The 142,532-nt window shown below is 44.7% G+C and overlaps 4 protein-coding genes across 10 annotated transcripts in view; 2 read left to right on the forward strand and 2 right to left on the reverse strand.

Annotated features, from left to right (window-relative positions):
* Positions 1 to 950: 950 nt before the first annotated feature.
* Positions 951 to 29,070, reverse strand: HTR3B (5-hydroxytryptamine receptor 3B; the record flags this gene model as incomplete). The annotated part of the gene is made up of 9 exons (XM_084781724.1): positions 951 to 1,186; positions 2,001 to 2,183; positions 2,271 to 2,481; positions 9,773 to 9,930; positions 10,680 to 10,849; positions 11,811 to 11,920; positions 12,199 to 12,243; positions 23,656 to 23,807; positions 29,031 to 29,070. 9 exons carry the CDS (start codon positions 29,068 to 29,070, stop codon positions 951 to 953), a joined length of 1,305 nt encoding a protein of 434 aa, XP_084637850.1.
* Positions 29,071 to 48,403: 19,333 nt separating this feature from the next.
* On the forward strand, positions 48,404 to 106,829 carry USP28 (ubiquitin specific peptidase 28). 6 transcript variants are annotated; one of them, XM_084781328.1, is made up of 27 exons: positions 48,404 to 48,567; positions 61,614 to 61,691; positions 62,789 to 62,921; positions 63,911 to 64,016; positions 64,941 to 65,100; positions 70,023 to 70,109; positions 70,704 to 70,841; positions 72,210 to 72,283; positions 73,195 to 73,271; positions 78,551 to 78,699; positions 80,638 to 80,765; positions 82,139 to 82,234; positions 87,282 to 87,461; positions 89,535 to 89,755; positions 90,759 to 90,829; positions 92,041 to 92,269; positions 94,860 to 95,054; positions 95,917 to 96,056; positions 96,228 to 96,413; positions 97,328 to 97,423; positions 99,106 to 99,284; positions 99,395 to 99,473; positions 100,512 to 100,591; positions 101,080 to 101,203; positions 102,523 to 102,718; positions 105,667 to 105,852; positions 106,170 to 106,829. In XM_084781328.1, the coding sequence occupies exons 1-26, from the start codon at positions 48,511 to 48,513 to the stop codon at positions 105,840 to 105,842; spliced, it is 3,435 nt and encodes a 1,144-aa protein (XP_084637454.1). In that variant the 5' UTR covers positions 48,404 to 48,510; the 3' UTR covers positions 105,843 to 105,852; positions 106,170 to 106,829. The 6 variants fall into 6 exon arrangements, with proteins under 6 accessions (XP_084637454.1, XP_084637453.1, XP_084637455.1 ...); XM_084781327.1 differs by having other exon boundaries at positions 105,667 to 106,829; XM_084781329.1 differs by lacking the exon at positions 96,228 to 96,413 and having other exon boundaries at positions 105,667 to 106,829.
* Positions 106,830 to 112,399: 5,570 nt separating this feature from the next.
* On the reverse strand, positions 112,400 to 113,089 carry CLDN25 (claudin 25; the record flags this gene model as incomplete). Its single annotated transcript, XM_084781372.1, has 1 exon — positions 112,400 to 113,089. The coding sequence occupies one exon, from the start codon at positions 113,087 to 113,089 to the stop codon at positions 112,400 to 112,402; it is 690 nt and encodes a 229-aa protein (XP_084637498.1).
* Positions 113,090 to 122,798: 9,709 nt separating this feature from the next.
* ZW10 (zw10 kinetochore protein) overlaps positions 122,799 to 142,532 on the forward strand; it is a 25,249-nt gene continuing 5,515 nt past the window's right edge. Inside the window, exons 1-11 of one of the 2 annotated variants that reach the window (XM_084781351.1) lie at positions 122,800 to 123,014; positions 125,309 to 125,443; positions 127,574 to 127,675; positions 127,845 to 127,922; positions 128,052 to 128,211; positions 129,879 to 130,031; positions 130,522 to 130,713; positions 133,292 to 133,455; positions 136,522 to 136,704; positions 137,959 to 138,197; positions 141,037 to 141,108. In XM_084781351.1, coding sequence (XP_084637477.1) covers positions 122,910 to 123,014; positions 125,309 to 125,443; positions 127,574 to 127,675; positions 127,845 to 127,922; positions 128,052 to 128,211; positions 129,879 to 130,031; positions 130,522 to 130,713; positions 133,292 to 133,455; positions 136,522 to 136,704; positions 137,959 to 138,197; positions 141,037 to 141,108 — 1,583 coding nt within the window. In that variant the 5' untranslated portion in view covers positions 122,800 to 122,909. Of the gene's footprint in view, positions 123,015 to 125,308; positions 125,444 to 127,573; positions 127,676 to 127,844; positions 127,923 to 128,051; positions 128,212 to 129,878; positions 130,032 to 130,521; positions 130,714 to 133,291; positions 133,456 to 136,521; positions 136,705 to 137,958; positions 138,198 to 141,036; positions 141,109 to 142,532 lie in introns of both variants that reach the window. The other variant, XM_084781352.1, reaches the window with a different exon arrangement.

Genomic DNA, 142,532 nt, shown 5'->3' on the forward strand with positions numbered 1-142,532 from the left:
CTGTCTGTCTGTCTGTCTGTCTTTCCCTCTTCTTCCTCATATACACACATGCATTAAAGAAGCTACCAAACTTTTGTTTTATCGAGAGAGGGTTTCTCTGTGTATCCCTGTCTGTCCTGGAACTAGCTTTGTAGACGAGACTGGCCTCAAACTCAGAGATCTGCCTGCCTCTGCCTCCCGAGTGCTGAGATTAAAGGCATGCACCACCACTGCCTGGCCAAGGCTACCAAATACTTAAAGGGAGAAGGCTGTAAAGTAATATGAGACCAAAGAAAGGACTGAGGAGACAGAGCTATGTATTGATGATCCTGGAGGAATTAAACTGTTCTGAGCAGGGCTCAAGCCAAGTTGACATATAGACTATTGAAGCAGAATATATTAAATAGATCTGGGCATGGTGACACAGGACATGCAATTTTAGTACTTGGAGGCAGGAGTCTCAGGGGTTCAAGGTTAGCTTGCACTACAAGAGACCTTCCTTCAAAAATCTAAAAACAAAGCCGGGCATGGTAGCATATGTCTGTAATCCCAGCACTCCAAGAAGCAGAGGCAGTAGAATTTCTGTGAGTTCAAGGCCAGCCTAGTCTACAAAGCAAATCCAGGACAGCCAAGGCTACACAGAGAAACCCTGTTTTGAAAACGACAAACAAACAATCTAGAAACCAGCGTTTTTGCTTAAACCTAAGTGTATGCGGTTGCTGAGGCGGCTCAGGGAAAGCACCTCAGCTTGCTTGTTACTGTGTTCTGTTTATACATCTTTATAATGAGCATATATGTTTACTGGTTAAGTCAATAGCCAATGAGATGCTTGTCTCTGTAGTCACTGAAAAGAGACAATGGCGTCCTGGAGACACTTTTATTAACCCTACTCGCTTCTTTCAGTCCCCCTCCAAACTCTGTTCGGCTTTCCCTAAGCGTTTGTGGCCCCATATCAAGTGAGACCAGCACTCTCACATTCTGCTCCACAAGGCCCAGAGAGAGCACAAGGTGATGGCATAGAGCCCCAGCACGGCAAGGTAGATCCGGAAAAGCAGCTGATCAAAGTGGTACAGGATGGCCAGCCACTCCACCTTCTTCTGGTAAATCCGATCCTGAGTCCGGAGAGAGTCGTTGATGGACTGGAGCTCGAACCAGAATCCCTTCAGAGTATCGGACTGGATCTGGTGCTCCTGATGGGCTGGGGACTCTGCATGGTAGAGGAAAAGACTCTAAATGAACAGGGAGCTACTTGTTCTTAGTCTTCAAGGAAGGGTCTCTGCTGGCATTGAGGACTCTCACCCTACCCGCTTAGCAGAAGCACAGCTGTGCTGAGGGAAAAGCCAGGGAACATAGCAGAGCTGGACTGGGTCAAAAGACAAGTGTGTAGGCTACATCTATCTAGGAGATTTCCTCAGCCAAGTGATCTTTTTTTTTTTTTTTAAGATTTCTTTATTTATTACACATACAGTATTCTGCCTGCATGTACTCCTGCACACCAGAAGAGGTCACCATATCTCCTGATAGATGGTTATGAGCCACCATGCGGTTGCTGGGAATTGAACTCAGGTCCTCTGGAAGAGCAGACAGTGCTCTTAACTGCTGAGCCATCTCTCCAGCCCTCACCACTTCTGTATATAAAGCAATCAGAACCCAACTATTCATATTCCTCCCCACCTTTGTGTGGTGTGTGTGTGTGTGTGTGTGTGTGTGTGTGTGTGTGTGTGTGTGTGCGCGTGTGTGTGTGTGCAGAGTTCGACAGTTTTTGAGTTTTTGGCTCAGTCACTTTGGTGGAAATGAAGCAGACTAGAGGTGACTGAAGGCCTGACCTTTGAGCTAAAATGACCTCTAGCAGGAGGTAGCCTTCAGTCCAAAGAGGAAACTTCAAGCACAGAACCGGGGCCGAAAAGCAGGTGTTTCCTAGTATTCACTCAGTCCAGACAAGGCCTGATTCTTCCTCAGTGGAAACAGGTCCTCTGTGGGACAAAGCAGGCAGGCTGGGGGTCTCCAGGCTTCTCACAAACCTGTGGCCTCAGCATGTGGAGCCCTGGGGTAGCATCTAGACTCATCAGCATCAGAGTCCCCTCGAAGGCACAGAAGGGGTCCTTCTTGCCCACTGTGTCGCTCCTCGTGGAGGAATTTGATCAACAAGATGGACTTGGATAAGCTGAGAACCAAGAGGGCCATGCAGACAGTAAAGAAGACCCCTGGGGAAAGACCAGAGCAGGGAAAAGGGGGTTAGCTGTAGTCAGGAGTGGTCTCCGAGGGCATCAGGTGACACTGGGGCTGCTTACCAATCAGAGATGTGCACCCTGCACTTCTTGGCACCTCGTCAGACATGTTGACCCTGAAGACTGTGTAGCCCACCAACACACTGGTCTTAAAAATAATTCTTGCGCGGCAGTTGGGAGGCAGGTAGAAGCTCCCCAGGTCCACGAGCATCAGGAAGATGCTAGGAATCAAGAGGCTTACAACATAAGCCAACGGGCGTCTGCGAATCACCACCTGGCAGCGGGGGTAAGGAAGCTGTTTAGTCTAAGCGGAAGGTCTAACACTTGGCTGAGTCCATAGCCCTTAAAAATCCCAGCCCTTGTGTTTAATGAAAAATGGCATGTAGCTTATGGTAGGAGTGTATTTGAGGCAGCTGGGTGTGCTGGCAAATGCCTCTAATCTCAGAATGTGGGAAGCTGAAACAGGAGGATTGCTATGAGTTGGAAACCAGCCTGGACTCCATAACAAGACCCTGTCTCATACAAAACACACACACACACACACACACACACACACACACACACACACACACACACATGTTGTGGTTCGAAAAGATGGAATGGTAAGTTTTCATATAGACCTAACAATGCTATTGTGTGTGCATCTGTGCACAGATGCATGTCCACGTAGATGCACGTAGAAACTAAAGAAGAGCACTGGGCGTCCTCCTTTATCATTCTTTGCCTCATTTTCTGAAACAGGCTGTCTCACTAAACCCGAAGCTCAGTACTTGTCTGGCTAGCTTATGAGTTCTCTGGCCCATTCTCTGTTCCCCAATGCTGGGGTTATAAACTGGGGCTGTAGCTCAGTTGATAGAGTGCCTGTCTAACATGTACAAAGCCCTGGGTTCTATCCCCAGTACAGCATAAACTGGATATGCTGGTACATACCTCTTATCCCAGCATTTGGGAGGCAGAGGCAAAAAAGATCCAAGTCCCATCTCTGAGGTTGGGATTCCCCCTCAGGGCTGTTAAAAAGACCCCTCCTGGTGTGGGAATTCAATAAAGCCTGATGGGACAAATGAACATCCTGGTGCCTTTGCTGGTGGACATGGACCAGCATTCTTAAAGCTCCCATGTCTTGGTTTTGCCAGAAAATGGGACACTTGACTGCTTCCTGTGGGTTAGATTGTGTGCTGGGTGCTTTTACATCTATCATATCATTTGTTTTCTTCTTATTATCAACATGTTGTGTAGATAACACCCTCCATATCATAGATTTTGCAGGCATTGAGTCCTTAAGTAAGTTGAGTTAGTGGCCGAGCTGTGATGTGATCCCACATCTTCTGGTTCCTAGTGCTGGTCAGCTACAGCCTAGCTAGCAATCTGCTTTTGCCCAGATGAGGAGACAGGGTTGCTCTGGGACAAAAGTACAAAGAAATGAGCACAAACACAGAGGGTGTATAGAGGCCAGTGATGGGGTGCTAGTTGTCAAAGGGAGTCTACCACACATCTTGTTGATGAGATCTGAGGCTCCCTAGCCATTGGATCTGGGAACATGTCCCGACTCAGTGGAGCTTGGCAGGCCAGAGCTGTTTGGTGGATTGTAGACTGGCTGTTGTGTTCCACATTAAACACAATTTGCTGCAAATATCTACACCAGTGCAATACACTTTGCTTTGCAATAATTTGGTTAAAACACATTTCTACCAAAGTGCAGTCAACAGGAAAAAAAAAAGAAAGAAAGAAACAACACAATGAACCATCATCAACCTGCATCTCTGCTGGACTGTGACGGGGAAAGCTGTGAGAGGTGGTAGTGGGAGAAAGAGCACCGAGTGGCCAGAGCCTGGGATGCTAGAGATCTGGCCCCTAAGAGTGGAGGATGATGTTCAGGTGGAGGGGATAAGTGGGACCATCCTGGGAGACTTCATGGCAGAGATTTCATGAGAGGGGAGAAAAGTCTATGAGTATCACCCTAAAGACAAGCACAAAGCATGCTGGTTAAGTGGGAAGGACCCCGCTCTGTAGTCCAGGAAATAGAGCCTTTGCATGTAAACCTGTGTGATCCCCTATGGGACAGTCAGCCTCTCCCTGCCTCAATGCCTTCTTCCTTTTGTGTTTGTGTGTGTGTGTGTGTGTGTGTGTGTGTGTGTGTGTGTGTGTGTGTGTGTGTGTGTGTTTCCCAAGGAATCACCTACACTTTTGAATACAGTAACTGTCATTGGCTTAAAACTTCCTATGTAGACTAAGCTGATAAGCTAGGGAACCGCAGGAGTCTGCCTGCCTCTATCTCCCCAGTGTAGGGATTACAAGCACATGACCACACAAGTTTTTCATGTCTTGGGGATTGAACTCAGGTCTTCCTGTTTGCAAGTCAAGCACTGTCCCAACTGAACTGTCTCTTCAGCCTCCTCCCCACCCTCCTCCTCCTCTTCCTCCTCCTCCTCCTCCTCCTCCTCCTCCTCCTCCTCTTCTTCTTCTTCTTCTTCTTCTTCTTCTTCTTCTTGGTCTTTCAAGACAGAGTTTCTCTGTGTAGCCTTGGCTGTCCTAGACTTGCTTTGTAGACAAGGCTGGCCTCAAATTAACAGCAATCTGCCTGCCTGCCTCTGCCCCACAAGTGCCTTTCCTCCTTCCTGTTAAAGAAGCAATATGCTTTCGCCTTGCCAGACATCCTGGGTACAGTTGTGCTGTTGTGCTTCTAAATCAAATTCTGATGTAATTAGCACAGGTTGAGATGATTCCTCTCTACCCAGATGCAAACAGGAAACATAAATCTAGGCTGAAACCAAAGGCAGGTGAGTGACTCTGATTTCCAAAGAAGTATAGATTTATCATGCCAAAGGTCCCCAAGGTGTGTAGAGTGGAGGAAGGTCTGGGGAGAGTTATGAGGTCCACGGGATTTTGACCTGTGCTTCTATCTACAACAGTCCTGAACTTGGAAGGACCTTCCCTGGGTCTCAATAGAAGCTGAAAGCAGAAGGGAAAGACACAGGCACCCTGTTAACTAACTAGCTTCTGCTGTGACATAAAACAAAGAAACTTTCCTATTTCCATCTATCTTACAAAACTGGAAAGGTGACTATGCCTGGTAGACGTTCTTCAGCTATTCTCTTATCTTTAGCAAGGATGCTACCATTCCTAAAAGAAACCAAGTAGTGTCACAATTTGAGGTTTCTTCTAGGACAAAGGACCCACTTTTATCTTTGCTTTAGAGTCAATGCCTTCTAAGGATTAAATTAATGCTCCCTACAAGCCTGGTACAGCCTTAAACAAATGAAATAAAAGCAAAACAAACATCTATTATTATTGTGGTTTTTTTCTGAAATTTTTGTTATCTCAGCTTATCTTCAGCTTTCTTTTCCTTTGTTCAGCAAATGCTGAGCAAGAACAGACTGTAAATACTGGAGACTCGGTGTCATAAGTAGGGCTAGTGCCTATCCTTGCCTGGTCTTATGAGTTCAGGAGCCAGAATCTGGTGGTTGGTAACTCTATGGGCAGAAAAGAGCCTTGCTCCAGAATGAAACACAACCAGAGTCCCTCTCTCATTTACGTGATGATAGTTAGGACTTCTTCCTAATCGTAGGTGCTGTTTTATTCAGTAATGGAGACTGAGCAGAGGGCTTCCTGCATGCTAGACCACTACCCTACCAACTAAACTATATCTCTTTCAGAGCCTTTCTTATTCCCCTCTACCTTACATGTCTGCCATTGTCCTAGTGAGCCTTAACTATCAATTTGACACAGCCTAGACTCAGCTGGCAGAAATGACTTGACTGAGGAATTGTCTAGATCAGACTGGTCTTTCAACATTGTCTTTAGGAGATTGTCTTGATTATCACTTGATGCAGGAGGGCCCTGCCCACTGTGGGCAGCACCATTCCCTAGGCAGGTAGGTGGTCCTGGGCTGTATAAGAAAGCTAGCTAAGCATGAGCCTGGGAATGAACAACAAGCACTGTCACTCTTTGGTTTCTACTTTAGATTCCTGCCTTGCATTCCTACCCTGATGTCCTTCGATGATAGATTGTAACCTGAAAACATGAGCCAAATAAACCCTTTCCCTCCCCAAGTAGCTTTTGGTCACAGTACTTTACCCTGGTGACAGAGCTCAAACTGCAATAATCATTGAGCCTGAGATGTTCACTGCACTACATCAGAGTCTGTTAATAATCCTACTTTTAGTTCCAATAGAATAGGGATGTGACGTTGGCCCAAATGGGGGGCATCTCATTAGGGTCAGTCTTCATATGGGCCTCCTCTCATAGATCACGTGAGAACCAATGACTCCTGTTTCTGCCGAGGGGAATGTGCCACCAGCTTAGTGTGACACTCTTCTCTGTAAGCCTGCCCTGCCCAGAGCTCATCATTCCTAATGGACTAAAGGAGCTGGTGCCTTTAAATTCCACAGAAGAGGGGGGAAAAGCACTTTAGTTTCAGTCCGTGTTCTCCATTAGACACCCTTCAGGTGTTAGCAATATTATGCGACAATTTCATTATCCATTAAAGCCAGGTAATAATAAGTACACAAAGGTATTTGGAGCCTATTGATGTTAATGAAAGAGATCAATCTAATTCAGAATATGTGTGTGGAGAGCTCCTTGGAGATGGAATAGGCCCCAAGGTTAGCCTCTAATTGCCTCCTTGATGGTAGACCCCACCAGTACTCAATTTTGCATGACCGTTTTTATGACATACTTGGAATTTTGACGCCCAGGCTCACGCTTCATACAGAAGCCCATTTTCCTCCCCTTCCAAGTCCTTCCTAACACCCCCAGTTGAGAAGGAATGGGAAAGTTGCCGCCATTTAAGTGAGAGCCTTGCGCCTGAGTGAGGGCTTTGGGGATGTAGACTGTGCGTTGGGTTGGGTTAACAGATCATTTGTGATTCCTGCATTCTTAGAGCAACCCCTAGGAAGATCCTAGTGTTTAAGATTCCTCCACTCACCCACCCCCACCCCTCCTCCTCCTTGGAAGGCCATCCTGTCAGGCATGAGCTACATTCACATTGTTGATCAAGGACTTCTAAGGAGTACCAGAATGCCTTAGATCCTAAATATGAAGCATTCAATGGAAGCCTCAACAAAAAATCGCCATTGTCTAGAAAAGACGTGAAAATCATGATGGAAAAAAGAGAATGAGCAAGGTTTCTCTCTTTCCCAAATCCCCCTTTTCATTTCCCCGGTACTGTGTGAATTTCCTTTGCCTGGCAAGTTCCTCACGCAGTGTGGGGTTATCTTGATTGGTCCTTTCCATCCAAAAAATGACTTCTCGACTTTCTCCCTACCTCTGCCCACTCCTGGAAAGCCATACAGAAATCGAATGTCCATCCTGCTGTTTTCTGGGAACCAGCACCTCCAATATGTATTGGAAGTAATCTCCTCTCCCATGGCTGTTGGATTGGGCCCCAGGCTGTACACAAACATCCTTTCCGGAAGAAGAGCTTTGTCTGGGCTCCCATGGGGAATGTAGCTAGATTCTACAGTGGCAGTGGTGCCCTGTTATAAGGAGTACGTGTCCCAGCACCAGTGGTTATGATTGTGCTCGCTGGAGCTAATGGCATTCTGAGCATTTGATGCCAGATAAATAGTAGCTGTGTGTGTGTGAGCATAACATGATGGTATGTTTTGAAGAGAATGTTGTCTCTCTTGCCTGTTCCAATTGTCCCCAGATCTGCCTGGGACACAGCAGGTGATTAGATTAAGAGGAAGATGGTCCTTTGCTATCAAGACACAAGTGAGCCCATTGTTAGCACAGAATGGGACTCCAAATACGACAACATTGGCCAGGGGTTTTTGAATGTCACCAGGATGCCTTGGATGCTAAACTCAGAATCTCTTTATGGCATAAAAGAACAATGAAGCCAGGCATGGGCACTTGGCAACCACAGGGGAGGTGTGGAAGTTGAGAGATGGAAACTAGCAGGTTTCTGGAACGTGCAAGTCGCTCCAAAGCTGCAGGATCACTTCAGAGTCTCGTTAATATGATCTGCGATTTTGCTCATGATTCTTTGGGGAATCAGTTCTAGAGAATCCAATGGACGCCAGCCTTGCCAGGCAACCCACTTTAACCCCCAGGGCAAAGACACCTTGGAGAAAACTTCCAGGTTGTGATTGCATCCCTGCCTCCAGCGTGTCATGGGAGTGTCATAATGGAGAAAAATATGGCAATGAAGAGGGCAAAGGAACTGGACCATGGTTCCTCCGTGGAGGGATACCTCCCACGAAGTGGTGCTTACCTTCTCTCCTCTTCCAAGCAGACCCTGCTGCTCTCAAAAAGAGAAGCTAATATTTAGGGGGAAAGATGACATGTAATTGCAGGGAGAGAGGGAGGGAGGGAAGGATGGAGGGAGGAAAGGAGGGAGAGGGAGAGGGGGAGGGGGAGGGGGAGAGGGAGAGAGAGAGAGAGAGAGAGAGAGAGAGAGAGAGAGAGAGAGAGAGAGAGAGAGAGAGAGAGAGAGAGAACACAAGGCTATACACACTCACACACCCGTCTACCCTCTGCCTCTTGCCTCGGTCTGCCTGCGTGCAGTGCAGGTAATGGTGTGTGCAGCACTCCGTGGAGTGCTTGGTAGGTGACTGGTTCCACCTTGCACATGCCATTCCCTCACATTTCCCTTTAATGCTCTCCATTATTTGGGCTGCATTAATAATGTTTGCAGGCTGATATCTTTAAAATTAATGAAGTGTTTACTCTTAGCCAAGAAACTCATTGGGAAAAGGAGGAAAAAAAAGCTCTCTTCCCCCTCCTCTCATTTTCTTACTGAAAATGAGTGGACAAGAACTGGGGGTGTGGTCAGCAGTGGAGTGCTTGCCTAGTGTGAGAGAGGCCCTTGTTTGGGTCCTAGGATCACAAAACAAAGAAAACAGAGTGGACACACAATGAAGATTTTGTTAAATTCTGAGTCAGGAAGAACTCCAGTCCAGAATCTCCTGTTCCACAAACGTGTGTTGTGATAGGCTGCTAGCCAAGCGGTAGCCATGATGGAAGCTCAAACCCCAATGCTTGAGTTTAACAGGGGGTTTTCTAGATAACACACACCTTTCAACCAGCTGAGGCCACTCACGCCCTCAGGAACAGCTAACCCCACTCTGCTTCTTTGCTTCTGCTCTTAGTCTGGTCTGCAGGCAACTCCTCATCCCCAAGGCCTGTTTCTGGAGAAACCCATGTCACGTGCACTCCTGATCTGTTTGCAGTCTCTATTTTTCAACAGGATTCATTCCTTGACGTGAATACCACCCTCCCACCCTGTCACAAATAGCACCTTCACTCTGCACAGCGAAGCATATGATTCTGCTGAATCATAACGCTGTGAGTCTGCCTGTGGCTTGACTCTGCCCGTGACCATGACAGGGTTGTTGGCCCGAAAAGCCAGAGGAGCAGAAGCTTTGCAGGAAAGGTGGTGGGCAGCATTGTCCTTTCTCCTGGCCCTCAAGTCAGACAACTTTCCCTGGGAACAATTTGGCCAAGAGTCCTCCCACGCTATCCTCAGGTGATAATGAGGACATGTAATTGGGCAGATTCCACAGCTAAGCAGAGAAGGCCAAGGACCCCAGAGACAGTGGTGATGAGTGGGAAGGAGAACCTACATTAAACTGAATCTGTGCGAAGTCTCCAGTGCTGCTCTGCCAGATGTGGTACGTGGAGGATACGGAAAGAAGTTGCCACTCACTGTCGTTCATAAATACCCTTTTATCATTCTCAATGTCTTTTCTATTCCTCAGGAAGCCCAGGTCTATGTCTTCCACTAAAAAAAAAAACAAAACAGAAAAACAGAAACTTTGAACTTCCTAGGAGAGAAATGGAGACCAGCATCAGCCAGTTTTCCAACTCCTGACCCCCACACACAGTATTACCAGTATTTGAGTTAAAGAGTAGAGGAGGGAGACAAAAATATTCCTAATCTTTTTTGGGGGGTGTCATACTGTCTAGCCTTGTCTGTCCTAGACTCACTTTGTAGACCAGGCTGGCTTCGAACTCACAGAGAGCCATCTGCCTCTGCCTCCCAGAGTGCTGGGATTACAGGTGTGCACCACCTCACCCAGCTCCTAATCTTTTATTAAACGATGAATTTCGAGTTTGCACCTGTTCTCCACAGTATATGAAGCATGTCCTGTGTCTTCCAGAACATTCTCAATGGTGATAGAATGCTGATAGTATAATAACAAATTGACAGCAGTAGTGGAGTATAACATGATGCTTTGTCAGAATTCTAGAAAAACCCACTGCGGCAGGAGAGTTTTGTTGTTGTTGTTGTTGTTGTTTGTTTGTTTGTTTGTTTGTTGCTTTTGTTTTTTTATATCCTCTTGCCTCCACCTCTAAAGTTGTGCTGGGATTTCAAGCATGTGCTACCACATCCCATTGAGGTTTATTTTTAAATAATCAATTGTGTGTAAGAATAGAATAAAACAGACCTGAAGTCAATATCATTTCACCTATGCGTGCCCACACAGCATAGGTATTCCCAGCAGACTGCGCCTCTCCTGTTTTACTTACCTGTGTGTAGAATGCTGGTGAAGGTGAGACTGCAGTTCTGGATGTCAAAGGGGAAAGCATACGTCTGCAGACTGCATGCAGAGACCACCTGGATGGGCTTGTGGTTTCTAATGGTTCCAGAAGAGTTCACGTACACATAGGGAAGGTCAGGAGACCTTTCAAGGTCCACACTATGTGAGACACAAGAGAATCTGTCATGAAGAAGACCTTAGTCGTTTTGAACAGACACAGAACTGACTACGATGTGGCAGTGACCAGGAGGCCCAAAGCTAGACTTAGAATGATGCTTCCAGAGGCTGGAGAAATGGCTCAGAGGTTAAGCGTACAGACTGTTCCTCCAGAGGTCCTGAGTTCAATCCCCAGCAAGTATATGGTGGCTCACAACCATCTATAATGTAATCTGATGCCCTCTTCTGGCCTGCAGGGGTACATGCAGGCAGAACACTGTATACATAATAATAAATAAATAAATCTTTTTTAAAAAAATGATGCTTCCCGTGAGATGATTCATCCTGAAGGACGTGTTCAAAAACGACAAGGCTCATCAGTTAACTCACCTGCTTTAGCTATAACACAAATAGTAACTCCAGGCACCAGTAATCAAATTTGTATCTTCTTAAAAATATTTATTTTATTTTAAAGTATATGTATATAGGGATAGCATGTGCATGGGAGTTCAGGTACCCACCAAGACCAGAAGAGGACATCAGAGTCCCAAGAGCTAAGTTCCAGGGGCTTTTGAGCTACCCAGTGTAGGTGCTGGGAACTTAACCCATGTCCTCTGGAAGAGCAGTACAGACTCAATACTACTAAATCATCTCTCCATCCCCCAAATCTGTTTGTTTGCTTGCTTGTTTGTTTGTTAATAGTCTTGGCCTAGAACTCACAGAGATCTGCCTGCTTCTGCCTTCTGAGTGCTGGGATTACAGAAGTGCACCACCATGCCCAGCTCCAAATCTGTATCTTGAGTGATGTCAACTCATCACCATTCCGTCCTGAATATTCCTAATAGTATGACTCCAGTAAGTAGAGAAAACAAAAGCATAGCAACAGTGACTGAAAGTAAATGGCACTTGGCCTAAGCAGGCAGATCAATACAAAGGCCATAGAAATACGCCCCAGCACACTTACAACTCATTAATGATGATGTCAGGGGCCCAGATGGCACTGAGAGGGAGAGAGATCTCTTGAATCTCATCGAACAGGCTAGAGTTCCAGGACAAAAACTCATCATTCCAAACCTGTTAGGAGTAGCCAAACGGGAAACATCAAAATGAAAAAGCTTAGGTGCACTGACATAACTGAGTCCTGACCCAGTTCACCAGCCCCATGACATGCTCCATTAGGGGGGAAGGGAGTCCAGTCTGTGGCTACATCCTTACGTGGCCTCTAGTAAGCCAGGCCTGGTGCTGAGCTGGGATTATACCTAAGGCTGGTATTTTCTCCTTAGAGTAGTCACATTTCCTGGCAGATCCTGACCAGGAACCCAGCATGCAGAGAGGGAAGAAGAGTCATTTACCTCTCGGTACCACAAGCTTGTCTTTAGTTTTTGATTCTGTACATCCTGCAGAGGAAAAAGAACACGCCCCCACGAAATCTCAGTGCATCAGTTATCAAAGGCAAACTCAACCATCTGACAATTGAAGAGGGAGGAAAATCAAGCCCAACCAACCAATGCTGATTTAAAAAAAAAAAATTACCTAGCCTCCTTGACACCTGAGTAGTCTCGGTTTCCGTGTTATCGTGCACACCTGTGGCTTTGATTGTTGCTCTAGACCCAGGATAAAATAGCACTCTAACTGCACTTAACATTTTGAGTGATTTTCTAATCTCTTTTCCACTCTAATTAGTTACTCTGCCATTAATCAAACTATAAAAAAAAATGGTATGTAGGTCTTAGCCAATACTGAGCTGAAAAGATGAGACCAAGCTTCTATTTCTAATGAAGATATTATCCATAATCACTCAATGCGAGCTATCCGTGCTGACACACGCAGCCATTTCTGTTAAGTTACTTTGTGTTTAAATTTATCTGCTTAGGAAACAGACTGATGAGCTCAATATAGGTGGGGTATACTTTCGTGACAACAGATGTCATCTCCCATGTCTGCAATAATTTGGTGATTATTTTGTTTGGTTGGTTTGGTTTTTGAGACAAGGTTTCTCTATGTAGCCTTGGCTGTCGTGGACTCCCTTTATAGACCAGGCTAGCCCAGAACTCACAGTGATCTCCCTGCTTCTGCCTCCTGAGTGCTGGAATTAAAGGCGCATGCCACCACGCCCAGCCTCATTGATCTTTTTTAATTAAAAAAAATTATTTTATGTGCAGGAGACTTTTACCCTCATGCATATCCTCTGTACCATGTTCATGTCTGGTGCCCATAGAAGGCAGAAAAGGTCATTGGACTCCATGAAATTAGAATTAGAGATGATTGTAATATACTGCAAACTACTATTTGGGTGCTGAGATCAAACCCAGATCCTCTGGAAAAGCAGCCAGTGCTCTTAACCATTAAGTCACCTCTCACCCTGCTCGTTTTTCTCTTAAAGATCCATTGAAACAGCAGTAGCAGCAGCAGTAACAACAACAATGGAAGCTTCTTTACCAGCACTTTTCATATTTAACCCAGTAAAAAAATATTCCAAAAATAAGATGTCCTTGGGGATTAAAAGAGAAGGATTACTTCACACATATAGTATCTAACAAATACTACCTATAAAAATGGATCATAAGTGCCAGGCGTAAAAAATAAAATAAAATAAAATAAATAAAAAATAAAAAATAAAAAATAAAAAAAAATAAAAAAAATAAGTGCCAGGCGTGGTGTCACATACCTTTAATCCCAGCACTCGGGAAGCAGAGGCAGGCAGATCGCTGTGAGTTCAAGGCCAGCCTGGTCTACAGATCGAGACAAGGACAGCCAAGGCTACACAGAGAAACCCTGTCTCAAAAAACCAAACAATAAAAAAAAAAAAAAAAAAGGCTCATAAGCCTGAATGTTTGAGCTAAGGCTGGAAAACACTCAGACTCCTGCAGCTTTGAAATAGGTGATGTTTTCTTAGAGATGACAGAAGAAGCAGAAGCAACAAATGAAAAAGGTGGGATTTTTATCAAAATTTAAAAGTTTCAGGTGGGTCTGGAGAGATGGCTCAGCAGCTAAGCGCACGTGCTGCTCTTGCAGAAGACTTGAGTTTGGGTTCCACACCCACATCTGACAGCTTACAACAGCCTGTGACTACAGCTGCAAGAACTCTGATGGCCTCTTCTGGCCTACATAAATATGTGCACACAAAAAGACATGCAAGCAAGCACACACATATAAAAATAAAAATAAATATTTTTGGGCTGGAGAGATGGCTCAACAGTTAAGAGAACGTGTTGCTCTTCTACCAAATTCCAGAACCCAACACCCTCCTCTGGACTCTGAGGGCACTGCATGCATGTGGTGCATGGATAGATATGCAGGCAAACCCCCGTACGCTGCAAATAAAATTAAAGATTTTTTTTAATTATAAAGGTAAGTGGACAAAATTTTAATTGTATTATTGAAGAAAAAAGAAGGAGAAGGCCTAAACAGTAAAATTAGAGAAGAAAAATAAGGCATATAACATCATCATCATTATTGTGTGTGACATGTGTGTTGTATGGACCTGTGTATGCCATGACACATATGTTGAAGTCAGAGGACAACTTTAGAGAGTGAGTTCTTGCCTTCTACTGTGAGTTCTAGGAATGAAACAAGTGCTTTGGCCCATGGAGCCGTCTCACTGGCCTCAGGACATTACAACACATGCCAAAGACGCACAAACACTCATAAGACACTCCATGAACTACTGCATACCAAAATACTTGAAAATCCAGGGCAGATGAGTGACTTGCTAAATAAATGTATCAAAGTGGAGCCACAAGCTCATCAGAACCTAGTTAGAGAGGAGCTTGGAGAGCCACTCCTGTGGTCCCATCACTCCAGTGCCAGATGCAGGAGGACCCAGTATTCAAAGCCATCTTCAGCTGTATAAGTAGCTTAAGGCTAGCCTTAAGTATATGAGACCCTATCTTTAAAACCCAATCAGAGGTTGGAGAGATGGCTTAGCAGTCAAGAACACCGGCTGCTCTTCCAGAGGACCTGGGTTCAATTCCCGGTACCCACATGGCAGCTTACGATTGGCTGTCACTCCAGTTCCAGGGGACCTGACACCTTCCCACAGAATATCTGCAGGCAAAGTACCGATGTACATGAAGTCAATTTTAAACAAACAAACAAAACCTAGTCAGGGAGCTGGAGAGATAGCTTAGCAGTTAAGAGATCTTGCTGAAGATCTGAGATTGATTCCTTCTGTCTCCATTTCCCAAGTACTGGATCAGGTAGTCACCAACGTGCCCAGAGTGAGGAAAAAAAAAAAACCCAGGGCTCCATGTACACTAAGTAAGTACTGCCCAGCTGAGCTACCCCCAAAGCCCAAATTAAATACAATAACCTTTTTAGATTAAAAAAAAAAGGCCCCTTTTTACAGTCAAGAAAGTGAGTTGCTACTGAATATGCATTTTTAGGTACAGTGGGAAAGAAGAAAGAGTGAGCAGACAAGGAGCCCTGTTTTCCAGGCTCACCAAAGGCTGCTTTGAACTCTCTGGTTCTACAGATTTTTATGGACTTTAAATAGATGCTTGAGAGAGGCAGTGTTTAAAGTGGTATGCAAAGTGAAAAGATTGAATTCACAAATATTTCCCCAAGGAACAGCTTGTAGATGGACCAGTGGGGACCCCCAGCCAAGATTGGCTCAGCAGGGGTTCTGGAAGGTTTTTTTTTTTTAAGTCTTCTACTGAGAGCCCAAGATTAGGAGGTGCCACTCACTTCACTTCTATGAGCGTAGTGATTACGGGATATACTATGCCTTACCCAAGTACTGCTAGACTTAGTTGCAATCAAGGAGAAATCTCTACCAAAATATATATATATATTTAATCCAAAATGCATTACATTAATGGGAAGCATAGCCATTAACTGTGCTTTCACAGAAGTACCTTTTTTTTTTTTTTTTAAACTATATTTATATGTGTGTAACTGTGTGTCTGGGGCGGTAAATGAACATGCCATAGTTTGAGTGTGGAGGTCAGAGGGTAAGCTGAAGAGAGGGTTTTCCCTTTCTGTGTAGGCTCTGAGGATGGAGCTCAGCTCCTCAGGCTCAGAAGCAAGCTCCTTTACCACCTGAGCCTCTTGAGGATCTCACGGGACTATTATCTTTGTTTCAATGACTCCATTATCTACCGATTTCTCTGTCACTGTCATAGCACCCTATAAACATCTCTCACTGATCCAGATGACTGGGAAGAGGGTCTCTCTCCTTTTTGTTATCATTTGATCCCCCTGACTCTGGTTGCCAGCTATATTGATACCTTCACTCATTTTTCTCTTCTTGCCAATTGCTTTGCTGTTTTACACCTACAAATGCTGGGGGTTTTTGGTCCTAAAATCTTATGGGGTGACTAGGAAGATTCATCATTCAGTCCTAAAGAATGCAATGTCAAAAAGTAGTTTGAGGCTAAAATAAACAATTTTTTTCCTTTCTTCTTCTTCTTCTTTTATTTTTATTTTTTCATAGAAACAAGTTTCCCGATGCCAGCTGGTGAACATAATTGGTTCTCTGGTGCCATTATTCACAGATCTTCCCTCAGTGTGCCTCTCTTTTTTTCTTTAGATACCTTCCATCTTGCTTGTTAAAAGCAAAGGATATTTCCGAGAATTGGAATTCATTAGTCTTCTTAACAGAGGGAGTCTATTTAGATCTAAATTGGTGGTTAGCAAATATACGGATAATTCCCTCACATTCTTATTTATCTTTCCTAGTTCCGGAGACTATGGAAACAGATGCCTCAACGTCTGGCTGGGAGGCTCCAGTCAATGGACTGGAATACAAAGGTACCCAGCATTCGGAATTGACAAAACTCAATAGAAACAAATTGAAGCTCTTCACTGTTGAGTAGATTATCTCTATAATCAGATTTCCCCAAGGTACTCATAATACTCAGAAATTCGAAGACAAGACTGTAGGCTTTTCCATAAACAAAACAGGAGGCAACAAAACACGAGAAGGGAGGCAGGCGAGGTGCTGCGGTGGGAGCCAGGCTGGGTTCCTCATTCAGACGTAAGTTGCCAGCAGTAGAGCTGCGGCAGAGGAGTCCGTCCGACAAGTTCACTATTCACAGCGGGAGCAGCCAAGGCTGTGAGTGATTTTTATCAGATCCTTCGGAACTGTTGTGTGACTGCAACTGCTTTCATCTAACTCATCCTAAATATAATAGTGACATCTGTAAAGTGTCTCTGGAGTGACCTGGTCATCAATACAGATAATCTTAGAATTAGTGTCTTTTAACTCACTGGCTGTTTTACAGTATTGATCTAGCATCTTGCAAGTAAAATATATTGCGATGCTTATGGTGGAAAATAAGAATACAAGCAACCAAATCTTTCTATCAAGAACCTTGTAACAAATTGGGCAGTGTGACTTTTGGTTGCAGTTGTAGTTTCTTGAAGCAGGGTCTCAGGCAGCCCAGGCTGCCCTCAAACTTGCTATGTAGCCAAGATGGTTTGAAATTCTTCATCCTCCAGTTTCTACCTTTCAAGTGCTGGTATTACAGGTGTGCCTGACCACACCTGACAGAAATAGGAAATTCACCAAATGACTATGCCCAGTGAGAATCACAGAGTCAAGGCAGGTGTGGTGGCACATATCTGTAACCGTAACACTTAGAAGGTAGAGGTAAGAGCAACAGGAGTTCAAGGTCAGCCTCGGCTACATTATAAATTTGGAAGATAGCCTGTGCTGTCTGAGACTCTTTCTCAAAACCATCAAACAAACAAACAACAACAACAAAACCCCCATAGATTTAGGTGAATTGAAAGGAAGAAGACATCAGTGTCACCTTGGAAAGCAGAGGGAATTTTCTTTTAGAAGCTGAGATGTGAAGGACTATAAAGCTGTGCAGATGAGGATAAAGAGGAGGATGTGTGACAAAGGAAATAGAACGAAGGACATACAATAGCAAGGAATGAGGAAGCCAGGTTCCTTGAAATACTGAGAAATACAAAGCAAGGTAATGCTGCACAGAAGGATCAAATTAGAAGTATAAGAACTTTCCAGACGTCTGAAAGAAAAATTGCTATATCCAGTGACATGTAGAGACCCATACTATAACCCCAGCACTCAAAGGGGTGGGTGGTGGCCAGACAGCTCAATCAGTAAAGTGTTTGCCCCATTGTCGTATAGTGTTTGTCAACTTGACACAAACATGAGAAATCCCAACTAAGGAAATGCCTCCATTCGATTGGTCTGTGGGCATGCCCAGGGGGGTGTTTTGGTACCATCCATGGGAAGGTAGGCCTGGGCTGTATAAATAATTGAGCTAGATATGGTGGTGCATGCCTTTGCAATTAGCACTGGGAGGCAGAGCCAGGTCTGCATAGTGAGTTCCAGGACAGCTAGGGCTGTGTAATGACACACTCTGAGAAAGAAAGAAAACAAGGAGAGAGAGAGAGAGAGAGAGAGAGAGAGAGAGAGAGAGAGAAAGGAAGGAAGGAAGGAAAGAAGAAAGAAAGGAAGGAAGGAAAAGAAAAAGATTGGTTAGAGAAAGGGCAGTTAAGAGCATTGGCGGCTCTTATAGAAGAGCTGGGTTCAATTCCCAGAACCCACATGGCAGCTCACAACTGTCTGAAACTCTAGCTCCAGGAGATCCAACGCCCTCACACAGACATCCAGGCAGGAAAAACGGAAATTCACATAAAATAAAAATAAATAAATAATCCTTAAGAAAAGAAAAAGGAAGAAAGAGAGAGAAAGAAAGAAAGAAACAGAACAAGCCAGGGGAAGTAAACTTCAGTTCCTGCCTTGGTTTCCCTTGATGTTGGATGGTGACCTGTAAGCCAAACAAATCCTTTCCTCCCCGAGTTGTCTTTGATCGGTGTTTTATCACAGCCACAAAAAGTACAAACTAGGACACTTATGAACATAAAGACCTGAGTTCAATCCCCAAAGCCTATGTTAGAAAAAAAAAAAGGAAAGAAAGAAAAGAAAAAGAAAAACATTGCTCAAAGTGCTGTCTCATACTTATAATTCAAGAGCTAGGGAGGCGGAGACAGGTGGATTCCTGGGGGTCACAGGTGAGCCAGCCTAGTCTACTTGATGAGTTCCAGATCAGTGAGAGACTATATTTTAAAAAGAAAACAAAATGGGTGGCATCTGAGGACTGAAAGCTGAGGGGACTGTGAGATGGCTCAGCGGGTAAAGATGCTTGCCACAAATCCTGACCACTTGAGCTTATTCCCTGGGACCCACTAATAGGAGAGCCACTTGCACATTACAGCTCACACACACACACACACACACACACACACACACAGGTACCCATGCATGCACATGCGTGTGCACACTTGTAAGTTAGAGAAGGAATCAGCCAAGCATCTCTTTTCCCATCCCCCTCCATCCTAGTAGAAGTCTGCATTTTTGTTGACTAGGAAAGCCACACCAGAGGGGCTAAGATGCACTGATGAAGGCAAATGTGATATTTCAGAGATGGGACAGAATGAATAAACAAAAATATAATTTTTGAAAGACAGGAATGGCAGTGATGTTGAAAGAAAGGCCAACTGTGTTTGTCCTCTGGCTTCCACATGTGCCCCCAGCACCTATACACAGATTTGCATGCATGAACATGCTTGGACACATACACATGCAAAAAAAAATTTATTCTACATAATTATGAGATCCGTGTAACCTAGTCTATTAACAAATAATTATACTTTACAGCACAGGATGGGGAACATGTCTTCAGAAAACTAATAGTGTGGGGAGCAGGGGCTGTCTCTGACACGGACTCTGTTGCCTGCTTTTCCATCACTGGCCCCTGATGGGACTGCCTCGCCAGGCCACAGGGGAAGAGGGCGAACTCAGTCCTGATGTGACTTGATGAGCTGAGGTGGATGGGTAGAGAGGTTTCCCCTTTTCTAGGGAATAGGGGAGCAAGAGGGAGGAGGGTGGGGCTGGGAGGAGAGGAGCCTATGACTGGGATGTAAACTGAATAAATAAATACACTAATAAAAAAGAAAAGGTAGTTTTCCTTACCTACAATAAATGATTTTACTAAATAATGTGATTTTTACCAAGGCAGGAAGAGTTAGATTTTTAAAAGTTCAATTTGATATGTCTGCTCCAAGGTAAAATATTAATATAAAGACCTTACTTCTTTTTTATATTCATCCTCAATTAAGCCTCTGAAAGGAAGCTGAGTGATTCGACTTTATCTTAATCAATATGAAGTCAAAGCAGGAAGCCTGAAGAAACATCTGAGAGTCATCCTTAACCCCCTCTCAGAGCTCACTATCGCCTGCTCTGGGGTTTTGAATGACGTAGCTCTTATTGTGTGCTAGTCGTTCGTTCGTTTGTTTATGGAGACATACTTTCTGCTGTCTCCCAGGCTGGCTTCACGCTCATAGCAATCCCCCTGCCTCAGCCTCCCACATGCTGAGATCACAGGTGCACACCACCATGCTCTCATGTCCTGTGTCCTTTAGTCAGGTCATGCTTACCACTGGACTCTGGGGAGCAGGATGCCCATAATAACTCAGCAATAACTACAGGGTGAGCGGCGCTATCTCTTCCAGCTGGGCAAAGCACCAGCCATGGAAATTAAGTCTCCAAAATTCTAGTTCAATATCCAATTAAAAAGAGACTTAAAGAAAAAAAAAGACCTTAAATGAGTTATCTGCTAGAAGAGCGTGATACTAGGCCTTTTGTGTAGGCATAGCTCCTGGCATGGAGTCAAGCAGTACTATCTAACACCATAAGGCTGGTACTTTGACTGGCTTGTCGGAAAGCCAAGCCAAGAAGAGTGACATTTAAGAGCTAGAGGGATGGCTCAGAGGTTAAGAGCAGGGGCTGCTCTCCCACAGGACTTGGGTTCAATTTCCAGCACCTCCATGGTGGCTCCTAAGTGTCTGTAACTCCAGTTCCGGGGGATCGGATGCCTCTTCCAGCCTCCACAGGCACCGGGCATGCAAGTGGTGCAGACACACACGAAGACAAACCACTCCTACACATAAAATAAAAATAAATAAAGCTTAAAAAAAAAAAAAGAAAAGAAAAGGATCTAGGCATGGTGGCCCATACCTTTAATCCCAGCACTCGGGAGGCAGAGGCAAGTGGATGGATCTCTGTGAGTTCGAGACCAGCCTGGTCTACAAAGTGAGTCCAGGACAGCCAAAGCTACACAGAGAAACCCTGTCTCAAAAAACTAAAAAACAAAAACCAAAGACAGTATTCTAGAAACAAACAGCAGCATAATGTTGGCAAGTGCACAAGATAACTTCAGTTGAAATAGCATTTTAAACAGTAAGAAAAAAACAGGAACAATGACCTAGAATCCTACCCAGCAACAGAAGGAAACGGACTGTGTTATATACACAGCGGGGGAACCTTACAGAAGTGACACGAAGGACGAAGTGAACAAAGTCTGGCCAGATGTGCTCACTTATGCCTGTAATCTCAGTACTTGGGAAGCTGAGGCAGGAGGATTTGCTAAGTCTTCAAGCCCAACCTGGCCTATAAATTGAGACTGTCTCAAAACAAAACAAAAAGTATCAAAGGTCAAAGGTCATGTTTATGATGTTCTTGAAGAAGACTAAAGGTTGACGGTAGGCTTGGGGGACACAGCTCAGCAGGTAACACACTTGTCACAGAAGAGTGAGGATCCGACTTGGGATCCCAGAACCCATGCAAAGCTGGACACAATAGCAAGAACTGGATTCCCGGTTTTCCCATGGTGAGATGGAGCCAAAGAGAGAGGAGAATTCCTGAAAGCCCAAGAACCAGGCATCTGCAGAAATGAACAGCAGAGATGCCCTGCCTCAAACACATTGAAAGGGAAGGACCAGTACCCACAGTTGTCCTCTGACCTCTATACATGTGCTGTGGCATGTATGTACACACACACACACACACACACAGAGTTTGTGGTCAACTCAATGGATGGCCTAGGTGGGATTTGCTGGGAAAAGGGATAGGGATGGCAGAAATAGCACCAGAGAGCCGTAGGATGGTCGTGGCTATGGAAAAGAGCGCTACCCAAGATTTATATCCTGAGTGTCCTGCAAAGGTCAGTGTGTGTACTGGCAAGTTTTAAGCCAACTTGACACACTCTAGAGTCATCTGGGAAGAAAAAAATCTTAACTGAGAATATGCCTCCATGGTATTGACTTGCAGGCAAATCTGTAGGGTGTTTTCTTGATTGATGATTGATGTGGGAGGGCCCAGCCCACTGTGGGTGGGGCCACCCCTAGACAGGTGGTCCAGAGTTCTATAAAAAAGCAGGCTGAGCAGGACTTTAATCTCAGCACTCAAGAGGCAGAAGCAGGCAGATCTCTGAGTTCGAGGCCAGTCTGGTCTACAGAGTGAGTTCCAGGATAGCCAGGGCTACACAGAGAAACCCTGTCTCAAAAACCCAAAAAAAGAAAAAAATTTAAAAAGGAAAGAAAGAAATAAAGCAGGCTGAGGGAGTTATTAGGAGCAAGCTAGCAAGCAGCACTCCCTCATGGCGTCTGCATCAGCTCCTGCCTCCAGGTTCCTGCCCTGCTTGAGTCTTTGCCCCGACTCCCTTCAATGTTGGGATGTGACCCGGCAGTTGTAAGGTGAAATAAACCCTTTCCTCTCTAAATTGCTTTCAGTCATAATATTTTATCGCAGCAATAGAAGCCCCAACTGAGATAACATGTTAAAGGCTAGGTCGGCAGTGCCATGGTATTGCAAGGTCATTAAACCTGGAAAAGCTGGGGCCTGGTAAGAGGCCTCTTCCTCACTGGGATATGCCACCGAAGGGGACCATTCCATTCCTAATCTCCATGTGAGGTAAGTGGCTTGGCATGCCCCTGTGGTATGTGCTGCTGATGGCATGCACCTGTGGTGTGTGCTGCTGATGGCATGCACCTGCGGTGTGTGCCGCTGTTGGCATGCACCTGTGGTGTGTGCCGCTGTTGGCATGCACCTGTGGTGTGTGCCGCTGATGGCATGCCCCTGCGGTGTGTGCCGCTGTTGGCATGCACCTGTGGTGTGTGCCGCTGATGGCATGCCCCTGCGGTGTGTGCTGCTGATGGCATGCACCTGCGGTGTGTGCTGCTGATGGCATGCACCTGTGGTGTGTGCTGCTGATGGCATGCACCTGTGGTATGTGCTGCTGATGGCATGCACCTGCGGTGTGTGCTGCTGATGACATGCACCTGTGGTGTGTGCTGCTGATGGCATGCCCCTGCGGTGTGTGCTGCTGAAGACCCCAAAGCTATGAAGCCCACTAGGCAAGGAATGGAGCCCTCTAAAACATGAGCCAAAATAAAGCTTTATATATTTGTTGTTGTTTGTTTGTTTGTTTGTTTTTGAGGCAGGGTCTCAAACAATTCCTTCTTCCCATCTTTAGCAAACAGTTTAGAAAAGTCCTTTATAAATCCATGACAACCAACGCAGAGGGGTTTTTGTTTGTCTTTCAAATTTCAAACAGTAAGTAGTGGATCTAGTAAGCATGCCCTCTCTTACTGGGCAAATGTTCAACTACAGCTGGGACCCCAGACCAGGATGTCTATTTTAATAGGCCATTGTCGCTAACAATAGAAGAGAGAAGTAAATCAACTTGATCTCCAAAAAATGCAGATTCCACCTAGTACCAGCAGTTCAACTGTCTCAGGGATAGAACACTGTCTAGGCTTCTGCATAAAGCACAGAGGACAGCATGAAGTTGGCCGTGGAGATCTGCACCTGCGATCCCAGTGCCCAGAAATCCAGTGCCATCTTTAGCCACATAGTGAATTTGGGGCCCGCCTGGGCTATGTGAGAGCTGTCTCAATCAATCAATTATTCAATCAATAATTCTGTTCAAGTCAAATCAATTCAATAAGACAATCAATCAGGACAAGAACAAGCAAGGGCAGGTCGTCCTTACCACATCCAATACGGCATGGACACAAAGGTCCAGGTAGACTGTGGTGGCTTCAGCCCAGTTGTGAACTGGTCTGACCTCCTTGTGATACTGTTGTAAGAGCTGCCTGGTGAGACGATGCAGAGAGGAGTTCCTTGAGTGAGGTGTCGCTGTGCCTAGGATACCCAGAAAAAGAAAGGTGTGGCTGTGAAGGTGAAAATAATGAACATCTTCTGGACGCTATTGCCTGTCTTGGACATGGCGGCTCTTTGTGAGACAGTCAGCTGACTCTAGTCTGTGTAAACTTACGACCGTCTGGTGGGCTTTCCAGCAGACACTTAAAGTGAGCTGATAGCCCAAGTGCCCTAGGATGGCTAACCTCTGTTATTAATGTGAACTTCCACTGAGGAATTGCCTCCACCAGACTGGCTTGTGAGCATGTCTGTGAGGGATTGTCTTGACTATTCATTGATGCGGGAGGGTACAGGCCATTATGGGCCGATGAGACTCAGCCATACGGGAAAGGCAACTGACGCAGACCCTGGGATCAAGCCAGTGAGCAGTGTCCCTCTGTGGTATTTGCTTCCACTCATGCTGCTACTTTCTTGAGTTCTTGGCTTGCCTTTTCTTGATAATGGACTATACTTTCTGTAAGATGAGCAAGCTGCTTTTGGTCATGGTGGTTATTGGGCAACAGGAAAGCAAACTAGGACATGCCCTCAAAAGAGATGGAATTGTGGAGAAACATAACTTAATTTTCAGCAATGCAAACTGCACCTACAGTTCCATTTCACAGTGGCCATGCAGAAACAGAATTTGGTCTCTACTCCTGTAACACACTCTGTTGGCACGATGAAAAAAACTCACCTATACTCTTAGCTCAGACTTAACCCCCACGTTGATTTGTGTGTGTACCCACATGGAGGATATTGGCTGTCCCAACTTATCACTCAAGATAAGATCTCTCATGGAACATGGAGCTAGACTAGCAACCACAAAGCCCTTGTGATGCTCAAGCCTTTGTTCCCCACAGTGAGGAGCTATAGGTACATGTACAGCCTGCCCAGCTTTTTTCATGGATGCTGGGGATTTGAACTCAGGTCCTCGTGCTCTTGAAACAAACCACTCTTACCCACTGAGCCATCTCCCCGAGCCTTGTTTTGTTTTTTCATTTTTCTTCTTTTGATTTCCCGTGTATAATTGACAATCCATTGATCCCAAAGATCTGCATGGATTTCCACATAATGGAGTTAATGAGAGTTCAATTCATGCTTTTTGTTTGTTTGTTTGTTTCCATTGAAAAATCTATTTTCTCACATTGTCTGTCCTTTGAATAACGTGCGCTTGTCAGAAAATGAGATCTTTGCTTTGGGAAAATTCTCCCTGGTTTCAGAACACAATCGTTTCCTCTGGTCTAGAATCTTGATTTGTTAGAGGGGTCATGATTGGTGTCGAGGCAGGAGAGAGCAAGCGAAAGAAACAAACCCCAGGGATTGGAAGTGACAGATTTGTGAGGGCTCTCTCTGAATTGCAAAAAGATATTTTGTTCACAGGCTTTGGCAACCCTTGGGGGATTCGAAGCTTCGATAAGTCATTGGACTGAAGCAAATTGCACACCTCCTGACATGGTGCGAGATGAAAGCTATCTGCGGTGTCCTGCGAGTGGATTGCCCTATTTTGATGAGCTCCTGAAGGTCTGAGGGATCCAGCAGGAAACAGAATGAGATCGCTTCTCCCTGTGCGACAATCCTGTTTGGAGCCATTTCTTTATGAATGCGGGCACGTCACCTGGCACCACAAGCAGCAATTTCTATGATTTATCAATGTCTGGGGAGTATGTACGGACCAAAAAAAAAACCCAAAAAAAACAAAAAAACGCTAACAATGATGCTGGATGCTGGAGTTTCCATGCCAGGCTGGTGGCGGGCAGTGGAAGCTCTGCTTTCATTACCATCAGAACTGTGAACTTAATGAGCATGTTAACTCCATGACTGTTCACCCACGGAGAAGCTTAGCATGGAAACAGCTACTCAGGCATGCAGGACGGCTTGCACGGGACACCGTTTTTAAGGTTTTTGTGAATTGTTATTGCCAAAACACGCGGTGTGAGTCTCTACCTAGGAGCATTTCTCACTGTTATACCCCAGGGAGGGCAGGTCGGGGGACATCAAATCTGGCTGGTCCCGTGATCTCCCTACAAAGTTTGCTCTGGGCAGCAGCTTTTTTTAGCCTCTCTTGGGAACTCCCAATTCAAGTCTCAGTTGGAGAAATCCTGAAATGGGCAGGATTCAACACAGGATATCGAGATGGAACTAAAATATAACGCTGAGGGATGAAGGTATGTTCCCGCTACCCTCTGCTCAGAACGACTCAAAGCTTTCTCTCTGCTTCCTTATCTAGGAAATAGCTCATAGGTCTCCTGTGGCCAGAACCATGCTTTCCAGAATCTGTCAAACCACCTTAGGTAAAAAGAGAAAGTTCTGGAAGCCAGGACTAAGAACAAAAGAGAAAAAAAAAAAAAAAAACAAATAGAAGAAAGCTTTCATGGATGCAAAGAGAACAAATTCTGGTGTAAACTGGGAGGAAATAGTAAATTGCATTTCTACTATGAATGCAAATTTGCCAGAGGAGAAAGATCAATTACAGGAGAGAGATTAAGGATTTAAGTGACCATTAATTAGCAGCAAATGATGCCCCCTTGAAAGCTAATGTGACATTCACACAAGCACTAAATGACTCAAAGTTCAGGGCTGTTTCCACAGACACTGATGGAAGCTATGGGTAGGCGCAGGAGAGCTTCCTGGTCAACCCTGCCTCCTTGGATGAGATAACCAGCTTCCATTAAGTCCCTTGTATTGTTTCTGTAGAGTAGAATTGTTAGGGACTGAGCTGCAAAGTGTTTGGAGGTGAAGAGATTTGAAAGAGCAGCAAGAATACAAAGGCACTTATCTGGAATCCCTGGCCTCCAGAGATCTGAGGAGGGTTGTGTCACAAATCCAAGGCCAGCCTGGACTACATACTGAGATACAAGCCTGCCCAGATTAAAGAGTCCCTATCTCAAAAGCAAAATAAAAAACACTATTTCTTTTTCACTTGGGTTTTGTTGTTGTTTGTTTAGATGTGGATGTGTGTGTGTGTGTGTGTGTGTGTGTGTGTGTATGTGTGTGTGTGTGTGTGTGTAAGGATGGTATAATTACTACAGATTCAGTGAGGGTACAGCTGCCCCAGGACCATAGTTTACAAATGAAGAGGCTGGGCTGAAGGACAGCTGGTCTGCATTCAGAAAACTACCTCTTAGGCATGACACTTAGAGTGACCTGGCTGTCTACAAATACTAGGACCAGCACTGAGTAAGCCCTTGGAAGGAAACCAGATAGGGTGCTCACAGTGCCTGTTATTGAGCAGAAACAGCCAGCGGTCTTTTCAGAGCCTTTGCTTCCAGGTTGATAATATCAACATTAGTGCTACAGATTACACGTCCATGATCTGACCTTCAGGAATATTGTGGATCAACTTCACAGCCTTGGGGTGAGGATCAGTGGCTGGAGTCCTTGCCTAGCATGCATGAAGGCTGGGCCCCCGCAGAAACCAGGCTAGGTGGTGCGCACCCATAGTCTGTAATTTGAGAGGTGGGAGCAGGAGTTTATTTTATTTTATTTTTTTTTTGATTTTTCGAGACAGGGTTTCTCTGTGTAGCCTTGACCATCTTGGACTCACTTTGTAGACCAGGCTGGCCTCGAACTCACAGCGATCTGCCTGCCTCTGCCTCCCGAGTGCTGGGATTAAAGGCGTGTGCCACCACGCCCGGCGGGAGCAGGAGTTTAATGTTCAGCTGCACAGTAAGTTCAAGGCTAGCCTGGCCTACCTGAGGCCCTCAAAAACTGCCTAAAGAATGAGTTGACTTACATGGGTCTTGTGGCTAATGAGCAGTGAGGTTGGAAGTGGACTAGGCTCGTCCCTAGCCCCCCCCCCCCCCCCCGGCCAAAAAAAAAACAGTTCTGATATTTACAAGTCAATTCTGTAAAATGCCAGATTTCTTTGTCACAAACGTCCTCAGTGTGATTCACGAGGTCATTAGACCCTGTTAAAACATTCTTCTTGCCTCACTCAAAATTAACTATTACTACAAAACACCAGAGGGAAAAGCTGGTGAGAAAAAAGTTCTCTGACTCTTTTTGACGTTCTTTTCCTATTTTATCTTAGTCTCATGTCAATAGTTATTTTCTGCACAGAAATCCACTTGGCATTAATGAAACGTCCTCTGTTTTGCTCTTAGAATTAAAATAGGCTTTTATCCTTGAAGTTAAGTGTCCAGGATTTTTGTGGCTATTTTTCTTCCCTACCAAATAGAAATATCATTGCCAACATTTTCTTTCTTTGTGAATTTCCAGCTTTCTGGCTACCAAATTCCTTTATTTGTCCCCATAACTTCATCAACTCATCCTTCTCCTGGTTGCATTTTAAATTTTGAGAATTCAGACCTAAGCTCTAGGGGAAAGCTCAAAGAGGTAGGGTGTAAGGACAAGATAAAATAGTGTGTTAGGAATCACCAACAGAAATAGTTTTTCCTCTCTCTTTTTCAACACAATTGGGGTATAGGAAAAAAAAACACATTAACAGATAAGAGAATGGGTTTTAAGAAAAAAGAGAGTGATGCATACACAGGTGTGCGTGTGGGCCGCCCATAGATTCTTGCTTTATACACGTATTTTTTTTTAAATCAATTGCATCCTAACGAAAACAGCTCAATCCCGTATAGTTAATGCAACCATGAAAGTATAACTCCATACATTAAAACACATATAATCTCTAACGCATTTTAAGAGAAATCATCTACTCAAATTTGGCATGTTTTTAGAATAAACTGACCACTTCTATGGTCTTTATAAAGCTGGATTCAAACATGGTTATATCAAAATGATATACAGCCGAGACAAACCCGTGGGCTCTTTCTCTGCTCTGCTAAAGGCTTATTATAAAGCCCAGGCTATCCAGGATCCCGAAACGTGTTTTATCCATACATATCTGAAAGAGATTGCCCCCAAATTAGAATATATCATCAGTGAGCTGGAGTTCTTCTGAAGTGAAGATCTTCCCACCATTCATAATGTTTTGGAGTGAATTTTCACCTCCGTAAAAAGTCCCAGTGTATGATGCTGAACGGCTCTGTGTGATTGTAGTCTGCGGGGGGGCGGGGGGTGAGAGGAGGCGAGGGGGGAAAGGAGGGGGCGGGTTTCGTGGTAGGGGGGATGCCAGAGACGCATCCCTGATCTCTGCGAAGCTTCATAGGACTAGCCTGTAACAAATCGTGAATAAAAAGGAACATATCTGAGGTGTTGACAGCACAGTGTGGATACCATTAAGACACAGGGTCAGGCAGAATCATTCGCAGGACTTACCTAAGGCAGCCACCAGGAGGCAGGACCACAGAGGAATCATCGCATTTGCCAGTTTTTCTGGGGCAGGTACCAGAGAAGAGCAGAGGCTGCTGGGTGGGTGCACTGCTGCTCAATTTTGCATCACTCAGCCGCACCTCTCCACCCTGTCCTTCTGTTTGTTCCCTTGTGGTAACCTCGGTGCTATTTTGTAAACATCGAAACTACACGAGACACACAAGCGCCACACAGAGATTTTGCGATTGATGCCTTCGCGAACCCCAGCAGCTTTTCCATTTGGCTCTGCCCTAGGACGATGGCCAACAGTCCATCTCTCTTACAGGAGACTGCTAAGTGAATAATACAATATAAGAGGAGCCCCTGAGGAGAGGAAATTCCAAGCTAATATGATTTCCTTTATAGCCTTTACCTAAGGCAATGTTCTCGCTGGCATTCGGGACCCTAATTTCATTAATAATTGAGATCCAGATAGCTGTCTTAAATCAGACTTAGGCAGTAACATCTTCAGTATTCGGGAACAGTCACTGGGCTCTTGAGTTACAAGCAGCTAATCGGAACCTGGTATTGTCTAATGAACATCAACTACAAACAATACAGCGGAAAGAAAGCTTTTGTTTCTGCTAGGCCCCTTTAATTAAGAGAAACATTGATTTTTGATTAATAGGAATGCTTTTTAAATTTTCACTGAGCATGGTCCACAAAGTAACTAAGACAAGATGCTTCTAGACGTCTTGACGATGAGGACTATTAATGTGTAATACCATTCAATAGAAGATTTTTTAATTACCTTTATTTTATGTGCATTGATGTTTTGCATACATGTACGTCTATGTGAGAGTGTCAGATCTTGGAGTTACAGACAGTTGTGAGCTGCCATGTGGGTGCTGGGATTTGAACCAGGATTATCTAGAAGAGCAGTCAGTGCCCTTAACCGCTGAACCATCTCTCCAGCCCCGAAGATTTTTTTTTAAATGTCCCTTATGTATTTATTTTGAATGTGGGGGTGGGGTGGACAAGTGCTGTCGGGTACATGCAGAGGTCAGAAGACAACCCTCCTTCTACCAAGCGGATCCTGGGGAACTGAACTCAGGTTGTCAGACTTGGTGGGAAGCACCCCTACCCAATGAGCCATCTTGTTGGCTCTGTGGTAAAAGATCTGTTACTGTTGTTGTTTGGTGGATTGAATATGTTCGCGTTTCAGTACATCGTCTCCTCTTCTCTAGCTGTGGGTTTCGTGAGAGTCCTTATCTCAAGGGCAGAAAGCATGGAATGGAGTGACAGAGCCGGAGTCCTCTGCAGTCTATGTGCCTATGCACACCATTGTGCAGACAGTGTTTCCACATAAACAAATGTCCCTGTTGGGCCCAGTGTAGTGGCTCACAATTATCACCCCAGCACTTGAAACGAGGAGACAGCACCAGGAGTGCAAGTCCAGCCTTGGCTACATGCCAAGTTGCTGGCCAGCCTCTGCTCTATGGGAACTTGTTTCAAAAAATTTTTTTAAATGAAACAAGCATTCAAACACCCCCAACTGCATTAACAGGCGATAGTCTTTGATGAAATAACTACACCCTAGCTAGTCAAGGTTGCAGTTAACAGGCTGTGAAAGAGTTGTGTGGGTGGGGAAAAAAAAAGAATGTAAAAATATTTCAGAAGAAAAGGAAATTAAATTTTGATCAGCTAGGGGGTTGGAGAGATGGTTCAGAGGTTAAGAGCTCTGTCTGTTCTTTCAGAGGTCCTGCGTTCAATTCCTAGCAACTCATAATCATCTATAATGAGGTCTGGTACCCTCTTCTGGCCTGCAGGTAAACATGCAGGCTGAATAATGTATACATAATAAATAAATAAATTTAAAAAAAAAACAAACAGTTGAGGGCTGGAGAGATGGCTCAGAGGTTAAGAGCACTGACTGTTCATCCAGAGGTCCTGAGTTCAATTCCCAGCAACCACATGGTGGCTCCCAACCATCTATAATGTGATATGATGCCCTCTCCTGGCCTACAGGTGTACATGCAGACAGAGCACTGTATATATAATAATAAATAAATATTTTTTTAAAAAACAGTTGATCTGCTGGAGGTTAAATCTGTGTTATGAGGGGCGTTTTCTTGGCTCTGATTTTGAGAAGTGCCCATTGCAGGCAGTGGCACACTGGGCTTCAAGAGCTTAGCTCACAGCCGGGCGTGGTGGAGCACGCCTTTAATCCCAGCACTCGGGAGGCAGAGGCAGGCGGATCGCTGTGAGTTCGAGGCCAGCCTGGTCTACAAAGTGAGTCCAGGATGGCCAAGGCTACAAAGAGAAACCCTGTCTCAAAAAACCAAAAAAAAAAAAAAAAAAAAGAGCTTAGCTCACCAAGGATTGATAGGTCCCTCCTGGTGGCTTCCGCCAGTGCTGAGTTGGCTTCAGCCCATGGGAAGAATCTGAACAAGAGGGAGCACAGCTGTGTTGGTTGCTCCTCCCTCTGTGCAGAGGTTTGAATTGAGATGGTGACCCACACGGTGTCTTGCCACACATTCTAGTGAGCCATGACTCTACGTCGGATCCTTCTGGAACATTCCTCTTCCCTCCCTCCCTTTTCTTTGCACTTTCTCATGTGCCCATCTGTTACTGCAAGGCCCGGTGCTAATGATGTGTAATGCAGGTACATTATGACCTTCATTAGCTGACCCAACAGCAATGGTGCTGTTAAACGGTACAGCTCTTGGCTGCTGCATCCTGCCAGAAGTTTGTGTTTTCAGGAGAGTTTTCACTCTATATGGGCTCAGCATTCTTCTTTGTGTAATTCTCCTACCAGGGTGCAGTCTATTTACTCAGTGGTTTTAGATTCTCACCCCAACTGTTCCTTTTTTCTTTTCTTTTCTTTTTTTAATTTTTAATATTTTTGAGACCAGTCCTTTACTACTTCTGGCTGCCTTGGAACTTACTGTATAGACCAAGCTGGCCTTCAGCTTGACTGTTTTGCCTCTGCCTCTGCCTCTGCCTTCTGAATGCTGAAATAAAAGGCACCCACAACCATACCCAGCTCAACCTTTAATTTTTATTTTATTTTATTTTTTTAATGAAAATGGTCTCCTCTCACTCTCCTTAAACCCCTCCCTTCACAGACAGGTAACTTTTTACTACCCCGGGCTTCACTGGGGCCTCTTAGAACACTGTGTTGGACATTGTGAGTATGGGCTTGGGATGCACTGCAGCCTTCCCAGAAGATCTGTATATTTAGTTTTTTCGATTACCTTATTTTCCATGTTTGAGTGTCTTGCCTGTGTGTATGCGTGCATGTGCACCACAGACATGCCTAGTGCCCACAGAGGCTGGAAAGGGTCTTGCATTCCCTGGAACTAAATGGTTATGAACTACCTTGTGGGAACTGAGAACTGAACCTGGGTCCTCTGCAAGAGCGACAAGTGCCCTTAACAATTGAGCCATCTCTCCATCCACCCGACCCCCCTGGCCCCATCAGTATATTTACGATGCAAAGCTGAAATCATAGGAGTTAAACATTCATGTTCCCTCTGTGTGTGTGTGTGTGTGTGTGTGTGTGTGTGTGTGTGTGTGTGTGTGTGTCTTCTACCTCAGCCTCTGCTAATGCTACAGACCTGTGGCACCATGTTCTTCTCAGAACCCTCAAGGAATAACACTTGGGCAAAGGAAACCAAAATGTCGTCGAGTGAGGGTTGAGCCTGCCATTATCTCACAGGAACTCAGGCCAGGCCCACTACCATTAAGAGAGCTGCTGGAAGAATATTCTTTCAGAAGCCCCTGTGAAAGCTCCGGGAGCCCCTGTACCATTCTCCTCCATCTCCAAGTAGGATTTGGTACCTCTTGGATGGACCAATGTCTTCTGGAAATAGCAGGGGGAGAGGGCTTATTATGCAAACATAATAAGGAAGTGTTTATTATGCAAACGGCAACTGAGTTATGTGTCCTTTAAGACTACTAAATAGTTTTTAATTACTGCTATATCAGTAAATCCCATAAATATGCAAATGCAATTAGTTCACAAAATAGGCCTTAAATATCTTTATTCCTCTCCAACAAAGTTCTTTGAAGTTAATCGCTAACTCTCTTTGTTCAGTCCCTTGGCAGTTGTGCTAAAATTGACAGGAATTCTGACAGATGTACATATTCAAGGAGAACCAAGGTTTCCGAGCACATCTGGTCAGGCTGATGGCAGTGGGGAGGAGATCAAGGCTCTAGCCAAGTCAGTGTCCACCAGGCACACCTGCCCCTGCAATCTCTTTTTTGTGTTGTTGCTTTCTCCGGGCTTTTTGAGACAAGGTCTCACCCTGGAGGCATTGGCCTTATAGTAATCCTCCTGCCTCAGCATCCCTCAGACTATGGGCATGAGCTACCTTCCCACTTGTGATTCACTGAACTTCCCACTTTTATTTTTGACAGGAACATGTGTAGCTCAAGCTGGCCTGTGGGTGCCATAGAACTTCGGATCCTCTTGCCTCTATTTCCTGAACGCTGAGACTACAAGTATGCGCCACCACACCTGGTTTGTGACAGTGCTGGTGACTGAACTCCGTGTGCTAGACAAACCCTCTACCAACTGAATTACATGCCAACCCCCGGCCCACATGTAATTTTAATTGCTCCATGAAATAAATATCATGCCTAACCACTGAGGCAGCACTTGAAATCCAAGCTCACACTCTGTGTTTGCTTTCCCTCTAGATAGGAACTTGCGTTTAATAATACATATTTTCTGGTTATTATTTAATCAGTTCACTAGCGTGGGCGGTCACACTGGTTTGTGCCTGTAGTTAGAAGCCTTGGTTTACTAATGCAAGAGATTGTAGTGGTTCAAGGACAGCCTAGGCTACAACGCCCCCAAGACATACCCACAGGCCAAACCAGTGTAGACAATCCCTCATTGAATCTCTCTTTCCGAATGATTCTAGGTTGGGCTTAGTTGACAATTAACCCTAGCCACCACACCATGGATATTTCGAAGGTGGTCTTCTTTGTCTCTGTAGTTCCAGCACAGAGCTAATGAATGCTAAGTAAATATTCAGAGGGAATGGAGGAAGGAAAAGTGAGCAAATGAACAGAAGAGAATTTTGGTTTATGTAAGAAAGAGAGTACTTAGAGGGACCCAGCTTTCACAGAGCCACACCCAAGACGCTATCTTTTTGCCACCGTTCCATAAGTCACAATGAGTAGGATGGCGTGGATTTGAGCTAGGCTGCTGCTATTTATTGGGCTCAGTAAGCAAGCAGCGCAAAGTTGTGGAGAGACACGGGTGCAGATGGATCCTGCCTCTCTTGCGTTCTCTGAGATTGCCCACAGCCCAAGATCTTACACATTCTTAGGGGATAAAATGAACTCCAAGACCCAGGAGAAAGTGAGCCAAGTGTGGTACCTCACATCATGAACCCCCAGCTGCTTGGGAAGATGAGGCAGAAGGATTGCTATGGATTTGAAGCCAGACTGGGCTATGGAGTTCACAGCAATCCAAAGCTGCACACAAAGACCCTGTCTTAAAAGGGGGTGGCATGGCTGGGCGTGGCGGCACATGCCTTTAATCCCAGCACTCAGGGAGGCAGAGGCAGGTGGATCGCTGTGAGTTCGAGGCCAGCCTGGTCTACAAAGTGAGTCCAGGACGGCCAAGGCTAACACAGAGAGACCCTGTCTCGAAAAACCAAACAAACAAACAAAAAAGAGTGGCTCCCTTAGGCTCATGTATTTGAATGCTTAGTTACCAGGGAGTGGCACTATTTGAAAAGGATGGGGAGGTGTGGCCTTGTTAGGAAAAGTGTGTACTAGGGATGGGCTTTGAGAAGCCCATGCCAGGCCCAGTACCCCTCCGCCCTCTCTCTCCCCACCATGCTGCCGTGCTCCTCACCATAATAATGGACTAAAGCTCCAAAATCATAAGCAAGGCCCCAGTTGAATGCTCTGTCTTATAACAGCTGCTGTGATCATACTGTTCCTTTACAGCAATAGAACAGTGACTAAGACACGAGGCAAGCAAGATGACTTAAGTTCAATCATCAGAACCCATGTAAAAAGCCAAGCTGGGGGCTGGAGAGATGGCTCAAGGGTTAAGAGCCCTGGCTGTTCTTCTGTAGGTCCTTGTTCAATTCCCAGCAACCACATGGTGGCTCATAATCATCTATAATCAGATCTGGTGCCCTCTTCTGGCCTGCAGGCACACATGCAGGCAGAATACTGTATTTAAAAAAAAAAAAAAAGCCAAGCTGGTGGTGCACTCCTGCTGTAATCCCAGCACTGAAGAGGCAGAAGATCCCTCTGAGCCTTGCTGACCAGCCAGACTGGCCATATCAGTGAATTCAGGTGTCTCAAAACATAGGAGGAGAGTGACAGAGGATGGTTTCCCATGTTGACTTCTGGCTCCTGAGCGCCCCTCTCCACTTCTCTCTCACATCATACACCACACACACACATACACAACACACACACACACACACACTCACAAGTTCACTGTATCTACCTGTGCTCTGTTACATCAGCTCTAGGAGGCTACCTAGACTGCTGTGCCCTGCACACTCATAGTGGGCTGTGCTACCCAGGCTGGAGGCTGTGAAGGCCTGGTAAGCACCGGGGACCTTTTCCTAAACTGTGGTTTACTATGGGGCCCTGAACTTTCCATCTAGGACCATTTAGAAATTTTCTGTGGAGAGATGTGGTTAATCCCAGCCACCTGCAATAAGATATTCTCATTGAATTTTGATTTCTGGCTATTTTCATCTCTGCCTTAGACTCCAGATGGGGCAAGGCCTTTACAGAGCCTTTTGTTGTTGCTGTTGTTCCTATTGGTATCTTTTATTTCTTTTTAAGTGTGTGTCTTGTTGTTGCTGTTGTTGTCGTCTTGTTTTTGAGATAGGGTCTCACTATGTAGCCTCTGGCTAGTCTGGAACTTGAGTAGATCAGGCTGGCCTTGAACTCAGGGAGATCTGCCTCCTTCTTCCTCTTGAGTGCTGTGATTAAGGTGTGTGTGTGTGTGTGTGTGTGTGTTGTGTGTGTGTTGTGTGTGTGTTGTGTGTGTGTGTGTGGTGTGTGTGGTGTGTATGTGTGTATGTGTGGTGTGTGTGTGTGTGGTGTGTGTGTGTGTGTGTGTGTGTGTGTTGTGTGTGTGTTGTGTGTGTGTTGTGTGTGTGTGTGTGTTGTGTGTGGTGTGTGTGTGTGTGGTGTGTGTGGTGTGTATGTGTGTATGTGTGGTGTGTGTGTGTGGTGTGTGTGTGTGTGTGTGTGTGTGTGTGTGTGTGTGTGTGTTGTGTGTGTTGTGCATGTATGGAGGCTGGAGGAGGATGTTGTGTCCTGCATCATCACTCTTGCCTTGTTCCTATGGGATCTGAGACAGGATCTCTCACTGAACCTAGAGCTGAGTTATTTGGTGGGAGGGGGAGGGGGGGAGGGGGAGATGGAGGGGGAGGGGTGGGGGAGGGGTAGGCTGGCCCACCAGTAAGCTCCAGAAATTATCCTCCCCTTGATCCACATCCCTAGAACAGGGACTATAGGTTGGCATGGCCACACTGGACTTTCAGGAGCTGGGGATTTGAATTCAGGTCTTGGTGTTTGTGAGCCATTGCCCCAGCCCTATTTTTGAAAAGTTTCTTATCTGAATCTATTAATTATATATAACAACATATTTATTATAACATTTCATATGTGTATTTAATGTATTTTGATCATTCTCATCCTCCACCTTGCCCCCTTCCCACTCTCGCCGGTTCCACTTTGAGTTCTGTAAATTGTTTTTGTTGCCCAGCTCCCAGGCTGATCTGGAACCCACTACGTATTCTGGTTAGTTTTATGTCAACTTGACACAGTCATCCGAGAGGAGAAAGGCTCAATTGGGAAAATGCTTCCGTAAAAATTGTGCTGTAGGCAAGCCTGCAGGGCATTCTCCTAATTAGTGCCTGGTGGGGAAGGCCCAACCCATTGTGGATGCTTCTAGAAGAAAGCAGGCTGAGCAAGCCATGAGGATCAGGAACAGAAGAAGCACTCCTCCATGGCCCCTGTATCACCTCATGGTTCCTGCCCTTCTTGACTTCCTATCCTGACTTCATTTCCCCAAGTTGCTTTTGGTCATGGTGTCTTATCACAGCAATAGTAGTCCAGGCTATCTTCAAACTCATGGCAATCCTCCTGCATCAGTTGCACGAGTACTAGGATTACAGGCAGGAGCCTTGACACTCAAATTCGAGGCTGCTTTATTTACTTATCTATGCCTTTGTCACTACGTGAGAAATTGTGCAAGACATCAGAGACGGAAGGATGAGAGAGCACCAGGAACCTGGGTGGAGGCTGATGATAAGAAGCGTTCAGAATGCCTGAGGGGGTGGGAGGAGCCCAGAGCATGGAAATAGGTAAACGGGAGGAAGCCAGACAAGGCAGAGTAACCTTTGTGGCCACGTGTGGTGACATACACCTGTAATCTCAGCCTTTGGGTGACAAATGCAACAGGATGAGCAAAAGTTTGAGGCCAGTTTGGTCTAGAAAGCAAGTTCAAGACCAGCCTGGACTACACAGAGAAAATAAGGCAAGATTCTATCTTCGGTGAGTCGTTAGGCAGGAGGTTTGGAGATAGCTCAATTGTTAGAGCAATTGCCTAGCACATGTAAACCCTGGGCTCCATCCCCTGACACTACAGAAGCTAAGAACTGAGCCCAGCACACGCCTGTAATCCCAGCATTGAGGTGGTCAAGGAAGGACTGAGAACTGAAAACCACCCACAGCTGCATAGAGAGTTGGGGACTAGTAACTGCGGTATGAGACCATGGGCTTGCTGTTTGTTTCTTTTGGTCTTATTTATGTGCTTTTTGTTTGTTTCTTTGTTTTTATTCTGAGCCCAGGTAGGACAGAGGAAGCAAGGCAGTAAGAAAACAGCACGGTGCCTTCCAGGGGGCCACAAGCGCGTTGTAAAACTGTGGGCAGATAATTCCAGACTCCCATGAGTTGAATAGATTCACAAGTTCATGACACAGAATGCTAACAGGGCTTAAAATAGGAAACCGAAATATTGTATAAGTCTGTATAAGCGCTGTGATTATAATGTTGTCTCCAAATGGCCCGTGGCAATTATTCTAAAAGGCACAACAGCTGTATTTGTCCCCTCATTGCCACTGCTGAAATTGACACTGTCATTGCTCCGGGAGGAAGGCTTGGCACTAATGATAGGGGCGCTGACTATGGCTGGAGTGTGACAGACCTCTAGTTAGGGCCCTTAAAGACTGAGGAAAGGAGTAAAAATAAAATAAAATAAAGCTCACAGGAAGCCAGCCTGTGGTGATGGATGTGGTCAGAGCGCCACCTTGTGGTAGGCCTTCTGCTTGCGTTAACAAGTTCTGTGCAGCAAAAAACTATAACCAACCTATTTCAAACTATTTGTTCATTTATTTATTTATTTGCTTATTTTCCTTTCTTGGCTTTCTGAGGAAAAGTCTCCCTGAGAAGCCCTAGAACTTGAGGTGACTCTCCTGCCTCTGCCTTCCAAGTACAACAACACACCATTCTTTAAATTATGCTTGTTTATTGAAATGAAGTCTCTTGTAGCCCAAGCTGGTCTCAATAACGGAGAATGACCCTGAGCTCCAGATCTCCTATGTGTACCGTCTCAGACTGGGATTACAAGCAATCCCCATACTCAGCATTAAGGTATCGAATTTATTACATTTACGTATTTATTTTGGGGTGTGTGTGTGTGTGTGTGTGTGTGTGTGTGTGTGTGTGTGTGTGTGTGATAACATTATGTGAAGGTCAGAGGACAATCTGAAGGTGTAGGCTCTAACTCTTCTTCACCCTGTGGGTCCAGAGGATCAAATTCAGGTTGCCAGGCTCTTCAGCAAGTGCCTATAGCTGATGAGGCATCTCATGGAGCCTAAATGTTATTATTATGTACTCTGCTTTTAGAGTGTTTGTGCCATCATCCTTTCTTTGCTCTTAATCTCCTTTGTAGAGTTTCCCAACACTAAGCCGCCCCCAACTGTGCCTTTGTCAACTCTCCACTGCTAACTGGAATGCCCACCGCACACTATCCGCTCCACTCTTGCTCTTGTCCCTTCAAATTTCCATTCAAAGGAACCCTCCAGTTTCCTTAAGTAAGTGGCCTGCCTCTTACTTACCTGGTTTTTCGAGACAGGGTTTCTCTGTGTAGCCTTGGCTATCCTGGACTCACTTTGTAGTCCAGGCTGGCCTCGAACTCACAGCGATCCGCCTGCCTCTGCCTCCCGAGTGCTGGGATTAAAGGCGTGCGCCACCACACCCGGCTTACGGAGGGGACTCTTAAAGACTTTCCCACTCTTTTCCTGGGTAGACAAAGCTTTATTCCAAGAGAAGTTTCTGGCAAAAATCTGAGCTGTAGGCCTTGGCAGTAGTAGCACACAGAAGCCCAGTGGAAAAACAGAAGCAGTACCAGGGATGTAAAAGATCTACGGAGACCATGAGAGGTGCCCCATTGCAGAGTACAGCAAGCTAAAATGGAGGCACAGAGATTGTGAGTCTCCAAGAGACAAACACACAATGGAGTCGAAGATGAGCTTCCTGCATGCTAGGCAGACACTTTTCCAGCTGAGCCACACTCTGAATCCCAGAAAGCACCTAAATTCTAAGGACCCTAAGGACTAGCTTTTTCAGAGACCAATCATGCAGAGATGCAATTAGCTGTTTCAAATCAACATTACTTCTACTAGAGGATGCTCTTCTCTCTCCCAACAGCTTTGGTGATCTTTCTATAAATTTTACGGTCAGGCACACGGTTCCTGACCTGACCACGTCCTTTTTGTTGTTGTTTTGTTGTTGTTGTTGTTTTGTTTTGTTTTTTGGTTTTTCAAGACAGGGTTTCTCTGTGTAGCCTTGACTGTCCAGGACTGGCTTTGTAAACCAGGCTGGCCTCTAACTCACAGAGATCCACCTGCCTCTGTCTCCCAGAGTGCTCAGATTACAGGCATTCAGAGTCACAGTCCCACTGAGGTTGAAAATGCACAGTGAGAGCTGGGCATGGTGGCACACGCCTGTAATCCCAGCACTCTGAAGGCAGAGGCGGGTGGATCTCTGTGAGTTTGAAGCCAGGCTGGTTTACAAAGCCAGTCCAGGATAGCTAGGACTGTTTGTTACACAGAGAAACCCTGCCTCATAAAAAAAAAAAAAGAAAGAAAGAAAGAAAGAAAAAGGAAAAGGAAAATGCACAGTGAGAACATAAAACAGAAGTAGACATTCCCACAGATTTTCATAAGCATTAAAGCATAAATTAATCATTGAATGATAATTCATTCCATCCATATTCAAATGAGTCTCCTTGCTTTTGTTTGAACTTGCAGTTTGCAGATGTGGCCACAAATGACAGTCACCCTGCAGTTTCAAACACATGCCAGTGCCTGTTCCCATATTCCATAGCTTTAGAAGCAGCAGAGGTAATCCCAGGTCATACTGTGTGTGTGTAAGTGCATGCATGCAGGTACAAATATGTTTGGGTGTATATGTGCAAATGTGTGTGTTCTCATGTGTGTGGAAGCCAGAGGTCAGCATCAGGTCACTCTTGATCTTTTTCTCTTCTTTTTCTGTTCTCAGTCAGGGTGTCTCACTGAACCCAAGGCTCACTGACTAGGCTAGGCTGACTGCCTGAGAGTCCCCCAGTGATCATCTTCCTGCCCGAGGCTCTCAAGTGTGCAGGCATGTGCCACCAGACCAGCTAATTCCCTTCTCTTCTCCTCCACTTCCTCCTCCCTCTCCTCCTCTTCCTCTTGAGTTTCCCGTAGCCCAGGCTGGCCTCGCATTTCATAGCTAGTAGGAGATGACCTTGACCTCTCAGTCTTCAGGCTGGGAATGCAAGCATGCACTGTCACACCCTGATTCGTGTCATTTTGCTCTTAAAGGAAAGTTGACATCATAACATATGCCTGTAATATCTGTATCTGGGAGGCTGAGGCTGGGGGACTCCTTTGAATGTGAGGTCAGCCTGGTTCTGGTGATCAGAGTGGCGCTCACCCTGTCCTGTAGACCCGGGGATATGGGCTTCACCTAGAAAACTTAATGGTATACAACTTCGGCTGTGGCCAGCACTTCAACCTGCAGGCCAGCACGGAAGGGGCCTGCGGACTCCACCCGTGTGCCCCAGTCCTTCCTGGTGCGCTGAAGGCTGGCTCAGTGACAGAGTGTTTGCCTTCCATGTACAAAGCCTTCCTTAGCGTTACATTACAAAACAAAAGATGTGTCTCATCCTTCCTCCCAGCCTCAAAAGCGTCAGTGGGTAAAACATCCTCGCTGAGCAAGCCAGACTGGCTGAGTTTTAAGTCCCAGACCCCATGGTGAAAGGAAAGAGTCAACTTCTGAAAGTTGTTTTCTAATCTTCACATATGTGCGCACACACACACACACACACACACACACACACACACACACACACACACACAAAACCAATAATAATAATATTGATTTGTTTTTTAAAGAATATATGCCTTGGCTAAATGGTAATACTTTTTCTGATCCTGGGGCAGCTTGCTCCCAGTGGGTATAAGGGTCAGCTGTCTCCCTCCCCACATAGGGTTAATCCAAGCCCAGAAAGGTTCAGCTGAGTTCATCCTGACCACCTTGCAATTCAGAGTCTCGGCTTCAGTCTCGCTTCTCTTTTCTCTTGACATCCAAAACACTCAATAGGATTCCTTATACACAGCTCTTTGGAGTTTACTGGACAACTGATGCCAACGGCGATCCACCACGACAGATGCCAAGCTGCGACTATTGTTGTTGGACGACCTGAGGTCTGGCTAGCAAGAAGGCACCATCACTGTAAGTACTGCCCACACCAAGGAGAAGTAGAATTCCTCTAACTTTGCCTGGCATTGCATTAGAATAGCAAAGCCACCGGAAAGGAATGGGTGGCTACTCCCTAGCGCAGTGTCTTTAATGGTTGAGGTTTGTTTGTTGCATTGGTCTTAGTTCCTTTGTTCGTCCCTTTCTGCCATTTTCTTTTATTTGGCTTCAAAATCAATATGTAATTGAGAATGACCTTGAATTTCTGAGTATCTTCCTCCACCTCCTGAGCACTGGGATTACAGAAGAGGTCTTTAAAAGGCATTAAATGTCCTGGCTAAACTTGACTAAATTTCTGGGAACAGATAAGGATAAATAGAAAACAACCAGCAACTAAAAGCTATGTGCGAAGCTAGGCAGTGGTGGCCCACGCCTTTTGTCGCAGCACTCTGGAGTCAGAGGCAGGAGGATCTCCGTGAGTACAAGGCCAGCCTGGTCTACAGAGTGAGTTCCAGGATAGTTTCTATACAGAGAAAGCCTGTATTGAAAAACCAAAACCAAAGAGGGGAAAATAGGCTGTCTGTGAATGTGGAGAGCCTCCAAGGTGGTTAGTTAAAGAACATTATCTCCTGTAGTCAAAGGTAGATAAAACCAACAACCCGGATTTAACCAGCAGAATAAATGTGGTCAAAGAAGTCAATTTCCCTAGCCGGGCGTGGTGGCACATGCCTTTAATTTTAGCACTCAGGAGGCAAAGGCGGCAAATTGATGTGAATTTGAGGCGAGTGTAGGACAGCCAAGGCTACACAGAGAAACCCTATCTCAAAAAAAAAAAAAGGTCAATTTCCCAGCAAAAACTGTTATTATTGTAAGGCTATTTATTTTTATTTTTTTTTAAGATCTTTAAATTTATTATTATTTATACAGTGTTCTGCCTGCATGTACACCTGCAGGCCAAAAGAGGGCACCAGATCTCATTATACATGATTGTGGCCCGCTGGGAATTGAACCAGGGTCCTCTGGAAGAGCAGCCAGCGCTCTTAACCGCTGAGTCCTCTCTCCAGCCCCTGTAAGGCTTTTTTAAGTGCCAATTTTTTTTTGTTGTTGTTGTTTTTGTTTTTCGAGACAGGGTTTCTCTGTGTAGCCTTGACTGGCCTGGACTCGCTTTGTGGACCAGACTGGCCTCAAACTCACAGAGATCCGCCTGCCTCTGCCTCCCGATTAAACGCCAATTTGTTAAGCTCTTCCCTTTAATTAGAATGTTTGATCTCTTCTTTTTTTTTTTTTTGGTTTTTCGAGACAGGGTCTCTCTGTGTAGCCTTGGCTGTCCTAGACTCACTTTGTAGACCAGGCTGGCTTCGAACTCACAGCGATCTGCCTGCCTCTGCCTCCCAAGTGCTGGGATTAAAGGCATGCGCCACCACCGCCCAGCCGTTTGATCTCTTCTTATCTGCTTTCCACCTTACTTTTTTTTTTTTCCAGACAGAGTTTCTCTGTGTAGCTGCTTTGTAGACCAGGCTGACCTTGAACTCACAGAGACCCACCTGCCTCTGCCTCCCAAGTGCTGGGATTAAAAGCGTGTTCCACCATGCCCGGTTTTCCAGCTTCCTTTTTTGCTCTTATTTTTCAGATAGGAGGGCATCAAACTCTATGAGCAGCTGAGGATGACCTTGAACTGCCTGTCTTCCCTCTGCCTCCTCCATGCTGGAGTACACGTGCAGCACACCATCCTGCAGACCGAGCAAGCCCTCTAGCCAACTGAGGCTCGCTGTATCTCTGCACAGTTTACATCATACCAAGCCTAAGGCCTCTTACCTCCTAGGCAGACCATCCACCTTTAGGAGGACATTCCTAAAGTCACCACTGCCCTTGCTTTGTTTACATTTCTATCTTCATTACCTGTTAGCTTTTCAGTTATAGGGTTTGCTTTTTTATTTAGTAGTTGTTGTTGGAATTCATATACACACTCTTTTCTTCTTCTTCTTCTTCTTCTTCTTCTTCTTCTTCTTCTTCTTCTTCTTCTTCTTCAAAACAGGGTCTTAGCTCTAGAACACAGGGTGACCTGATACTTACCATGTAGCCCATCCACACTGGCTTCTAACTTTTGGTAACCCTCATGTCTCTCAGCCTCCCGAGTGGGTGATGACACCATAGTCAGCCATTTTTCTCATATGTTATTCGCGTAGGTAGACCTGGTTGTTGGTTTCCTGTCTCTTTTATTGGCTTACACTCCTCTCTTGCTTTTATGTGTCTGTTTTTCTTTCAAGTACTGCTTTATGGTTCCTAAAGTGAGAGGCCCGGATGCCTTTCTATGACCACTGACCACTCATCACACTGTGTTTGTGGCTTGGTGTTTTGAGTAAAGCTACAAAGAGGGCAGACGCCCTTTGCAGAACTTTGGTCTCTGTTGTTTTGTTTTGTTTTTTTCCACTTCCTTTTCAAACTGTGCTTGATCTTTGAGCCTTGGTTGCCTTTAGGCAGGTACTTGTGGGAGTAAACACCCATGCTTCTGAGGTACGGAATGGGGAGAGGGAAGGCTGGCTGCCCCTGTAAAGCACTTATTTTAGACACTTCAAATTTGTTCATTGTTGTTATTTCAGATAAAGGCCTCTAGAGAAACAAGGAGCCAACTAAAAATAGCTGGTTCATGTGGATTTACTCTTCTTATGAGTCCTAGAATAAACCTTGCTCATTATAATACTAAATTCTCCACTGAGGCCTTCCTGTCTGTCTGCTTCCCTCTCTCTCTCTCTCTCTCTCTCTCTCTCTCTCTCTCTCTGTGTGTGTGTGTGTGTGTGAGAGAGAGAGAGAGAGAGAGAGAGAGAGAGAGAGAGAGAGAGAGAGACAGAAGCAGACTTTTTATTATTATTACATCTACTTGTTTATGTAGATGTGAGGGAGGGTGTACACAGGGGTCCATGCTTTCCTTCCACCATGGGGGCCTACGGAATCTAACCCCTGTCCTCAGCCTGCCTTCTCCCCAACTGAGCCATCACCCCAGACCTCTGAACACATTATACGAGCTCAAACTGAGCGTGCTGAGGAGTGTGCTCAATTCTGAATGTGATGAATTTTTCCAATCTGAGATCCTCGCCCCCATAAAAACCTGTTTCCAGTAGGCCTGATGGCACAGGCCTGTAATCTCAGCACTGGGAGGCAGGGGCAGTAGGATCAAAAGTTGAAGGCTAGCCTGGAAGACATAGTGGCATACCTTATTAAAAACTCTGTTCATCTGGGTGGTGGTGGCGCACGCCTTTAATGCCAGCCCTTGGGAGGCAGAGGCAGGTGGATCACTGTGAGTTCAAGGCCAGTCTGGTCTACAAAGCGAGTCCAGGATGGGCAAGGCTACACAGAGAAACCCTTGTCTCGAAAAACAAAACAAAAACTCTGTTCATAGAGGCCCCTGCTTTGAGCACTGTCCCCAGCACCTATCTTTCTTTTTGCCCTTTGTTCTGTGTTGAGATAGGCTTTTGTTTATGTAGCCTAGGCTAGCCTTGGACTCACTATAGAGTCCCAGTCAATTCTCAAACTCACAGCAATTCTCCTACCTCAGTCTCTCGAGTGCAAGGATTACAGCTATACATAACCACATCCAGCCTTCCTCCTTTCAGTCTCATCTTCCCTCAACTTTCTTTTTTTCTTTCTTTCTTACTTCTTTCTTTCTTTCTTTTTTTTTTCTTTCTTTCTTTTTTTTTTTTTTTTTTTGAGACAGTTTCTCTATGTAGCTTTGGCTGTTCTGAACTCACTTTGTAGACCAGGCTGGCCTCGAACTCAGAGAGATCCATGTGCCTCTGCCTCCCTGGATGCTGGGATTATAAGCTTGCACCACCAACTCCTGGCTCAGGTTTTTGAGACAGCGTGTTGCAGTATATTTGATCACACTGTAAACCCTGAGATTGTGTCACTTACTGGGAAATACTTGTTTCTAGTTGTGATGCTCTTTAATCAAAGAGCTTTCTGTTGGAATATTTTAAACAAGATTAAATAAAGTCGAGATGTGAAGCAAGCAACCAGTTGACAGGAAGTGACATAGGAAAAAAAAAAAACGACACAGAAATTAAGAGGAAGTCGGAAGAATGGATAGAGAAAAAGTCGAAGGGAGGGGCATTCAGTTTGAGAGCTTCTTTTTGGGATGCTGGCTGAGGAGGAGAGTCATACGGGTGCTTTCTCTGCCTCTCTGAGCTGGCAGGCTTTCCCCCCAGCATCTGACTCCTGGGTCTTTATTGGTAAAATTGAACGATTGAGATTTTGTTGAAAACAATAGAGTGTCACTGTGTAGCTCTGGCTGTCCTAGAACTCGATCTGTAGAGCAGGCTGGCCTTGAATTTAAAGAGATCCACCTGTCTCTGTCTCCTTAGTGCTGGAATTAAAAGCATGGGCCACTGTGCCTGGCTTTCCCCAGCTCTCTGAGACATATATATATATATATGTCTCAGTGTATTTTGTATATATATATTGTGTATTTTGACCAAAGTCACCCTTTCTTATCCCACTCCCACTGAATGCCTTCTTTCCAACAAGTCCTCCTTCTAATTTCGTGTCTTTTTTTTTTTTTCTCTCAGTGATGTTGTGTGACACTATTCCTAGGGAGATGGGAACAAACATCTGCTTCTCCCAGAGACCAGTGCCAGACAAACATAAGAATTCCAGAGCCCAACTTGGCAAACCAATGAGTTCTCTTGGGGAGAACTTATAGGAGCAAAAATGACTCGTAGACAGATGCATCACCAAAGCCCATCCCAGTAAAGCTGGGAACCTGAAGCATCCTGCACAACCTGCAGTCTCCTTGACAGGTTTGGAGTGCGTCTCTTCCAGGCAGCTTGGCTGGTGGTCTGAGCCTCTTCTAGGCAGCTAATCACAGAATATGTCTTAGTAGTCCTTACTGTTGATGTACGCTTGGGGAGGGAGGGACCCAGTGAGTCTGGTCAGTGTCAAAGACTACCTGAAGCCTTTGAGTTATTTGCTTTCTTTTTTTTTTTTAATTTTATTTTAATTTATTCATATTACATCTCAACGGTTATCCCCTGAGTTATTTACTTTCTAAGGCGCTGCTCTCCAAGGTAGGCTTTCCTTAGGAGGCAACTGCTGCACCACAGTGACCCACTGAGCTTCATCGGGGTTGCTTGCGTGGACATGAGTAAGGGATTGCTTAACGGTGCACGAGGAACTTAACTGTGGCTACACACCGCTGAAGAAAATGGGAGCCGGAGAGACGGACTAGTGCTTGAAAGAATACACTGCTCTTGCAGAGGCCCTGAGTTTGTGTCTCAGCACCCATCTAATTGGTTTATAACTGTCCAGGTTTAAGAATCCTAGCTTCTTTTACTGACTTCTACAGTTCTGTGGTTTGGCTCTTCAGTGTGTAGACACTGGAAGCACCTGCCTTTGATAATGTTAAGTCAACCTAATCAGTCTTGCTATAATTTGGTCAAGTCTAATGGTTCTGTTCCTCAGATAATCCTGACAAAACTAGCCCTGGTAAACACAGGTCCCAAATCTCAGCCACAGAGGCAGCTAAGGCAGAAGCATAGAAAGTTCAAAGCCAAGCCGGGCGTTTGGTTGCGCATGCCTTTAATTCCAGCACTTGGGAAGTAGAGGCAGGTGGACTGCTATGAGTTCGGGGCCAGGCTGGTCTACAAAGTGAGTCGAGGACAGCCAAGGCTACACAGAGAAACTATGTCTTGAAAGAACAAAAAGAAAGAAAAAGAGTAAGTTCAAAGCCACCCTGGGTAAGTTGAGGGTGACAGTTAAGACTTGTCATACAGGACCAGGTGGAGGCAGAGGATCAAGAATTCAAGGCCAACTTGGCTACTCAATGAATCTGAGGCTAGCTCAAGTCACAGGATACTCCATCTTAAAAAATCCAAACCAAACCCAACAATAAAACCCTCCTCCCAAACATTAAGGATCTTAGGGCGATAGGCTCAACACAGTTTACATATACAGGGCCTGAAAACGGGAATTTGGAACATTTGGATACTCTGTTGAGGATTAAGGACACCATGCTGAGCTCTGTGAAATGTTCTGGCCGCTCAATTGTCTTCACAGAAATCTCACTTGCAGCCTCCAGAATAGGAAAAGGATAGAAGGCCGGTTGGGAAAGTCTGTCAGCACAAGGAAACCTGCAGCCTCGCCAGGCCTACGGGGAGCTGGGGTCCGGCCGGACGCAGATGTGAGGATCAGGCAAAAAAAAAAAACGAGTCTTGTAGACCCAGAGGCCCCGCCGCCCACTTCCTGGGCACCTAATGCGGAAATCGCAACAGCTGGCAAAACGACGCTGACCCGTTAGTCTGTGCCCGGCTACGGTCACGTGGGCCGGAGCACGCGGAGAAGCTCCGCCCCGGGCTCACGCAAGCTGGGGGCGGGCATGTGGGTGAGGCCTCTGGCGCAAGCTGAGGGCGTGAGCATAGTGTGTAAGCGGGACCACGGGGGGAGGGGCTCGCTGCCGGCGTGGGCGGGGCCTCGGGGGGAGGACCTGGGGCGTGTGTGGGCGGGGCCTCTGGCGAGAGCCGCAGGATGGGTGGTAGCCGGTGGGTGGGGGCGGGGCCTCTAGCGAGCGCCGTGGGCGGAGCCTCTGCTGAGGGTGAAGGGGGCGGAGTGTTGGGAGCGGGCTGCCGTGGGCGGGGCTTACAGCGCGCGCCGCGGGCGGGGGCGGGACGTGTGGGCGGTGCCTCCCGGTGCTCCCGGGCTTCGGGGGCGACGGTGGTGGCCGTGGCGAAGACGACGACGGGATTGGGGCTACACGCGGAGGGGTGCCACGGCCATGACTGCGGAGCTGCAGCAGGACGACGCGGCGGGGCCGGCGGACAGCCATGGTTCGGTGAGCGGCGGGTGAGAGTAGCGGGGCCCGGGCTCCGGCCGAGAGGGGCGCGGCGGACCAAGCGGGCGCGGGCTGGCGGAGGCCCGGGCCTGTGGGCTAGGGCTGTAGCACCCTCGGGCCGCAGGAGACTTGCGAGGTTGGGGTCGCACGATGGTGTGAGGTTGCCTGGGTGTATGGGCCGGCTCAGGTTCCCAGCGGGACCGGGTGCGGTACTCTACCGGGGACTCTACCGGGAGGGGTTGCACGTGAGATGGTGGGCATGGGGTCATCCCGAAGTGTGCGCCGGGCCCAACCCAGCAGCTACAAAACTTCCCAAAAACTCGGCCACGGTGCCTTGTTTTGACTCTCAAATCAGTTTTATTGCAGTGACTTCCCAGAGGCTTAAGCAGACTCAAGTTATCTGACTTAAAGCCGGCGTTAATCAACAAAGTGCAAAAAAGACCCGGAGCCCCGCTCCTCCCTCTTCCCGCCCCGCTTTTCGTCCCTTTCTTTCGGAAACAGATCGGCTTCCCGAATTATCTCACTGGTCTCTGTAGATTTTAAAGGAGAGGAGAGGAATAGCGCAGTGACTAAATGGCATACCGACTAGGTTCCTAATATTAAGATTGAAAATATTACAAGGGTCCTGGGCTAAGATGGCGAGGCTTCAAAAGCACTGGTTTGGAGAAAATCAAAAGGCTCATATAATGTTTTAAAGACATTTGGGAGGTGGGCAACTTGAGACTGTCATCTTGTGTTACTTTGGAATGTTACAAACGTAGCAGTAAATCTTCATCCCCTCAAGAACCGCACTTTTTTTTTTTTTTTTTTTTTTTTTTTTTGGTTTTCCGAGACAGGGTTTCTCTGTGTAGGCTTGGCTGTCCTGGACTCGCTTTGTAGACCAGGCTGGCCTTGAACTCACAGCGATTCGCCTGCCTCTGCCTCCCAAGTGCTGGGATTAAAGGCGTGCGCCACCACACCCGGCCAAGAACCACACTTTTTAAAGACAGAATGGAACATCTATACCAAGTAATTCAAATACCAAGTTTGCAAGCGAGAAAATTGATAAAATATTTAGAATACAAAAATGAGATACTCCTAAGGAACTCTTTATGTCTTTTTAATTTTAATTAATTCTGAGCTGCTAGGGAATCAAGCCTGAGGGCCTATCACATGGGGTAGTCAAGTACTACACCCCCAGGCTATGAGTTTAAAACATAGCATGCTATTTAAAATTCATGTAGGAGAAAAAAAAAAAAAGAAAAAGACTAAGTCTTGGGCTGCGAAATGAAAGTAGGTGGATAGTTTTTCAGCAGTCAGATGAAGAGTGCATTGTTAGCTACTCAACACTGTCTTTTGGATATTGGGGCGCGTCTTCCCCCCCTCCCCCGCCTGTTTAAGTCTACTTGTTTGGGGACAGTGACTTAAAAACAGGTGGTAAGATTTGCTTTAGAGACAGTCATATTGATACTATTTTAAGGGAAAGCAAGTCATATTTAAATTTGTTCCGGCCTCCGTCATTTCAGGCCACATGCTTTTTAATCAGTGGCATCTTCGTTTACCTCTGCCACAGTCTGAGTAGTGACCCCTGTTTCAGCGCTCTCTATTTGTGGGTTTGTATGTGAGGTGTTTGATGAGCATTGTGTATAAAGTCATAGCTATTTTGGGAAGGCTTGGCACTCCCAGGCTGTGGCTGGCTGCAGTAGCCTGATGCCTGGCGACCTGCAGAGTGATGACATTTACTGGTATTCCCAGAGATTTTTTTGCCCCAGGCTGACAGATGATAAGCTTTGAATGCTTGATAACTTGCCCTTTTTTTTTTGCTCTGGTTAGGAGAAAATGCTTGAAGGAACTGGTTAGGGTGAAGGAGTAAGTGGAGCATAACTTTCAGATTTCGGGAGAGTATTAATAACTTCTTTCTCTTGATTAGCTCTATGTAGGATGGGTTCTTTCTTTGGACTTCACAAGGCATCCTGTCTTCCCTTGGAAGATGTTTAATGTAGTTGAGAGGAGCCGTCCTCCCCCACACACGCAGGAGCTATTTAAAGCTGGTCATGCTTTCTCTTCCCCAGTTGGTCATTTGTACAAAGGACAGACAAAACTATGTATAGGCTCTGCACGATTTTAGGTGAGTGAAAAATGCAGTTCTCTGGAAACTGAGCCGACTCTCAGTGATCTCCCTGAATCCCCCAGACTGGTGAGTTAAGGACAGCGTCCTGTGTTTTAACTAGTTCTCAACTTAGGTAAAAACCAGCTGGAAAGTTTACTGTTGGGGTAGGATAATCAGCTTGAAGTCAGTTTACTTCTTAGGAACCTGTCACCCTTGGCGGCAGCACCTAGGATTCACGACCCAGCCACACACTTCCCTCCTTTTCTCTCCCACTCGGAAACCACGGCCTATGCACTCAAAGCAAGCACTTCACCACTGAGCTGTCCTATGCCTTGTTGACTATTTTCCTTCACTTCACGGTATCTTTGTTTTTTGTTTTAAACCAAGGCTGTCCTGGAACTTGAGGCGCTAGTCCTGCCTTAGTCGCCCTCATTGCTGGGGTTAGAGATATGAGCCACTGCCCTCGGCTCCTTTTTGTTGTGGTTTTTGGAGTGTTAGAAAGTCATGACCTGGCTCTACAACTGTCCCGCTCTCTTAGCCAGTTATTGTTGACGAGAGAGTGCAGTCTTTTGAGCATGTTAGCAGATAACCTCTTATCGGGTGGCTCTGTGTGCTCTCTTTCATCAAAATGACTTTTTTTGTGTGTTTTTTGAGACAGGTTTTCTTGTAGCCCAGATTGACCTCGAACTTTGTAGGGGAGGACGACCTTGAACTCTTGATGCCCCCAAGTCTGTTTTCTAACTGCTGGAGTTAGAGGCTTGGTACAGTGTCTTATAATCAAAGAAGTTGAAAATAGTGATGCTAGCACGACAAGTAATAGCTGACACATGCATACACAGGGGTGGGGGGCAAGACGATAGAGACAGATACCAGTCTCCCTATAGCCAAGGCTGGCCTGGAACTCAAACTCCATCTTCCTGACTGCTGGGATTACAAACTTGGGCCATCATACCCAGGTTCCAGCCTTTCCAGCCTTGTGTGTGTGTGTGTTTGTGGCGCACGCGCGTGCGAATGTCGGCACAGCCTTGCTTGTTCTGACTGGTGCCTCAGTGGTCCCACCATGCCCCTCCCAACCCTTTTCTTTTTTTGAGAGATGGCACAGAGTCTCACTGTATAGCCCTGGCTATACTTGTTATAGACCAGGCTGGTTTGGTATTCACTGAGATCCCTGCCTTCTCTTGCTGGCATTAAAGGTCACCACACCCAGCTTCTTATTTGTTGTTGTTTTGGTTTGGCTTTGGGTCCATCCCCCTCCAACCCCCAGGGTCTCTTTATGTAGCCTTGGCTGTCCTAGAACTAGTGCTGTAGTCTAGGCTGGCCTCGAACTCACAGAGATCCACCTACCCCTGCCTCCCTGAGTACTGGGGATTACAGGTGTGTGCCACTGTGCCCAGCTCTTTGTTCCCCTTTTTTCCCTCCCATCCACCTTTTGTTTTGTGTTTTGTTTGTTTGTTTGTTTTTGAGTTATCGAGACAGGGTTTCTTTGTGTTATCTTGGTCTCGCTTTTGTAGACCAGGCTGGTCTCAAACTTACCCTGTAGTTGAGGATGCTGAGAGATGACACTAAACTCCTAGTCCTTTTCCTTACCAAGTACTTGGATCATAGGTGTGCACCACCACACTTGGGCCCTATTATTTTCTTAAAGCCTTTTGAAAACTCTGCTAGTGGCTTAAACTTTTAAAAGGTTAACATTATTATTGTTGTTGTTTTTTTTTTAAACCTTATTTTTGTGGGCGAGGGCATGGAGGGGCATGGGCACCCATGAGGAGGTCTGAAGATAACTTGATAGGAGTGTGAGTTCTGGGGGTTGAGCTGGGGTACTCAGACTCTGCAGCAGATGTCATCGTTGGCTTTACCAGTCCCATGCCGCAATATATAATCTTTCCTAATTGTCAGAGATTGCTGATGTCTAAGAGCTGTTTCTTGATTTATATACCCTATTCCCTGTTCCTGGATCTTGTCTCTTCTTTCCACGGAAAAACTACTTTCTTTCATCCCTCTTGTTTCTTAGAGGTAAATCTCCACTATGAGACATTTCACAATGCCCGGAGAGTTTTCTTATTTATTTATTTATTTATTTATTTATTTATTGTTTTTCAAGACAGGGTTTCTCTGTGTAACCTTGGCTGTCCTGGACTCACTTTGTAGACCAAGCTGGCCTCACAGGGATCCACCTGCCTCTGCCTCCCAGAGTGCTGGGATTATAGGCGTGCCCCACCATGCTGGGCTTGAGCTTTTTTTTTCTTTTTTCTTTTTTTTTTAAAGTAGCTTATTTTTTATCTAATGTGTATAAGTGTTTGCCTATATGGGTGTCTGCTCCATGTGCATGGAATGATCACAGAGGCTGGAAGAGGGCATCAGCTCCTCTGGAGTTGGAGTTGTAGATAGTTGCTAGCGGAACTGTGGATGCTCTGCGAGAGCAGCCTGTCCTCTTAACCACTAAGCCATCTCCAGCCCCTGGAGAGGTTTTTGTTTATAGCTGTGGGGAAGGATGCTGCTGGCATGTAGTGGGTTTAGTTCTCACCTGGTACTGTGTAGCTTCCCAATGGGGCCTGTTATGTGAACACTATGGGTATAGGTAAAGAAACCCTCATCTAAGCAATGTCAATTCTTTTAGCCCAACTCCCACAAACCTTTGCTGTCTTCCCATTACTCAGGGGGATCAATAGCTTCTGCTCACGGGAGTTTAAACATGTAGGAAGTTGGGTGTGTGAACTGGCTAATCTGCTTTCCAGCTCCTGCCTACCCATCTCTGCCCAGCTCTGATCAGTGGCCTTTGTTGATAGGTCGGAACACCAGAATGGAGTGTTGATACTGTGGAATCAGGATCAGAACCAGCTCCTGGACCCCCACCTTAGACCTGCTAAATTAAAGTCTGCTGTGCTTAGTTGTTTGTTTTAGAAAGGGGTTAACTCTTAGCCCAGACCTGCCAGCCTTCAGACTCACAGCAGTCATTCTGCTGGGATTTCAAGTTTTGGCTACTATATCTGGTTTATACTGTGCTAGAGATTAAACCCAAGGCTTCATGCAAGGCCAGCATTCTACCTCCTGAGCTGCATCCTTAGCCCAAATTCTGCCTTTTGATTCATCCCAGGGAGGCTCATTTGCACATAAAACTTCTAGAAGCTTAAGGATAGAGTTCCGGTTCTGCTGAGCCTAGGAGCCCTTAATCCCCAGAACAGCAGCAACAACAACCCTCCCAAACCATGTCAACAGCGTTTTCTGCTGCCCCATGCAGCTGTAGTCTTGTTTGCTTAATTTCCAGATCCACCTGTTGTTTTTTCCTTTTCTTTTTTAAGTGAATAGAACCTCATGTTGTGGCCCCCTCCCCCACCACTTTTCTCCCAGTTCACAAGGCTTGCATCTCTTAATAGCTAGCTTAGCTCTCCAGATAGGCCCAGAACTCTAAAGCCTAGGCACAAACTTCTTAAACTTTTGTCTTTTTTTAGTAAATAGGCATAGTCTGTCCACTTCCTATCATCATCCCTTTCCCTGGTCACACACAAATACTGTGCCACTGTGGTACTTGTCACATTCCTTAGAGAAATCCAGAGAGTTTTAGACATGGTGACTATTTTTGCCCGAGTGCCATTGATACTGAAAAAACTTTTCTAAAACAGCTTTGCCAAGGTAGGAGGATTGCTGTGAGTTTGGTATTGGTGACAAAGTGAAACCTTGTTTCAAAAACCAAGACACCCGCCCAACAGTGTGATTAAGAGCTGGTGTGAAACAAAACAAAATAAACCAAGCCAGGCATTAGTGGTGCATGCCTTTAATTCCAGACCTCTTGAGTTCAAGGCCAGCCTGATCTACAGAGTGAGTTCCAGGACATCCCGGGCTACACAGTGAAACCTTGTCAAAAGAAAAAGTTACTGTAGAAAACTTAGAAATACAAGCCTGAGCAGGATCAACTCAAGCTGAGAGGAGACAAGGCCAGCTGCTTCCTAGATCTCTGTGCTGGGATGGAGGAGGTGAGTGCAGCTTCTGCAGATCTCTCAAAGTGAGGTGTGCCTGTGGGCTCTGGCTGCAGCAGGTCCTGAACTGAAGAGCCTAAATGGGCGGGAGTGGTGTAGATGGTTAGTGGTTTTAATCTGTCAGCATCTGCTGGGTGCCTGGTGGTGAGGCTTGCTAAAAAAAGACTTGTTTTACAACAGAAACTTATTGGGGTGTGTGTGTGTGTGTGTTTCATTTTTTTTTCTTGTTGTATCCTTGGTTGTCCTGGACTAACTTTGTAGACCAGGCTGACCTCAAACTCACAAGAGATCCACCTGCCCCGGCCTCCCGAGTGCATGGCTTACAGGTGCGCACTGCCTTGCCCTGCCCAAGTCAGGCTTTTAAGAAGAATTTTGTTGTTAATATTTTTGAGGCAGGGGCAGAGGCGGTCTGTTTTCCAGCTAGCCTTGACCTCACACCAGTCCTCCTGCTACAGATCCCCATTGTGTGGATGACTGGCTTGCTTGGTTTGCAATTGTTGGTTATTTAGTTCTTTAAGATCCCTTATAACCACGTTTTAAAGTTCTCTAGGAGTTTGAGTTTATTTCCTAAAAACTCCCATTATATATTTAAATATTTGTCCTTGTCTCTTCACAGACAGATTTGGTATTTCAAGACAAGGTTTCTCTGGGTAGCCTTGGCTGTCCTGGACTCACTATGTAGACCAGGCTGGCCTCTAACTCACAGTGATCCACCTGCCTCAGAGTGCTGGGATTAAAGGCGTGCGCCACCACACCCGGCTTCACTCGGATTCTTTCAGCTACATACTGCACTGGACTCATTTGGCCTGGCCTGAGTTCTGAGTTGTAGTGCTCTACTGTCAAAGCCTTTCCCCTACTGTAGCATAAGCCTTCATAAACCAAATTGTTGATGCCCATTTGACTGGAAAACACCTGAACTCATTAAGCCTGCTTCATACCCCTGAACTCAAGTCTAGTATGTCTAGAAAATTGAGTTTTCAGAGAGACACAGCTATTAAGTGGTACTGCTGAGACTGTAAGGGGCCATCTTCTCTAGGGTCTCAGTGTTTTCTGTGTGCCGGAGCAGACGTTAGCTAGACAGAGAGGTATTTCTTCATTGACGCCCTGCCAGTGCTGTCAGAGTGGATGCTGTGGACCTCGTTTTCTAGGCGCAAAAACTTGATGCATGGGAAGGTTGTGATAAATGAGACGTGAGTCCACTGCAGTGTGGGCTGGCCTTCTGGTCAAGCTGCCTAAAGGTACCAGCGGCTTGCTGCTTGACTCTTGAAATATTTGGACCATGGTGGTGTACACCCATCACCCCAACACTCAGGCAGGAGTTCTAGGCACCTTGTGGTCCAGAACAGGACTCTTGTCTTTTTTTTTTTTTTTTTTTTTTAAGAGTCTAAATTTTGATTATCCTAAAGAAAATTTTATATCCATTATGCGCTCTTCCTCATTTCCCCTGCCCTCAGTGCATGTGGAAGCCCAAGGTGGACATGTTGAGTAGCTTTCCTTGGTCACATTTCTATCATTATTTTTTCCTGTTAATATTAGTGTGTGTGTGTGGGGGGGGGGGGTCCTGCATGCCACACTGCACCTGTGAAGGTCAGAGGACAACTTTGTGAAGTCAGTGACACCCACTTTTGAATCCATCTGCAAATATTTGATTAAAGCTTTAATCCCTGTGGAGATACCAGGGTGTGCTCTAGCTCCGCGGCCCCCTCCAGCATTCTGCCCCTCTCGTCACCACTGGTTTGCTCAGAAGCCCTGTGACATAGCTGTAATACCTTCTTTCCCTAGTCTCGCCACAGTTTGAACCAGTTGTTAACTGTGCCAGATTCATCTTAAAACCTTTCCCAAGGGCTGGAGAGATGTTTTGGTTAGGAGTACTAGCTGCATTTCCTAAGGACCTAGGTTCAATTCCCAGCACTCATAGGATAGTTTATAGCCATCCTTAACTCCAGTCCCAGGGAATCTTATGCCCTCTTCTGTCCTCTGTGACCACTGTATGCACATGGTGCACAAACATACATACAGCCAAAACACCAACACACATAAAAAGAATATGTAATCAAAATATTTAAAAATGTAAGTACCTTTTCTGAGCCAGTAGGATGGATGGCTTAACAACTTGACCGGAGTTTCATCCCTGGGACCTAGACCTACATAGGAGAAGGAGAGCACCAACTCCCACAGCTGGTCCTCCTACTTTCATGCATGTGTACTAGCATGTACATATAAACACAAACATACTTCTGCACACACGATGTCTTCACCCCATCTGTTCCCTGCTGTAGAGCCTGCTGTCTTTTTCATTACATTAAGTCTGAACTCATCCTGACTTACTTACTTTCTTTGTTTTTGAGACAGGGTTTCTCTGTGTAGCCTTGGCTGTCCTGGACTCGCTTTGTAGACCAGGCCAGATCCCGCCTGTCTCTGCCTATCTCCTAGGCATTCTTTCTTAGTTTGCACACTGGATGTTGTAGGTCAGAGTAGGCTGGCCCAAACTAGTTGGCCCTAATATGATTGCCGGAGTGCCCACCAGACAACCTCAAATGCATTATGTTTTCATCTGCATGCTAAATGACACCTCAGCGTTGTGAGAGTATCCAGACAGCAAAGAAGTACAAAAAGAGGGCCAAGAGTTACTGCCCCAGTTCCCAGAGGGTCTGTCCATTCTCAGAAAAGCCACAACTTCCTGTTAGCCCACCCCTCTTATTCATACCTCATTCTGTGTCCACAGTCTTGTGACTCCGAGCACATGGCTCCAAAATCAATGTGGAGATGCCACCGACTCTTCATGTAGTCCTGCTTACCACTGAGTTGCCCTTACTCCTCTACTGGTACTGGCTTGTTATTGGCTACCATTTCCCAGTTTGGAAGAGGGGAGGTGGACAGGAAGTCCCACCCCTAGCCAGGAAGCTGTTTGCTATTGCTACCTGCCATGGAGAGGAAAACTCTAGTTTTCTCCAATGGAGTGTCACTGGATATATCTATGCCCATTACAGAGTAGTTGACCAACACAAACCAGACTCTGTATTCGTTTGTTTTTGTGTGTGTGCTGTGTTTTTTACAGCTTGGTGTTTTTTTGTTTGGTTTTGTTTTAGGTTTGCTTTCTTTTTTGAGAGGGGGCGGGCGATGAAGTTGGGTAGGTGGTGGGAAGGATCTGAAAGGTCTTGGGAGGGCAAAGAATATGATCAAAATATATCATATGGAAAAAAAAAACAAGAAAGGGAGAAGTACCCGTCCTGTGAAGTCTGGTTGGTTCACAAGCCACTGTGTAGCTGGGGTGTGCAGCCAGCCCTCCTCAAGATGGGCGGGTCTGTCTCTTTACTGCCTCTGAAAACAGTGTGAATTTAGTCAAGGAAATGCAAACTTGTTGGTGCTTGCCATCATTGGAGTTCATCAGGACAGAGCACAAGCTTTGTCTTGTGTGCACTGGAGTGTACTTTCTGTGGAGTGGTGTAGTTTGAGTGGACTGCTACTTAAATCCACTTCTGTGAGGTGCCAGAGCGTGAGTTGGGGACCCTGTGGGTGCACGCAGACTTTGGTTGGTCATCATCAAAATAAACTTTTGTAATTCTTCCTGTTTTGTTTTTTTTTTGTTGTTGTTGTTTTTGTTTTTTGAGACAGGGTCTCTCTGTGTAGCCTTGGCTGTCCTGGACTCGCTTTGTAGACCAGGCTGGCCTTGAACTCACAGTGATCCGCCTGCCTCTGCCTCCCGAGTGCTGGGATTAAAGGCGTGCACCACCACGCCCGGCCTGTTTTGTTTTTTGAGGCAGGCTTTGCTAGCCTTCCAACTTGTGGAAATCCTTCTGCCTCTGACTCCTAAATGCTAGGATGCCAGGTATTAGCCATCACACCTAACCTTGTAAATTAACATTTGAGGGACTGGAGAGATGGCTCAGTGCTTAAGAGCATTGGATGCTCTTCTAGAGGACCCAAGTTCAATTCCCAGCAACCACAAGGCAGCTTACACTGTAACTCCAGTTCCCAACAATCCAGTCCTTCTGCTCTCCTCAGGCATGCAGACTGTAGGCAGAGCACCTCTACACATAAAGTAAGACACATAAAAACAAACAAACAAACAAAAACCCCACTTAATATATAATGCTTGGGGCTGGAAATGAACCTTGGACCTTGGTTGGTAAAATATTTATCTACTTTTGATGAAGCTCTGGGTTTAGACCTACTGTCGTATTGTTATGAATCACAGTTAAGTTTTACCCACTGTTACTCCCCACAGCAGTTACTGGCTGTTGAAAATGTGTTTTAAAAGACTGCACTGTAGTTTAGCATAAAAGCAAAAAAGAAGAACATACAAAACTTGTGTGTGAAGAAATGACTAGAAAGCAGACCAGACTGTATGCATCTGAGATCTTATGCGACAGAATATTTATTACTGGAGGAATGATCTGTAATGTGAAGTTCTCATGAACACTACAACCAAATGCTTTCTGTTCTAAAAAAGAAAAGTGCCAGAGTGTATTCAGCCATGGTTAGTTTTTTTTGAATGCCAGTAAGTGCACTTGGAAGTAGGGGCAGCTGGGTTCCTCAGCCTAAGCGAAAGAAGCTGCTGCACTGACCCGCACTGTCACTAGGCCCTGGTGTAGTCGCAGTGGTGGCAGGTTTTTCTCTCAGAGTGAGTAGCTGATGGCGCCTTTAGTCAGTCCAACACCAGTCTTTCTCCTCCTGCTTCCTAATAATAGCTAGTTTAGAACACATTGTACCGCTGAGCAATCAGCTTCTGATAGTGGAAAGGCTGGCCAGTTGGTTTTGCTTTGTTTTGTTTTTAAGATTTATTTATTATTTATACAGTATGCTGCCCACACGTGTGCCTGCCCACCACAAGAAGACACCAGATCTCATTATAGGTAGTTGTAAGCCACCATGTGGTTGCTGGGAATTGATAAAGTAGAAACTTATTACAATGCAAGGTGCAAGGTCAAAATACAGGGGAAATGTTTGCATTGGTTTACATTAAGAGGGTATTTGCCCGTTTCTTTGTGTCCTTAAGAGACAAACAGGCTGGTGGTCAGGACACCCACCTCAGCAATAGGTAATGCGTGCGGAGCTTTAGGAACAGTACAAGGCCAGATGTAGGTGATGTGTGTTAGCATTTATCTGTTACTGGGACTCTTAATTGTCTCTATGCATTGGCATTCAGAGAAATTCTAGATGAGAACATAGTTGCTGAGTCTGCCCTTCATTTCCACTGTTGTTCCAATTTCGTATTATCAGGCTCCTCATTTCCCCTCCTATTCTTCCAGGACTTTTCGGGTATGTTGATTTTGACTTTCCAGAAATTGTTGTAGGGTCCAAATTCATAGATTCTCATACTTTTGTTTTTGTTTTTGTTTTTTATTTATTTATTTTTTTTTTTTTGAGACAGGATTTCTCTGTGTAGCCGTGGCTGTCCTGGAACAGCTCTGTAGGCTGGCCTCAAACTCAGAGATCCACCTGCCTCTGCCTCTGTGAGTGCTGGGATTACTGGTGTAGCGTGCACCACTGTGCCCGTCTGATTCACATACTTTTTACATGGTGAAATCAAATGGAATTAGAATTCATTTGGAAGGAAATGAATGCCTTATTTTTAAAAAACTGCTCACATTTCCTATTGTTATGAAGGCTGAATCTCAGCCTCTCAGCCTGATAACCCTTCCCAGCTCACCTCTAGTGACTGGGTTTGTCAAGACCCATAATTGTCAAAGGCTGCGGGCTCAGTGGGATGATCCCATTTCTAGCTTCTGACTGGAGAGTTTGTGACAAGAGAAAGACTCTGATCCCTTTCCCAGGCCTGGGGAGGGCTGTTCAGTCAGTTATTTTAGTTGTGATACTTCGGTGTTGCCAGCAGGTCCTCAGCTGTTGAAGGCCATAGGATACTGTTTCGGATACAGCTGGCAGTTAATGGAGGCTGTCTCTCTGAGACATTACTAATTGAACATAATGGTGAAGCCTGGAGTGATAAGTCAGGACTTACTCCTGCACAACCTTAGCTGTGTTATAAATTAGTTGCTGCTCTCTGAAATACGCTTTAATCATTTTGTTTTCACTGTTTATGAAAAGGCCATTGCGTCTTCTGTTGGCAACCCAGTTGTTTCAGTTGGGCTGTACTTGTCCAGAGGAGTTTTGTATTGGCTCTGACTTCCAGCCAGGACAGTAGGGTGAACACTTAAGGCTGAGAAGGCTGTTTGTTTGTTTGTTTTCTTCCTTCAAGTCAGAGTTTCTCTGTGTAGCCTTGGCTGTCCTGGAACTTGCTCTGTAGCCCAGGCTGGCCTCGAACTCACAAAGATCCACCTGCCTCTGCCTTCCAAGTGCTGGGATTAAAGGCCAGCACCACCACCGCGGGGTTGAGAAGGGCTTTTAAGCAGATCTGTGTAGCTGGACGTTAGTTAGGCCTCTCTGTGGTTCAGACTAATGGAAGCATCCAGGGCTCATTCTTCTGGAACTATACGTCTTATACTTAAGCAGCTCTTATTTTTCAGGTTAATGGTACCAGCCATTTGTTAATTACATGGTTAGACGCTTATTGTCAGTGAAGAATCACACACACACACACACACACACACACACACACACACACAAATGGCATGCACAGTAAAGCTTAAAATAGCTCATACTCACATCCATGCAGATTCCCTGGGCTCCTTCTGTGACCTTCTGCTGCTCTGTTCTCAGAGAGAAAAAGCCCAAGGCTGCTTAAGCATACATTAAAGCTGACCGATTAGGAGTGTTGAAGGTATTTGGAGTTTTCTGTTGAACCGTATATCTCTTGTAACTGCTTCCAGTATTTTCTGTGACAGAATGATACATTCAGTATTTTATAATGTGTCTGACCATCAGACCATCAGTAACTTGCTATATAGAGCTTGTCAGCACTTTAAAGTAAAAAAAAAAAAAAAAAAAAAAAAAAATCAAGTCTTGGGCCTGCCTGGCCTGTCCAAGAAGTACCAGCTATGCTTTCTGACTGACATGTATCTGATTTTGTTTCTCAAAAACAGAGCTGCCAAATGCTGTTAAACCAGCTGCGAGAAATCACAGGTATCCAGGATCCATCCTTCCTTCACGAAGCATTAAAGGTTGGTTTCCAGACCCGATTAGCCGACAGGCTCTGAAGCACTTTTCCACATCACAGGCGTGTCATTTCACACTCTAACCCCAGGGGAAAACATAGGAACCGAAACCCTACAGGTCAGGTAGGGGTTCTTCCACATAGAAACTTGAGGAAGCTGGTGGGAAGGTGTAGTGGAGGAAGCCTGCGGGAGCTCTGGGGATCATCCTTGATTGTATAGCTCCTGTATGGATCCTGAGTGCAACCAACAAACCAAAAAATACTCCAGCAGGGAGCTTGTCTGCTCTAAGTTGTCATATTGTTATTCTTAAGCACTGTTGGTTATGTTTTGAAAAGATGCATTGTGAATGTTACCCGAGGAAGTGGCAGCACACGTGCCTCACAGTAGCCAGCAGATGTGGCCAGCGTAGATGAAGCATGGGCTGTGGTGGATAATGCTGAGAGCAAGCAATGAGTAGAAGAGGTTTGGGTCTTCGTTCTGTTGTGCCTTTTAGAATATTTTCCTAGGAAAAAGTTCAAAACAGGTATGTCACCGGGTGGTGGCGGCGGCGCACACCTGGAGGCAGAGAAAGGCGGATCTTTGTGAGTTCAAGACCAGCCTAGTCTATAGAGCTAGTTTGAGGATAGCCGGGGCTACACAGAGAAACCCTGTCTTAGAACACCAAACAAAACAAAACAAAACCCCAAACAAAACAAAACAGGTGTGTCACCCCTATATATATGGTGACTGCTTATGACATTACTGTCCAGGCTGAATGCCATTGTCGCCTATGTCAGCTGCCGGTTCCCTTCTGTGATGCGCTGTGCCATAGCTGAAGTTAGGCTCCTGATGTGACTGAGCTGTACAGCAAGGCTGTGGCTTGCTTTTCATGTTGTAAAAATCCAAGCAGCTTGAGTTTTCCTGCCACCAGAGCTGGAGCCTGTTCCAGGTGCATCGGGCTCCCTGCCTTTGCTAGACTTCCTACTCTGCTTCTGCCCCAGAGCTGTGCTTAGGCTTAGTCCTTGTGTCACCAAGGTAGTAAAAAAACAGCACAGAAAATGTTGCCTATTGTCAGTTCTGCAATGCTTAACTTTTGGAATTTTTTACTTTTTCCTTCCTCTTAGGCCAGTAATGGTGACATCACGCAGGCCGTCAGCCTTCTCACTGACCAAAGAGTGAAGGAGCCCACTCACGACACCGCTGCTACAGAGCCATCTGAAGTGGCAGGGAGTGCTACCAACAGAGAGCTCTTAGCAAGTAGGTCTCGCCTGTCCTGGTCCTTCTCTGAGCCATTGTGGGAGCCAGGCCTAGGTTCAAGCTTTTAAATGGTTTCTTTCATTCCTTCTTGTTAATTTCACTGTGTAGCTAAGGCTGACTGTAACTGTTTTTTCTTCTTGGCTAGTTTTAGTATGTTTGTACTAGGTCACAGGCCAACTTCACAAAGCTTGACCTCCATTTACTATAGATTAGTGTGTGTACAGTTGACTGTCCGTTGCTAGGATGTTTTATACATAGCCGATGTTTTACAGTGATAAAGGCTATTTATTAACCTACAGGTATGGATTGTATTTTTGAGTTTGTGGAATATTAATGTACTTTATTTAGTGTGTGTGTGTGTGTGTGTGTGTGTGCGTGCGCGCGCACATACAGGCCAGAGGATTACTTAAGGTGTTTTATCTATCTATTTACCTTATTTATTTTTCTGTATATGAGTGTTTTGTTTGTGTGTATATCAGTGCATTGCATGATACCCCTTAGAGACCAAAAGAGGGTGTTGCCTCTCTGGAACTGGAGTTTATGAATGGTTGTGAGCCGTCCTGTGCAAGAGCAATGGGTTCTCTTAATTGCTGAGAGCTCTCTCTCCAGCCCCTCTACCTTACTTGTTTTTTGAGACAGGGCTGCTCACTGAACTTGGGACCTACCAGATAGCTAGGCAGCCGCCACCAAGTCTGGACTCTCAACTTTCTCTGCCTCCCCGGGCTGAGCATATAGGCATGTGCTTACCAAGCCTGTCCTTTTATGCAGATGCTGAAATTGGAACTCAGATCTTTATGCTTAAGCAACAAGTACTCTATGCACTGATCCACCTCCTCAGGCCTGATGAGTGGTTTTAGTCGCTTACTTCTGAACTGTCAGGGGTAAGATTGCAGTACAAGATCGTGTACAGATGAGCCACTGTGCTGAGAACTAGGGGTGTGTATGTTCCTTTCTGCACAGGAACTAATGGCTTTTCTGCTTCCTCACAGAAGTGATAGACCTTACTCATGACAACAAAGACGACCTGCAGGCAGCCATCGCCTTGAGTCTTCTGGAGTCTCCTAACATTCAGACCGATGGCAGAGAGCCTAATAGGTTGCTGCTTTAATTCGTGATATTTGTTCTTCATGGTTGCTTTGCTGTATTGTGTCTGGGAAAGCTACTAAGGGGTCATTTTTCTCCTTTATAACATCGAGATAAAAGTTCCCTTTCCGCTTCTCTTCCTTCTTTCTTTGGTTTTGTTTTGAGCCTCAGGGTATCCTGGAATTTGTGCCCCTTTTTCTTCATCCTCCATAGTGCTGGGATTCCAGGTGTTTGCCACCACTTAGGTTTTTTAGTTCACTTTGAAAAGCTGAGGACATGGAGGATCTTAATACAGTCTGTAGTCTTAGAGTAGAGGTCTACAACATTCTATTGTTTCAAGTTACTATGGAAAAACAACAGGCCTGGGTATTTTATAAGTACCGCCTCTGATAGGGTAAGGGCTATCATGTTGACTCAGGTGACCAGGGGATATGCTGTTAGAATTGACACTGATGTGCTACTTGTCTCATGTGAGTCACAGACATGTTTCCAACCATAGCCTTTTGATTTCTGGACTTATTTCCTTACATTGCTGAGTTTCTCTTTCAGAGAAAGGAACAGCATATTTTGTGCTAGGTAGCTTAGAGACTCCTAGCTTTGGCACACTGTCTCTTCCCCTTTTCAGTAGCAAGCTCATCCATGGTTGAATGAAAGCCTTTAACATGGTAGGTGTGAATAGCTTTGACCTGAACTCATTTTCACCGTGGGTCTTATTAGTAATAGTGTCTTATAGAAGGGTTTATATTCATGTTCAGGCCTCACTTTTCACTTACATTACAACCATAGAGCTATTATGTAGCCAGCGGTTGTCCAGTGGATGGTATCCCTGCATTTGAATCATCTGCAAAATTACCAGCATCCTCTGTATAGTAAATCATTCTTCAGCTGTTTTGTTTTTTGTTTTTCTTTTTGATACGTGGTGTTGGCCTGCTACAGAGTGCATGAGGCAAACTCCACAGAAACTAAACGCTCAAAGAGAAAACGCTGTGAAGTTTGGGGAGAAAACCACAATCCCAATAACTGGAGGAGAGTGGATGGTTGGCCAGTTGGGCTGAAAAATGTTGGCAACACGTGTTGGTTCAGCGCTGTTATTCAGGTATTGGGTTCTTAAGAGACAACTATTTGCTCCTGGATATAATTCTATAATATGCTACAATGAAAGATGTGAAGTGTAGCTTCTAAAAGTTAAACAGGACTAGCCAGATAGTTCAGTGGGTAGAGGCACTTGCCAACAAGCCCAGTGAGTGTCATGAGTTTGATCAAGACCCACATGGTGGGAGAAAAGAACTGCACGTTGTTGTCCTTTCTCTACTTGTACACATGTGTAAGGACACACACACTAAATGCAAAAAACAAAATTATGTAAAACTGGGTCGTCTTTGTTGTAGCATTACTATATTTTAGTTAACTTTGTGTTTTGGCTTGGGAATCTCTGATGTCTAAACTGGGCAGTACTGAAAAATAAATATATTAAGTGTTTGGGGTCAGGGTAGCCTGGAGTGAAGGCATGGCAGATGGGCATCTTGGAAAGAGGGCCATAAATTTTTTTTTCATTATGTAGCTCCGGCTGGCCTCAAATTTGTGGTCCTTTGCCTGTACCTCCCAAGTGCTGGGATTTTAGGCATGCACCACCATTATAGGAATGCAACACTATACTAGCTATATACATAAATTTGAAGTAAGTATACGTATACACACATACATTTATCTGTTCCAGGGTGTTGTGTATGCTAGGCAAGCACTCTCTCACTGAGTCACATCCTTAGCCCTGTGAAAACTCTTGTGGGGAGGGTTGTGAAGTCCATAGGACTTGATGATGATGCCTACAAGAGAGGAGTGAGGAAGACTATAAGGCCTGGCTGGAGTAACCGGGTGGCTGAGTGCTGTTTGACACAGGAGGAGTAATTTGTGTGTGCTTGAATTTGCCAGTAAGGCTGCAGGCATGCTGAGTTCAAGATGCCTAAGTTTACATCCTTGAATGAGACACTACACTAGGAGTTAACTGTATGCATTTCAAGTTTAGAAAAGAGTACTATAAGGGTCAAAAGTAAAGCCAAGCAGGTGGATGGATTTCTTCAGAGAGAAGTAGCTATCAGGAAATATTTTCTGGGGCTGGAGAAATGGCTCAGTAGTTAAGAGCACTTGTTGGTCTTGCAGAGGATCCTGGGTTCGATTCCCAGAACCCTCATGGTGGCTTATAATCATCCCTCACTCCAGGCATGGGGTTGCAGGGAATGCAGTACCCTCTTCTGACCTCTTGGGCACCAGGAAAGCATGTGTGCCCATATATTTTATGCAGGCAAGATATCGATGCACACAAAATAAAATACACTTTGTGTTAGAGTTTCTTTTGCTGCAACTAAACACCTTGACCAAAAAGCAAGTTGGGGAGTAAAGGGTGTATTTGGTTTACACTTCCATATCTCACTTCAAGAGGGAAAAACCAGGGCACAGTCACAATCTAAACAAAGCAAACCCAGACTCCCAGCAGTATGAATAACTCAACATCCAACGTCTGGGACCCACTCAGCCTTCTGGTCTCCTCCAAAGGCTTCAGTTACTTCTGCAGCTGTCTGCCCTCTGCTCACACACAGCTTGCCTTCTAAGCTTGGGCAGGCAGCACTTGATGGTGCAGAGCCTCAGCCTCTGCATGAGCCCTTCAGTCCTGGGCCTTCCACTGCTGCTGAGGCTGCACCTTCTTCAGTGGGCTCTTCTGGCCTCACAAGCCAAGTGTTGGCCTCTCTGCTTGAGCCCTTCATGTCTTCAAAACCACTACCACCTGGGTGGCTCTTACACAGTTCCAAGTCTGGCTCCCAGCATGAGGTACAACTTTGGTTGCCTTTGTAGTGTAGCTTCTATATGCTCTCCAGAAACACTTCCCAGAAGATTAAACCTCAGTGTTCTCTTTCCTCCCCTGCCCCCTTGGTTTTTAGAGACAGGGTTTCTCTGTGTAGACTTGGCTATCCTAGACTAACTTTGTAGACGAGGATGGCCTCAAACTCACAGCAATTTGCCAGCCTCTGCCTCCCTGAGTGCTGGGATAAAAGGTGTGAGACACCATGCCCACCCCCAGTGGTCTTTGATTAATCACCACTAAATTCTCAGCTCCAGTCCACCAGCATCAGCTGTTCTGGCAAAGCAAAGGCTTTACCTTAATAGCTCTGGTATCCCATTAATCACAGCTGATTCTTTAGCCCCAGCTAACCAGGACTACAGAATCTTCACACAAAAGGCTAATAGAGTCTTTGCTTTCCGTTGAAAAGTCTCAAGCCAGGCCTCCATTGTCTGCACTGCTCTCAATCTTTTTTTGAGACAGATGGCCTCTGCATCAGCTCCTGCTTCCAGGTTCCTGCCCTGTTTGAGTTCCTGACCTGACTTCCTTTGGTGATCAACAGCAATGTGGAAGTGTAAGCTGAATAAAACCTTCCCCCCAGCTAGGACAGAGGGTAACAGTGCTAGCTAGAGAGAGCTCAGCTAGAGTAAAGGGGCTTCCGCTGCTGTAGGTTGGTTGGGGGTAGCTTGGCTGATAAGGAGGCGTTTTAGCAGAGGTGTGAAGGTGCCTGGGGTTTGGGTTATATAGTTGGGTGCAGAGCATTTGTGAGTAAAAAAGTAGACCATAAATAATCCATGTGAGAATGAGACAGCTGGAACTGGCTGGTTAAAACTGGAGAGCAGGGGTGAGCATTGGAGAGAACTGACTCCTGCAGACTTCCACATACATGACCTGATGTGTGTGTGCTGCCTCCCCAGTGCCTAGTAAGCACATACTTAACTCCGAAGTGTGTCTAGTGGGCAGCAGAGTCAAGTGAGGTGGCTCAAATCTGTAGTCAGCACTTTTGAGGCTGGGGCAGGAGGATTGCTGGAAATCCAGGTCCAGCCTGGGCTTTGTAGTACATTCTGTATGAGCCAAGCTCTGTGAGGCCTTGCCATAAAAAAATACAGAAAGTAGAGTTAGGACTCCCAGTAAGGCATTCCTGCATCTGTCTTGATACGTGTTTTCCTAATGAACTGCTTTCAGCCTTTATTCTCCTCCTCCTCCTCCTCTTCTTCCTTTTGAGAGGTTGATGACTTGGCAGATGGATTTTGGAATAGTTGTCAGTATAGAGAAACCAGTTGACAGTAGGATACCATGTACAAAACCTGAAAACTTATTGTCTTAGATTTTTGATTTTTTGCTTTAAAAAAAAAAAGTTTTCAAGACAGGTTTCTCTGTGTAGCCTTGCCTGTCCTGGACTCGCATTGTAGACCAGGCTGGCCTCGAACTCACAGCGATCCACCTGCCTCTGCCTCCTGAGTGGTAGGATTAAAGACGTAGATTTTTGAATTAGGGACATTCAACTTACAAAGTTTATGTAAACATTCTTAAGTTGAAAAGACCCTACTCTGGTCCTGACCTTCGGATTACTGGGGTACAAAATGAAAGAATAGAGGACTGACTCCAAGTGGGTAACAGCCATGCATGGTGGTGCACACCCTGTAGTTTCAGTGTTCAAGAGGCTACAGCAGAAGGACCAAGAGTCTGAGACCAGCCTAGACTAAATAATGATCCCCTTTAAAATAAACTTACACACGGTTGCATGCATGCATGCACGCATGTACATAGATGAGAGAGGGAGAGAGAGAGAACTGTGCTGTGCTTACACCTAAGATAAGAAGTGACAATTGGAAGGCTAGAGAAATGGTTCAAGTACACTTACTGCACAATCATGAACACATGCCTGCAAGTCTAGGTTCACGAGGGTAGAGGTAGGATCGTGGGTCTGGCTGGCTTCCAGCTCAGCTTAGAAAACGTCACTAGGTTCCAGGAGAGACCTTGACTCTGGGGAATAGGAAGAAAATGATGGAAAACACCTGACACTCTTTCTGGCCTCTGAATGTGCACAGGGACACACACATGCAGGTTTGTTTTAAAATGGATATCATAAAATCCCAGTGCTGTTGAGCCTTGTCTGTTACTACCTCCTGCCCCCACAGACCTAATCATACATGTGTATAGCCTTAGACAAGGTGTTGGTTTATGTTCTTAAACATAACAAATAGAATTATACTTTTCTGTAACCTTTATTTATTTTTAATTGAGACAGAGTCTTGCTATGAAGCCCAGGCTAGCACCTAAAGCTCACTGTGTAGTCCAGGCTGTCTTTGAACCTGAGGCAATCCTTCCAACTTAGTGTCCTCAGATTATAGTCTGAACCTCTGCCCTGTCATACACAGGAAGAGTATTTCTAAGGTTTTTCGTGTTCTTGCACACATTCTAGTCAGTTCATTTTCCTGCTGCATAGTAGCAAGTGAATGCATCTCTACACATTCTTTTAAAAAGATGCATTTTTATTTGTGTACATGTATGTACCCATACCAAGTGCATACAGGAACCCAAGGACCCAGAATGAGGGAGTAGAGTTCTGTAGCTGGAGTTAAAGGTGATTGTGAGACGTACTGTGCGGCCAGGAGCCGAACCCCAGTCTTCTGCAGGAGCAGCAAGTGCTATTACCCACCTCCCCAGCTTCTGGTATCATTTTAATGACATAATTTTCTGTTACTAATATTTATGTCTATGTATTAATTTAGTATTGTTCATTCCTCTTTTTAGGCTTTTTTTTTTTTAACCTAAAAGAATTAATGCTTTGTGCCTAATCATTTTCTTACAATAGTAGAACTGCTAGGTTGACAGTGTACATACTTCTAAAAATGAAAGACAGTATTCATTTAGAGACAGGATGTCACAGTTAATGGTTGGCCTGAAACTCACTGTGTATCCCAGGATATCTTTGAAGTCACTGTACTCCTTTTGCTTCCCCTGGGGTTATGCTGAGGTACTGTGCCTGGCTCTGAAACCTACACTTGAGTTACACATGCCTGTAATCCATAGCAGCCAGAGAAGGCTGAGATAGCAGCATCAGGAGTTGAAGGCCAGCCTTGGTGACATAGGGAGAACAAGGTCAGCCTAAATGACCTAATGAGACCCTGTTAGATCTGCAGTTGTTTTACAAGTAGTTGAGAATTTTTTTTTTTTTTAAGTCTCTCTTTCAGTTGCCTGAATTTCGAAGACTTGTTCTCAGTTATAGCTTGCCGCAGAACATCCTTGAAAGCTGCCGAAGTCACACTGTAAGTTGACACTGAGACAAGGTTCTGTGTTGCTGGACTACATGTGGGAACGGTGATAGTCCTTGGCTGAGTCACTCTTCTTTTGAATAAGAAGTAAGAGTTTACAAAGATAAACAGTTAAGCAGGAGTAAAGTTGGGAAACAGTCCCAAGAAGATGCAGTGAGGCGCAGTGCTGCCCTGTCGGGACACTCAGCCTGGTCTCCAGGTGCTACCCTTTCTTCTGCCATTGGCTGCTTAGGTCAAGGATGCAGAGCAGATTGCTAAGGCAGAGCCCTGGCCTGTCTTAGAAACTTGAATATGTTCTTTGATTGCATCCCTCTTGCCCTTGGACAGCACCTTACTACACTGCATCCTCTTAAGGTGGATGGGCAGCTGCAAAAGCCCCAGAACATTTATTCTGTCTTCCCCTCAGCATGTTCCCTGGCTGCTTCCGACTTCGCCTGTGCTCTAAAGTGACACTTTGCTGTCCTTATCTGGTCCCTCTTTGTCAGTCTCATTGATCTAGAACTTGGTAAATGTGAATTAGAGTTAATAACTTCTCTAATTGTTCAAACTTTCCAAATAAATCTTGTAATATGTCTGTCTTTTCTATAGGAAAAGAGAAATATCATGTTTATGCAAGAGCTTCAGTATTTGTTTGCTCTGTTGTTGGGATCAAATCGAAAGTTTGTAGATCCTTCTGCAGCCCTGGATCTGCTGAAGGGAGCCTTCCGGTCCTCAGAGGAGCAGCAGGTACTGGGTAACTTTGTTCTTTGCCTTTGTTCACACTCGAGTGTTTAAAGTCACCCTTTGTTCATGTGATGCTGCTATTATTTTAAGTGTTGCTTGTGTGACAAGCTCCGAACAAAGCTAGGCAGGATGACTGAGAACCTTCATTTGCCCTTTACCTGCTCTCGAGTGTGTGCTTGTGTGTATGAATGAGAGGTACACGGGGTTCTGGCAGTCCATGCGTATGAGTGAGAATTACACAGAGGGCTGCCACTGCTAAAGGACGAAGAGATAGTGGTAGAAAGAGTAGCAGCGTAACTGGACCCTATGGCTCATGCCCTAATCCCAGTATACAGGGTCAGAGGTAAGAGGGTTACTGCATTGGCAACTAGTAAGCTCCAGGACTTCTAGAGCTACATTGCAAGGGTCTCTAGTAATCAGGGGGTGAAAAGAATAGACTTTGGAAGCAGAAAGGAGATCGAAAAGTAATTCAGTGAGCCAGAGTAAGGGATGATTGAGAAAAAGTCAAGTCCTTTGTCTGATGGCCCAGGTAGAAATTTTGATTTGTTTTGGATTTTGAGACAGGTCTCAGTATTGAACCCAGGTGATATTCGAACTTCTGATCCTCCAACCTCAGCCTCCTGAATCTGGGATTGCAGGCTGCAACATCACTCTGGGATAGAAATCCTCTTTTTCAAACCTCCTAAAGCTGAGTTCAGCAGCTTTTCTCTTTTAGTTATGGAATTCTTTCCTTTTTCCACCTGCTGCTAGCTCAGAGCTGTTACAATAGTAGCAGCTTCTTTCTGCATACAGTGTTTGTTTGTTTGTTTGTTTGTTTTTTGAGACAGGGTTTCTCTGTGTAGCCTTGACTGTCCTGGACTCACTTTGTAGTCCAGGCTGGCCTCGAACTCACAGCGATCCACCTGCCTCTGCCTCCCGAGTGCTGGGATTAAAGGCGTGCGCCATCTGCATACAGTGTTAAACCCACTCTCTTGTTACAAGGCCACATAGCTAGCTGACATACTCAAAACAGTTTCTAAAATTGCCTTTCTCCATCAGTACTCAACAGTATTTTAGTGGACTCTAGTTCCTTATGCCTTTTTAAAAAAATGCCTAATTGGAGATGGTGCTTGTTTTTCTGTCACACACATGTGTGGCCAGCCCTGTAGAGTTCTGCTTTCTTCCTGGCCCAGCTAAATCACATGACACTAAAGCCCTGTGTTTGACTCTAGTCACTGGGCTCCCTGCTCCTGTGTCTTTTGCAAGTTTTCCCCCTAAAAAGGAGATTATGTCATAGGAATGGAGTATTTATTTGTGGGCTTAAAGGCAAACCTTCATTTCTCTGAGTACAGTATTGCATCTAACTTACTGCAATTTGTGCCTCTCTTATAGCAAGATGTGAGTGAATTCACACACAAGCTCCTGGACTGGCTGGAGGATGCGTTCCAGCTAGCTGTTAATGTTAAGTGAGTGTTGAGGGTTTGTCTGCACATCCTTCTGGCTCGCAGTGGCCACTGAGAGCGACTGGTGGGGAAAGTCACTCTTGTCACATAGCAAGTGCTGCTGCTTGCCAAACCTCTTCGCGGCCACGGAGCTGTTTCTCGTTGTGTAGCTTTTCCCCCTAGAGCTCTAGACTGTCCCCTTAATGTTTTTCTTTCTCTCCTGAAAGATCCCCAACTAACTGTTTGGTTGTAATATGTGATTGAAAGCAGGTAAACAAATCCTAGACATGGACATGGTGTGTAGTATGGAACCATTGTATTTAATGTCACTCACCTGTGACATCTGCTTACATTTATGGAGGATGGAGTCAGTCACTCCAGCCATGGACACAGGTGGAAATCAGGGCCACAAGGACATGTATCATCCATTTGTGGCCGCCAAGAACCTGCTTTTCTAAATAGTTTTAAGTCTAAAGTTGGAGAATTAAGTACTATGAAATAGTTGGTAACTGGGAACTTACACAGCAAGCTACAATTTAAGACAGGCTTTAGAAAAAGAAAATTTGCTAATTCTGTTGTGCCACTGGGAAAATTTTTAAAGTATTTATTTGTAAAACTCTGGGAGAGTCCGTTCTTCACTATGTTATTCTCTACCTTGTATATACATGTCATCAGGCATAGCTGTGTATCGCAAATGTATATACACATGTATTTGTCACTAAGTGTGACTCCCGAACAGCCTGGAGACTAATCAGTGTCAGGCGTCTTCTGGTCAGCCTGTGTCTGAGCTGAGCTGTGCCCTTGCTGCCTTAGATGCCGTGTGGCAATCTGTGGTGATGAGAATGGAGTGCTGTGGTTTCTTACTGCGCTGGGGTTTTATGAGCATATATTTAATTCAACTGATACAGCATTGTCTATCTCTTTTAAAATATCAGCAATCCCAGGAGTAAATCTGAAAATCCCATGGTGCAGCTGTTCTATGGTACTTTCCTGACAGAAGGGGTTCGAGAAGGTAAAGTCTTTGTCATGTGTGTTACTTCTGAGCTGTGACTGATTCTCACTGCTATGACCTTTCAGGGAGACAGGATAGACTTGAAAGTTCAAAAACCCTGGTCTGAACACTTTCTCTGGCTTTTCTCTGTGTGACTATGGACACGTGGTCTGAATCCTCAGGCTCTTGGTCTGTGCATTGGGCACAGTCTTTGTCCTAGAACTGTCATGTTAGATTGTATAACATCTGTGTTGATGGCAGTGATGCTACTTAATTTTTTCTATTGCTTTTCCTGATGTAACATCTATTCTAAGATTTAACACAATCAAACTGCCAGAAACGCTTGTCTACTCTGAATAGTTAGATACACTGTTGGCTAGGCACAAAATTTTCTTTTTTCTTTTTTAAAGATTTATTTATTTATAATATATACAGCGTTCTGCCTAAATATAGGCCTGTACACCAGAAGAGGGCACCAGGTCTCATTAAAGATGGATATGAGCCACCATGTAGTTGCTTGGAATTGAACTCAGGAACTCTTGAAGAGTAGACAGTGCTTTTAACCGCTGGGCCGTCTCTCCAACCCCCAAATTTTCATTTTTTAATTGAAGGATTTTTAACTATGTACAAATAGAACAATATCAAAACCCGTGAATTCAGCAGCTTGTCAGGCCGTGGCCTGCCATTCCCTGCACAGCCCCTGTCTGCTCTTCTCATTTATTTATTTATTTATTTTTAAAGGTTTTTCGAGACAGGGTTTCTCTGTGTATCCTTGGCTGTCCTGGAGTCACTTTGTAGACCAGGCTGGCCTCGAACTCACAGCTATCTGCCTGCCTCTGCCTCCTGAGTGCTGGGATTAAAGGCATGCACCACTACGCCTGCCTTATTTTTATGTATTTTTAATGTTCAGTGTTTCAGTGGTGTGTGTCTGTGTGTGTTTAAAGATTTATTTATTACATATACAGTGCTCTGCCTGAATATATGCCTGCACACTAGAAGAGGGCACCAGATCTCATTATAGATGGTTGTGAGCCACCATGTGGTTGCTGGAAATTGAACTAAGAACCTCTGGAAGAGCAGACAGTGCTCTTAACAGCTGAGCCGTCCCTCCAGCCCACATTTTTGTTGTTGTTGGTTTGTTTTTTTGAGAAAGGTCTCATATATGATGTAGGCTAGCCTAAAATTTCCTGTGTAGCATAAGGTAAGACTTCAAACCTACATCAATCCTTCTGCATCATCAGCCTCCCATGTGATTACAGGCATGTACCACCACTGGGGTTATTTTTCAGATTTATTTGTTTAGGTTTTTCGAGACAGATTTCTCTGTGTAGCTTTGGCTATCCTGAACTCGATTTCTAAACCAGAGCGGCCTCCAACTCGCAGTGATCCATCTGCCTCTGCCTCCCAAGTGCTGGGAGCCACCGTGCCTCACATTTATTAGGTCTTGATTTTTGGTACTAGACTTGAACCCAGAACTCATGCTGCATTCTTTTTGTGGGGTGGGTTCGAAACCAGGTTTCTCTGTGTCACCCTGGCTTTCCTGGACTGGCTTTATAGACCAAGCTGGCCTCGAACTCACAGAGATTGCCTGCCTTTGCCTCCCAAGTGCTGGGATTAAAGACATGTGCCACCACTACCTGGCTTATGCTGCATTATTACTGCTACACCCACAGCCCTGATAATATTAGATAATAGTCCAGTACCACGTATATCAGCTACTACTTTCTTGCTATGATAAAATACCATGACCAGGGAAACTTACAGAGAAAGGGTATTTTGGGTTATGGGTCTGGAGGGTTAGGATCCATAATGGTGGGGAGAACTTGGCAATGGGCAGCTGGTGGGAAGCAGAGAAATCACATCTTTTTTTTTTTTTTAAAGATTTATTTATTATGTATACAGTATGCATCAGATCACATTATAGATGGTTGTGAGCCTCCATGTGGTTGCTGGGAATTGAACTCAGGACCTCTAGAAGAGCAGTTAGTGCTCTTAACTGCTGAGCCATCTCTCCAGCCCCGAGAAATCACATCTTTAACTGTAAGCGTAAAGCAGCCAGAGCAAACTGGAAGCAGGGCAAGGCTGTGAACTCTCAAAGACTGCCTCCCAGTGACATATTTCCCCTAACAAGGCTGCCATCCTGAACAGCACTCTCCAACTGGAGACCAAGTGTTCAAATATCTGAACCTGTGGGAGGCATTTTTCACTTAAACTGCATCATCCCACACCCTGGCCCCCATTAGGCCCATGGCCATATCATAATGTAAAATGTAGTTAGTCTAACTTCAAAAGTCTTTTATAGGTTTTCATAGTCCTCAACACTATTTAAAAGTCCAGAGTCTCTTTGAAGCAATCTCTTAATTGTAACCCTTTATAGAATCAAAAAACAAATTACATACTCTCAACATATAACGGCACAGAATATACATTCTCATACCAAAAGGGACGAATGGGGGCATAGTGAGGAAATACTGGACCAAAATAAGAGCATAGCCCAGCAAGACAAAACCCAGATCCTGTAGCTCAATGTCTGGTGTTTAGGGCTTCAGGTATAAAGGGCTTAATGTCTCTAAGCCAGCACTATGTGGACAACAGCCATTGTCAACTTTGGCTGCCTGCTTGGGGCAGATCCTTGCCTCCTTGCATCACATTAGCAGAAGCTTTTATTCTTGTTGCTTTCTAGGCGTTCTCTTTTTACACTTTGGAAGCTTGCTGCATGTGCTCTTGCCCTGAGGAAGCCCTTCTCTTTACTGTAGCACAGAGCAGCCTCATGGACTTCTACCAGTTACAGCCTTTCTTTCAGCATGTATCTTGGTTGTAACATTAAACAGTGTTCTTTTTCTCTCCAAACTACATTTTGTATTTTGTTCTGTCTCACTTGTTCATTTCTTGGTAGACCTGCATTAACAATAATAACCATGCTACAAACCTGACGTTATTCATTCTTGATATTTTCTCTGCCAAGTAAATCGGTCCACTATTTTAAAATTTTGCCTCAGGCAAGTTCTTAGGACAAAGGCAGAAGGCAGCCCTGGTTCTTTGCCAAAATAACACAGGACTGGCCTTTTCATGCTGCCAGTCCTGGTTTCTCTCAGAAACCTCTAGTGCTGGGCCTCCACAGTCCCCATTGCTCTCAGCACTGTTGTCTTTTAGGCTTCTATTAAAACAGTCCTTTAAGCTCTCCTTACAACATTCAACGCTTTTGGGTCCAGATTTTTGTTTTGGTTTGGTTTTGTTGTTGTTGTTGTTTCCCCCCCCCCCCCCCCCAAGACAGGGTTTCTCTGTATAACTCTGGCTGTCCTGGAATTCTCTCTAGTCCAGGCTGGTCTTGAACTCAGGGAGATCCACCTGCCTCTGCTTCCCAAGTGTTGGGATTAAAGGCATGTGCCACCACCACCCCGCCCTGGGTCCAGATTCTTGATAGCAACAGGCCATCAAGATTGTGATTCTCTGGTATCTGCATTAGTTACTTTTCTGTTGTGATAAAGCACCATGACCAAAGCAGATTATGAAGTTTAATTATGGCTACTGCTCCAGAGGGGTACATGTCCATCATGGTAGGAGTCATGGCATCACTTAGCAGGCTTTGTGGCAGGAACAGAAAGCTGAGAGAACAGTCTTAACTGCAAGCATGAAGCAGAGAGCAACTGACGGTAGCATGAAGCAATGGACTCCATAAGGCCACCTCCAGTGATGTACTTCTCCACAAAGGCCATACCCCCTAAACCTACAGACTGTTTATAAGCAGTGCTGCGAACTGGAGATGAAGCGATCAATCATTCCTCATTAAATCACACAGGCAACTTTTCCAATAATGAGCATATAAGTGTCAAATATTGTGTGTGTGTGTGTGTGTGTGTGTGTGTGTGTGTGTGTGTGTGTGTGTGTAGTGTCCTTGTCTTAGTTAAAGGTAGAGTTAATGGATGAAAAAAAATGACTTCCTAGGTATGGTGGAGGAGAAAGTTTATTGTAGGTAGGTGGTAGAGCATAGCAAGAGGCAGGGGCATCTGGGGGAGTCCACAATGGACATGACCCTAAGCCATGTAGGGAGAGTGGAGGTACTAGCTACAGCATCCTTGGAGGCCCCAGAGAGAGTACATCAGGTCACCAAAATGGTTGGATTATATAGGGAAAGTCATTTGAAGGAAGGGCATGCCAGCTAGTAGGATTCTGTAACAGGTAGGGACAGAGGGGTGCTGGGAGAATCTGGTACCCAAGTCCACTTTGATATCTTAAATAAGCACCTTGGCCGTTCTCAGAGGCCACGGAGTAGTGCTGCTTACTGACTTGCTCCTGTGGTTCACTCAGCCTGTTTTCTTATAGAGCCAGGACCACCAGCCTAAGGATGTCATCGTCCACAATGGGCAGGGCCCTCCCCCACCAATCCCTAATTAAGAAAATTCTCCACAGCTGCATCTTATAGATGTATTTTCTCAATTAAGGTTCCTTCCTTTCTGATAACTAGCTTGTGTCAAGTTAATATCAAACTAGCCAGCACAGTCCTATATTATTTTTTTATGAGACTGCCTCTCCCCCCCCCAAAAAAAGACGGAGAAATTATTGAGGAATATACTTCAAGTCAGCTTACCTCCACATGTGCCTGCATGGGTTAGTAAATCTAATCCCTACACAAAGGAGTGAGGGCTAACCTGGACCACTGAGCTCAGAGTTGAATCAATACTGAAATCTCCTCTCTCCGAGAATGCAATCCAGGACTGCCCGTGTAGAGTCAGTAGTGTCCACTCAGCCCCAGCCTCCAGTGTGGCTCGTGTATGACTGCTTGGCAAGTGTCATTTCAGCCTCTCTGGGCTCCATTTCTACCCTTCCCTCCCCCCCCCCCCCTTTGAGATATTTTGTCTTATTATTGATTCTTTGAGGCAGGGCCTTGCTACGTGGTTCAGGGTGCCCTTGAATTCTCAATAGTTTTTCAAGAACCTGATTTGCGTATAATAACCCCCTAGCTCTCCCAGTCTGGAATTAACTGTTTACATCCCAACATACATACTTAACATTTCACACAGTCCTCGCTGCTCTGCTTCTGTAGTCTTATTCCAGTCCAGCCAGGACCTTGTAGATGGGTCTTTGGTAGGAGGCATGAGCCTCACGTGGCTTTGCTTCTGCAGCATTGGTGGTTGCTCGTTGCTCATGTTCAGGTCCATGTGTATTTCTGACTTAAGTCTATTTCTGACCAGTTCTCAGGAGACTATTGAAGTCTAGAAGGTGGTGTCTCAGTGGAGCCAGAAAGACAGACTTTAAACAGTGGTGACGCTTTAACGCCCCTCCCTCCCTTCTTTGCCTAGGAAAGCCCTTTTGTAACAATGAGACCTTCGGCCAGTATCCTCTCCAAGTAAATGGGTATTGCAACTTAGACGAATGTTTGGAAGGGGCCATGGTGGAAGGTGACATTGCGCTGCTTCCTTCCCACCATTCAGTGAAGTATGGACAAGAGGTAAGGGTAAATTTTTATTTGTTCTCCAGTGACAAAGCCAGTTAAGTAGGACTGGACTTTAGGCGAATGAGTCCATCAAGTGTTAGGGAGCCACACACTGAACACAGCTTGAGTCTGTCTCCTCTTTCACCAGCTGATGTGACTCAGTCAGTCTCCATGCTTTGATAAAGCTTTTGCTAAAACTGAGTTACTCATGGAAAGGTTTATGCATCTTCTGATGTGCTCAGTATGGCCAAGTCTCTCTTTCTGTTGAAGGCCACCTGTACTGAATAGGGAGAAAACACTCCCTCCATAGTTTTGCAGGGTAAAAGTGAGTAACTTCTATGGTATGCCATTTAGAATATTTTCCCTATTGAAGTATTTATTGTTTTCAATTGTAAATTCTGTCTTTGCTTTTACTTTTTTTTTTTAATGTAATTTTCATTTATTTTTGTGGGATTCTTGTTTTCTGATGGGTTGTAGAAAAAGTGTGGTTAACGCAACAGAAATATCTCACCATTCCGGTGAGGCAGGACTTTGTGCTCAGCATTGTGGCATGATTGCCGGCACTGCCTCAGATGGCTGGCTCTCCTCTCATACACATCTTGAGGCAAAATTGTGGCTTTTGGGGCTGTCCAACTCAAGAATTCTGAGAGGAGAAAGTGACTTGAATTAAAGTACAGCGCCTGACATAGGCCTGTGCGGTTGTTTTAGCTCTAGAAGGGGCTGGGATATGGAGAGCGCTTCCTCCTCAGCGTCTCCAGGAAAGAACGAGCTCTGGGGGTGGTTGCTATGTGTGCAAGCCAATGCTTTCTCTTAAGAATGAATGAGCTCCTTACGCAGTATCCAAGGACAGGATTCTATCAAAATAAAGCCTAGCAGGAGTCATTGTTTGTTTAATTAGATTTAACCCAGAGGAGCCAGGCAAAAGTGGCTCATACTTGTAATTCTGTGACATAAGAGACTGATGAGTCAGAGGATTGTTGCAAGTCCCAGGTCAGCTCTGGCTGCTTAGTGAATGAGACCCTGTCTCAAGAAGCAAACAAGAAAGAGTAAAAGGTTCAACTAGTCAGTTGCTTCACCTGGTTCCAATAGGGCCTCTGAAGGTGATGAAGGGAGCACCACTGAACCCTGGTACAAGGATGCTTTACAGTTACTCCTGGGAACCTCTGGCCTGCAAGCGGGGGAGGGGGTGATGGGTGGGTCAGGGGCTGGGGGATGGGGTAGGAGGGTGGGGGGGCCAGGGAACAGACGACTGAGCAGAGCTTCCTTGCAGCCATGCTTTTTCCTCAGCTGTACTAAGTGTATTGAAATGGGTTACTTTCATTTTAGAAAGCAACCGTTTCCTACTCTGAAACTCTGGGTGTCATTGTAGATTCACTTGACTGACTTTATTTTCAGAAATTTGTGTCCTGGAACTCAGAGATTATTTTCCTCAGAAACATGAAAAATTATAACATCCTGAGATTATTTAAATTTTTCCTTTTATACATAAACAAGACTTAAACTGTAGCTAGCTGTAAATAAACAGTATATAATATATTTACACTGTTTGTCTTTTTAGATGATTATTGGATATAGTTACCCCCTACTTACATGCTGTTAGGCTGTTTTCCATAAGATCTGAACATCTTGAATACTGATGACCCACTTAGGGAATGGCTTGTGTTAGTGTTTGGTCAGTTCTTGTACTCCGAGGTGGTTATTTCTAAGGATGATGGTTGAATGCAGTGTTGGTGGCTAGCTAGTAGATTTGGTGTCTGAGGAGTATTTGGCCATGCTCTCCAAATATGATTCTAAGAATTTAAGGTTAGTATGTGAGGTAAAATGCTGTATAATATACATTTGCCTTGAATATAAATTCCATATCAAAAGCAGTTTTGTGAAGGATGTTTCAAATGTGCCTGTTATTTCCTGACATTAATGTTTCTTTTCCCCATGTTTCTACCTTGGACATAGCGTTGGTTTACAAAACTGCCTCCAGTGTTGACCTTTGAACTCTCCAGATTTGAGTTTAATCAGTCTCTTGGGCAGCCAGAGAAAATTCACAATAAGCTGGAATTTCCTCAGATTATTTATATGGATAGGTGAGTCTTGGCTCATTGACTTTGATGTTCAATGCAGCAGTAGAGTGACTGTGAGCTTGTGTGTGGAGATGGCCTGGACATCTGGATCCTGAGTGCATTTCAAGTCTGTGAACCTGGGTTTGAGTTTGTACTTCTGAGAATCTCCCCGAGTGCTGTGATTGAGTAGCTAGGCTTGTGTGTGGGCTCAGAACATAACATCTTGCTGTGAACCAATAGAGTGAACAATGCAAAGCAGGTGCCCCTTTATATTCTAGGTAACTCTGTATCTACACAAACCAGAGGAATACAACTAAGTTTCTAATTATACTTAGGTTTCTGTTTCACCAAATTGGGGAACATAACTTCCTTCATCTCTGACGCTCCAGCCACCATGTAGAAAATGGATGCTTTTTCTAATAAGGATCCAGTTGTGAGGGGCGGGGAGAGAGAGAACCAGAACCAGAACCCAATATTAGCAAGGAAGCAGATCAGTCTCAGCATAGTGATGTCAGAGCCCATCCCCACACCTCCTGGGATTTCAGGCACTTTTTCTTTGTTTAGCATAAAAGAGAATCCATACTCTCTGGTTTTGCTTTTTGACTCCTAGCATTTTCATAGAAATTTAGGGAACATTTCATAGAAATTTCTGCCAGATGAAGGATTTTCATTTGGTTGGATTGTGTCACACCTGTCACTCAGTCTGGGGAGAAATGACATCTTAGATTGTGGCTTTTTGCTTCTGAATGCTGTGTCTACTATTTTTTTATATCTTTACTTATTTCTCTCAGTGATGTTTCTTATAAGTTTTGGTATATAGCCCTCCCATATAGTGTGATTAAATTCATCATCAGGTAAATCATACTTTTGATAGTATGAGTTTTTGAAATTTTACTCTTGGAGCAGATGGAAATAAAGATGGTTGTATAGGTTATTGTATCCTCAGCTCTGCTGTGGCCCGCAGCTAGAGAACCGCCCTGCTTCCTTTGCTGTCTCTGTACCTTTGTTTCTTTTTTCACCTTACTACACTGGCTTCACCTTTAGTCAGGCATTAGGAACAATGGGGAGAGCAGGCATCCTTGCCTCGTTGCTGACCTTGGAGTTGGGGCTGTAGCCCTGGGTTTGATCCACAACAATGCACTAAACTGGGTTTGGTGGCTACCCCTGTAATTTAGCACTAAAAGGTGAAAGAGCAGAAATTCTAGGGCATCCTCACTTATAGAAGGAGTTAGAGGTCAGTACGGGCTATGAGATTCTGTCTACAGCCAAAGATCAAAATAAATAAAATTAATATTTGCTATTCCATAGCTGCCTGTTTTGAGGAAGTCTTCTTCTCAGGGATTTTGTCACTAATAGTTGCTAATATAACTTGTATCCATGGGTTATTGTTTGCTTAGGTACATGTACAAGAGCAAAGAGCTTATTCGAAGCAAGAGAGAGAGTATTCGGAAATTGAAGGAGGAAATAGAGGTTCTGCAGCAAAAATTGGAAAGGTGAGTCTGTGGGTATTTTTATGCTTAGAAATATAAAGCAAAAAAAAATGTTAAGATCAGGTATTGTGTTAAAAGTCTAGAGTATAACTAATAACTAGTGTTTTATAAAATAGCCAATACCCTCATTTTAAGTGCAAAGGAATCTTCAAGGCCGGCTAATATCATCTGTGGGTGAGTGGTCTTTGGGGACTCAAGCATACTGTTTATCTTCCCTGCTCCTCTTGCTCTCTGACTAGACAACCATGAGAGGCAGAGGCCGCGCTGTCATTCACTTGTCTTTGTTTCTTTTTGAGATGGAGTCTTCTGTGCCCAAACTCAAAGACGATGACCTTGAACTTCTTATTCTCCTTTACCTTTACCTCCCCAGGGTTAGGATTGCAGTGGCCTCCGGGCCTGGCCATTTTACTTGTGGGAAGTGGGCTTGTGAAGCGTTGAGATAGGGTGGTGCTGCCTGAGGACGTGAGCTAAAGCTCTTGGTAAATGCCAGTCAGACTCTGCTTTCCTTGCTTTGCAGACTAACCCAGATTTCCTTACAAGGTATTTAGAGTCTAGATAGATCCTTTGGTTTAATGTACAAAGGAAATCCATTCACTGTCGGTGGCTTCCTTCCTCCCCTTCATTTATTAACAGTCTCCTGCCACCACCCCACAGCACCCAGACCACTGCTCGGTCATTAATTTCTCCAAGGGACACAAGTTCCACCCAGATGCAAGATTAACATTTAGCATTATTTACTCTGTGTGGGTTGTGGGTGTGAGAGTGAACACGTGTGCTATGGCATTCATACGATGGTCAGATGACAACTTGCAGAATCAATTCTCTTCAACCTTTATGTGGATTCTAGGGCTTAAAGGTCACCAGGCTTGTGTGACAAGTTCCTCCATCTGCTGAGCCATGCCCCCGCCCCAATTATTTTTAGAGAACTTAAAAGAACCCAAGAATCTGTAAGACTTTGGGAGTATTTTCCTTAGTGAAATACTACTTTTGATTTCGTAAAGACTTGTTTTATTTTTAATTATGTGTATGTTGTATCTATATGATTATGTGCACCTTTGAGTGCTGGAGACCACAAGAGAATGTCAGGCCCTGGATGCAGTTAGACTGTGAGCCTCCCACAGTGTTGGGAGTAGACTGGCATCCTCTGTAAGAGGAGTATGCCTTACCTCCTGAGCCCCTGCTCTGGCTTTAAACTCAAATGGTTTTAACTTTAACTTCTTGGGTTTATATTTATTTATTTACTTATTCTGTGTGTACATGTGTGAACATGTGTGGAGGTCAGAGGATACTCTCCAAAGTCGAGTCTCCCCTTCTGCCATATGGGTTCTGGGAACCCAGCTCAGAGGGGCAGCCTTCGGATCAAGCACCTTTCTCCATCCCCTCAGCCATCTCACTGGCCAAAGTTTAACTTTCTAGATATGATTTAAAGATTAGACAGGGTGGAGAGGTGACTCAGCACTCAAGAGCATTTACTGTTGTTGCAGAGGACCTAGCTTTGGTTCCTAGCATCCATATGGCAGCTTAGAGCTACCTGTGGTTCCACCTCCAAGAAATTTGATGCCCTCTGACGTCTGTAGATTCCTGCACACACGAGACATACCAACAAACATGCAGGGAAAACACACTTAAACATAAATAAATGAGTGGATTTTTTTTTAAAACCTACACAAAAATGCTTGTATGTATATATGTATGTGACACACTCTGGGCAAAATATCCAAGAACTTATAAACATACTGTGAGGTGGGGCAGGTAACATTCATGGTTTTTTATACAATTTTGTATTTGAATTTTATTAACACACTTTCTGTTTATAAGTGTGAAAAATAACTGCAGGCATCGTGACCAGTAATCTCAATATTTGGAACCCTAAGGCAAGAAGATTGAATGAGTTTGAGGCTGGGCTATGTAGGTAGTATGGCTCAGGCCAGCCTGACTATAGTTTAAATTCTGTCTCAGAAAAACAAAAGGGTAGGGCATGGTGGAGCATGCTATGATCCCAGTACTCAGGAAGTAGAGACAGGAGGAACAAGAGCTCCCAGCCAACTTGGATTATAAGTGACCTTGTCTCAGAAAACAATCAAAATGCTTATTATTTCTTCCCTAAAATGATAAGGATATTTAGTGTAAGTTTTTTTCTGTACAGGGTAGGCATGCATTTTTTAAACCATTGCTGTTTTGTTGGTGGTGGTTGTTAGTTTTTGTTTTTAACTCTGGTGATGCTTGAAAGCCACCTTGTACATGGTAGGCAGATGCTGTATTCCTGGACTGCATCCCATCCCACCCCATCTCTTGCTCTGATCCTTTTAGTCAAAACTGATGCTGCATTATGTGAAGTAGTTGGCTTTAAGGAGCTTGAGCTCAGAAGTGGTTGTTATAAATAAACATAAGTTTTTTTTTTTTAGAGGAAAACCTTCTCTGGGATTTTATATAAGTATTCTATTAAAATGGAACAAGCCTGAGAGGAGTTAGAGGTGGAGGCTAGTGCCCACTCCTGTGCCAGGTTCCCAGTTATGCTGCCTCTGAGGTGTGCATTGAATAGAGTTTGATAAGTTTGTAATGGAAGAGCCAAGTGCACATCAGGGCTTGAACTAGCTCACCCTGGGCAGGCACATGCCATCTCTCCATTTGTGACTTGCAAGACAAGGCTATGGCTGCCTTTGCTGTCTGCTTTCTATTGTGTGTTTGATGCTGAGTTAAAGTGCCTGTTATTTTCTACTCTCATTTTCAATTTCCTCTTTTTCGTTGTTGTCTTTTAATACATACTTATTTATAAAGTATTAAGCTTGTATGTGTGCCAGCAGGTCAGAAGAGGGCACCAGATCTCATGTAGATGGCTGTGAATCACCATGTGGTTGCTGGGAATTGAACTCAGGACCTTTGGAAGAGCAGCCAGTGCTCTTAACCTCTGAGTTATCTCTCCAGCCGAGGTTTGGGGATTTTTGAGACAAGATCTCACTAATGTAAACCGTGGTTGGCCTGAACTTGCTATGTGAACCAGGCTGACCTTAAAGTTATAATGATTTGCTGCCTCTGCCTGTAAGTGCTGGAATTACAGGTGTGTACTGCCGTGCTCTGCTTATTTAGTTAACTATAATAACTACTGTTGTTGCCGAGGTGGGATCTCCTCTGAGATCCAGGGTGTGCTCAACCAATATGTATCTGAGGATTACCCTGGTTTCCTGTCTTCCTGCCTGCAGGTACTGGGTGCTGGATTGAGCGTTACCATGTCTAGTTTGTGTAGCACTAGGAGCAAACTAGGGTTTCGTGCATGCAAGGCAAACAGTCTACCCACAGCCAGAGCCCGAGCCCTAGTATTTTTGTTTTGTAATGTGCTTTTTGGTACAGAAATAGTTGGCTTTCTTAATTCTAAGTTTAAATGCATTTCTTTCTACTGTATTTAAGAAAGAAAAATGAAGCGGGGCATGGTGGCACACACCTTTAATCCTAGGACTCCGGAGGCAGAGGCAGGTGGATTACCGTGAGTTCAAGGCCAGCCTGGCCTACAAAGTGAGTTCAGGACAGCCAAGCTACACAGAGAAACCCTGTCTTGAAAACAAACAAACAAAAATGAATGAAAGAAAGAAAGAAAAAGAAAAGGTGCCTGTGCTCTTTTGTATGAAGGAAATTCAAATAATGAAGTTACTGAGGTGAGCCAGTTAGGTTGATTATCCTCTTTAAACTCTACTTTAGGGAACTCTAGAATCCATTGAACTAAATCTCCATAGTGAGCTTAAAGTACTGTATATGCTAGTAATAGCATATTATGATGTATCATTAAAATAGTTTAGAGGCTGGAGTGATGGCTCAGAGGTCAGCAGTGTATGCTGTGCTTACAGAAGACCTGAGTTCAGCTCCTGACACTCATGTCCTGTGCCTCACAACCACCTGTAACTCAGGCTTCGAGGAATCCATGTCCTCTTCTGGACTCCAGTACCCACGTACATGCACACACGCACACTTGAAATTGTAATCTAAAATCTTGTGGAGCTAGAGAGATGGTGCAGTAGTTAAGAACATTTGCTGCTCTTGCGGAGAGTCCAGGCTCAGTTCTCAGGATCCACACAGCAGCTCATAATGGTTCTCTGGGATCCCATACCTCTGTATGCACCTGGGGCACCAGGCATTCATGCGGCGCACAGACATAACCGTAAAACGTATTCTTATTTGAGAATATTATTTAGTCTTCCTGGAGAAATCGTGAATAATTTATACCTGGCCTATGCCGTTGGTCACATTCATGGGTATGTAAGACCCTGCAAAAGGAAGATTACCAGGTTTCTTAGGCTCTGGCCTTTATTAAGGTCTAATTTCTTTTTCTTTCTTGTCTTGGTTTTTGGTTTTGATTTTTCTGTGTAGCCCCATCTGTCCTGGAACTCACTCTGTAGACTGGGCTAGCTTTGAATTCACAGTAATCTGTCTGCCTCTGCCTCTCAAGTGCTGAGATTAAAGGCGTATACCACTGCCACATGGCTTTTACAAGCTCTAATTTTTATTTCTGGATTTCTGTCACTCTCGATTATGAAGCAATTGGTCTAGAAAGGCCAAAGAAAATACCATGAGAGCCAGTCACCAGCTTCTTTTTCAGTTCTAATGTGGAATATGTATTTCCCTTTAAGAAAGAACTTAGGTTTATAAGCAGAGTCTGACTGTGACAGGACAGCAGGACAGAGCTGGATAGTCTGAAAGTGTCTCATTCGGTGTGAGGCATCAGGCTGGTAGCAGTTTTCATTGTTAGAACCTTTTTTAAAAAAACTTTATAGATTGAGTGATCAAATATTATATGCTGCTGAGAATAATATGGGATTTTGTTGTTACATTGAGATAGGCTTTTACTAGGTTGCCCCACACTTAAACTTTGCAACACAGGTAGGCCTCAAACTCTTGGTGATCCTTCTGCCTCAGCCTCCTGAGTGCTAGGATCATAGCTGGATATTAGTATACGTAAGAATGAGCCTTCCCGTTGACTCTGCATGGTACGGTTTTATCAGCAGTTCTTACACCGCATAGCCGACTTGGGCACTAGTGTTCCAGTGTCTTTGTCTCTTAGGTATGTGAAGTATGGCTCGGGCCCATCTCGATTCCCACTCCCCGACATGTTGAAATACGTTATTGAATTTGCCAGTACAAAACCTGCCTCTGAAAGCTGTCTGTCTCGAGGTGCTGAGCACATGACATTACCACTTTCTTCAGTGCACTGCCCGGTTTCTGACCTCACATCCAAGGAAAGGTAATAAAGCAGATTTCTTAAATGGTTTGTATTGTTTTTCCATTTTTCTTTGAACTGTTTCCCATCCTTCCCACCTGCTGAGCACCTCCCACCACCACCAGATAGCTCAAGGAGGGAGCTTTGCCTAGGGAAGGGTTTTGCCATCTCCCCTGCTGGCAGTTTCCTGAGCCATCTCCCTCCCCTGCTGGCAGTTTCCTGAGCCATCTTCCCTGCCTGCAGTTTCTTGAGTCCTTGCAGTACACTTCTCTCCCTGAAGGTTACACCTGTTCCAGAGGCTTCTCACTGTCTGGATCAGACTCCTCAGGACTGCCTTTCTCTGAGCCAACTGCCTTGAAAGGGCTTTTTCAGAGCCCAGTCAGCCCAAGTCCTCCAGGCATCTTGTTTATCTGTGGTGAAGGAGGCGTGGCTAAGTAACGAAACAGCAACTTACTTACTTACTTGTGGACAGAGTTACACAAGGAAGGGCCGGCCAGGCTTGTGAAGATGGGTGGGGCGGAATCCTCTGACTCTTCTATTCAACTGGCGGTCTTTATAGCCTTAGAGTGCCAGCAGGTTCAGCTTAGGTCACACTCCACACTTGGGTTTTGGCTAATAAAAATACTAGGGCACACTTGTGCCCCATAGACTAAAAGGCTTATGTTAAAAACTTAGTTGTTAGCTAGGCTGTAGTGGCCCACACTTTTAATCACAGCACTAGGGAGACAGAGGCAGGCGAACATCTGCGTTTGAGGCCACCATGGCCTACAGAGTGAATTCCAGGACAGCCAAAGCTACATAGAGAGATCCTGTCTCAAAAATCCAAAACCAAACCAAAACAAAACACTCAATTGTTGAGATAGGGAGATGGTTCAGCTATTAAAAGTGCATACTGCTTTTGCAGAGGACCCTACCTCAAGCTCAGCGCTCACATCAGGCAACTTTTTTGGTGATGTTAGTATATAAGTTGGCTTTTTTTTTCCTCTCTCTTGTGTTCTTGCTGTCATACCAGGCTTGTTCAGTAGAGGGAATCAAACCCAGTGTCCTATGCTTGCTAGGCAAGTGCTGTGCCATCTGAGTGACACGGTGCTTTGTGCTTTTTTTTTTTTAAGTCATTGTTTCTTTGTTTGGAGACAGGATCTTACTTCAAACTCCTTACAGGCCTTTTGGTTTTGAGCAACGTTTCTCAGCCTGTGGGTTGCAACCCCTTTTGGGGGGAAGGGGTCAAACAACTCTTTCATAGGGATGGCCTAAGACCATCAGAGAAAACAAGTATTTGCATTAAGATTCATAACAGCAAAATTACAGTTATGAAATAGCATTGCAAATAATTTTATGGTTAGGGGGTCACCTAACCAAAGCATGAGGAACTAACTGTTAAATGGTCACAGCACTGGGAAGGTTGAGAACCACTGTATTTGGTGTTTTCCCACCTCCATTTCAGTTCTTGGGTGCCTGGGGTTATAGGCATGAACTACTGTGTCAGCTAAGTTTTGTTACATGCTAAGCTTGTGATTGGTCAAATGGGATAGTACTAACGTTAGCTTCATAACCAAGTTGTGTTAGAAAAAGATGATTCATATAAGAAAACGTTTGCTTTTATTATAGATATAAACTTTTTAGACAGGGCCTTGCTATGTAGCTTATGTTGGGCTTGCAATTGATATCCTCCTGCCTCAGCCTCACCATTGCTAGCAGTCACATCTTTTTTTTTTTTTTTTTCAAGACAGGGTCTCTCTGTGTAGCCTTGGCTGTCCTGGACTCACTTTGTAGACCAGGCTGGCCTCAAACTCACAGGGATCCGCCTGCCTCTGCCTCCCGAGTGCTGGGATTAAAGGCGTGCGCAACCACGCCCGGCAGCAGTCGCGTCTTAACTGTACCTTTTCTTAAAGCACCTGGTTTTCTCAAGTGCAATAGTTAGGTCAAGTTGAACTTTGTTTTTTTTTTGAGACAGGCTATTAACTGTACCAGGGTGGCCTCAAAATAGCAGTCCTGTATTAGCCTCCCCAGGGATGAGATTACTGGTTTCTGCTACCATGCCCAGCCCAACTTACATTTTAGATATTATCAAATGAGAGCCATCTTTGTCTTCTCTAGTTCAAGTTCAGAAAGCTGCTCCCAGGATGCTGAAGGCTCCTTTTCCTCTCCTCAAGATGCTCTCCCCAAGTCCGAGGTAACGAACGGGCCATTTCCCTCTCCTCACTCCTCCCTGAGAGTGCCTGCACCCCCAGCTCCTCGGACAGTCACAGATGAGGAGATGAACTTCGTTAAGACCTGTCTTCAGAGGTGGCGGAGTGAAATTGAACAAGACATACAAGGTTGGTGCTCTGAAAACTTGTTAGTTCCTCCCTTTTTTCCCTGTATTTGGCTGTTTGGTGGCTAGGCACCCTGGGTATTTATTCAGTCATCGTTGTGTGCATAGTGCCGTCAGGCCTGGTGACTGTGACTTCTGTGCTTCTCCTGCCTTGTAGGCTTGGCCCTGTACAGTTACTCCTCCCAGGCCACCCCCCCCAAAAAAAAATTCTCTAAGTTGCAATCATGGGAACCTTTGCTGAGAGAGAGCAGGGTATGTTCCTCCCTCCTCTCCTCCTGCTCTTGTCCTGTCCCTTTGAGCCAGGGCCTCAGAACTGACCTTGAGTCTTCCATTTCTTCCGTTCCTTGCTCTGGAATGCTGGGTAAGCAGCATGTGCTTCCATGCTGCTTCATTTGTTTAAATGTGAACCTTGTTGTCGATGGTAAAGGGATAGTAACAGTGCTTGCCTCATAACCAGGCCTTGCTAAAGGAAAGTGGTTTAATAGCTTTCTCTCAAGCTAAGGTCTCAAACTCATGATCCTCCTGCCTCAGCTTCCTAGTGTGGGGACAGTGTTGACAGGTGTGAGTATCTTGACAAAATGAATGCTTTCCAAACAGCAGCTGCCCATGCACTGTGCTTGTTTGCCCTCCCTCCCATCCTGGTCCTTATACAAGATCAGCACCTCTTCTGCCACTGTGCCCAGGTTTTTACTCTGATGGGGCTCCTGCTTCAGCTCATGGAAGGCTTTTTCCTAAGTTGAAGCACTTTCTTTAAGAAATTTCAGTGCAGGTTTATAAGAATAATTCTTTAAAGACCTCAGTATAATCACATTGGATTAAAAGCCTTTATAATCTGAAGCACTTGCCCCTTCAGCACCATGTGCTGCTTTGTGTCTCCTGTGGGAAGTAGAAGTCATTAAAGTGTGGGGTGCAGAGCAGCAGTGCTGTTTGTGTTGTCATGGCCAGTCACGGCTGGTGGGCCCTGGCACGCAGACACTCTAACGAAGTTTTGTTTTTTGTTTTTACAGACTTAAAGAATTGTATTGAGAGCACCACCCAGGCTATTGAGCAGATGTACTGTGATCCTCTTCTTCGTCAGGTAGAATTAAGTGATGGAAAATAGGCAGAAGATGTAATACTACCAGAAAAGACCTACATGGGTATCTCCCTAAGACAGAAATATACTGTTCTCTTACATCAAGTTGAACAATTCCGAGTGCCTTCTAAACATCCTTTTTTGGATGCTGCCATGTGGTGTTTTTTTTTATATATATAATAGAGATGCTTCCTATTAGGGGCTGGAGAGATGGCCCTGCAGTTAAAAGTGTGCTGTTTTTGTAGAGGACCCAAGTTTGGTTCCCAGAACCACTTATAACTTCAGTTCTAGGCAGCTTTGATGCTTTTCACCTCTGTGGGCACTTGAACTCACACGTACATACCCACATGCACATGCATACACATAATTTAAAAAAAAAAACTAAAAACAGAGCTGCCAGCTGGGCATGGTGGTACATGCCTGTAATCCCAGCACTTGGGGAGACAGAGGCAGGAGGATTGCTATGAGTTTGAGGCTAGCCTGGTCTACAAAGTGAGTCCAGAACAGCCAAATGCTACACAGAGAAACCCATCCCCCAAACCAAACCAAACCAAACCAAAAAAATTCCCCCTTAAATGCTAATTGAAGCAGTGCAGTGGGAAGAGCTGGTTGGAGAGCAGCTGTCCGTCTCCAGCGCCCTGTAAGGTCATTCCATTAGCAGGGTCCTCGTACTTCAGTCCTCTAGTGACTGGAGACCTCACAAGGGAGCCAGGCAGAGCAGGACTCCTTGCAGCCCTCAGTCTTTTTTATTCAGTACAGGCCTTGAACTTGGCTATACAGAGGCACATCTGTGAAGGGCTTATGGCAAAGTGGCCTTCAGAACACAGCAGGGCAGTGAGCGTGGCTGCGGCATGCAGCAGAACAGACCATGCAGCCCTTGACTTTCTCTCTTGCCTCTTGTGACTTTAAAAACAAACAAATAAACAAACAAAAATTATACGCAGTCTGGCTCTGAGTGAGAGCATGGTGAGGTACTGAGAAGAAATAAGGCCAGAAGAGCCTCCAGCAAGGGATGGTTTAACCCTCACTGTAGCAGCCTTGGGATTGATAGCTTCCGACATTGTGTCTTCATTGTCTACCCTGAACTGGCAACATGCTTTATGTGAGTGCTATTTCTAGTGCATGTGTGGCCCTTCCCTTCTACCTGCTGGTGGTGACATACATGGCATCACGTTTCTGTGCCCGGTCTGAGAGCACGCCTGTCTGATTTGCAGGTGCCTTATCGTTTACATGCAGTTCTTGTTCACGAAGGACAAGCCAATGCTGGACACTACTGGGCATACATATACAACCAAGCTCGGCAAATCTGGCTCAAATACAATGATATCTCTGTCACTGAATCTTCCTGGGAGGAACTTGAAAGAGATTCATATGGGGGCCTGAGAAATGTCAGTGCTTACTGCTTGATGTACATCAGTGACAAGTTACCCCACTTGGATACAGGTAAAAATGGCTGATAGAATCTAGAGTTTGGGGGAAAATCTAGTCCTGGCAAAGGAACAGTCGCATACTTTAAACAAAGACATTTAAACTACAGTTTATTATTATATAAAATGTCCTTAAAACATAAAAACTGTAAGAGAGTAAAAGAGAAAATAGGCTTACTTTTTCCTACTTCTGTCTTTGACCATTAACTCACTCCCCAGCAATTCCATGCTGTGAGGATTGTATGTCTTCCTCAGGACATGTTCTGTGTGTTGATTTCATGTATTTATTTCCTTTCCTCATTTCTCCCTCCCACTGAGGTACTTTTCTATGCAGTTCTACCCACTATTTATTAATTGAGAATTTAACAGACTATTTTTTTTTTCATAAATATTACTTCCTTAAGTGGGTGTGCTGGCTCAGGCCTGTAAACTCAGCATCCAAGAGGCATGGCGGGAGGATTATGAGGCCAGCCTGGGTTTCCAAACAGGTCCAAGTCAGAAAACAACTACCCTATATTTATGCTGTAAAGCCATAAATAGTGGCTGTAGAGAGCATTAGCTGTTGGTTGTTGTAAGTCCATGGTACTGCCTACATTGCTCATTTCTATGGTGTACATGGAGGGCTGAGGATTAAGATTTGTTCATTGAGTGTTCAGTGAAGCCCTGGGTCTGATCCCCAGCACTTTGTAAACCAGGTGTATACGTGCTTGTAATCCTAGCACCCAGAGGTACTGGTGACAGGATCTAGGCCAGCCGAGGCTACATAAGACCCTAAACCCCCACTGCAAAATAATGGACTTTCACTTGATTGATGAAAGGCTAATTAGTGGCAGCTAATGAGGATTTTGTTGTTCTGTTGTAGAGTTCTTTTTGTTGGTTTTGATGGCATGATTAGAAATAAAATTTAGGGGGATGGAGAGATGGCTCAACAGTTAAGAGCACTCACTGGCTGCTTTTCCAGAGGACTACAGTTCAATTCCCAGCACCCACATGGCAGCTCACAACTGTCTGTAACTCCAGTTCCAGGGGATCTGATGCCCTCACACAGAAATACATGCAACTAAACAACAATGCATATAAAATAAAAATAAATAAAAATTTAGAAAAAGAAATAAAATTTAATCATTTCATATGTCCTCACTATTTTTGTCATTTTTTATTAAAATGCTTAATGTTTCTTGATAATGCACCATTTACCCAATATTTTTACCTTGGTGTTTGATGGTGGATTCATATAAATATAAATATGTGGCTCTTTTCTTTCTTTTATCTCTTTTTTAAAGCAGAGTCACTATATAATATCTGCCCTCAGCTTAGTGCCTTGATAGTCTTACTCAGCTGTATTGAAATAGGTGATCATCCTTTTGTCTTTTTGAGGTAGTGTCCTGTCCTGCCTTCTGGGCTCCTGGTCTTCTTACCTTCACCTCTCTGGTGCTGTGCTAAGACTATAGCTGTGTACCACCATGCCCTAGACTCCTACCACTTTTTAAAATGTTTTAAAGATTTACTTACTATGTATACAGTATTCTGTCCGCATATGAGCCTTCACACCAGAAGAGGGCACCAGATCTCATTATAGATGGTTGTGAGCCACCGTGTGGCTGCTGAGAATTAAACTCATGACCTTTGGAGGAACAGCCAGTGCTCTCCAGCCTCCACTTCTACACTCTTAGATACAGTAGTTAAGTTTATAACATTATTACTTAAATTTTTCTTTTTCTTTTTAAAACTTATTTCTGTGTATGTGCCTCCTGGTACGTACAGAGGCCAGAAGATACAGGGTATCCCGGAGCTGGAGTTACTGGTGGTTACGAGCCTGAGAACTGAACTTGGGTTCTTATGTAAGAGCAGCAAGCACTGAGCCACCTCTGCAGCCCGTAATGTTAGGATTCTATCATATCTGTTGATGTTCAAGTTTACGACACTGGCTCTCTCCAATGACTGACCATAATTTAATCATCATTCTGTCATGTGGTCATTCAGCCACTAGATGTTGATTTTTTATTTATTTGTTTGTTTGTTTGTTTTTTCGAGACAAGGTTTCTCTATGTAGCCTTTGTAGACCAGGCTGGCCTCGAACTCACAGCGATCCTCCTGCCTCTGCCTCCCGAGTGCTGGGATTAAAGGCGTGCGCCACCACCGCCCGGCTAGATGTTGATTTTTAAGGGCTTATTTTTATTTTATGCTGATGAATATTTGGCTGTATATATATGTATGTATGTGTACCACACACATGAAGAAGGTATCAGATCTCCTGGAACTGGAAACATGCATAGTATGAGCTACCATGTTGGTTCTGGGAACCAGAACTGGGTCCTATGCAAGAGCAGCCAGTGCTGTTAGCTGCTGAGCTGTCTCTGCAGCCCCTACAGTTAACATACTAAGCACCTGCCTGCTGATGCTGCCTGGCAGGGTTCCTCATGTGCTGTGCTTCTTAGCCTCATCCTGGCAGTTTTGATAGAGTTATGTATGTATGTGAGTATACATGTTATAGTGTATGTCTATTTAGGGATAAAAGAAAAGCTGAAATGTGCTCATTCCTTCTGTGACGGGTTTTTGGTTTACCTTTTTCTGGGTGGCCCTTTATTTTAACTGTTTTCCCTCAGAGGCAGTTCCTAACGAATCTGATCAAATGGCGGGAGAAGTGGAGGCCCTGTCTGTGGAACTCAGGAAGTACATTCACGAAGATAATTGGAGGTTTGAGCAAGAGGTGGAGGAATGGGAGGAAGAGCAGTCCTGTAAGATCCCGCAGATGGAGTCTTCCCCAAACTCCTCCTCACAGGATTTCTCCACGTCACAAGGTATACAAGGAATGTGCTGTACCAGGTTTAGTCAGGTCCTTGCACTACCTAGATACTTAACTACTTGGTGATGCCTCTCTTCTCGCTGGGTTTCTTTGGTTTTTAATTTTCAATTTTTCTTTAACGGGAGGAGTGTGGTTGAACATGCCATAGCACATGAGTTGAGATCAGAGGAGAACTTGTGGGGACCAATTCTTTCCTTCCACCATGTCATTCCAAGGGATCCTCAGGGTTGGTGGCAAGCACCTTTCCCCGCTGAGCCATCTTGCTAGCCCCATAGCAGGTTGTGTTTATAGTGGCTATCACAAAGTCTGGTAGAATGATTATGTCTTTAGAAGTTGCTTTCTGGCGAGCAGAAAGAATATGAGAAAGGCTGCCCATCCCACAGGATGATGACAGGATTAAAGTTAGACTTTGTGAAAACTCTTCTCCATAGGAGATGTTCCTGATAGATGGTTGGTGAGAGGAGACATCTAGGAAAAGCTGAGCAGAGTAATTTTAAAGGATGTTCAAGGGTCCTTGCTGTGGAGTAGCTGTTCCTTTTCTTTTTCTTTTTACTTTAAAAAAAATTTGAGACAGGATTTCTCTCTGTAGCCCTGGTTGTCTTGGAACTTGGTTTTTAGACCACGCTGTCCTCAAACTCACAGAGATCCACCTGCCCCTGCCTCTGAGTGCTGTAATTAAAGGCGTGTGCCACCAGTACCACTGGCAGAGTAGCTGTTTCTTGTCAGAGTTTCTAGGGGTGTTGTCATGGGCTGGGATAGAGGTGTGCTGGTACTGTATATTGAAATGTGTGCTGATATTCAGAGTGTTCTAAACAGTATTCATCAGATGTGACAACTGATTTTGTTGTTGTTGTCAGAGTCTTCAGCAGCCTCCTCTCACGGGGTTCGCTGCTTGTCGTCTGAGCACGCTGTGATTGCAAAGGAGCAGACTGCCCAGGCCATCGCAAACACAGCCCATGCCTACGAGAAGAGCGGTGTAGAAGCAGCCTTGAGCGAGGTGAGACTGAGTGAGTGACCCTCCTTTGAAAGGGTCTGGCTTTTGACACCAACTGCCAGCTTTCTGTCATTTCTATTGGTCCATGTCTCTGCTGAATTTAGCCATCCCTCTTTATTTCTTTCCGGTTTTCCCCAGTGTTGTTCTTACTTTCTCTCCATTCTGCTGTCACAGCATAAGGAAGCTGAACCTGAGAAGCCCAAACCCCCGGAAGCAAACCTTGCAGAGCAGTCAGAGCAGGCCCCAGAGGCCAGAGATGCAGAGGCCGCTGCCCCACACGCCTCTGAGGTCTCTGAAGTGGAGATTCCCAGTGTGGGAAGGATTCTGGTTAGATCTGATGCAGATGGCTATGATGAGGAGGTACAGAGTGCAGGGTAGCCATGTGGTGTCTTCCAAAGGGTTGTCTGTCACAGCTAATATTTTTTCACTGAAACAAACAAGGAACAGACATGCAGTCCTGTCTGCTTTTGACTGGCTGTTTTTGAAAAGGCACAGGCGACCCATCCCTGCTGTGCACTGTTGGCATGCATGTGTGCACGTGCGCGCGCACCCAGCTTGTGTTTAGGAGGGACTGCTACAATGCCTAGATGGTCTAGGGACAACAGGATTAGCTCCACTTGGTATTATGAACAAAAACATGTTTACCTTCAAGAGACAGTTTGGTTTTGGTGGTAGTCCATTATTTTGTCTTCCAAGTAGAATTTTTCCACTTGCTGGGTAAATAAAACAAATGTGGATTAAAGTTGGTTTTGCTTTTAATTCTGAAGTTCAGCAAGCAGCTGTTACTCATGGTCTGTCTCCTTGTCAGTTGCATTGTACACAAACAGTCATTAATCCTGTCTCTTGGGTTTCTGTTTTGTTGTTTTGTTTTATTTTTTCTGCTGTGGGTATATACTTTTATTTATAGAAAGTTTGCAACTATTCAATGCCTTTATGCCCTCATTTTGGTGGAAATCAGAGAACTAAGTTGGCGTGCTGACTGTATAGTTGCTTAATCTTCAGCAATGTCCCGTCAGAAGTGTTCTTGAGCACCTTTGTCTGTCTTACATAACCAGAATGTGCATGTGGTGGGACAGCTTGTCATAGGCACCACCACAAGGAAAGCCAGGGCTCCGCATGCATCTAGAGTAGGGCTGGGAGGCTTGGCCTGCAGCCTGCGCTGACAGCGAGACCATGTTCTGCTTCTGATCAGCATTCTGCTCACCTCTCCTCATGCAGTCTCCTTTGAACCTATCTGCTCTCCTTTTCTCTCTGTTTTATGCCCTCTGTGGTAGGTGATGCTGAGCCCTGCCATGCAAGGGGTCATCCTGGCCATAGCTAAAGCACGCCAGACCTTTGACCGAGATGGGTCTGAAGCAGGGCTTATTAAGGTACTCTTGTTATAACATTTTAATCCTCATAACCCAGAGATATTTCTGTAAGATGGTGGGAAATGGTATGAAAATAGCCTGTTTTGGGGGAGATTGCTCAGTCAGAAGGATAGAAGTTTAATCTCCAGAACCTGCATTTAAAAAACCAAATTTTCCACAGGACTGGAAAGATGTCCCAACATACACTGCTTTTGCAGAAAACCCAAGTTTGGTTCCCAATACCTAACACTGGACCATACCTGCCTTTCACTTTAGTTTCAGAGGGTTTGACATTCTTCTGGCTTCTGTGGGTACTAGACACACATGAACAGTGCCCCATACATATATGCACGCAACTAGACATGGTACAGAGCATGTTGGTGATCCCAATGCTTACTTGGTGAGTTTGAGGCTAATAACAGACCTTTTTCCAAAAGAGTAGTGAGCAAAGCATGGTGGCAGATGCCTTCAATCTCAGTGTTTGGTAAGCAGAGGCAGGCAGATCTCAGTGAGTTCATGACTCACAGCTTTACATAGTGAGTTCCAGGCCAGAGGCTGTTGTGACTTCCCACTTTCTCCAAAGTGTATGTTGGATAGAATCTGAAGAACAGTATACAAGGTTACCCTCTGGTCTCCACACATATGCACCCTACCACACAGACACACAGTATCCTGTGTTGAAGTGAAACATGAAACTGTCTTTTCTGTCCAACTGATGAGCAAACCACCCCAGAAAGCTGATGGTGGCTCATCTTCACCGGCACTAGCCCAGCAGTTAGCAGTGCCACTGTGCATTGGATCCAGCCTACAGGGATGATGAGGTTGCTTAATGTTCATAGGTGTCAAGTGCTCTGAGAAGACTGCCTTTATAACTTCAGAACCTTCATTTTAAAATAAGAGAGAAGGTCTGAAGTTTAAGATATTTGAATGAGATTACATATGGATGGATTTTTAAACAATTTAAGCTAAGTACTTGTGTTTTTAAGATAAGAACTTGATGAAAGCCAAACATGATGGCTCATGCCTGTAATCCGGGAGGCGGAACCAAGAGGAGGCCACAAGTTTGAGGCCAGCCTCGTCTGTATAGTGAGGTCTTGGGTAGCATGGACTACAGCAAAAGCAAACAAAAGTTGAGGAAAATGAGTTTGTTTTTTGAGCATAGATGTCTTTAGTGCCAGGATTCCGGGCAGTTAAGATATGCCAACAGTGTACATATTCTATAGTTGATTTTGCAATGCTCAACAAGAATTCCTTGGCATGGACTGGGGGGGAGGGGTGGCAGCACACGCCTTTAATCCCAACACTTGGAAGGCAGAGGCAGGTGGATCTCTGTGAGTTTGAGGCCAGCCTGGACTACTGAGTGAGTTTCAGGACAGCCATAACTGTTACACAAAGAAACCCTGTCTCAAAAACCCAAAAAGACCAGAATTCCTTAACATGCCAGGCTCTGATGCCAGGTAGTCATGGGGTGGTTGCGCATGCCTTTAATCCCAGCACTTGGAAGGCAGAGGTAGGTGGATCACTATGAGTTCGAGGCCAACTTGGTCTACAAAGCAAGTCCAGGACAGCCAAGGCTACACAAAGAAACCCTGTCTTGAAAAACCAGGCAAAAAGAGAGAGCGGCTCTGGCGTTCTGGTGTCAGTTTCTGTATGTGCGCTCATGCCCACAGTGTTCCCTTCTCCACTCCCCAATTCTCTCTCAGGCGTTTCATGAAGAATACTCCAGACTCTATCAGCTGGCCAAAGAGACCCCCACCTCTCACAGTGATCCTCGCCTTCAGCATGTTCTTGTCTACTTTTTCCAAAACGAAGCACCCAAAAGGGTAGTAGAGCGGACCCTTCTGGAACAGTTTGCAGATAGAAACCTCAGCTATGATGAGAGGTGAGAGTATGCGAGGCCTGCTCCTGCATGGGGTCTCACTGGGCAAGTTCCTCCAATTTGGAGGTGCAACCATGCTCCCTCCATTGTTTTCTGAACTCTGCCCCACACAGATCTATCAGCATCATGAAGGTGGCTCAGGCCAAGCTGATGGAAATTGGTCCAGATGACATGAACATGGAGGAATATAAGGTCAGTTTGGGGGCTTGTTTGTTTTTGTTTTTTCAATTCATCACCAAACAATAATTCCGGAGGCAAGTGATATTTAAGATAAAATGAACAATTTTATGTTTCCAGACTGACCAGCTCCATAATAATAATTAAAACTTGAAATAGAGAAGGGGGGAAAAAAAAGCTGGGCGTGGTGGGCACACCTTAATCCCAGCACTCAGCAGGCAGAGGCAGTGGGTCTCTGAGTTTAAGGACAGCCAGGGATACTCATTGAGGGGGGGGGGGAAATGAATAAAGACCTTATCTTAGCCTCAGAACAACAGCTCTTGTGTTTTCAGGCTTCTGTTAGACTATGTCTGCACTAATTTCCTAAGGGCTCTTTTGAGCCTTGAACTAGGCAGTGCTGTTGTAGTTGCTGTGTTGCTGTGTGAGTGTGTGTGAGTGTGTAGTGGTATCATTTTCTAACCGTATGGAACTATATATTAAATTAACTCACACTCTGTCCCAGAGTTGGGTTGTCTGTGCTTGCTGAGCGCAGTTTCACAGTTTGGCTTGAGAAGCCTTGTGTTCCCTTCTTCCCCATGTGTGCCTGCTTGTTTCCCTACTCAGAATGTCACTTGTATAAATCAGAGTAGAAGGACTTTGACGTGTTGTGTTGGGATTAGGAGAGTTTATAAGTGCTAATACTTAGGTGAAGTGAAATGAATTACTGATCCTCAGCGGAAAGAATAGAGCACTGCAAGTTACGTAGACAGGTCGGTGGCGTAAACACGACATTCTGTAGTCCAGGCTGGGCTCGGATTTGTCATGTATCTGAGGATGTCTCTAGGCTTTTTGATGCTCCCATCTCTACCTCTCCAGTGCTGGGTTTACAGTCGTGCACCTCCATGCTCAGCTTTAAGTCTTTTGTTTGTTTTGTTTTTAACCCAGAAGTTCTATGTGTGTTTGTACTTGACCAGATGTGCTGACTACTTGGTTGTACTGAGCTGACAGCAGTGCGAGTGAAACAGGCACTGGGTTGTTGAGATCAGGTCATTAACAGTAGTCCTTCCTTTCCAGAGGTGGCATGAAGACTACAGTTTGTTCCGAAAGGTGTCTGTGTACCTCCTGACAGGCCTGGAACTCTTTCAAAAAGGAAAGTATGTTGACCTTTTCTCTTACTAGCATTGTTAGTCAGAACACTGATGCCCATCCAGGGTTACTCAGAAGTCACTGCTGTGAGTCCCCTCCTTTGTCACACACTGTGCCTTGCCCCCCTCCCCCATGGTTCATCTTGCTGTACAAATCACACTGTTTTCTTGTTCTTCGTGTAATAATGGGTTTATTACCAAGGAGATAGGATTATGCTAGACTCCCTTAGTGACTAGAAAGTAAAATTTTGCTTGTCATGGGCTCTAGTTAGTAGTCCTTTTCTTTGTTTTAGAGATGGAAAAAAATTGAGGCCCACAGATGTTTCCTTTCTTGGCCAGTGTGCAGAAGAGCTGAGACTGGCTGTGGTCTTTGCCACCCAAGCTTTTCCCAGTACATCATACTGTAGCTGAGTAGATTCTCACGGCAGAAAAGTGAAAGCTAAGCCCTAGATTTTGACAAAGGGAACTCAGCTGTGGATTGTCTCCCACTTTTTAAGGTACCAGGAAGCACTGTCCTATCTGGTGTATGCCTACCAGAGCAACGCCGCCCTGCTGATGAAGGGGCCGCGCAGGGGTGTGAAGGAGTCTGTGATTGCTTTGTACCGCAGAAAATGCCTTCTGGTTTGTACCATCTATGAAACCTTAATCTCTCCTCCTGCCCTCCCTTGCTTTCTCTGTGTATCATTCTTCTCCAACCCTTGATATGTTGTGCCAACCATGCCTTCTCACATGCCTGCATTAGCATGTTTAGCATATTGCCCCTCTACAGTTTATTAAGCACAGAGCCACCTTCTGGTCAGCTATTTCCTTTCAGCCCACTGTATACTGAGCCACAGTGAATATGTAGGAAGAGTGTGATGTTTCTAGGGTTGCCTAGCAGAGGACAGTTTTTCAGAACTAGATGTATTTTTTTGGTTTTTCCAGACAGGGTTTCTCTGTGTAGCCTTGGCCATCCTGGACTCACTTTGTAGACCAGGCTGGCCTCGAACTCACAGCAATCCGCCTGCCTCTGCCTCCCGAGTGCTGGGATTAAAGGCGTGCGCCACCACGCCTGGCTAGATGTATCTTAATAGTCCATTCTCACACAAGGTTACTGAATGTAAGAATTAGTCTTGTTAACCTTGTCATCTTAGCTCTTTTGCATTGGACAGCCATACGGAAAGGCAGGTAGAATATGGCCAGCCTTCCCAGGAGTGTACATCATGCTAGTTCTTCATGGAAGTGTCAAGCAGTCGCTTGCTTGCAGGTTGTCCTTGTGTGTTCACTTCCCCAGACATCTGTGGGTTTATCTTTCCCCTCAGCATCCTTGTTTTCTGGTAATTCTTTGATTGCTGTGTTAGTTACAGGTGTGGCAGGGCTGGCTACTTTGCTGAGGAGTACTAAAAGGTTCTGTGCCTTTGGCTTCTAAGTCACCAGATAGAGACGCCTTGAGTGTCTGCACCCCCCTCACTGCTGTCGGACTAAGGATGCTTTAGGCTTTCCATTGCTGGCTCACATCCTCTAGTGTGTGTCAGTGTCCCGAAGGGGGCACCTTCACATGTTGGTGACAGCTGACCAGTCTGGGAGCAGCCTGGGTCTCTCTGTCTTCTGTGTGTGGTTCTAGTGGCCAGTAAAGACTGAGAATTAATAATAGGTCTTTGGGTAGAAACAGATATCAAATAGGACCTTGGCTTGTAAGTTTAGGCCCTTGAGTCACAACTTTGGGTTGCATTAGAATACTCATGGGAGTTGTCATCCCAGGGCCCAGGTCACTTATATCCTAATTATGTCAGCATCTCTGGGGCAGGAACCAATGCGTTGGTTGGTTGGTTGGTTGGTTGGTTGGTTGGTTTGGTTTTTTGTTTTTCCAGTTAGGTGATTTTGGTGTGACTGTTGGCTTAGATTACTACTAAGATTACTACTGCTTTTTCAGTCTTCCCTTCCCTGTCTTTTATCTGTAGGAGCTGAATGCCAAGGCTGCTTCTCTTTTTGAAACAAATGACGACCACTCTGTATCAGAGGGCATTAATGTGATGAATGAGTTGATCATTCCTTGCATCCACCTGATCATTAATAATGACATCTCCAAGGACGACCTGGATGCCATTGAGGTCATGAGGAGCCATTGGTGCTCTTACCTGGGAAAGGATATTGCAGGTGTGTCGCTAGCACTGCTTAGAGTTTCTGTGCTTTTATGTATCTGAAAATTCAGTGGTCTCACTCTTTAGTGTCACTGGTTGTTGAAGCCTTTTGGAGGATCAAAACCCCCTAACATCTGCAGTGAGATGCATGAGTCTGCACCAGGGAAATGGCATGGGAGTTTGGGCTTCACTGCTTTCTGCTTCTTTGCCTCAGCCAGCTACTGAAGCCACTCCAGGGTCAGACAGCAAGTCCTGGGAATTACAACCACTGGGCATTAAACCTACTCCCTAGCTATAGCCAGTGCTCTGCAGGAATGTTAGTCTGCCATTGTTTTCCCATCTACTAAATTCTGGGTTTTTATGGTTCAAAAATCAAAATGTATTTATGCAGAGTATGATTATCTGATGGCTCTTAAACTAAATTCTCTCAAGGTTTGAAGTTTCAGTATATAAGATTATTATTAACTAATAATTACTTCAGTAAATTAGTAAATAGAATAACTTGAGAGATCCTGAAGCTAGTCTTTTGTAGGTGCATTCAGTTGGCTTGGAAGGTGAATATGCAAATCGGAACTCTTCGTGTTCATTTCCCACTCATGTAAGGAGTCTAGTAACCTGGTTTAGCATACAGGACTTATTGATAAATCTTGAAATAAGCAATTGCTCTGTGTTTCATTGTTTTCTGTTGTTTTTCTTTAGTCCATGTGATCTATAGTTTTACTTAATTCTCTGTGGACACATTAGTATATTTGAGCATTTGAAAGACAATAGCACCATCACGTGTGTGGTACAGAGCATCACATCCAGTGTCTCAAGTTTTAAGAGGATAATTGATAAGAAATAGCCTTGATAACAAAATAGCTTTGCTACTTAGCAAGCAGGGCTTTTAAGTTTTCCCACTTCTTGCAGTTCAGTTCACCCACAGAACTCTCTCTCTCTCTCTCTCTCTCTCTCTCTCTCTCTCTCTCTGCCTTTCTCTCTCTTTCTCTCCTTTTTTCTCTTCCCCTTCCCTCCCCTCCCTTCCCCTCCCTTCCTCTCCTCTCCCCTTTCCTTCTTTCCTTTCCTTCCCCCAGTTTTTCAAGGCAGGATTTTTCTGTGTAGCCTTGGCTGTCCTGGATTCACTTTGTAGACCAGGCTGACCTCAAACTCACAGAGATCCTCCTGCCTCTGCCTCCCTGAGTGTGGGAAGTATAGGCCTGTGCTACCGTGACCAACTTCTCTCTCTCTCTCTCTCTCTCTCTCTCTCTCTCTCTCTCTCTCTCTTTCTCCCCCACCCCTTTTCTTTCTTTCTTTCTTTCTTTCTTTCTTTCTTTCTTTCTTTCTTTCTTTCTTTCTTCAGAGATCCGCCCACCTCTGCCTCATGAATGTTGGGATTAAAGGTGTTTCTACTATGTCAAACAATTTTTTTGTTTTGTTTTTTGACGCAGGATCTCTCTATGTTAGCCTTGGCTGTCCTGGACTCACTTTGTAGACCAGGCTGCCCTCGAACTCACAATGATCCACCTGCCTCTGCCTCCTGAGTGCTGGAATTAAAGGCATGTGCCACCACGCCCGGCTCAAACAAGTTTTAAAATGTTGTTTTTATTTGTTAATATTAGGTGTACACGGGGATGCATGTGCCATAGCGCATGTATGCCACTCAGAGGACAGTTCTGTAGAGTTAGTCCTCCCTTTTCATCTTTACCTGGCCTCTGGGTGCTGAACTCCGGTCACTTTGCGCAACAGGCACTTTGCTCTCTGAGTCATCTTATTGGTCTCCTCACCCAGGAACCTTCATGCACGACAGGTATATTTGCATATTAAAATAGATACACAAATCAAACCTTAATAGATTTTTAAAAATCATAGAGAAATGTATCATTTATTAAAGATACTAAATTTGCAGCTCATAAGGTGGATTTTTTTTTTCATAAAAGCTAAAGATACTTTAGGATTTAAGAGCATCGGAAAAGCAGGGCTTTTCAGAATTGATTGAAGCTGGGTGCAGTGGCGCACACCTATAATCCCAGCACTGGGGGAAGCAGAGGCAGATGGACCTCTGTAAGTTTTAAGGCCAGTCAGGTCTACAAAGCAAGTCCAGGACAGCCAAGGCTACACAGAAAACTATGTCTTGAAAAAACAAAACAAAGCGGGGCGGTGGTGGCGCACGCCTTTAATCCCAGCACTCGGGAGGCAGAGGCAGGTGGGTCACTGTGAGTTTGAGGCCAGCCTGGTCTACAAAATGAGTCCAGGATGGCCAAGGCTACACAGAGAAACCCTGTCTCGAAAAAACAAAACAAAAAAACCAAACAGTTGATTGATATTTTAATTCAGTGAATGCCAATGCTGAGCACACCATGTCACATAAATATGATGTATAAACTGATAGAGGTACATTGAGGGCTATTTCAGAAAGATTGAAATTCTGTCTTATCAAAGCCAGCGTTCACTTAATACATTTTTTAAAATAGTGAAACACAAATCAGCAACCCAAAGAGTATTTTTAAAACATCAAACACTTTACTACAATCGATCCAAAGATATACGATTTGATGCTTGCATGCATTGGATAATGGTAGGAAGATGTTTAAAAGTCCTTCTGTGATTGACTCATTAATGTTTCCGTAAGAACGGAAAACTTGGCAGCATTTGTTGGCAACAATGGCTGCACATTATGTCTTTAGAACCAAGGCTGCAGTGAAGTCATGGTAACATGTTTGCCTTTGAGCTGATTTTTCATTGGTGTATTCAGATACCGTTTACTGCTGCCAAATTCTTCCTGACACATGCCCCCCCCCCTTGCAACATACAGAGGTTGGACACAGACTCAGCTATGCAGCCCTAATCACACCTAAAGTGGGAGGGTGCATGCTGTTTGAGTTGAATGTTGGCTTCTTGAAAGGCCCACTTGTATAGCTGCAGACTTCTTACTTTCCACTAAGATCTGTTGAGCTGTGTGTGTGATCAGCCATTTTCCCTCTACAGAAAATCTTCGACTGTGCTTAGGGGAGTTCCTACCCAGGCTTCTGGACCCTTCTGCAGAAATCATCGTCCTAAAGGAGCCTCCAACTATTCGACCAAATTCTCCCTATGATCTTTGCAGCCGGTTTGCAGCTGTCATGGAGTCCATTCAAGGAGTTTCAGCAGTAACAGTGAAATAAGCTGCTCGTGGTCAGTACTCTGCAGGCCTGCTCTACAGTCACCTGCCTGTTACACAGCAGTCTGTTGTTTCAGATTTCCCTGGAGAAGAGGGGTGGGTGGCTGAGCAAGATTCAGACCCCCCCCACCCCTCTCATGATGTGTGTTTAAGGGAGTAAGGATAAAGTTGCACGTTTTAGGTACTGAATCATGAAGCTATTTCACTGAAGGAGGCAGGAGCCAGTGCATTAAGGTTTTAAATCATCCCCGAAGACCTGAATTGCCTTTTTGATCTCCCATAATACTTGGGTTTGTCTAAGCCTCATGCTACTTTTTAAATTTCCCTTCAGGTACCAATCTTTCTGACAGCAGAAGGGTGACTCATCAGAACTGAGTTGGAGGAACAGTTTCTAATAATTTTGTCAAGTGCAGTTGGCATTTAAAAATCTTTAACTACTAGAGATTGTTATTGGGGGCCTCGCCTGGGTGCTAACACGGGTCTCATGAGCCCTCCCTTCCACATGTGGGTAGAATCTAAGGCTGCACCACGAAGCCAATGGGAAAGCTGCCTCCTTCCTTGGTCTGTTTATATTTTAAGTAAACCGGAAAACCTCACATTCAGTGCTGAGTGAAAGAAAAGAAAGCATCCCGGACCATTCAGCCCAGATGTGGTATTGTGAAGTCACACAAGAACATTTTAACAGGAATCATTTAAGCAGAATTCTGAAAATCACCAGAAACCTGTGTCTAAGGCTACCGTTGCCTAATAGAATTTTGAATCTCTTTTCTTTTTTTCCTTTTAGAAAATAAAGGATGTGAATTTGTATAAAGAACAGGACATCTATCTGTATGTATATTTAGAGAGAAGCCCATTTTTAAGAAAATTCTAATTGGGAGCTCTTGTTTTAACCAAATTTTAAAGATTCACAGAGGAATCATGGGAGGAAAGAACACAATACAACTATGCAGATTTTATAAATGTGCAATAAAAGTATTTGTTTTACCCTTGGTGTATAGTATGGCCCTTTTTGTTTTTTGTTTGTTTGGGATTTTTTTGTTTTGTTTTGAGAAAGGGTTTCTCTGTGTAGCCTTGGCTGTCCTGGACTCACTTTGTAGACCAGGCTGGCCTCGAATTCACAGATATCCATGCTTGGCTTGAATTCAGTGTTTTCCATTTTGGAAATGAGTGGAACTCCATAGCACTTATATGACTTCAACCTTTCTTTTTAAAAGGGGGCAGGGGAGAAAAGAGATGAGCAACTCTTTCTGTTTGCCCACTCTTTTTTCAAAAGTTTAACTTTACTTATGTGTCTGTGTATGTATACGTATGCTATGTGTGCAAGTGCCCACAGAAGACGATACTGGATTTCCTAAGGCTGCTGGAGTGGTAAGCCAGCTGTTGTCTGCTGAGAACCCTTTTGGGGATCAAACAGTCCTTTCTCAATGGTCATCTTAAGACCATCAGAAAATACAGATATTTACATTGATTTATAACAGTAGCAAAATTTTAGTTAATGAGGTAGCAGCTTTTGTGGTTGAGGGTCACCACAACATGAGGAATTGTATTGAAGGCTGAGAACTAGTGGGATAGCAGCAAGTGCTCCTAACCACTCAGCCCTATCTTGCCCTGTCTGTCTCTACCCACACTACACCCCCTACGGCTGAATGGTTTGCATCATTTAGTTACACTGTGGTCACTAGGAGGAGTGCTGACAGGCAGTCTCTCATTCCTGTACAGCTAGCTACTTTTCATTTAACCCTGTCTCTTTCTGGACTTCACAGACTTATGTTTTCAGGCTGATATTTTGTTGATAATTGGTTTTTAGATTGTCATAGGCAAGACTGGGTTCAAACTCACTGTGTGGGAGAGGCTGGCCTGGAATCACTGACCCTACTATATCTATCTCCTAAATATTGAGAGTACAGGCATTCATTACCATGTAACTTTTTAATAGTTCTCAGGCTATGGTTTAGAGTGTTTCTGTGTTTTGTTGGACTCTTACTGGCTTTTACCTTATTTTATTGACACAGGGTCTTAAATGTCCTGAACTTGGAGCAGTCCTCTCACCTCTCAGATGTTGGGGTTATAGTATAATATACTGTTCCTAGTCTAAAGTGCTTTTTAACTTAAATTAAAAATATTTTCTTTTGCTGGTGTGTTTATGCCACAGCATGCCTGTGGAGGTCAGAGGTCAACCTGTGAGTTGGTTTTACCCTTCTGTTCTGCATGATTTGAGGATTGAGCTCTAGCTTGTGCAGTGTCTTTACCCACTAACCCATATCAGTGGCTCTTGATTCTTTGAGACAGAATCTGTGTTGTTTCTGTTCGCCTCAAAATCTCAGGCCTTCTAACTTCTGTTTGCAGAACAGCCAGGCACGTGCTCAGGTAGTTGCTTAGGCATTTTTAAAGGTTTGGGAACAAGAGTGCTGAGGGTGAAAGGATGGAGAGGAGGAAGAAGTGTCATGGACGGTGGAAGTGTTTGAACAGAGAGTTTAACCTCAGAATGTGCCATGGAGACATAGTCGACTGGAAATTTGGTAGAACTCCGTAGTTGCCAGGCAGTGGTAGCACACACCTTTTCCTTGGGAGGCAGAGGCAGGCAGCTTCTTTGAATTCCCTCCTTTACAGCTAGGGCTACACAGGGTTAGCCTGTTACGCTGTTTGGGAAACCCTACCTCTAAACCAAACCAGATCAAATAAACTATTAAAAAGAAAAGGAGACTTACTTGGTGATTTGGCACTTGCCTGCCATGTTCATTGTACTGCGTGTTGAAGACACTTGGGGGAAAAAGTTGAGTCATTTAAGCTTATTTTCACCCTACACATTTCAAGAAGGGTAGATCCATTAAAGAGATGACGAACCAGTTGGTAAGGGCTACATGAGAGACAGACCGTCTTTCTCCCTTTTTAAAAGAGTTATTATACAGTATTCTGCCTGCATGTGTGCCTGCAGGACAGAAGAGGACACCACATTATAGATGGTTGTGAGCCACCATGTGGTTGCTAGGAGTTGAACTCAGGACCTTTGGAACCTGTAAGGCATTTTTCCATTCCCAGACCATCTTTCATACCCTGGGCCTTTGCTATCTTCTTGGCTACAAGAAGTAGGTATCGTAGAAGCTCAGCCTCCTGGGTTCTGAGGCCACCATGGCTCTGCAGTTGGTAGAGCGCTTGCGTCATATGTGTGATGTGAAGTCATGAGTTCCATCCCTGGCAACACAAATCTAGTATGCCTCATGCCTGAAGTCTCTCAACACTGGAGGTAGAGGCAGGGGTCTCAGAAGTTCAGAGCCATTCTCAGCTACATAGAAGCAGTGCTTTGGACATGAAATAGGAGGTTTCATCTTCCCGTGTCAAATTACAAAGTTGTTTTTTTTTTTAATTGGGGGCAGGTGTCCTACTGGGGATTGGATGTAGGGACTCAGCAATGTCAGGCAAGCTGGTTTTCAGTTAGATCAATTTACGAGTCTGTGAGAAAAGTCCTTGTTAAAAATTTAATTCGTAGCCGGGCGTGGTGGCACACGCCTTTAATCCCAGCACTCGGGAGGCAGGGGCAGGTGGATCACTGTGAGTTCGAGGCCAGCCTGGTCTACAAAGCTAGTCCAGGACAGCCAAGGCTACACAGAGAAACTCTGTCTTGAAAAACCAAAAAAAAAAAAAAAAAAAAATTTAATTCCTTCTGTTTTCAACTCTAATCTTCATAACATATGGATAAGATTGTGGCATTTTTGGGTGAATAGTGTCTCCGTGTATCCAGGCTGTACCTTGATTCCCTCCTGATGGACGTGCTGTGCACACAACATGTCAAGCAGCAGCCTCTCTCATCAGCCAAGTGTTCTCTGAAAGCAGAGTAGGGGAGACAGGATATTTCCCTAACAGTGCTGTAGTTTGGGTCTATTTCTCTCCAGAGAAAGCAACAGAAAACAACAAATGTCATTAACACCTGCAAACATGGGATTAAGAAGAAAGACAAGAGAGCCCCCAGCAGGCACAGGTGAACCAGCTGTCTGCAAAGATTGGGCTAAACAGTGCGAAGGAGGATATTCTGAGTCTTTGGGTGTGGTGGGATGTGTAGGTGGCCCATCCAGGGAAGCCACAGGGTGAGGCTCAGAAGGGTATCCTCAATGTCAAATCCTGACATAGCTATCTGCTGCCACAGGTGTGCTGTTACATCTGCTCTCTGCTCTGAAAAAACCTTTCAAGGTCTTATGTAAACCCAAGAACTGGGAAGCTCTTAAGCCCCAATCAGTTGTGTGACAGGGACAAGCACTCAGGAAAGGGAGGCAAGATACCGCAGCAGCCAGAGGGGCTGATTTCTCTGCCAGGCCTGGTGCTTGGTGGGTTGGAGTCCTGTGATGCTGAGAAAGGCAAGAGCATCTTCACCATGGCCCCTACGTTGCTGCAAGATATAAGTTCATCTTTCATTGTCAGCCTTGTCATCCTCTTCATCTGGAACGCCTATCTTTGAACAGCTGCCACTTCCTTGAGGTGCCCAGCTGTGACTCAGGATTTGACTTCCTCCTGTGTGATCTGGAGTCAAGTGATGTTACTGGGATTTGAGTTCCTTGTCTAAATGAGAACCCTGGGTGCAATTGTCTTATTTTTCAGCTGTTGCCAGCATAACATCATTAAGTGCCTATAAGTATTTGTTAAATGAAAGTGTAAACAATCGGGGATGAGTGTAGTGGTTCCATGACGCAAGTACTCTAGGGACCAGGAATCCTTGGATATTTGAGCCTCACTTCTTACTGACACTTGGTCCACTAAACTAAGGGTAGCTGAAAAAAGTCACCAGAAGTAGTCTTCTGATTGGCTAGAGAAGGACAGAATAAGCTTTAATGTACACAAAATAATCAGAATTATTTTCATCCTGATGTTTGGCTCTATTTGTCAGCATTTGTTCACAGATGAGCACCCATGAAAGGAAAGGGGCCTGTATTTAGTTTTATTATTGTGCATGCATATGCCACAGTGCATGTGTAGAGGTCAGAGGACAACAACTTTGTGGAGTCAGTTCTCTCCTAAATTTATATGGGTTCTGGGGACCAAACTCCGGGCATCAGGCTTGGTGGCAGGTTGCCAGCCTGGGAAATTTTTGGCGATTTTGAAAAAGGATGGGCTACTTAGACAAATGTGTATATTCTATAGTGTTAAAGATCAAATCCAGGGTCTTCCGTGCTAGGTGGATGCTCTAACCACTAGACTTCCCCAGCCCCAAATAATACAATAACAATAAAGTGGCCCTCCTTTCTCTTTGTGTTTGTCACTGACTGCTGGGCTGTCTCCCCCACCACCATCCCTTTTTTTCTTTGACAAGGCCTGGGCTGGCCTTGAACTTCTGACCCTCTTGCCTCTACCTCCCAAGTGCTGGGATCACAGGCATGTACCCCCCACACCCACTCTTCTGGGGTGCTAGGGATGGAGCCCAGGACTCCGTATGCTAACCAGGCAGGCACTCTACCAGCTGAGATCCTCCTCCCTAATAAATTTGTAGTGTGCTTTTTTTTGCATAGAGTAAAAGACATTTTTGTGGAGCTGAGAATTCTTTGTGCACACACAAGGCCACCTTGGGTGGTAATAGGCACAATCATCCTTGAGTGACCAGTTTGTCCCAGTGGGACTTTAAGTTTGATAGTTTTAGCAGTACTGAGGCCTGGACATATCAAAGGCTTGGGCACCTTACTATTCAGTGAGAAACATGGGTCTGCTCACATGGTGTAGCAGAAACAAAGCAGTGCCCTTCTGGAACACTACAATATAAATGCAGCATAGCTTTATTATGATTCAAAGCGCACACCTAAGGACTCTCATGCTAGAGGCTATTGTGGGCCAAGAACTAATTTCCCTTTGCCAGCCCATCATCAACATTTCCAGCTAAAACGTACAACACCTCTGGTGACTCCCGCTGTAAAATATCTTCCTTAATACTAAAGTGATTATGTATATAATTAATACTATGAGGTTTATTTTTACTTGTTTTTTATGATTTCAACACTGTAGCTTATCTGGCTTTGAACTTAAGGTAATTTTCTTGGCTCAGCTTCCTGAGTGTTGGCATTACAAGTGAGAGCCACTATGATCACCCCAACACACCACTCAAGTTTGAAGCGGGATCTCAGTATGCAGGCAAGGTTGGCCTTACATTCTCAGTTCTTTCAGCTTCCCATATGATGAAATTACAAGCATGAAGCATTACCCTCAACGGAAAGCACTTCTATATAAATAAAATTTCAAATGAGATAAACGTGTTTGTAAGACACTGTCCTGGGCCGGGTGTGGTGGTGCACGCCTTTAATCCCAGCACTGGAGAGGCAGAGGCAGGTGGATCGCTGTGAGTCCAGGACAGCCAAGGCTACACAGAGAAACCCTGTCTCAAAAAACCAAAAAAAAAAAAAAAAAAAAAAAAGACACTGCCCTGGTTTTTAATTCTCAACTGAAGTACCCAGATCACCAAGAAAATCAAACCTTTGACAAATCTGATACTGACCACTCCTTTCCAACAAATTGATGAAGGGCAAGGAAGACAAAGGAGCCCGTTGCCATTCCTTTATTATAGAGGTTTCTAGGCAAACTCTAGCTCTAGATGACCTGATTCTCCGGTCTTGGTGTGAGGTGAAAGGAACCATGAAATCCCTCGATTGGAGCACAGGCTGGTGGGGCTGTGGCTTCAGCCATCCAGGGAGAAGATCCATCTTCCTCTTCCAGGCAAGCAGAAAAGATGAGGAGAAATCCACCCAGAGCTAGGAAAAGCCCAGCAGCCCAGCCCAGGAACAAGGCGTCTCCGAACTCCCACCGGGGCACAATTTCAGGGACACTGTCATCCCAGAAGTCCTGGAATGTGGCATAGGCCACCCAGGAGACGGGAAAGAGGGTGGTGGCGGAAGCTGATGCCTCCAAAGTCCCTCCCAGGATGCATAGCCGCGTCTTGAAAACTCCTCTGGGCCCGTGGAACCGGAAGCATTCCAACCCATAGCCAGAGAGCACAAGTCCCAACAGTCCTAGCCCATGGGAAGCCACCATGAGGATGCGGGCTACCTGTAGCTCTTGGGGTAGAGACAAAAAGGACTCGAAGGCTTTGCATACAGTGCCAGCTTCCTCCTGATTCACACATGCCTCCCAGAGTCCCGAGATCCAGGTCTCCATTTCGTTCAGGTCCAGATTGAGAGTCTTCCACTGTGGAAGAATAGTGGTGGCACAAGAACACACCCAGCCAAGGACAGAGAGGAACAGACCTCCCAGCTGGACTCTCCCACGAAAGCTACAGGCCATGGTTGTGCCCTCGGCAGGAGGAGATGATGGACTCAGGCGTTGGGCAGCTCGCGTGACTTTCCGGGAGTCTGGAGTGGACCGTCCTACCTTTGCAGAGGACTCTGTGGTGTTCATTTTCAGTGCAGCAGCTGAGACAGGTGGCAGGAATTTGGCCCTGTTTGGGGCTATGGGTTTAGTGGAGATCAGCTGTGGGAACGGATTTTGAAGGAGGCTCCCGTGAGATAGGCCAATAGCCATAGAGCAAGCTGTGCTGCTCCTGATAAGTACCTTCATGACATCAAAATCACTCCTCAACTCTGAGAATACAAAAATAATTTTCTAGAAATACACCTTGACATAATCTTTCCCAAGGACAGTTTTATACTTTTAAATGTATGGGGCAAATGTAAAGGCTCAGTGGGTAAAGGTGCTTGCTGCCAGCTGTAATAACCTGAGTTTAAGCCCAAGGATTCACATTGTGGAAGGAGAAAATTGACTGTTGCAAGCTGTCCTGTAACCTCTATGTATGTGCACACACATATGAATAAGTGTAACTAAATTTTTAAAATATGTATAGACTTTGACCTAGAACTTATCTAAAGGAATGCTATCTTTTAGATAACTATATAGGAATATTTATTTATTTATTTATTTATTTATTTATTTATTTATTTATTTATTCCAAGACAAGGTCTTTCTGTGTTAGCCTTGGCTGTCCTGGACTCGTTTTGTAGACCAGGCTGGCCTCAAACTCACAGCGATCCACCTGCCTCTGCCTCCCAAGTGCTGGGATTAAAGGCGTGCGCCACCACATCCAGCTAAACATTTCTTTAAAAAAGAGAAAAGAAAGAAAAGACAGTCATTTAAAAGTTATGTTGGGCCAGGCGTGGTGGCGCACACCTTTAATCCCAGCACTCGGGAGGCAGAGGCCAGCCTGGTCTATCTACAAAGTGAGTCTAGGACAGCCAAGGCTACACAGAGAAACCCTGTCTCGAAAAACCAATTAAAAAAAAAAAAAGTTATGTTGGAACTGGCAGAGGGAGGTGGATCTCTGTGAGTTCCAGGACAGCCAAGGCTGTTAAGTAGAGACATCCTGTTTTGGAAAAAACAAATAAAAATAAGTAAGTACATACATACATACATACATACATACATACATACATACATACATACATAATGATGTTGATGTTGAGGCTGCAGAGATGGCTCAGTAGTTAAGAGCACTGGCTCCTCCTCTTCCAGAGGACCTGAGTTCAATTCCCAGCGACCACGTGGTGGCTCCCGACCATCTCTAACTCCACTTCTAGGAAATCCCAACACTCTCTTCTGGCTTCCATAGGTACCAGGCACACACATGGTGAACAGACACACATACAGGCAAAACACCCACACACATAACAATTTTACGTGATGCTGTAGGAGTGTGGGAGCCTATCTAGGTGGAATGCCTTGGCGAACAGGGCTTTGGTTGCATAACTAGCACCACATAATGGGGTGCAGTGGCACATTCCTGTAATCTCAGTACTCAGGAGGCAGGGACCAGAGGATTAGAAACTCAAGGTCACTTTGGGCTACATAGTTCAAAGGCAATCTTCACTACATTAAACACTGACCCAAAAAAATGGTGATTTTTGTAGAAGAAAAAAAAAACCACCTTTAAATATGTATGTGTGTGTTTTGCCTGCATGTACATTGTTGTTTTAAAAACAAAATCCCAAACATTTGATTTTTACCAATAAAGACTTGGGGGCCAGATTCTGGGGGTGAAAGCCTGATAGGTAGCTCAGAGAGGCAGAGAAAACACCCTGCTGACTTTCCTACTCAGCCAGTGGCCCTTAAGGAAAAAGCTCCTTCTCCTTCTCCATGCTGTTAAATACCCCTCCAATTCAATGTCCCTCCTTCCTGTGGTTTCACTCCCTGTCAACTGGTTGCTCGCTCTGCCTCTTGACCTATGGTTGACTTTATGTAATCCTGTTTACAGAAAACTCTTGGCAAGTTAAAGGTGTGTGCTATGGCTGAGCCATATCACAAGATACAGATTTTTTTTTTTTCATTTTACAATCTCAGCGTTCACAATGTAATCAAATATAGGTGCATCCAAGTAATAAGAGGTCATTGAGCCGGGCGTGGTGGCGCATGCCTTTAATCCCAGCACTCGGGAGGCAGAGGCGGGCGGATCACTGTGAGTTCGAGGCCAGCCTGGTCTACAAAGCAAGTCCAGGACAGCCAAGGCTAACACAGAGAGACCCTGTTTCGAAAAACCAAAAAAAAAAAAAAGAGGTCATTGAGTCTCCTGGAGCTGAATTTACGGATGGTTCAGAGCTGTCTTGTGGGTGTTATGAATCAAACCTGGGTCCTATGCAAGAACAAGGCTTCTCTTCAGCCTGCAGAAGACTTTTCCTGACATGAACTGGTGGTAGGTGGGGCTTGGAAAGATGCTGCTCTATCTTACAGCAGACAGGAAGCCGAATGGAGTGTCAGGGGCCCGATCTGGAGCCACTATGTATTCAAATATTAATTGCCTACCCCTCAAGATCCTTATTATTTATGAGCAATTCTCGGGTATCCAAAATGATGTTGTGTGAACCTTGCCTCCAAAATTGTTCCTGATTGGCTAGCAAAGTTACCTACAGCCTGAGCTGGGCAGAGGAGAGGTAGGCAGAGCTAAGGTTCCCAAGCTTTGGGCTTGGAGAAAGAGGAGGAGGGGGGGAGGAGGAGGAAGAGGGGAGAGGAGGAGGGAGCGGGTTGCCATGGGTTAATGTGATCTAGAAGCATGTAGTCAGGAGGAGCTAGCTCTGAGGATTGGCATGATGGAGAGAAGCAGCCAAAATGGAAAACATGTATAAGGAAGTATGGGGGTTTTGGCTGGCAGGCAGACAAGATAGCTGGATGGTTACTATCTGCCCAGCCTCAGTGCATTAAGGCGTATCAAAAATCTAACAGGATTCTATATTGTATCTATAAAATAGCATGTTAAGGAATAGCTGCCCCCTTAATAATTATATGAATCAATATTAAAAATTAATAATCATTCAACAGTGGAGCCTGAAGTCTTTAACTAAGAAAGCAAAGCAGGTAACCGCATGGTGCAGAGTATAGAGGACGCACTTTCATTGACTTTAAGGCTCTCTCTTGTGGCTGGAGGGATGGATCAGGGGTTAAGAGCACCAGCAGTTCTCTTCCAGAGAACCTGGGTTTGAGTCTCACCACCCACATGGAAGTTCACGACTGTTTATGACTCCAGTTCCAGGAGATCTGACACCTTCTTCAGACCACCAGACATGCAAGTTGTATACAGACATAAAACATTTAAGGAAAACGGCCATACATGTAAAACAGCTTTCCATGCCTGTGTCTGTTAAAACAAAACAAAACAAAACAACAACAACAACAAACCCCAAAATGTTTACCGTTGTTACAGTGTTAGGTTTATGGGTAGTTTTTAATTTTGTTTATTCTTTCTTTGCACATTTAATAAGCTTGCCATTTGATATTTTTGTGAACAAAACATCCCTGAATATTAATTTTAAAATTAATATTCCTCAATTTAAGTGAGTTTCTCTAATGCCTTGCCTAGATCCAGAACATTCCTGGAGAGAAATGTGCTGCCCCCCCCTTACTTCCTGGCTGGACCTCTGATGCTTTGAAGCCAGCTGCAAATAGATGTCAATCCTAATAGCTTCCATTCTGTCTATTGCTGCCCCTAAACCACAGGATGCCACGCTTGCTTTGGATTGGGTGTTTTGCATTGAATCTTCATTCTGACGCTGTGTGGGGCACACTAGGGAACTTACCAGAATTTCCTGGCTGGTAGGCAACAGACACAATATAAATTAAGTGTTGTGGACTTGGACACTTCATGTTCTTGTCCCCAGCCACAGCAGTGACCCAGCATTATATCAGGCATATCTGGTAGAGGGTTAGGTATCTAACTTACCTAAAAACTGAAAAAAAAAAATCTTGCTTCAAGAAAGCAATTTTTTTTTTTTTTAACTATTTTTAGCTTTCCAAAGTATTTTTTTTAATTTTTTTAAATTAAGAGCCGGGTGTGGTGGCGCACGCCTTTAATCCCAGCACTCGGGAGGCAGAGGCAGTCGGATCGCTGTGAGTTCGAGGCCAGCCTGGTCTACAAAGTCAGTCCAGGATGGCCAAGGCTACACAGAGAAACCCTGTCTCGAAAAACCGAAAAACCAAAAAAAAAAAAAAAAAAAATTTAAATTAATTCATTCATTGTACATCTCAATAGTTATCTTATCCCTTGTGTCCTCCCATTCTTTCCTCCCTCCTGCTTTCCCCCTACTCCCCTCCCCTATGATTGTGATTGAGGGGGACCTTCTCCCCCTATATAAGTTCATAGGGTATCAGGTCTTTTCTTGGTAGCCTGTTATCCTTCCTCTGAATGCCACCAAGCCTCCCTATGTGGTCAAATATGGGGCACCAGGGTTTGTGTGAAAGTCAGTCCCCACTCTCAGTTCAACTGTGGAGAATGTCATGACCATATTCCTTGGCTGGTGTCATAGTTTGATCAGGACCCCGGGCACAGATCCGCCCATCATAATGTTCTTCTTGTAGGTTTCTAGGACCCTCTGGATCAAGAAAGCAAATTTAAAAATGGAAATCAAAACTAAGCAGAGAGTTCTCAAAAGGTGAAACACAAATGGCTGAGAAACACTTAAAGAAATGTTTATTCAGGCAGTGTAGGGCGTGCTTTTAATCCCACCCACTCAGAGGTAGGGTGGACCTTTGAGTTCCAGGCCAGCCTGGACTATCTTGAGTCCCAAGATAGCCAGAGCAACACAGAGAAACCCTGTTTTGAAAAATAAAACAACAAGCAAACAAGCAAACAAAAAAAAAGATAAGAAAAAAAAATAAACATTTAATGTCCTTAGTCATCAGCAAAGTGCAAATCAAAACTATTCATCCCCCCCTCTCCCCCCAAGACACGATCTCACTATGTAGCCCTTTGACTGACTTGGAACTCATTATATAAATCAGATTGGCCACAAACTAACAAAAACCAGGCCTCAGCCTGGCACCAAGGCCAGCTGTTTATTTTTATGTCTATGAGTATAGCGCCCACAGAACAAGAAGGGCCCATCAGCTCCTCTGGGACTTTTATAGTCAGTTGTGAGCTGCCATATAAATGCTGGGAATTGAACCCAGGTCCTCTGGAGGAGCAGCCAGTGCTCTTAACTGCTGAGGCATCTCTTTAGCCCCATATTTCCTGGGTCTTTGCATTTTCTCAAGAAGTAATTAAGCTTCGGGGCTTGTTACTTGTACCTTGTTACTTGTACCAGCTCTCTCCAAAAAAGCAAAATTACAAAAATTATTTGTAACTTTATGATTTCTCCTAAAGAATTCTCCACACTCTGCCCTTTCCATCTCTCATTTACTTTGAATATAATGACTGTTTTCTTGTGATCATTTAATTCACACCTTGGGGGGTCTCCAAACCTAGCACAGAGCTCATTACATAGTATTCCTCAATAAGAGGGTAATACAGTTTTCAAAATTGTCATCTGTAGGTTCTTTTTTGACACTAGGTATTTGTGGGAAGGATTGTAGACATTGTCAGGTGAAAGCAGTCTTGGCGGGCTTTGCCCTTGGACACACCATGGATACTGCCTGAGATTAACCTTGAGATAGACTGGGTGGAGCCATTCTGGGCCTGGAATTCAGGAAGCTGACCTGGGGATTCCACCTGGACTATTGTGTTTCTAATCGACCCTCAATGGGAGAGGGAGACTGCCCCTTACACGTGAGAGACAGGCAGGTGGACAGGAGAGAGGAGCAGCAGGTTCAGACCGGGCTTGAGCGCACGTGGATCAGAAGGAGGATCAGCAAACAGGCTGGACCAGCGCGCAGGCCAGAGACACCTAGGGACCCGTCCGCGGAATGGATACTGGAAGGTTCACTCTTTTTTCCCTCTTGTGTAAGCTAGTTGGGTTGTATAATAAAGTTTAATTGTTAAGAAACAGAACCAACAGGTATTTATTATTACCAACATTTAGAATTCAAATTAAGGCTGAGCGAACACAAGGTGGCTGGTTTGAGCTGCTTGCCAAGGACAGTATGGCAACCTTGGAGCACTTGCTTTTGCAACCTGAGTTTTGTTCTCTTTCCTCGTGGCATGGAAACTATCTGCCCTTTCCTCTATTAGGATAAGCTTGATTGTTTTACAGACACAACTTTGCCATTGACCTTGGGAGGCATCTCCTCACAAGAGACTTTTTTCTTTTTTTTCCTTTTTCTTTTTTTGTTTTTCGAGACAGGGTCTCTCTGTATAGCCTTGGCTGTCCTGGACTCATTTTGTAGACCAGGCTGGCCTCGAACTCACAGTGATCCACCTGCCTCTGCCTCCCGAGTTCTGGGACTAAAGGCGTGCGCCACCACGCCCGGCTTTCTTTCTTTTTTTTTCTGAGGCAGGGTTTTCTTGTGTAGTCTTGGCTGTTCTGTACTTGAATTTGTAGACCAGGCTGACCGCGAATTTTTTTTTTTTAAATTATAATTTATTCACATTACATCCCAATTGTAATCCCCCCACCTTCCCTCTCTTTTCTGCTGTACTCTCCTCAAGAGACCTCTGATCAGTGGGGTTCTCCTCCCCACAGTCTGACCACAGACTATCAGGTCCCACCTGGAGAGCCTGCATCTCTTTCCTCTGTGTTCCCACAGGACCTCTCCCCTAAGGGGCAGAGATCAAGTTGCAGGCAGCAGAGTTCTTGTCAGAGGTAGTCTCCCCTCCCCCGCCCCCACTCCCTGTGGAGAATGAGTTGTCCCTTGGCTACATCTGAATGGGGGTCTAGGTCCCTGGCTTGCAATGTCCTTGGTTGGTGCATCAGTTAGTGCAGGTACCCTGGGTCCAGACCTAACAGCTTTGATTGTCTCCTTGTGGAGCTCCTGACAATTTCCCCCCACCCCACCCCCTTTAAAAAAAGATTTATTGCCGGGCGTGGTGGCGCACGCCTTTAATCCCAGCACTCGGGAGGCAGAGGCAGGCTGTGAGTTCGAGGCCAGCCTGGTCTACAAAGTCAGTCCAGGATGGCCAAGGCTACACAGAGAAACCCTGTCTCACAAAACCAAAAAAAAAAAAAAAAAAAAAAAAAAAAGATTTATTATGCATACAGTGTTCTACCTGCATGTGTGCCTGCCCACCAGGGCCAGAAGAGGGCACCTGATCTCGTGATAGATGGTTATAAGCCACCATGTGGTTGCTGGGAATTGAACTCAGGACCCCTGGAAGAGCAGACAGTGCTCTTAACCTCTGAGTCATCTCCCACAAGATACCTTTTAAAGAATGAAAGATGCTTTAATCAAAGCAATACATATTTATTGCAGAACAACAGAAAGCCGAGAAAAGGACATGAATAAATAGCCTAAAGACCACCCAGAGAATTCAGTGTTTTGCTGGCTTGGAACTCACTATGTAGACCAGGCTGGCCATAAACTTACAGATATTCACCTGCTCCCCAACCTCTACTCCCCCCCCCCCACCAGCTGAGTGTTTGTATTAAAGGTGTATGCCACCATGTACGGCTTGTATCTCTATCTTAGAGAAGAATTATACTATACATTGTGAATATTTCCTAGTCTGCAATACGTTTCAATGTTGGCTCTGTTTCTCAACAATTAGACTTTATTATACAACCCAACTGTCCTATACAAGAGGGAAAAAGGGTTAAAGGGAAACAAGAATAAACCTTCCGCCATGGGGCGACCCCCAGCTGTCTCTGGCCTGCATGCTGGTCCAGCCTGCATGCTGGTCCTCTCCCCAATCGACATGCCTGTAGCCTTTCCTCTCCACTTGGGTCTCTCTCCCAGGTGGGCGCAATGGCCGATCCTCTCTGGCCCCTCCTCCCATCGATGTTCGATTAGAAACACAATAGCCCCACTGGAGTCCCCTCCCCCCAAACTGTTCCCTGAATTTCAGAGCCAGGATGGCTCCATTAAGTCTATCACAATGTCAGTCTCAGTGGGGTATCCGTGTTGTTTCCAAGCGTCTTCACCTGGATAAAGCTTACAATCCTTCCCACATTTCAATATTGAAACAATTGATTTATTTTTAATATTTATTTTATGTTCGTGTTTTTCAGTGCATATATGTACATCATCTATGTGCAGGAGCTCTCAGAGGTCAAAAGAAGGCATTAAATATCCTAGAACTGAAATTACAGCTGATTGTGAACCATCTGATGTAGGACCGGAACCCAGGTCCTCCGCAAGGCTATCAGTCTTAAATACTAAGCCATCTCAGTTAAGGGAATGTTAAAGGCCACAAAGGGCCAAGCTCTCAAGAGTTTTCCTTGCAATCATCAGTAAACCAGGACAAAGGGTAAAATAGTGGGAGAAGAGACGACATTTGTGTAAACTGTTGGTCTTATTGCCAGCACCTAGAAGGTAACAGGAGCGAGGTAACATCTGTTCTAAATCCCTACTGATATAATTGCTTGTACCTGTACCCTTGTCTCTGTCAGTTTTAAACTTTATGATATGCCTGTGCTAACTGCATTCCGTTTGGCTTTTGTAAACCGCTTGCTTGCTCTGCCTGTCCAGTAACTAAACTTGTATAAAGAGGACAAAGATGCTCTAACAGTCGCGCACCCTTTCTGTGCCCTTTTATTACGAGGAGCATTGCCTTTATAATAAAGCTTTCTGGACTCAGCGTCTGTCCAGGTCTCAGTTTCTTTTGCCAGGCGAACTGCGAGTGATTTGATCTACAGATAACACTCTCCGGACCCTCAATAATGTAAGTTTTTAAAAAAGGGTATGGATAGTCAGGCATAGTGGAGCAAGGCTGAGGCTCTCGGCTAGCTATGAATTTGATGCCCTCTTGGGCTACCGAGATCATGCCTCAAAACAAAACCAAAAAAAAAAAAAAAATCCCCGAAAACTTTCAAACTAAATAACAATAAAAAGCTTTTGATGAAATGTATTTGTTCCGAAGGACCTGGGCTCAATTCTCAGCATCCATCTGGTGGTGGCGTACATCATCTGTAAGTCCAATTTCAGGGTATCCATTGCCTTCTGACTGCTGTGGGCACAGTCAAAACATTCCTACATATTTTAGGGGGAAAAGTTTTACAAAATATTGTTTTTAGTCCGCACAATATGAATGTGTGCCCCGCATACATATGAAGTACGCGGCACTATAAACAATATAAAAAAGATGGAGCTGGGCGTGATGGCACATGCCTTTAGTCCTAGCACTTGGGAAGCAGAGGCAGGCAGATCACTGTGAGTTCGAGGCCAGCCTGGTCTACAAAGCCAGTTCAGGACAGCCAGGGCTACAGAGAGACCCTGTTTCGGAAGGAAAAAAAAACCCCCACAAAAAACAAAAACGAAAGAAAGGTGGGATGGGGGAGGGGAGCTTTCACTTATAATGAGATGATGCCAATCTTTCGCACAACTCCAGAGGGCAAAATTCGCATAGACTCAAGTCAGCTGCTGCGTCCAATGAATGGATATCTAACAAAAGATCGATATGATCTCATAAATAATGGGCTAGATAATTTAACAGGAAAACGTTACGAAATACAAGGAGGGCCATAAAGGGTTTACTACGTGAAACATTCCGCAAGGCGGGAACGGGCAGACATTTGAAAACCAGTAAGAGAGAGGATCACGCCTGCGCACTTCGGAGCTCCCAGACGTTGCCGAAACACTCGTTTCCATGTGGCGCGGGGCCTGCTGGGAACTGTAGTGCGACTGTCGTCTGTGCTCGAGCGCCGGGCCCCGCAGGACTCAGTTTCCCGGCAGGCTGCGCGTTGAGGCCGCCGGCGGGACGCGATCTGCTGCGCTGGCCTCACGAGTGACCCCGGTGGTATAGGTACGCTTCGTGGCGATGGCCTCTTTCGTGACAGAAGTCCTGTCCCACTCAGGGAGCCTGGAGAAGGAGGATCTCGGCACCCGGATCAGCCGCCTGACCCGGCGAGTGGAGGAGATCAAGGTGAGGGCGGGCCGCCGGCCGCTGCAGCTGGAGAGATCCGGGTGGGGAGCTGATTGGGAGAAGTGTGTGGGGCTGCTTGAAGCCCAGCCACGGAGCGATTGGAGACCAAGTCCTGGGTCTGTGAGGAGGAAGGGCCGTGGCTGTGCAGTGCTGGGGAGTGGGGCTAAGTTGAGCTAGAATGAGCCAGGGATGAAGACTGAAGAAACCTGCGGAGCTGGAGATGGAACTGGAAGCCCGGATGTCCAGAGAGCCAGGACAGCCACCCTGTATGCGGCTGCTCATCGCTACCCACTCCTCCATTTATGGATGAATGTGATAATTCTAGGAAATTCGCGCCATTCTCCTCAGATTCTCTTTGAACTGGTTGAATGTGTTTATAAAAATCTTAATTCACGCACAGAACTTGAGGCATGCTAAGGGCTGGTGAACATAATCTGGCACCTGTGTGGATTTGCGGCTCACAGCCACAGTTTTACTTTGTATTAGTGTTGCCTGACAAACTACTTCTTTAATGGCTTTCATTTAAAATGACGTATGACTAAGTCTGGACTTAAGGGAGCAAGCTTGGTAGGCGCTTCCTAACAACTCTTGATGACACAGAAATGGCTTTCTTAATTTTATGTATTCATGCCACTGGCATCTCTCTCTCTCTCTCTCTCTCTCTCTCTCTCTCTCTCTCTCTTTCCCTCCCTCCCTCCCTCTCTCTCTTTCTTTCTTTCTTTCTTTTTTTCTTGAGACAGAGTTTCTCTGTGTATAGCCCTGGCTGTCCTGGAACTCCCTCTGTAGACCAGGCTGGCCTGGAACTCACAGAGATCCGCCTGCCTTTCTCTGCCTTCCAAGTGCTGAGATGGCGTTTGCCATCTGGCATACCACTGGCATTTCTATAATGTGGCTTACATTTTAAAAAATGATTTCTTAAAATGATCTATAAAGAGAACATTGCACTCAGAGCCTTCTTTCATACATAAACCTGAATCTTCAGACAACTGAGAACTACTTTCTTTTTTTCTTTTTTCTTTTTCTTTTTCTTTTTTTTTTTTTTTTTTGGTCTTTTGAGACAGGGTTTCTCTGTGTAGCCTTGGCTGTCCTGGACTCGCTCTGTAGACCAGGCTGGCCTCGAACTCACAGCGATCCGCCTGCCTCTGCCTCCCGAGTGCTGGGATTAAAGGCGTGCGCCACCACGCCCGGCTGAGAACTTTCTTTTTTCTTTTCTTTCTTCTTTTGATTTTGGAGATAGAGTTTTTAAGTATAACTGTGGTTGTCCTGGACTCACTTTGTAGACTAGGCAGGCCTGGAACTCATAGAGATCCACCTGCCTCTGCCTCCCAAGTGCTGACATTAAAGACGTGCACCACCATGGCCCAGGGAGAATTACTTTGCATGTCTCAGGCAGGCACCTTCCTTGCAACCCCAGCCCCATATTTTGCCATTTCATCTTTTCACCACTTTCCAGGTATTTCTACAAACACACCCGCCCACCCACCTTTCTTCTCAGTGTAGCCTCTTGGATAAAACAAATGCTAGACATTTTCCCTGAGAGGCAGCCTATCTGTACTAGAATACTTTGTAGCTCCGCTGGCATACTGCATTTCAGCCCTGTATTTTGGTCAGTTTGGAGAACAGTGTCTTCTACTTAAAAGGAATTAGTTTGTGGGCAAGCATAATTTATTCAGTGTAGAGTGCTCAAGGGAGGATTAAGTTGCTGTGAGTTAAGGGAGATAAGGAGACTCGTCCTTTATAAAGGAATATTTATGTGTGTGTCTGTGTGTCTGTGTGGTACACGTGTGCCATGGTGCACATGTGGAGCTCAGGACAACTTGTGGGAGTCACTGCTTTTCCTTTTACAGTGTGGGTCACATCAGGCTGGGTGCCAAGCACCTCTACCGTCAGAGCTATCTCCGTTGCCCTTCTAATAATTTGAAGAGTTGTAAGATTAAAACTTTGTAACCCAGAAAATAAAAATTAGTAAATGAAGGTATACAGATTATGGATTGATATGTTTAGGTAGATGATTAAGATTTGTGGACAGAGCCTGATACAGTTCATTGTGAAACTTTTGACTCCATCTTTCCCATTTCTAGAGTCTGTATAAATCTTGAGCATTGTTGGGGGTTTGGTAATGGTTGTCTTCCTATATTTTAATAATGTGTGGGACCCAAAAGGATGACCGAAATGTCTTTGAAGGAAATCCATGGTTTGGAGGGAAGGTAAAGTTCTAATATTGGAAGATGCTGTATATCTTAAAGTTGCTGATTTACTTCATTGTTGTACGTTTCACCGATCTTGTATTGTAGGGTGAGGTATGCAATATGATCAGCAAGAAGTACAGTGAATTCCTGCCTACCATGCAGAGTGCACAGGACTTGGTCACCCAGGTGGACAATCTATCTAACGACATCGACCAGCTGAAGTCCAGGATAGAGAGTGAGGTAAGAATAGATGGTTATGTTGGGTGGATTAAGTTTCTTAGGGAGGCATCATTTTAGCTTCTTGATTTCTAAGACTCTTCTGTGGCACATTGCAGGGCCTTACTTCCCTTGTTGGTAAACTGAAGTTGAGCCAAATGATTGTAGGGTGACTTCCAATTCCAAATTGGAAATATTTCTCAAACTTAGTTGTATTACTTCCTCTTATTGTACTTTTTCTCTCAATGAGAATTCTAATGTCTTACATTTGAATGGATTTTTTTTTTTATTAAAGAAAATCTCAGGACTTCATTGTTTTCATAAGAAGATGAAATCAGATAAAGCTTAGAATTTGGTCTTTCGACTTTTCCTGATTAAAATGCTTGTTCCTCTCTTTCTCTCTTGTTGAGACAGGGTCTTTTAGTGTAGCCCAGGCCGGCCCGGAGTTCACTGTAGCCCAGGCTGGCCTTGCGTTTGCAGTGCTCCAGCTTCCTCATCCCCAAAAGCTAAGATTGGAGACCAGAGGCTTATGTCACTATATACACAGCCACCCTTTCATCTTTTAATAGCATCTTCTTAGATCTGCTGGCCTCAGGCAGTTACATGTCAGAACAATCTTTCCTGAAGTTGGCCTCTGTGAAGTTGGCCTGTGTGGTTCATTGCAGCTCTTCTACTCTGTGTGAGTGTACAGAGGACTCTTCCTCTTCCTGTACCTTGGTGCTCTGTGGCCTGGCACTTTCTATCTGTGTGGAAAATATGGTATGCTTCCGGAGCCAAGCATGACTGAGCCACAAGCTGTTTGGCCACTGAAACAAATCTAGACCTCTTGATGTATTGGGCTGAGTAATTAATTCTGTCCTGGCCACTGTAGGTGCTCATCCCCCTGGCTTCTGTTCACTAGATAACAGCCCTCCTTTATGAGGCAATCCAAAAACGTCTCCAGGCATGGCCAGATATTTTAGAGAACTAAGGACAATCAGTAGAGAATGGGACTGTGGAGCCGGAGAGGAAGGAGGGAGGAAAGAGGGAGAGTGTTAGCTTGGTATTGGTTAGATAGGCTTTGGGTCAAGCAGTGAAAAATGGGCGTTTTTGAGCCAAAACCTTCTTCACAGTGAGATGCAGAGAGACTGAGAGGAGGAATTAAGAGAGTGTTTTGTCATGTCACTGTTAGAAGATGCTGATTTGTGTGAAGGAGAGGAAGAAGGCAACAAATAGGGTGGTTGTTCAAGTGGAGGGAAGTTTTTCTGAAAGTGGGGGACACTCAACGTGTGAGGGCAATGGAGAGATGGCTCAATGGTTAAAAGCACTTGTGTGCTCTCCCAAAGGTCCTGAGTTCAATTCCCAGCTACCACATAGTGGCTCACAACCATCTATAATGGTGTCTGGTCCCCCAGTCTGATGTGCATAAAATACAGAAACAGAAAAAAAGAAAAGAACGTGACTTGACGGTTTATGTTGATGAGGATGGGCATTTTTTGTTGGGGTTTGTTTATTTGTTTTGTGTGTTATATGCTTGCCACTTAAACTCTGGTCATACGGCTTGATGACAAAAACCTTTACCCACTGAGTCATCTCATTGACCTGAGAATAGTGTTCTTTCTTGTATAGGGTAAGTGGACCCAGGACCCAGTCTCTCATACTCATCTTCTGTGCTTTTTTTTTTTTTTTAAAGATTTATTTATTATTTTATATAGTGTTCTGCCTGCATGTACACCAGCAGGCCAGAAGAGGGCACATAATCTCATTATAGATGGTTGTGAGCCACCATGTGGTTGCTGGGAATTTAACTCAGGACCTTTGGAAGAAAAGACAGTGTTCTTAACCTTTGAGCCATCTCTTCAACTGTTGGGTTTTTTTGTTTTTTGTTTTTTTAATAGGATTTCTCTGTGTAACAGCCCTGGGTTTGTCTTGTCTTGGACTCGCTTTATAGACCAGGCTGGCCTCGAACTTACAGAGATCCACCTGCCTCTGCCTCCCAAGTGCTGGGATTAAAGGTGTGCGCCACTATGCCTGGCTTACCTGTGCTTTTAGTTTGAACTATGTTTAAATTTCAGCATAAATTCCACTGCGGTACTAAGGCTGAGTGGGATGTTATGTTTTATTCCTTTGATGTTTGTGGGTTAAAAGTACTTATATCGCCATTGTATAAATTAGGTGTGTCGGGATCTTCACATATCAACTGCTGAGTTTACAAACTTGAAGCAGCAGCTGGAAAGAGACTCCCTAGTCCTAAATTTGCTCAAACAACTGCAAGAGGTGAGTAAGCTCAGCTGGACCTTCAGTGTTTGGGGGCGAGGAGGTTGTCTCTCCTAATTGCTCTGACGTGTTCGGACCAAATGGTGTTTTCACACTTTCTAAGCAGATGGTTAAAGCGGTAAGACTTGGAAATGAAAAGGCTTGCTAATCTAAACGTAACCTTTTCCAGTTTTCTTCTGCTATTGAGGAGTACAATGGTGCATTAGCAGAGAGGAAGTACATCGCGGCCGCTCTGCACCTGGAGGAGGTATGCGCACTGTCCTAGAAGTCTGAGCAGGGAGAGCTGTTCTTGCTCTTGGCATGCTCCTGCCCCTTTTATCTGTTGCCGTTCAACAGATTTTGATTTCTCTTGTGATTTTTCCCGTTTTACAACCAGGCACACGAATGCTTGAAGTCATTAAAATCCAGAAAATGCTTCGACCTAAAAATGCTGAAGTCTCTGAGCATGGAGCTCACCGTGCAGAAGCAGAACATCCTTTACCACCTGGGGGAAGAGTGGCAGAAGCTGGTGGTGTGGAAGGTGCCAGCGTCAAAAGGTGCTGCTGGCCTCAGGTGGACTGCTTTGCTTCATCTGCCTGAACCACTGCGGCCTCTGACCACGTCCTAAACAGTTAGCGTTAGAAAGCAAGAGCGTCTCACATACTACTAACCTCTTCATTTTTCTGTGTTTCATTTATTAATCTTCAGACCTCCCTCTTAGTGTGATCTCCCTTCCCACAGGTTTTCGTGTTTCCTGTTTCTGAGGAGTATATATTGTGCAGAATAAAAGACTATATTGTATATAATAATAGATCATGAAGATATTCTCACATTGTAGATAATATTTTTCCCCCCTTTGGAGACAGAGTCTCTCTGTGTTAGCCTTGGCTGTTCTGGACTCGCTTTGTAGACCAGGCTGGCCTCGAACTCACAGCAATCCACCTGCCTCTGCCTCCCGAGTGTAGATAATATATTTTAATCATGTACACCCGCATTCCCTTCTCTTTCTGCTCTCACTCCTGAGAGTGAGTCACTTTTTTGTTTGTTTGTTTGTTTGTTTTTTGTTTGTTTTTTTGTTTTTTGTTTTTTGTTTTTCGAGACAGCGTTTCTCTGTGTGGCCTTGGCTGTCCTGGACTCACTTTGTAGACCAGGCTGGCCTCGAACTCACAGAGATCCTCCTGCCTCTGCCTCCCGAGTGCTGGGATTAAAGGTGTGCGCCACCACGCCCGGCTTTTTTTGGTTGTTTTTTGAGACAGAGTTTCCCTGTGTAGCCTTGGCTGTCCTGGACTAACTTTGTAGACCAGGCTGGCCTCGAACTCACAACGATCCACCTGCCTCTGCCTCCTGAGTACTGGGATTAAAGGCGTGCGCCACTACTGCCCGGCTCGAGAGTGAGCTCACTTTAGTAAATCATTTGCCTTAGAATGAAACCCAGGAAGAGGTATGTAAAGGACATACAGTTTCCTGTGTTGGATTTTGAAAGCTAGTGTATTTCAAAGTAAGTCCCACCCTGCTCTTCCTATATCCATTTTGCCCCCACTTCCATGTGTTAAATAGTACATATTATTCGGTATTTTGAAAGAAATGATACAGAAGATTTTAGGGGGGTTTGTCAAGTAGACCACAGATGAAGAGAAGCTGGCAGGAGTGTTGACGTCTTTCTGATAACACGGTCCTCATTAGGCCTGCTTAGCTGGGGTGGCGGTGCTGGTATGTGGAAGGAAGGCTAGGACACAGCTCACTTTGCAGTCCTTGCTCGCTCTCAGTCATTCTGCACATATTTAGGTAGCGTTTCTTTTTTTTAAAGATTTATATTTTATTATTATGTATACAGTGCTATGCCTACACGTACACCTGCAGGCCAGAGGAAGGCATCAGATCACATTACAAATGGTTGTGAGCCACCATGTGGTTGCTGGGAATTGAACTCAGGACCTCTGGAGGAGCAGTCAGTGCCCTTAATCTCTGAGCCATCTCTCCAGCCCCTAGGTAGCATTTCTTACTGGCATGACATCTTTTTTTTTTTTTTTTACATTTAATCAGATTCTTGGGACATGCAAAGAAGAGCCTTTTCTGCTTGGAAGCAGGGCCTAGGGTGTGTATGTCATACTTGGCCATGTTTTAAGACGTTGTAATGCGGCTGTACTTCTCTGCAGAGGAAGTGCTGTGAGGAGGTGAGCGCCTTGCGTGGCTGAGACAGCTGATAGTCTCCTCCTTTTCTTAGATGCCAGCAGCTTAGAATCATGCCTACAAACAGAACTTCATTTATGCACCGAACAGCCCCAGAAAGAAGAGATGACCCCGCTGCCGTCCATCAGTTCTGTCCTCTTGGCGTTTTCCATTCTGGGAGAATTACCCACCAAGCTGAAGTTATTTGGTAAGTGATTTGTTTCAGTCACACTAAGTTTCAGAAGGCAGCGTTAAAGGATGACCGAAGAGTCAGTGAACTTCTGAGCAGAGTATTAGTGATGGTGTTTAGCTTTATAGTCTATCAAAGGGAATGCGTATAAAGGCCTTCTCTTAGTAATGCCTGGGCCCTCTTTTAAAACTGTTCTTTTTTTTTTTTTTTCCTCCGAGTCAGGGTTTCTCTGTGTAGCCTTGGCTGTCCTGGACTCACTTTGTAGAACAGGCTGGCCTCGAACAAACTCACAGCGATCCGCCCGCCTCTGCCTCCCGAGTGCTGGGATTAAAGGCGTGCGCCACCACGCCTGGCTCAGCCTCTGATTTTTAAATTAAAAATTTATTTTTTTTTTGAGACGAGTATTCCTTATCTTACTCTTTTTTATTTCTTTACTTCTGGGAATTTCATATATGAGTAATGTATTTCTAGCTGTTGTTGATGAGTGTCTCCACTCTAATGATTTCAGGTCAGATGCTACTGAAGTATATGCTTAAGCCTCTGGTGACTTGCCCGTCGCTCCATGCTGTGACTGAACAGCAGCCCAGTTCAGTTACCATTCGCTTTCAGTCTCTGGCGACGGACGAGGAGCATCCTTCCCCACCTGAAGTTTTTGCAAAGATCCAATTGGTACTGGAAGTGCTCCAGAAACAGCTTTTAGGTATGTACCCCCCAAACGGCCTTTTATAACTTGGAAATGCGCATACTACTTTTACAGTTATTACTCTTACAGCAAAAATGCTATACTGGCTGGGCATGGTGGCACACAACTTTAATCCCAGCACTCGGGAGGCAGGGGCTGGCGGATCTCTCTAAGTTTGAGGCCAGCCTGGTCTTCAAAGTGAGTCCAGGTCAGCCAAGGCTATACAGAGAAACCCTGTCTCGAAAAACAAAACAACAACAAGTGCTGATACCTGGGGTTAGTCACACTGTATAAGCATGGCTGACTCCTACTTCTTGTCTACTGTACAATTCTTGCCTTTCCCCTGTTGGGTCATTAGTGACATCTCAGCCTGGGTTTTAATGGTGTCTAGGATGTTCTTCTGAATGGTAGGAGAAACAGGCAGGCACTGTTGTACATATTGCCATGGGAAATCCACACTAACCTGAGGCAGGCAGATGAGGAATGTCAGGAACAAATTACATTACCACTTGGCTTATTGGCAATCTTTATGTATTTGCGTTAGAAGTAGCCTGTTCTTGTGTTTTGCTTTGAATCAGATATTCCCCTGCGCCCCCATAAGTATTTCTTCTGAGCCAGGCAGGTGGTACACATCATTAATCTCAGAACTTGGAGGGCAGAGGCAGGTGGATTTCTGAGTTCGAGGCCAGCCTGGTCTACAGAGCGAGATCCAGGACAGCCAGGGCTGCACAGAGAGACCTTGACTTGAAAAAAAAATAACAAAAACATTTCTTCTGGTGTTTTAAAACAATGCTGCTATTCCTAGTCTGATTTACATTCTCCTGGGTTTCCTCAGTAGTCTGCGGAATGTTCCAGCCAGCATTCTTCTGAGGAAAGGTTTTAAACACTTTTAGAAATGTTGCTGTTCGTGGGCCTTCTTAACAATCATATATTATTTATTTTTGTATAAATGATTTAGACATAATAAAGCAAGGAGTTCTTTGTGTAACTTTCATAGGCACAGAACCCCTTAAACTTGAAATTTTACCTCAGCCTCCCAAGGCTGCTGCACCACAGGTATATGTTCTACCATGTCTGTTTCCCGAGGTAGCTTTTCTTCCTCTTGATCCTTAGGAAGAAATACAATTTTATCGTTTTGTTTTGCTTTTCTTTGAGAAAAGTCTCATGATCTTGCCCGGAACTTAGTACACATCCCAGGCTGGGGCAGTAATCTGTTTCCCAATGCCCTCGTGTTGTCATTTAGGGCTTCAACAGAATTTTATGGGGACAAGAGTCCTTAGCAAGTGACAAGTGACAACCACCCTCCCATCTTTTTTATATGAGATCAGTGGGAAATATAGTTAGTGTGGTGGTTCAGGCTTGTACTGTCAGCACCCAGGAGGCTGAGGCAGGAGGATCATAGTGACTTTAGGCTAGGCTGGGATACAGAGTAAGGTCCTGTCTCTCCTGCATTATACCCCTCTCCCAAATCCACATTCTCATTGTCAATTATTTGAATGTTTAGTGAGCAAGCATTCATTTCTGTGAAAACGTGACACTGTGGTTTCAGTAGCCTTTCTGACACTCTGTAACTCATGAGCAGCTGCTATTTGTTGTCTTCTGTAAACCAGGCAAGGTTTCTCTGGCTTGTTTTTTTCTTTTTTTAAAAAATGTCTGTAATGACTTCACTTTTCATAGTCTGTTCAGAAGAAAGCTGGAATGGAGTCTAAAAGAAAGCACCAACCTCTTGGTGTACTCCCTTTCTTCCTTCCTCCCTCTTTCTTTCTTTCTTTCTTTCTTTCTTTCTTTCTTTCTTTCTTTCTTTCTTGTCTTTTCAAGACAGGGTCTCTCTGTGTAGCTCTGGCTGTCTTGGAACTCGCTCTGTAGACCAGACTAGCTTCAAACTCAGAGATCCTCCTGCCTCTGCCTCCTGAGTGCTGGGATTAAAGGATTAAAGGTGTTGTTGTTGTTTTGTTTTATTATTATTATTATTATTATTATTATTATTATTATTATTATTATTATCATTATCATCATCATCATCATCATCATCATCATCATTAAGTAAGGTTTTGTAAGGCGTTATTAAAAACTAGTTTTAACTTTGAATGCACACTTTCTGAGTGCTTGTTATATAATCAGATTAATGGCTTATGGATGGATGGTTATAATGGAGTTGGCATAATGTGTATTGTGAGAGAGTACAGGAGTGCTACAGTGAGCAGGATTCACCTGAGCAGGGAGTAACATAGTTATGATTTTATGTTGGGCGTTGTCATGCACAGCCTGTTGAGGTACCTGTAGAATTATCTCTGCTGTTTCCTTTCCCACTATCTTTTTATTTTATTTATTTATTTTTGTTTTTTTAAAACAGGGTTTCTCAGTGTAGCCCTGGCCACCCTGGAACTTGCTCTGCCTATTATCTGAAAACTTAATCATATTAGAAAACTGGGGATTAAGAATTTGTCAGGGATGGCTGGCCTCGTCCTCTGAGGCTGCTGACCTTGCTCAGGAGCTTCAGTTCCAAAGTACACCTACCTTTTTATACTTTTAAAAAAAAAAAAAAAAAAAGAATTTGTCAGGAGCACATGTCTAAAACCCTTTCCTTTGAATTTAGATTTGCCTCTTGATGCTGAACTAGAAAATGGAAAAGCCCCTGAGATCGTGTTGTGTGAGATGCTTGGCGATGTCATCTGGGAGGACCTGTCTGAGTGCCTCATCAGAAACTGCCTGGTGTACTCTATTCCCACAAATAGCAGCAAGCTTCAGCAGTACGAGGAGGTAAGGCATGGAGAGAGAGCATGCCTGCAGTCAGGGTCCAGTCCTGTGCCAGCTTGTTTTTTTCTTTTGGATCTTTTGTTCTTAAGTTATACTCTTAAGAAAACTTAAAAAAATTTTTTGATCTTATTTAATTATTTTATGTATATGAGTGCCCTATCTGCGTGTCCAGCTGCACGCCAGAAGAGGGCATTAGAGGGTATAGATGCTTTTGAGCCACCATGTGGTTGCTGGGAGTTGAACTCAGGACCTCTGGAAGAGCAAACAGTGCTCTTAACCTCTGAGCCATCTCTCCAGCCCCCAAGAAAACTATTAATAAGGAGTAGAAATAACAAATTCTTGATAGCTTTATTTCTCTTCTGGCTTCCTGCCTCTTTGATTGAGAAAGTATGCTTTTACTATTTATTTATTTATTTATTTATTTAATTTTGGTCTTTTGAGACAGGGTTTCTCAGTGTAGCCTTGGCTGTCCTGAACTCACTTTGTAGACCAGGCTGGCCTTGAACTCTGCCTGTCTCTGTCTCCCAAGCGCTGGACTTAAAAGGTGTGTGCCACCACTGCCCGGCTGGAAGTATGCTTTCTTATAAATACTTTAAAAAAAACTTGGATACTTGTATCAGTTGTAATAGTTATTATGTGGTACCCCCTTTTTAGTGCTTGCTTGAATGTTAAAATAAGGGTGTTTATTTATAAGATCTTGGCACCTTTATTGGAGTCTTCAAATTCTATTGAAGATTCTCTTCCAAATGAGTCTAAGGTTGGAAGAATACGTAACTAAAATTTATTTTAGGGCTGGAGAGGTGGCTCCGAGGTTAAGAGCACCGGCTGCTCTTCCAAAGGTCCTGAGTTCAACTCCCAGCATCCACATGGTGGCTCACAACCATCTATGAGATCTGGTGCCCTCTTCTGGAGTGCAGGTGGAACACTGTATACATAATAAATACATAAATAAATCTTTTAAAAGTTATTTTTATTTTTTTGGCTTTTTGAGACAAGGTTTCTCTGTGTGGCCTTAGCTGTCTTGGACTTGTTCTGTAGACCAGGTTGGCCTCAAACTCACAGTGATCCACCTGCCTCTGCCTCCCTGAGTGCTGGGATTAAAGGTGGTGTGCTACTGTGCCAGGCTTAGTTTTAATTCTTTCTTTGTTTTGTTTTGTTTTGTTTTTGTTTTTGTTTTTCAAGACAGGGTTTTTCTGTGCAGCCTTGGTTGTCCTGGACTTCCTTTGTAGATCAAGCTGGCCTCAAACTCAAAGAAATCTGCCTGCTTCTGTCCCATCAAGTGCTAGGATTATAGGTGTGCACCACCGTTCCTGGCTGTTAATTTTAATTCTTATTTTGTTTTTTGTTTTTTGTGGTTTTGTTTTTGTTGTTGTTGTTGTTGTTTTTGTTGTTGTTTTGTTTTTTTTTTTACACAGGATTTCTCTGTGTAGCCTTGACTATCCTGGACTTGCTTTGATGACCAGACTGGCTTTGAACTCAAAGAGACCCGCCTGCCTCTGCCTCCCAAGTGATAGGATTAAAATTTTTAATGCTTTAAAAGATGTATAGGCGTGTTTTACTGGAGCTTAAGTGTGTGTATCATGTACTTAGTGCCTGTGGAGATGGGCAGGGGGCATTTGATTTTCTTCAGCTAGAGTCGCAGATGCTTGGGAGCTACCATGTGAGTGCGGGGAGCTAAATCCCAGTCTTCTGCAAGAGCAGCAAGTGCTTTTTTTTTTTTAAATGTGTAGTTTTGGCTATCCTTGAACTCACTTTGTAGACCATGCTGGCCTTGAACTCACAGAGATCTTCCTGCCTTTGCCTCTGAGCACGGGGATTAAAGGCCTGCGCTACCAAGCAATCAACTAACACAGCAATCAAAGAATTACCAGAAAACAAGGATGCTGAGGGGAAAGATAAACCCACAGATGTCTGGGGAAGTGAACACACAAGGACAACCTGCAAGCAAGCGACTGCTTGACACTTCCATGAAGAACTAGCATGATGTACACTCCTGGGAAGGCTGGCCGTATTCTACCTGCCTTTCCGTATGGCTGTCCAATGCAAAAGAGCTAAGATGACAAGGTTAACAAGACTAATTCTTACATTCAGTAACCTTGTGTGAGAGTGGACTATTAAGATACATCTAGCCAGGCGTGGTGGCGCACGCCTTTAATCCCAGCACTCGGGAGGCAGAGGCAGGCGGATTGCTGTGAGTTCGAGGCCAGCCTGGTCTACAAAGTGAGTCCAGGATGGCCAAGGCTACACAGAGAAACCCTGTCTCGAAAAAACAAAAAACAAAAAAAAGGCCTGCGCTACCACAGTTTGGCTGTAGCAAGTGTTCTTAATTGCTGACTTGTCTCTCCAGCTCCCAGAATGTATATTTTTAAATCAAGTAGTTGATGATTTGTTCTATCATCTAAATCGCCATCTTGGTTCTTATTCTTTTCATTACAGTGGGTTTGAGGTTTTGGTATTGAAATGTGTGTATAGTTGATTTACAGTGTCTGTAGGTTCAGCCTGACTTTTGACTGCTAATATTTGGGGAAAATTTTGTTTCTCTAATATATCTGTCTGTCTGTCTGTCTATCTATCTATCTAATATATATATATATTTCTCTCCTCCCCCCTTTCTTCTTGTAATTTCCCCCTAAACAGTGGACTATGGTGTCTATTTACATAGCATTTACATTGTATTAAGTACTGTAACTAGAGATGATTTATGTATATGGGAAAGTGCACATAATTTGTATGTGAACAGTGTAGCTTTTTTTTGTTTTGTTTTTTGGGTTTTTTTTTTTTTGGTTTTTCGAGACAGGGTTTCTCAGTGTAGCCTTGGCCATCCTGGACTGACTTTGTAGACCAGGCTGGCCTCGAACTCACAGCGATCCGCCTGCCTCTGCCTCCGAGTGCTGGGATTAAAGGCGTGCGCCACCACGCCTGGCTTAAACAGTGTAGCTTTTTATTCAAAGTACTTGAACATCCATGGATTGTAATTTCTGAGGGGCATTCTGGAACTAAATCCCAAAACATACTGAGGGATAACTATATATAATTCTTTTCTCTTTTTCTGATGTTTATCTGTGTCAGATCATACAGTCTACAGAAGAATTTGAAAAGTTCCTAAAGGAGATGAAATTTTTAAAAGGAGATACTACCGATTTGCTAAAATATGCTCGCAACATCAACTCTCATTTTGCTAATAAGAAGTGCCAGGATGTGATTGTGGCAGCTAGAAATCTAATGACCTCTGAAATTCACAACACTGTGAAGGTACTTTGGGTTCACTGCGTCTTTCATGGGAAGCAGCATCATTCTGAGGCACACATGGTAAAGTAGAAAGGAGTGGCAGCTGTCAGGCTCCTGGAGATGAGTGATCCTCTTTAACAGTTCCTGCTAGCTCCCTTTTCTTTGAATATTGTGAGTTCCAGATAAAATTCATACTTGAAAGCAACCATATACACTGAGAAAGTGTGTATAAATGTAGTGGATTGCTGCTGTTGAAATAAAAAAGCAGACTATTCTTGTCTTCATTAAGCAGGTATGTGCTTGAACTGTAGAGAGTGTGAACTGTAGAGAGTGTGGCCCATTGTGAGATGTTCACTTGCTCCCATGGGCATGCATACACACATACGTAAATACAAACAAAATGAATATGTTTTTAGAGGTATAAGTAATTATTTACAATGAGGGTAGACTAATTTACATGAATAACAGTTTGCTTTTGTGTCTTTAGTTCTGGCCTTTTTGGTTTTATATTATACATATTATTATAAGTATATATAATATAATATATAAATGTTATATATTTTACATAACAACATTTGGTAAATGCAGAGTGTTACTGAAACATACTGAGCATTACTGAAATACAGATTAAGGCAACCTATTAATAGATTGCCCAGCCACTTCTCTGAGCTGCCTGAAATGGCAGTGCGGGTATGGGATTATGGGATTCTACTTTGTTTTTCCCTTTGTGAGGCAGGCTCTCACTGTGTATCCCCTGCTGCTGTGGAACTCGTTTTGTAGACCAGGGGTGGCCTTGAATTCATAGAGATCCGTTTTCTCTGCCTCCTAAGTGCTGGGCTAAAGGTATCCACCACATCCAGCTCAGGCACTGAGCTCTTAATGCCGTCTTCTGCATAACTCATTTTCCTTGGCGTGGCCCACTGTTGTGCCCATTCTAACACAGTTTTTAGCTATTTGAAGCACACAGGTATTAACACATTTTGAAGCAACTTGAAATATTTCTGAGAGCGGAGAACGATGAGTTTTGCAGGTCTTTTCAGTTACTCCAAATCTTTGCTTTTCCATCAGTATTAACCATCCCACAGTACATGAGATCGCTTATTTCCTCTGGTGTGCTATCAGTCAAGACCACACAATCCTTAAATCAGGCCACCTCTGTGCAGATCTTCTGGTCACCTTCATCACCACAGAGGCCTTGAGTGTCTTTATCCTTAGCTGGGTGCTTGAGTTTGGCTTTTCCTGAAAACTGCATTTTCTGTTGCTGTGTTTGAATTTTAGATTACTCCTGAGTCTCAGGAAACTGTCCCAGACTTACCTAGTCCTGGTGTGGATAACAGGCTACAGGTACAGAAGGTGTGCAAAATGCAGATCAACGACGCTAGGAACTTAGAGCCTGGAACGTCGCTGGACCCACATTCCTTTTCTTTGCCTACGTGCCGCATCAGCGAGTCTGTGAAGAAGTTAATGGAGCTGGCTTATCAGACTTTACTCGAGGCAACAACAAGTAGTGACCAATGGTAACACAGATGACTCGATCCCTGTTATTCATTTACAGTGACGCGGTGTGAAGGTGTTAAAGCGGAGGCTGGCTGGGCTCTTGGCGCATGGACACAATCCACTGCTTGGTAGGCTGAGGCACAGTTGTGGATTTGAGGCCAGCCTGGCCTACAGAGCAAGGTCTGGGCCAACCTGGGCTACCTAGTACAGACCAGTTGCGAAAAAGAGAACAAACAAAACCCAGAAAAGCAAAAGAAAGAAACCAAGAAATAGATACATGTGTGGATAGATATATAGGCTTATTTGGCATTAGACATTGTTTTCACTTTTTAGGAAGACACGCTCTAATTTTTGTTTAATTTTGGCTGTCTGTGATTAAAGGATGTTACATCAGAAAGCAAGGCAGGAGACCTAGAACACTGCCTTGAAAGGGTTAACACTGGAATGCTTACTGCTGGATAACTGTAGGCCTCACACCATAGGTCACAGCAGCACGAGGAGGCTGGAGAGCCAGAGGGATCTGGGCACTTCACCTTTCAGCTCCATATAGCAACAGGCTGGGGGAGGGAGAGGCAGATGTCTATGGGAGTAGACCATACTGCAGATTTATCTTCACCCTTTCAAAATGGCTTCCCCCCAATCTGTAGTGTGTTTGGGGCACCTCAGGCTCTAGTTCACATCTCATATTGAATCTTTCTGTTTTGAAATGCTCCTCTGGTCTTGGGGAAGCAGCTCCTGAGAAATACATGGCAGGTTGGCTACCTGATTGTAGAGCAGGGCTTATAAAAGCCGTTCACTGTGGGTCTCCATTTAGCTGCTCTTTTTGGCCTGACAGAAAACACTTTTAGTTTGAGCTTGGCTTAGTCGCTGTATCCTCAGGCCTGTGCGCAAATACCTCTGTTAATGTTGCTCTGGATAGAACATGCTTTCAAGTACTGCCATGGCTTTGATTAGTCCAGTATTAATTATAATAGAAAGAAAAGTAAGGCATTTTATTTATTATTATTATTGTTATTGTTGTTATTGTTGTTGTTGTTATTATTATTATTATTATTATTATTATTATTATTATTATTATTATTTGGTTTTTCGAGACAGGGTTTCTCTGTGTAGCCTTGGCTGTCCTGGACTCACTTTGTACACCAGGCTGGCCTCGAACTCACAGGGATCCACCTGCCTCTGCCTCCTGAGTGCTGGGATTAAAGGCATACACCACCACTGCCCGGCTTATTATTATTTTTATATGTGTATGTGCACTTGATCATGCTGTGGCACATGTGTGGAGGTCAGAGGACAACTTTGTGGAATCAGTTCTTTTCCTTCATCTGTATATGGGATCTGGCAGTCACCCGGGGTACCAGGTTTGCAAGAGATCTGTTGCTTTCTCTGATCTGTGAAGGAAACTGTTTGTAAAGGATGAATGTGCTCTTTTGGCAAGGTAAACAGAGTTGACATTATTTCCTCGAATGACATTTTTAAATACATCAGACCAGAAGTAAAAATTGTTTAATAATATTTATATTTTTTTCTTTTGAGAAAACTGATACCAACCAATGTTTTGGTATACTAATACTTATTTTCATACCACTTACAACAGATGGCTTTTTAATACTTAATTTAATCATTTAAAAATGATTTAAAAATTTTCATGTGTATGGGTGTTTTGTTTATGTGTACAAGTATGCCTGGTGCCAACAGAGGTTAGAAAAAGGTACCGAGTCTCCTGGAACTGGTGTTGTAGATTGTTGTGAGCCATCATGTGGGGGTTGAGACTAGGAAATCCCTGTTCTCCCCCACCCCCTCATCCCTCCACCCCTATACCCTCATGTGGGATATGTGTATGTGTGATCCAAAATAGGCTTTAAAATAGCCCGTGGTGGTGCACACCTTTAATCCCAGCACTCGGGAGGCAGAGGCAAGTGGATCATTGTAAGGTCGAGACCACCCTGGTCTACAAAGGGCATCTAGGACAGCCAAGGCTACACAGAGAAACCCTGTCTGGAAAAGCCTCCCCCCGCACCCCCTCCCCAAAAAAAGAATAAAGAGCCATCTCTCTATTTTCTTTTTTAAGGTTCATTTTGGAGGCCAAGTTTCCCTGTCCACCTCCCACCACATGCACACATGCAGAAACATACACAGGCACACTCAGACACACTCAGACACACACACACACACACACACACACACACACACACACACACACACACCTTTTAAATGCATCTTAATAGTGATCTTTAGGTGGCTAAAGATCAGATTTAAAAGGCAAAGGATCTTGAGGGTTAGATTCTGTTCTAAAAAATGTTGATTCATCTCTTTGCACTGGGGAAGAAGAGGAAAGGTGAAAGCTGAAAGTCAGCCTGATTCTAAAAGAACCCAGTGATGCCTGTGTTGATGCCTTCCCTGCCCTTTGCAGAATGCATCGGGAATTGGTGACATTTGCTTGAGGCTTAGCTCTGTTTGTCACTGGAAGGATACTTTGGGTGCTGGCAGAGCACAAATGGATTAAGTGGAAAAGAGGCTTTGGGTTAAATACTCCTGTTCTGTAGGTTGTTTTAGAAGGGAAGTTCTGTCTAGAAATAGTGAGTATGACGTGTGCACGCCTGTGGGGAGGCAGAAGCAGGCAGATGGCCTGGTCTACAAAGCAAGTCCAGGACAGCCAAAGCTCCACAGAGAAACCCTGTCTCAAAATATGAAGGCAAAACAAAAATACTGAGTATGTCTCCATTGAGGTCCACGGTGTTTTCATGCAATGACCAGAACATGTGTTTTTTTGCAGCAGTAGTTTTTATCAGATGACCCACTAACAGAATTCTTGCTTCATTTTGTATGATTTCTCCTAAGTGTTTGTTTTCCTTCTAGTGCCGTCCAGCTATTCTACTCAGTGAGAAATATCTTCCATTTGTTCCACGATGTGGTGCCAACATACCACAAGTAAGGATCTCATTTCTATATAATTGTATGTCTAAAACGTTAAGTCAAGTTAAAGCCAGTAACTTTCCACCAAAGATAGTGATTAAAATTCACAGTAAAAGTACACCAAGTTCAGACCTTCTAAAGGCTGTAGACATTGACTGTGGTGTGTATGTGGATCGTGCGTGTAGGAGGGTGGCATATACTTAGAAGCTCAGGGTCATTGTACTTTTCTTGGTTAGGAAATAAGGTCCTTGTCGAGGGAGTGTGCTGAGCTCTTTTTTGTGTGTTTGTTTTTTGAGATAGGCTTTTAGCCTTGGCTGTCCTCCACTTGCTTTGTAGACCAGAGTGGCCTCGACCTCACTGCTATCTGTCTGCCTCTGCCTCTTTGAGTGCTGGGATTACGGGTGTGCACTACCACGCCCAGCTGTGCTGTGTTTTTTTGTAGGTGTTTGTAATTCTGTAGACACTACCTTGTGAGAATGTCAAGTCAGAGTGAACTAGGAGCAAGTACTCTCAGTGGCGGGCTGTGTTAACTTGTGTCTTGGGTTTCAAAGGTTTGCTTTTAATACTGATCTGAAAGGTTACTCAACCCTGAGGCCTCTAGTTCTTTCTGTTATTCAGAGGAAATGTTCTGCATGGTTTTTATAAATGTTTTTAGTAATATGTCACCAAAATTGTTCCTCAGCTTTCTTCTTTTTTTGAGATTGAGTTTATTTTCATTTTATGTTTATGTGTGTGTTCACATGTGCGTTTGGTTGCCCTTGAAGGCTAGTCAGAAGGTGTCAGCTCTCCTAGAACTGAAGCTATTGGTAGTTGTTAGTTTCTGGATATGGATACTGGGAACCAAAGTTGGGGCCTACAAGAGTGGTGTGTGCACTCAACTGCTGAGCCATCTCTCCAGCCCATTAAGGGCTCTGCTTTCAAAAGGAAAATAAACAAACAAACAAATTCAGTATATTATTTAAAGGATTTTGGTTTTGTTTTTGAGACACCATCTCTCTCTCCATAGTCCTGGCTGTTCTGGAACTTGCCACGTGGACCAGCTGGTTTCAAACTCAGAGATTTGCTAGCCTCTGCCTCCCAAGCTCTGGGACTAAAGCTGTGCATCACCATGCCTAGCTTTTAAGTATTTTTTTTTTTTTTTACGTTTAGAGTTTTGGAAAGTTGGGATGATTTTTATTTGTATTATCCTTGATGTGATTAAAATGAGATATTCTACTTTATGTGTGCTGAAGTGAAGAAAGATTAAAGCTATTGAAGTCAGTGAACCACACTTTCCCCCACTACTATGGATTTGTCCTTTCCCTTGTGTGACTTTGCACCTCTGTGCTAGAGCACTTCAGGAACCTTACTTGTGCATCAGAACCTGGAGACTTTGACAAGACAGGCTTCTGTGCCTACCCCATGCCCACAGTCCAGCTAAGACAGGCTTCTGTGCCCTA

This window comes from Acomys minous, assembly GCF_964271855.1.
Source record: "Acomys minous genome assembly, chromosome: 5".
Taxonomy (NCBI): Eukaryota; Metazoa; Chordata; class Mammalia; order Rodentia; family Muridae; genus Acomys; species Acomys minous.

What these genes read in the sequence shown, in the direction of transcription:
- USP28 (XM_084781327.1), top strand. Translation starts at nt 48,511, where the DNA reads ATGACTGCGGAGCTGCAGCAGGACGACGCGGCGGGGCCGGCGGACAGC. An exon ending in GATGGCAGAGAGCCTAATAG is followed by an intron (nt 64,017 to 64,940) that starts GTTGCTGCTTTA and finishes GGCCTGCTACAG; the next exon opens with AGTGCATGAGGCAAACTCCA. An exon ending in AATTGAACAAGACATACAAG is followed by an intron (nt 89,756 to 90,758) that starts GTTGGTGCTCTG and finishes TTGTTTTTACAG; the next exon opens with ACTTAAAGAATTGTATTGAG.